Source organism: Podarcis muralis, chromosome 7, assembly GCF_964188315.1.
Source record: "Podarcis muralis chromosome 7, rPodMur119.hap1.1, whole genome shotgun sequence".
NCBI classification, from domain to species: Eukaryota; Metazoa; Chordata; class Lepidosauria; order Squamata; family Lacertidae; genus Podarcis; species Podarcis muralis.
In genome coordinates, this window is record NC_135661.1 from 30,659,598 (window position 1) to 30,768,412 (window position 108,815).

Sequence of the window (108,815 nt, forward strand, 5' to 3'; positions counted from 1 at the left end):
TTTGGTTCTCTCTTTCCCCCACCTCTCCCTCTACAACTCTCTCCTGCTTTTCGACAACAGTTTTAAAAGATGCAGAGAGAGCTCACCAAGCTTGCATTAGTAAACCAGCCAGAGCCCATCAACATTGGATTTAGCAGGCGTGTTCTTCCTCCCACTTGACTGCAGAGGTGAGCTAAGCTTTGCTACTAACCTCCTTTCAGCCCAGAATGATGAATCTTATTGTATTGTATTTATTACATCAGATTCCATAGCGACTTTACGCCAGTGTAAATACGCAGTATGAAAATCTGACAAAACAATTTGAAATCAGAAGGATGGGGTGGGTCAGAGTAAAGAAGTGTGTCTTCAGGATATGATGGAAGTATTGTAAACCCGTGGAACTCACCGCCACAGGAGGCAGAGATGACCACTACTTGGATGGCTTTAAAAGAGGATTAGACAAATTCATGGAGGAGAGGGTTATTGATGACTGCTAAGCCAGAATGGCTATCCTCTGCCTCCCACAGTTGGAGATGGCAGTGCTTCTGAAGACCAGTTGCTGGAAACTACCGGAAGGGAGAGTGCTCTTATGCTCAAATCCTGCTTACGGGTTTCCCACAGGCATCTGTTCAGGCACTGTGAGAACAGGATGCTGGACTAGATGGGCCCCTTCTGGCCTGATCCAGCTGGCTCTTCTTATGTTCTGAAACTGCAGACTGGGCAAGATGCAGCTCTGTGTGAATATAGACCACTGGTCATGCTGGCTGGAGCTGTCGGCAACTGGGGTCCTGCAACACCTGGAGGGCCACAGCTCCCCCACCTGTGCTTTAGGCCAAGGTGGCAGAACTTGGGAAAGGTAAGCTGCAGAAAGACTCTCCTAAGGCCCCACTTCACCCTCAGCCTTTGCTAAAGCGAGTCAGTCACTTGGAGCTCTCCATGGTGCTGGAGGAGACTCTTGAGAGTCCCATGGACTGCAAGAAGATCAAACGCATCCATTCTTAAGGAAATCAGCCCTGAGTGCTCACTGGAAGGACAGATCCTGAAGCTTTGGCCACCTCATGAGAAGAGAAGACTCCCTGGAAAAGACCCTGATGTTGGGAAAGATGGAGGGCACAAGGGGAAGGGGACGACAGAGGACGAGATGGTTGGACAGTGTTCTCGAAGCTACCAGCATGAGTTTGACCAAACTGAGGGAGGCAGTGGAAGACAGGAGTGCCTGGCGTGCTCTGGAACATGGGGTCACGAAGAGTCGGACACGACTAAACAACAACAACAACATGGTGCTGCAGCCACGGTGAGTCCCTGGCAAAAATCCCCCCAGAATTTCCCAACTAAAGCCATGAAGTGTAAGTTTTTTAAAATTAAAAAACAAAAACAAACACAACAAGCAGCTGATATTTCAAGGTCATAAAAGTAATTTTTTTTAGTTGTTGCTCTACCATTCAAATGGATCCACAGTTAAAGAAGCAGCAAGGATTAAAAATGGAAAGGATGACCGCTGGATCATGCTCCATCTTTGCTAAGCGACATGGCCTCTGAGCCACAGCGCACATGCGTTGCCAAACCACCATTTGCAACTTCTACTCATCCTTGCTGCTGCAAAATCACGGAGAGATGCCCTTTACTGCATGTTCTAACTGGAGGCAAGCGCTGCTCTTGATCAAAGGAGAAGCAAGTATTGCCTTGTATCATATAATGCCAGCTTGCCATGAGCCATCTGACAGAATTCAAGGATGCACAATGGCCAGGACAGGTGAGGGACATCCCTTCTTTACCCTTGACAAGGAAGCCCTCATTGCACACCTGCAATTTTGTTTAGGTGCATGTAGAAATTACCCCCTTTGTGTTTCATCCTAATTATATAAGCAAAAATGAAATGTGATCTGGAAAAACAAAACAAAAAAACCAAATGCTGTGTCAGGGAAAGAATGTGATTAATGGTTAATTAACAGCTGTCTTAATATTATCAATTGCTAAGTCACTCATGAAGAACAAAGATTCAATGATTTGGGGACCTAAATTAATCTTTCATGACAGGGCCTTGCGGCTTTGTCATAGCAAGCATCTGGCAATCTCAGTGGGAGGGAGAATAGAGAGTGAAAAAGGGCTAGGATGGTTTAGGGCTAGAGTAATACTTACAGCCAGATAGATCCACAAATCGGCTACGCCAGAATATTTGCACTAGCAACAATTTAGGGCAGAGGCAAATGCAGCATTTTTACGTGCACTGAAGGGAGCCTAAATTCACCTTTGCTGCCCTGAAAATACACATACATTCATCTGTCCCTGAGGGAGCTCTGGGAGGAGGAAGAAAGGTTAAGCAATGTGTTGTGAAAAACCCAGTCATGGTAAGCACCTATAAGCCATTGCCTGTGACGTCGCCAATATGCCCCCCCCCCCAATTCCTGCAACTGTGTTCCAAGAACTGTGGAGGCCAGCTGAGAGGAGTTGGCCAAGGAGTCCAGCTTCAACTCACACTCAGGGCACCACTCCCTCCATCTCATGCTCAGGCACTGCAACAGAAGACAAACAGAACTGTCCTACCTTACAGGGCTCTTGTAAGGTAGGGGAGGAGTTAGTGTGCATTGGCACCACTGGGGAAATGTAGTTGTGAGGTCCTGGAAAAATAGTGGGTGGAGCAACAAATGCCAAAGGCCAGTTTCTACACACATCTTCATCCTCCACCCAGACCAGCAACAAGCATTTATGTGTGTTTAAGGGCATAGCCTCCTGCCAACCTAGCAGTTCGAAAGCACGTCAAAGTGCAAGTAGATAAATAGGTACCGCTCCGGCGGGAAGGTAAGCGGCTTAGTCATGCTGGCCACATGACCCGGAAGCTGTACGCTGGCTCCCTTGGCCAATAAAGCGAGATGAGCGCTGCAACCCCAGAGTCGGTCACGACTGGACCTAATGGTCAGGGGTCCCTTTACCTTTAAGGGCATAGTCCAGTCAGGCAAAACACCTATGATTTAGGGGAGTGCACTGGGTGCAGAGCCTTAGGGGTGCCGCAAGTATGATGTAGAATGGAAAGCAAGAGGCAGGGGGTGTGGCACTTTGGTGTTGCACAGGGCACTGCTGAAATTTGCCACTGGCCAGAGGTTCCCCGCCCCTGATATAGATACAGAACATGAATGCATGAAGCAGACAGACGGGAAACATTTCCAGATGCCGCAAGCAAGAGTGAAAAGGAGCAAAACTTCTCCAAAAATAACTTGTTATCAAAAGTTCAGCATCTCAACTTAAAGGTGACTTTGAAAAGGAGGGAGGGGCTGAGAGCCCTCAGAGGTTTTTTTGACTGGTGTGTGTCCCCTTCTCAAAGACCTGCTTTGATGTTATGTAACCATTTCTTTCTTCCCAGGCAGTCGGGGAATCAGATGAAGCTGCTTCTGTGTTAAGAAGCCAAGAACATTATTAAAGGAACACTTCAGTAATATTTTATATAAAATTCTGTTTGTGATTTATTAATAGCTCCATGCGAGAGAGTCGTGCTTATGATTTAGACAACGGATGCACGAGCCAGGTTTGGAAATCAAAATCCAAACAAAGGCAGGGACTTAAATCTAAGGAAAGATTAAAAAAAAAGAGTATGATGGGAGTTTAATGTTTACAGCAAATAAGCAAAGACGTCAAGTCAAGACAACACAGGCCAACCACGGGCTCGTCTTCAGGATTAAACTGCTTCAATTAAAGTAGACAAAACAGGTTTACGAAAAGCTCCTTGGAACTTCTCTGATGTCCTGAAATTAAAACAAAAGGCAGAACTTACAACTCAAAACGCTTCCGACTGTCTTTCTGTTAAAAAGAATAGCAGAGGAAAAGAGCTAGCTAGGATTTCAAACACAAGGGGGAAATGAACGTGGCTTATTCACTTCAGCTTTTGACAAAATGGTCTCTAAAGCAGCTTGCACCATGGCTGGTGTCAAGGGTCAGAAAGGTCGGGCAGTTGCTGAGGGTGCAAGACCCAAACAGGGGGCACCACTGGCAAGAGCTCCCTAAGCCTGCTTGCTTGTTCATCTGCCTCTCACTCTACCTCAGACAATGGCAGTGGTGGTGGTGATGAATCGTAGGTTACAATGGCTATTTGTGCACTGGCAATCTGCTTGGCAAGCAAATGGTTTTAGCAATGAAGAGGAAGAAGAGGAGCAGGAGATGAGGAGGTTGACTTGCTTTGGAAGGGGGCCTCACGAAGAAACAGGTGTGTGGTTTGTCCCTTGAGGCTCAGGTAACCTTAGTGGCTAGGAGTGACCCTGACCAGCTATGGCTAACATGCCACCTATGACCATTCTTGGACAGGGACAGTCTTTGCCCCTCTGCAGAGCTGAGAGAGGGAAAGGAGGGCGTTTTGGGGGGCGTGGGGTGTGTGTGGCTCATTGGTTTGAGCTGTAAAGACAGCAGCAGCCTCCAGGTGGCAGTGAGAAGGGGCTGAATTGGACATGCTTGAGGATTATTCCTATTAGAAACTAGGAATGGGATTTATTTGCTTTCTGAAGCAGGAAAGGTGGGGCAGAGTGGAGAGGGAATCAGAATATGCTGAATAGGAAAGGAAAAACACAGACTTAAAAAAAGAGAAAATAATTTGTGTAGACTGTACCTCTCCTGGCCCTCGCTCACCTCTGGTGAAAGTGCTTGTGGAAAAGGCTAGACTGAAAAAACGCAGATTTACAGAGACGTGCAAGTTTATCATTATGTGACAGGGATAAATTAATTTTATGTGCATGTGCATACTCTTACAAGTGAGTAAATCCCATTCAACTCAATTGGATTTGCTTCTGAAAAGACATTCTTCTGAATCCAGAGACTGGGGGTCAGAGTGACTGGCAGGGCTGATACCCAGAAGTACATGAAAGCTAGGAGCTAGGTTTTATTGTTAGTATAGGTATTGCAGTGCAAGGTATTTCAGCCTCACCCTTCAGTAACAAACCCAGGGTGGTTTACAAGACACATTCCCAAAATGCAAAACTATGGGGAAGGCTGGTAGCTCAGTGGCAGAGTATCTGCTTGGCATGAATAAGATCCCTGGTTCAATCCAGTTTTTAAAAAATCCAATTGCCTTCTAGATTTTGCATTGTTTTCTTTCTTTTTGTTTAATGTATCTGTTTCTTTATATACTGTAAGTCACTTAGAGTCACCAGTAAATGTAATAAAATAATCCCAGTGGCTTCCTCAGATAAGGCTGGGAATACCCCTTGCCTGAAACACTTGGAGAAGCCACTGGCAGTCAGTGTAGACAATGCCGAGCTAGATGGACCAGTGGCCTCACTTGCCATAAAGCAGCTTCTTCTGGCGCTAACATCACAGTGATTTCCCACGGAAAGAGAGACAGTAAAGAGGGGAGCCAGCAGGGCAGGTATCCAAGGTGCCCCTCAAACGCAGCAGGTGTCCTTTTCGAAGCTGGTGTTCTCCTGCCTGATACGAGAGAACTGCGCCACTTTTGCTGAACGTCGAGCAGCTGACAGCGCTGCTCCCGGGAAAGAAAAGAATTGCGTTGGGGGGAAAGTCCCTGGGACTGCGCTGCCAGCTCAGGACGGCGCGCCTCTCAGCCGTGCCTTCCTGGTCCCAGTGAAGCGACCTTCAGGCTTCTCCGCCCCGGCGGAGCCTGGAAGGCACCCTCCACCTCCCTCCCGCCTAAGCGGCCGGGGATGCCCCGAAGCGAGCGAGCTGCGCTGTGCGGAGAGCAGCGCGGGAGACGGGGCGCCTGCTGCCCTCTCTCAATCTCTCTCTCGAGCGCAGATTGGCCAGCCCGGGAGGCTCTTCCCTCTCGCCAACCAACCGGCTTTCCGTCCGTGCGCGCTGGCCCCGCCTTCCCCCCGCGCTTGCCCGCCGCCGAGGAGCATGCCGCGGCAGTCGCAGTAGCGCCGGCGCTGGAGGCGGCCGTCCGTTCGTCGGGGGGCCAGGCGGCGGACAGGCGGGTCCTTCTCCTCCTCCTCCTCCTCCTTCGCCATGGGCTCGCCGACGCGGCTGCCGCTGCTGCTCCTTCTGCTGGGCTGGGCTCTGGCCGGCAGCATCGCGGAGGCAGCGGGGTCGTCTTCGAGGCGCCGCCGCCCGTCCTTCCACGGCCACGTGCCGGAGAACTGGCCGGCGGGGACGCGGGTGGGCGGCCTGAGCATCCCCCTGACGCGGCTGGCGCGGCCGGAGCCGTGGTGCGCCAAGGTGCGCGGGCGGCGCTGGCAGCTGGAGCTGCTGGGCGAGGCGCACGGGCACTTCCAGGCGGCGCTGCAGGCGCGCTCGGGACAGGTGTGGCTGCGCACCCGGCGGCCCCTGGACCGCGAGGCCCGCCCGCGCTACGCCCTGCGCCTGGCCCTGCGCTGCCACCGCCGCGCCGCCCCCGCCGAGCTGGCCGCGCTCAGCATCGCCGTGCTGGACGCCAACGACAACGCGCCCCGCTTCGCCAACCTGGGGCCGGCGCCCTCGTCGTCGGTGCGGCGGCTCCGCGTGGCCGAGACGCTGGCGCTGCGGGCGCCCGTGTGGCAGGCGCGGGCCCAGGACGCTGACGCGGGCGCCAACGCCGAGCTGCGCTACTTCGCCCGCCCGCCCAGCGCCCACTTCTTCGTGGTGCCGCGCAGCGGGCGCGTCGTCCTGGTCCGCTCCCTGCTCCACCTGCGCGCCCCGCTCCCGCTCCGCCTCTTCGCCCGCGACCGCGGCCGGCCCGCGCTCCTCAGCGCCCCGCTCGACCTCGAGGTCCTGCCCGAGCCCGTCCAGCTGCCGCCGCCCCCCGACGACGCCCCGCTCCGACGACGACGCGCCCTGCCCCCGCAGGAGCCCCCGCTGGCGCTGGCGCTGCCCGAGGACGCCCGGCCCGGCACCCTCCTGGCCACTCTCCGCCCCGCCGCCCGCTTCGCCGCGCCCCGCTTCCAGCTCGTGTCTCCCCCCGCCGGGGAGGCCCCCGTCCGCCTGGACGCCGACACCGGAGAGCTCACCTTGGCCCGCGGCCTGGACCGCGAGGCTGCCGCCCGCTGGGAGGTCGTCTGCCGCGTCCAGGACAGGACAGGTAGGCGCTGACGCGACGGCGCGGCGGGCGAAGGCCTGATTCCGAAGGGACGGGGGAGCGGAGCAAAAAGAGTGGGAAAATCACCCACCCAGCAGTCACCCCAGGGGGTGCAGCTTCCCGCCTTCATGCGCTTGCTGCCTTGGAGCCCAGCTCTTCAGCCCACTTTGGCTTCCAGATCTAAGGAGGGCAGCTCATAGCCCCTGCAAAATCTCAGCGACCACCGAACTGAGGGCAGGGCAGAGGTAGAGTGGCAGGTTGTGGGGGGCTGAGAGAGAAGCAGCCCTTCCCTTCCTCTGCTGTTGTGGCCTGATAATGTGGTGGTCACTGTTTATCCTTTAAGATGGCCTACATGGTTCTCCTCATTTCATCCTCCCAACAGGTGGGATCAGGTTGAGTGACAGCAGCTGGCCTGAGGTGGTGATAGTGTTTGAACCCTGAGCCTTCCAGACTGGGGTGGGGCACCTGTGACCCTTCAGGTGGTATTTAACCAGAACTCCCATCAGTGGGGTCAATGGGAAGGATGGGAGCAACGTCTGGAGGGCCCCCACAGGTTCCCCATCCCTGGCTTTAACCACTACTGCACGCTGTCTCACCTATGCCACACTGGCTCAGTGATGTGGGGCCAGAAAGCTCTGTCCATTTCCATTTAGGATTATGCATATGGCACACTTAGACTGTCTTCACACCTCCCCCTGTCTGTGCATTCGCTGCTTTCCCAGAGTTGGGTTTTTAATCCATGTTCATACATTATCCAAAATGCAGATGTATCTTGTATTTCATCCTAGTGCGTGATGCTGCCATTTCTCAAACCAGTTTCACCCCTTAAGATGTTCCTAATTCCTAACAGGTCTCTAGGCATCGTGGGAACACCTTTGCACAGGGTAAATGCAATTCTCTGTCTGTCAACCAAAGGCCAGTCTGCTCTAAGGCAGTAACCTGAACTCCTTAAGTCTGGTTAGAATTGGTGGGGTTTCTTTGAGCTAAATTCTGGCCTGTTTTGAAAGGTCAACAGGGCCTGTCACATCTTCTGCAACAGAAAATCTAGCACCGTGCCTCTCTGGAACTGCACAAAGCAACCAGCAGTTATTAAACTTCCCAGGACTGTCCCAAGACAGTTTGCTGCCTAAGGTAGAGGTGGTCTTGGCAACACAACCTCCGCAGCATCTAATAACAGCAGGCTGGTTGAGGAGGAATTGCTTAGGGAACACCTGTGGCCAGCCAGCTAGTTTAGGTGAATACTGCCCACCCCTTCCCAGCATCTGATGTCCTGCCTAACAGTAGGGCCGGCTCCCAAATTTCCTGCTTTTGGAAAATGTTTGTCCTACCAAATGGCATGGATTTGGTTGAGCCTCCAGTAGGGAAGCAGAGTCTTGTAGTTCTGAGCTACTAAGATGGAGCTGGGGAGCCTATGACCCTCCAGGTATTGCTGAAATACAGCTCCTCTCTTTCCTTGCTACTGGCTGGGGCTGGTGGGAGTTGGAATCCAACAACATCTGGAGGGCCACAAGATTCCCCCCTGCACTAAGGAAAGCAGTTCTGTACTATGAGTTTGGGTAATTTTAACTGTTTTAGCTCTGCCTCCTCTCCAGGCCCTCCCCCCTCCAAATAATAATCCTGGGATTTTAGTTCTAGAGAATTGCATCTTATTGTAAAACTACAGTGTCCCAGGTTTCACTGCAAAAGTACCTATTATTCTCACATCCCACCTTTATTCCAAGGGACAAGTGGCAGATTCAATGCTCTCTCCCCATCCCCACCATCCCAATTACATCCTTACAACAATCCTGTCAAGTAGGTTAGGTTGGGAGATAGTGACTGGCTTAAGGGCATGCAGTGAGCTTTGTGGCTGAGTCAAGATTTGAACCCCAGTCTTACCCCTTTTGCATCCAAGAGTGCATGCAGTGGGGAATTTTGGGGGGGACTGGCTTACACGTGACATACTGCTCTGGTTATGAATGTCATGTGGGTGGGTGGAAGGAAATCCCATCACAGAACCTTTCCATGTTCATATATTGCCTGGAATTTGTTCTCAAACTGTGATAAAATGCCTCTTGCAAGCTCTCTGGCTTCTGCATTGCTGAAATGTTGTCTGTATGCAAGGTCCACGTCCTTAGCTCTGCCTAGTTTTGTCTCTGGCCACGCCCACTGGAATACAGTGGTACCTCAAATTACAAACGCCTCAAGTTACAAACGCTTCAGGTTACAAACTCTGCCAACCTGGAAGAGTTACCTTGAGTTGAGAACTTTGCCCCAGGATGAGAACGGAAATTGTGTGCTGGCAGCGCAGCAGCAGCAAGAGGCCCGATTAGCGAAAGCACACCTCTAGTTAAGAACAGTTTCAGGTTAAGAACGGACCTCTGGAACAAATTAAGTTCATAACTAGAGGTACCAGTGTGGTGAGAGAGTTGAGAGCCAGTGTGGTGTAGTGGTTAAGAGCGGTAGTCTCATAATCTGGGAAACCGGGTTCGAGTCTCCGCTCCTCCACATGCAGCTGCTGGGTGACCTTGGGCCAGTCACACTTCTTTGAAGTCTCTCAGCCCCACTCACCTCACAGAGTGTTTGTTGTGGGGGAGGAAGGGAAAGGAGAATGTTAGCCGCTTTGAGACTCCTTAAAGGGAGTGAAAGGCGGGATATCAAATCCAAACTCTTCTTCTTCTTCTTCTACCATTGTACAGCCCTTTGCAAGTGAATATGGCTCTCCAACCCTGATGGAATGGCCCTGAGGAAACGGGGTGGCTTCTTTAAAGCTGTTTCTTCAGCATTATTTGTGATTGTGTGTCAGAGCATGGATGTGCCCATTCAGCACATCCTGTTTTTTCTCACGACAGAGCCACTGGGTGGAATTGCACCCTAAGCATGGACAGGTAGTGCAGTTCTGGAGGAAAACAGTTGGCATGAACTTGAAGCAAGGGGCAGCCTCCTTCCTTACAGACTCAGCTTCCTGCACAGAACTCCTAGTTCCCTGTGGTTCTCTAATAACATCATTGTCGCCTGGCAGAGAGAGCACTGTTGGAGGTGCAGTCTGTGTAGATTGGGGAAGGCACTTGGAATGAATGAGCTTCTGGAAGGCAGCCCTAGAGGCAGTTTGGCAATCGGCCCAATGGAATGGGCTCTGCTGTCCAGTCTCCCCATCAGATGTAGCCACGTGGAAGTAGCAGCTGATGGAATTTAGAATCGCTGTGTTCATGTGCATAGAAATGTAATACTTCCAGAATTTTTTTGACATTTTCAGGGGTAAAAGTCTTGTTTCCTCCTATTCTCCCAGAGGACAAAAATGAAAATGGTGTGGGAAGTTGGACTATATATGCACTATTTCCTTAACAAACCTAACCCCACTTTCGACAACATGAAATGCATCATTTGTAACTTAGATCACACGTACAGTTGTACGATTTGGCTTGTCTATGAAATGTACAGAGAAATCCTGTGCATGTTTACTCAGAAGTAGGCTCAATGCTTCATACTTCACATTTTGAGCGAGGAAAACTATATATATATATATATATATATATGCACACACACACACACACGTTTTACTTGTGCCAAAGGAGAAATTATCTCTTAATATTTTTTTTCCTACGTTCTTAACATTTTAAGTGTTTCTGATGGACAAATAATAAAAGCAAAACCTCAGAAAAAGCGGTCCACTCCCACCCCTGATTTCCCCCCTTTTTGTCCTAGGCTTCTCTTTCTACATATGTGCCAAAATTTACAGAGCCACGCAATCATATTTTTATTGCACATTTATTCTATTTTTTTACTTTATTCCATATCTGGAAATTAAAAGTCCAGTTGGGGAATATGCTGCTCACTTCCTAATGCATCTGATCATTGCAAGCTGAACGAGATCGTATTTTGACCCCAGAAGCGCAGTCTCAGGTGGCAGCATTAGTGCTATGCCTTTTTAAAATGATTTGGACTGCATCGCAGGGAGGGCTTTTGTGACTATGCTGTCAGCATTGCTGTTGCAGGGTTTGAGCTGCTTTGGTGTTGGATGCCATGCTTTGACAAGGCCTCCAGTTTTCGTTTTCCCAGCTCTTCTCATTCCTCTGCACCTGATTGGCTCAAGGGAAGGGTTGTGGCTCAATAGTAGAGCATCTGCTTTGCATGCAGAAGGTTCCAGGTTCAGTCCCCTTATGGAATCTGCAGGTAGGACTGGGAGAGACGCACCTTGTCTGATATCCTGGAGAGGTGCTGCCAGCCAGTGCAGGCTGCCTTGAGCTAGATGGACCAGAAGCCTGACTGAGTATAAGGACCCTTCATATGTTCCTAGCATCTCCAGGTAAAGCTGGGAGAGACAGCTGGCCTGGAACCCTGGAGAGCTGCTGCCAGCCAGTGCATGCAATACTGAGTTAGATGGACCAGTGGTCTGACTCAGGCAGCTTCCTGTTTTCCTAGCAACTGTCCCACTAGTGAGCTGGCCCTTTCCCAAAAATGTGACTTGTATCTTTTGTTGGGGGACTATTACTTACATATATCTCTCCTCTCCCCATCTTGTTGCTGTAAAGAATAAAATAGAGGCACTTCAAAGGGAAATGAGTCCTCTTTGGTTGTGTAGCCATCTCTTTAAGATGGATGTCTTCAAAGTGTTGGGGACTGTTCTTAGCATGAGACAATCTATTCAGCAGGGATTATGCCTTCCTGGAATGTGCTCTAATTTTTATTTAATAGAACTTGGAGCGGTGTATCTTGATGCCTTGTCTCCAGTTCTCTGTGCCCAAAAGAATTCTGCACGAGGACTTTAATGTTGTCAGGAAGAGATCTCTCTCTCTCTCTCTCTCTCTCTCTCTCTCTCTTCCAGTGGTGGCTTCTATCGCTGCCATCTTTATTTCCCTACAGTCTGACTCAAAGTGCGGTTTAAGCTTCTTGAAGTGCCTCTAATCCACAGTCTTGCTTCTCTCCAGAGCAAATCAGTTTTCTTTAATGTTTTCTGCCAGTTCCGTGTCATCTGCAGGAGCCCCAGCAGAGAATGAATGGCAGATTACCCGGGGGGGGGGGGAGGGGGGAGAAAATATGCTTGTTCCTGGAAGTAACTGCTTTCAGACTGACTGGTTTACTCTGCGGCCATGAGTCCCGTGTTTTGTTGCTAGCAAAATAAATTGCTACATCAAAAAGAAGTTTGGGGGGGGGGAGAGGAGGCTGGGCAAATTAGGTATATGTTACAAACAAATCCTGGCGTGATGTAAAAGTCTCTCTCTCTCTCTCTCTCTCTCTCTCTCTCTCTCTCTCACACACACACACACACACACACACATACACGGACACAACTTTTGCAAAAACCATTTTATTTTTATTGTGAGTGTAATTGCCTGGAGAACTGCATTTTGATTAGAATTTAGAAGGACTGCCAGGAGACAGATGGAATTGCTTCAGGGGGTTGGATGTACAACCCACAGGCAGAGCAATCCTAAGTATAGGGAGCCAGCAGGATTTAGGCCGGCTTAAGATAACGGGGGGGGGGGGGGCATTAAATTACCTCTGTTCCAAACTTTTCTCAGATGTGGGGCTACATATAGCCAGCTGAGCCCTCAGACCCTCCTTTGGGGGCAGCTGGCTGTCCATTGTGAAAGCAAGAGTGGAGGAATAGCAAAGCCCTTGGCCTGATTCAACAGGCCACTTCTTATGGCAGCAGAACCTCCATGCCCAGGGACAGTCTACCTCTGAATGCCAGGCAATGTGGGGAAATAAATTGCAGAGTGCTGTTGCGCTCAGGCTTCCCACTGGCAGTTTGCATGCAGCTCAGCTTGCTGAGAAGCCTTTGCATGGGTCAAGACAGATAGTACAGGGGACCTCCAGCTTCCCAGACTATTCCCTGTAACCTTTATCTCTATGGTCTTTGATGTTTAGAGTGGTAAATCTCAGGTTGCATCAATTTTGCAACTCCCTACTCCTCACTTTCTCTCTTGGGACTTAGAGCTGAGAGGTCAGCTTTAATCTGAAGACAAAGGGGCAAGCATGGTTTCTTTGTTTCTCCAGTTGGATTGTTACCTACATTTTTAGTTGTGGTCCCTGCAATGCAGGGGGTTGGACTAGATCAGGGGTCAGCAAACTTTTTTCAGCAGGGGGCCGGTCCACAGTCCCTCAGACCTTTTGGGGGGGCCAAACTGTATTTTGAAAAAAAAAAATGAACGAATTCCTATGCCCCACAAATAACTCAGAGATGCATTTTAAATAAAAGGGCACATTCTACTCATGTAAAAACACGATTCCCGGACCATCCGTGGGCTAGATTTAGAAAGCAATTGGGCCAGATTCGGCCCCTGGGCCTTAGTTTACCTACCCATGGACTAGATGATCCTTAGGACTCCTTCCAAGCTCTGCAGTTTTGTGATTCTAGCTAGGGCTCTAGGGCTCTTTCTTATCAGGAATGTGCCTCCTTTAATATACCAAGGCTCAGTCTGAATACCTTTCAATTAAAGATGTGCTTCTGAGCAAAGATTCATTTTACTATTTAATTATTTCATAAAATGTATACACCACTTGATTTCTAAACCCAAAGAGGTTTAGAAAAAGATAAAAGCACTAAAATCGAGAAAAAAATCACAGCCATAAAAAGTTAAAATACGATCTCGACTTTCTAAAGCGCCTGAATAGGCTGATCTAAACAAGAATGCTTTTAGCAGGCGCTGAAAAGCATACAGCGAAGGCAATTGCTTGATCTCAATAGGCAGGGAGTTCCAAAGTGCAGGTGCTGCCACACTAAAGGATTGAGTTCTTGCAGATGCAGAACAGGTATTAATGTGGCACCTGTAGTAGTAGTTCCAATTCCACCAATCAAGCGGTTTTACTAAAGTTAATTTTTGCTGCTGCATATGACCCCTGCATGCTAACAGCTGGAAAGTTGTGCTCATGTCCTGCTTGCTTGTGGTCTTCAGGGGTATCTTGTCGGCCACCGTGAGAACAGGGCACAGGACTGGATGATGACTGCAGGGTCTCTAATGGTTCAGATGAGGAGAGGTGACCCTTGAGGTATTGCGGTCCTGAGCTGTAAAAGTGCCTGTACCTGTGCTACTTACTGGCAGTATTTGATTGGCACGACTCACCAGTTTGCCCATGGAAGGGCTGTGGAAGGAGCTTTAGCTGTGGAATGAGCATTGATGCCTTTGCCCTGACATTTTCATTTGGAGAAGGAGCCTGATTTCCATCCACCTCTGGTTGGGATGATGGGAAGATCCTTTCTCCTCTAATCCTCTGTCATCTCAGACTCTTCTGACCTCCCTCCATCCCTCCGCATTAGCCCCGTAATCCCCTCTCGTTCCCCCGCTCCATCCCCTTTCCCTTTTCTTTCCAAGGGATTTGCTCGGGGTGACGTTTGGCATGTTCTCCAGAATAGGTAACGCCAATCTTGCAATATTTTATTTAAGCACATATTTGTATCTCTTAAGCACCGTGTATGTTGTGGAGGAAAACCAGCTCTGGTATTTGAATATTTTATCACATCAAGTCTTTAACTTTAATGAATGCAAAGGATTATGAGCTTAATCTGGGGCCAGAGCCCCACACTAGCCGTGTTGGTTGTTGATGGGAGGCTTGTGTTCAGGGCAAGGTGGGGCACCCCCCCCCCAAAAAAAATCCAAAGCTGTAGCTCACTACAGCTCCCACCGTCATCTTCTGAGTTTCCTTCTCATTCAGAAACTCCCTGCAGTATTTTCTGTCCGTCTCCCATGGTAGGAAATCACAGCACAGCCAAAAACAAACATCAGTTATTTTGAGTGTGACTTCTTCACAAAGTATGTAGTTAAGCTGTGGAACGGCCAATAACCCAGAAGGCTTGGACAAAGAGGCTTGGACAAATTAATGGAGGAGATGGCTGTCAATGGCCATGATGGCTGTGCTCTGAATAGGCAGTTATGCTTCTGAATACCAGTTGCTGGAAGCCACGGGACGGGAAAGAAGGCTCTTGTGCTCAGGTTCTGCTTGCTGGTTTCCCACAGGCTGGCCACTGTGAGAACAGAAGGCTGGGCTAGGTGGATCCCTTTGATCTGACCCAGCAGGCTGTCTTACATTCTTACGTTTTAAAGCCCTGACCTGTTCAAAGCTTGACCCAAAAAACAGAGGCAGTGTTGAAGGAGAGAAGTAAGAGGATGAAGCATCACTGTATCCACAGACCAGGTGATTTAAGAAGCAGAGTCCAGCAGGGTGTGCTGGTGTTGTCCTCCACCATGTACTTGGTTGTATTGCCATCTCTTCCACAAATGTAGGTCTAAGTGGAGAAACAGGTTCTGGGGTCTCCAGTTTCCAGTCCAGCTGGTGCAACACTGTTCTTTCTGATGCTGGGGCTGATGGGAGATGCAGTGCAGAGCATGTTGGGGAAGCTTTTCCCCGTCACCTTCTCTGTGGCCCATTCAACTGGATATGCCAGGAATTAAACCTGGGACTTCTGCACACAGGGCACATTCTTGACCTTTGAGCTACAGTCCTTCATTTTTGCAGCTAAGCCATTACACCCATCTCCCTTCCCAAGTGGCAGTGCTCAAACCTTCCACTGAGTCTTAGCTGTGATCCTGTTTCTGGTTTGTTCTTCTGTCAGTTGCTCCAACTTCCCCATTTCTTTTTATGTTGCGTCTTAGGTTGTAAGCTCCAAGGCAGGGACCGTCTCCTGTTTTAAGGACCCCCTAAGCCTCTCTGGTATTCTTTTCAGCTGCAGAGCAGGGTAAAAAAATGCTTCAGAGAAAAATAAATAAATCTGTAAACGCATTTCTTCTTTTTGTGGTTTATCATTCTGGTGTGTTGCTCACTTTCAGTGCAAGTGAATATATGCATGTGGAAAGTTGAGAAAACAAAGCTTTCTCTTTGCTGCCTTAAAGAGTTTTATGCATACAGGAGATTTAGATAGGACATCTCTTACTGCAGGCAGTCAGATTATAAACATCTTTGAGAAACTGTTTACATTTGAGCACCTAAGCTTTATAGACCTGCTGGCTGTTTTTTCTTCCTCTTACAAACATTTAATTTCTGCAGAAGTCGTCAGCTTTTCCTCCAGATCTAACTAAATTTCAGCACAAATCTGTTTAATCTGGTGACAGATGTAAATTGCAGAGCATATGGGTATAGTCTGCCTGGCTCCTAAAGCTGGTTTGCAACATTTCAAATGGGAGGGCAAGCAAGTTGTGAGACCAGTAATACAATGTTAGCTTCACTTGAAATGACTACTAAATAGTTAAAATGCAGCTTATCTTGCCCTCTCTTCTTCCATTAGCCTTCTTTGATCTCAAATCTGCCCTGTAATGTTTGCTCAATGATTTGTGACTTCTTCAGGGTCTCTCTAAAGTGCCAGAGATTTGTGGATCCTGTAGTTGTCTCCATTTTCTTTTGAAAGGGATACAAAAATTAGATTTATTATTTTTTTAAAAAATTGGCAGGTGGGGAAGAGGACGCTTAGCACCACCGCCAAATATTTTTTTAATGATTTCGCTTTTGGCAATTCTTGTACTAATTCCCTGTCTTATATTTTGGGAACTGTTGAAATTGTGAGGGGGAAACCTATTTGGGGGTAACACTTTTGTTGTGCTAATGGATTTGGCTAGCACTGCCGCTTTCCAGCTGGTGATGCATCACAGAGTGTCAGATGGTACAAATTTGAGTGCTTTCCAAATAGGGGTATCTCACGCAACATTCAAATTTGCATCCTCCCCGTGAAGATTAGTTTGAAGTTTGCCAAACAGTTTGGGCTTTGGCACTCCGTGGAATAAGCTTTGGAACAACTTTGGAAGGAGTTCCAGAGCGGTAACCATGTTAGCCCACTTGCAGCAAAAACAAGTCTTAAACAAATTTATAGTGCACAAGCTTTCAGGTGCATGAAGTCGACTCTACAAAAGTTTGTGCCACAGTGAATTCTTTAATTTTTAAGGTTCCCCAGAGTACCTTAAGGTCACACCCACACTATTCATTTAAAGCACATTACCCCCCCCCCAAGAATCCCAGGAACTGTAGCTTACTCTTCACAGAGCACCCTTAAACTATGGTTCCCATGCTTCTTTGGGGGAAGCCACATGTTTTAAATGTATTGTATGGATGTAGTGTTATCCCACATCCTGTTTCGCTGGCCTGGTCTCCTGTCTTTTTCCACTGCCACTTCTGGCTACCCTTGCCATTGTGATTCTCCACTGCTGCTGGTTGCTGTGTCCTCTTCCCTACTTCTCTATCAATTGTGCTTCCTTGCATCCTCCCTGCAGACACATCCAGGTACCCCCAGAAATCTTAATGATAGGGGTGGGGTGGGGGGTCTCACAAGGCCATCTAGTCCCATGTTTCCCAACCTTTTCCCGACTGTGGCACCCTTCCAACCTTGTTTCCTTCCTGTGCCCCTTGTCCTACCTGTAGAAAGGTGGCTATTTAAATGTTTTGATTGTAAATAGAACATGTTTTATTTAAATTTTTTATGGCTCCGCACTGGCGGTAGCTACAAGCAGTGGTCAAAAAACGGGAGCCTCAAGAAAATGCATGTGGCAAAAAGAAGCACTGGGCCACCCCCTTACCTGCTTGTGATTGGCCAAGCAGATAGCCAGGCAATCATGATTTATTTCCTTCTCACTTCCCTCTGTGGTCCCCATGCCTTGTGCTGTGGCCCCCATTTATGTAATTTTCATCTGTACCCACCTTGGAATATCCTGGTGCCCTGATCTAGTCCACCCTCCCACTGATGCAGGAAATGCACTACTGAAGCATCTCTGAAAGATGGATGCTGTTCAGCCTCTGCTTAAGAACCTCTAACACAGGGTGGTCCAACTTTTCACACCAAACCCTCATGCCTCCTCCCCGAAGCCTAGTTGCCACTTCCCCAGCTTTGAGAAGAAGTTGGGAGGGCTCTAGGATCCTACCAGAGTTTTGTGCCTCCTTCCCAAAGCCTGGCACCTTCCTTACCTGGCTTTGGGAAGGCAACACAAGGGTGGTGGTGGTGTGTGTGTGTGTGTGTGTGTGTGTGTGTGTGTGAAATGTTGCTAAGGGCCACCAAAAAAAGCCTTGAGAAATTCATGCAGCCCTCCGGCCATGTCTTGGACCACCCTGTTGCCACCGAATACAAAAAAGTGGGCAAATCCTTTTCATTTTCTGCTCATGCAAGCCAGCCTTGAGCAGGTTTGAAGAAGTCTCTGCTGCTCCTAACTATAACCCTTCAGTTTGTTCACCACCATTGCAGCTAACAGAAGCAAAGAAAGCTGCGGTGGTTTAGCTTGCCCTCATTAAGCTATTAAAGCTCATTAAATTACCAGGGAGTCGTCTGCCAAGGTACTACTGTTCATCTGTCATACAACTCCCACCGTGAGCATTGCAGAAGATTCTGGGATGTTTTCTTGGCTGCATTCTCCATTCATGTTGGATACTGGCCATGTGGGTTGGACTTCACCATCACGGCCTTGCCTGGATGGAAGGTTTGTTGTAGAAACCATCCTGTGTCCGCTGTGTGCATTTGGGAATCATTGCTCTACTGCATCAGCAGAGGTTGTTGTTGCTGCATTTGGCAGTGGAGATGGAAGCAAAGAGAAGACCCCTGAGGAAAGCCCTGCTTGATCAGACCAAAGGTCTTATCAAGTCTTGCATCTTGTTTCTCATAATGGCAGGCCTATGTATAATCAATAGGCCTGCTTACCTGTGGCGCTGTGGTCTAAACCACTGAGCCTCTTGGGCTTGCCGATCAGAAGGTCGGCGGTTCGAATCCCCGTGATGGGGTGAGCTCCTGTTGCTCGGTCCCAGCTCCTGCCAACCTAGCATTTCGAAAGCACACCAAAAAGTGCAAGTAGATAAATAGGTACCACTCTGGCGGGATGGTAGACGGCATTTCTGTGCGCTGCTCTGGTTTCGGTGTTCCGTTGCACCAGAAGCAGCTTAGTCATGCTGGTCACATGACCTGGAAACTGCGACTGGACTTAACTATCAGGGGTCCTTTACCTTTACCTTTTACCTGCAATTTTACAGTAGTAAACCAAGAACAGGAGCTGGAGCTTCATGGCAAGGCACATGCTTTCCGCTCAGAAGGTCTCAGGTTTGGTCTTCTGCAGCTAAAAGGTTAGGGTAGGAGGTGATGGAGACTTGTTGCCGGGAGTAATGATTTTGGATTAAATGGGCAAATAATGAGCAGTGAGTTTTTCAGTGAGTTGTTTCCCTCCCTTCTAAGCGGAGCCTCTGCAAGGAGATGAGCACAGTATCTGATTCACTGAACGTTGCCTGAAGCCTGAAAACTTTCAGTGCTGCGAGCTGCCTCTAAATTCTGAGACGTTTGGGATTTGGGGGTTTTCCTGTCTAGCAATATTTTCCCGTTTGCTTTTAGCTTCTAGTTTATTTTTAAGCACTTCGGGTTTTAAAAGCAAGACGGGAGAGTAAAGAGCAGGGACGTGACAAAGTGAAATTATTTTACCTACGACGAGTGAAAGGTAAGCTGCCTGGGAAAAGAGCAGGGCCTGCCTTTATTTCTTCGGAAGGCTTTATGTTTTATGAATGAGCAGAGCACAGGACTTGAGAGCGAAAATCAGTCACTGTCAGCCTGGATTTCTGCAGCTGACAAGTGTACATTGTTTTCCTTTTAAGGTTTTGGAGTAGGAACTGGTAGCTGTTGGAACGCGCATGCAGCTTTCTCATTCATTGCAGTAGTCCTGGTGGATCGGTCTTTCTTCATATTCAAGCAGAAGTTCCCCTTATATACTTGTCCTTTCTCCCACCCCTACCCCACTCCCCTGAGTCCCATGCCTCACTCTTATTTGTTTGTTTTATCATTTGCCTGGACATGAAAGCAGTTTTCCTCACGCCATTTGACCTCGACTCTCAGCTGGTCTTTTAAGAAGTATTGACCTTGCTTGTTTCACTGTACAGTTGTTGTTGTTGTTGTTGTTGTTGTTGTTGTTGTTGTTGTTGTTGTCTCCCCACTTTTGAAAGGAGTGGGACATAAGTTTATTACCTTCCCTTCACCACAGAGTGGGTTACAGAAATTTAACATCCAGTATTAAACAGATGAACCAAGTCACAGGAATAGGATGGGTCCCCAAAACACACACCTCACGTGTGAAAGGCCAGGGAAAAGTGTGTTCCCCAAAAGCTGGAGATTGCCAGGCCCCGTCCTGTGGGGAGGGAGCTCCACAACTTTGGGGCTGCCACTGGGAAGGCCCTCTCCCCAGTTACACACACCTGAACCTCTTGAGGGTGGTGGAACTACCAAGATGGCCTCCTAAGGGATCAGGTCAATGGCCCATCAAATCCAGCATCCTGTTCTCACAGTGGCCAAACAGTTGACTGTGCAAAAGCAGCAAGCAGGATTTGAGCACAAGAGGCCTCTCCCCTCCTCCCTGTGGCTTCCAGCAACTGGTATTCAGAAGCACAGCTACCTCCAACTGTAAGAGTTTGGATTTGATAACCTGCTTTATCACTACCCGAAGGAGTCTCAAAGTGGCTCACAATCTCCTTTCCCTTCCTCCCCCACGACAAACACTCTGTGAGGTGAGTGGGGCTGAGAGACTTCAGAGAAGTGTGACTGGCCCAAGGTCACCCAGCAGCTGCATGTGGAGGAGCGGGGAAGTGAACCCGGTTCACCAGATTATGAGTCTACCACTCTTAACCACTACACCACGCTGGCTCTAGACATCAGTGACCCTCTGTTCCATGAATTTGTCAAACACCCACAAAGATCTGTAGGGAAGGAGGCAGTCTCTCGGATATTTACATCTTTCCCTCTGCCCCTACCGCATTGTAATCTCAGCCCACTACTCCTCAGCTCTGCTGAGTTGCTGGTAGCCATCACGGTGGAAAGAAGCATCATTTGCCTAGTGAGGAAACATCCATAGACTCATAGAACCATACAGCTGGAAGGGGCACCAAGAGTCACCTAGTCCAACCCCCTGCAGTGGAGGAATATGCAGGTGGCCGAATGAGGATGAAACCCGTGACCTTGGCATTGTGAGCCACACATTACAACTTCCAAATTTGTTAAAGCAGATGAAATAGTTGGACTTGAGAGCCATTTACTAATCACATTTAAAAATCTAAACTGCAGCATGCATATTAAATATACTTGGCAGGGATGTCTAATGGAAACCTTTTACGTAAAACTTCTTTATTCCATACAGTCGATGCAAGAACAAACATTGACAGATGACTGTGAATAACATACTATTAAAAAAGTAAATTTGTTGATGTGCTGTAAATGTTACATTTGGCTAGAAATGTTGACTGGGAGACTTGTAAGACTTTGGTTGCCTTTATAATCCTTAAAATAAAAGCAACAACAATTGAAATGACCTAAAAATGCCAGGATCAACCTGACTTCTCAGCCATTATTGTTTAATCATAGTAATACAATACCTCTTCCCTCACTTAAATAAAAGAAGGCGGAATATAGTTTATAATTGTGAAGACATGTTCACTCAAGGAAAATGCTCTGTATTGTCAGGTTTTCCCCCCCATTAAAATCAGTGAGATTGTCATTTTGCCCTAATTTATATTGATGCGCAGAAGCTTTTATTTATAGTGACTTGAGTGTTCCTGATTTATAAAAGAAAATCTTTTATAAAGCACTTGTAGCATTTTTTTTTTAAAAAAAGAGTAGAAAGCTTAACTGGTAGAAGACTAATGAAATCAGAAGTCTGAAAATACATTGGCTTTTGTAGACTGACATTATTTGCTGTGTATATTTTGGAAAGTTGTTTGTCTGTTCAGATGCCTCTTAAGATATTGTGACCAAATTTTGCATGATAGTTCTTGAGATCAAGGAGCAGGCTTTTGTCTGTGTTTGTATACAAGTTGGCGCCATTTGAATCAAGATGGCAGATGGAACCTTTAAAGCTGCACTGATTTTAACCACTGATTTCAGAGCTGCACTGATCTTTTTTGTTTGTTTGTTTCTTTGAATTCCAGAGCAATGCTGGGTTCGAGGCTGCTAGTCGTTTCTCATTGTGAATACATGTTCACTCGACTAAAATATTCTGTGTTGTCCGTTTCCCCCTATTAAATCAATGAGGCTGTCATTCCCCCCTACTTTATACTGATACACAGAAGCTTATATTTATAATGACTTTGAGTATTCCTGATATATAAAAGGAAATCTTTTTTATGAAACATTCATAGCAAATTTTTTTGGGCAGGAGGCTAAACTGGTACAAGGCTAATGAAATCAGAAGTCTGAAAATACGTTGGCTTTTGAAGACAGACAACATCTTTAATAATTTGTCATAGTGCATTGACATGTCTAGAGGCAAATTCTAAACTCTGGGACTGTGGAAACAGCAATTAACCTATTAAAGAGAGCTCCCCCCCACCCCGGATGAGTTTAATCAGTTATATGATTGGAATACTTATTGCTGATTTGAAGTCATGATTCCCTCACCACCATCCCCAAAAAACTTCCAAAAACATTACCTTTGTCTTAGATGCAAAACAGCTGAAGCGATCAGAAATGGACGAATTCTGGTCCCTTATTTTCTCCCTTTTCTTCCTAGCAGGCCCCAAGACACTTTGCTGTGTGGAGAAAGGATTATCCCCTTGGCACTTCCCCAGACTTCACCTACTGCACAGCCACTTCCTCTCATCCTAGACCTACCCCCCTTGCTCCTTCCTTTCCTTGAGTGTTTTTGCTCCGCTGACATTTGTTCTTGAACTCCGATGAGATACTTCTTGTTGCCTGGCTCAGTATTTATATTTATAAATATATCGGTGTTTTATTACTGCTGTGTTTATTGTTTCCTGTTTCGTTTGTTCCGTTTGCTTCCCTGAGAATGTTTTTATATTGAAAGATGAGATATGAATAGATAAATGAATAAATAGGGGTTTGCATGCCCAGGACACTCTGGTTTGATACAGGCTGCACGACATGGGGTATAAAGTTTACATGAATTAGGGCACTTAGTCCTGATGACCATGTGCTACCTGCAAGACTGGAGGCTTCTGAATGCCAGCCACCGGGTAGCAGCCACTGGGAATGTGCTATCGCCCTTGTGCTCTGCTTGTGTGCTTCCCAAAGGGATCCTGCTGTAGGAAGCAGGGATGCTGGATTAGATAGGCCTTGGTCTGATACAGCAGCTGGACTCTTTCTGATTTGCCCCTAACTCACTGTAAGCCTGTGGCTTCTCTTCATCCATGCCTTGCCTGTTACTTAAAGGTCCTCTTATTAGCCTACTACTAATAAGAAACATTATTCTTGTTCCTGTTTGCTCTTGGCATTGTTAGCTCTGGTAGTAAAACTGTAGTAACTACTGCTCTCTGGATTTATAGCTTCATTATGGAGTGGAGTAAACACGGTACTATTTCCTGTGGCTCTCCTGCCTCTTGGTCACACAGGGGGCCAGAGTGTTGATGCCACTTGTCACAGAGGCCAAGAGTCAGTGAGTTAAGACTGAGAGGGGGTTAGTTAGTATCTGGTTTCGGCTACAGTGGTGCCCCGCAAGACTAATGCCTCGCAAGACGAAAAACTCGCTAGACGAAAGGGTTTTCCGTTTTTTGAGTCGTTCCGCAAGACGAAACATCTTGCGAGTTCTTGCGAGTTTGTTTCCTTTTTCTTAAAGCCGCTAAGCCGTTAATAGCTGCTAAGCCGCTAAGATACTAATAGCCGCTAAGCCGCTAATAGCCGTGCTTCGCAAGACGAAAAAACCTCAAGATGAAGAGACTCGCGGAACGGATTAATTTCGTCTTGGGAGGCACCACTGTACTTGATCTGACAGCAAGAAGGAGCCCAGGGGTCTAGGAAAGGATCTCAAGGGAAGTGGAGAGGGTTGGTCCATTTACAGTGGTACCTCAGGTTACATCCGCTTCAGGTTACAGACTCCGCTAACCCAGAAATAATACCTCGGGTTAAGAACTTTGCTTCAGGATGAGAACAGAAATCATACTCCGACGGCGTGGCGGCAGTGGGAGGCCCCATTAGCTAAAGTGGTGCTTCAGGTTAAGAACTGTTTTAGGTTAAGAACAGACTGCCGGAATGAATTAAGTGCTTAACCAGAGGTACCACTGTACAGGGACGCAGGTGGCGCTGTGGGTTAAACCACAGAGCCTAGGACTTGCCGATCAGAAGTTTGGCGGTTTGTATCCCCGTGACGGGGTGAGCTCCCATTGCTTGGTCCCTTCTCCTGCCAACCTAGCAGTTTGAAAGCATGTCAAAGTGCAAGTAGATAAATAGGTACCGCTCCGGCGGGAAGGTAAACGGCATTTCCATGCGCTGCTCTGGTTCGCCAGAATGGGCTAAATCATGCTGGCCACATGACCTGGAAGCTGTACGCCGGCTCTCTTGGCCAATAAAGCGAGATGAGCACTGCAACCCCAGAGTCGGCCACGACTGGACCTAATGGTCAGGGGTCCCTTTACCTTTACCTTTACCACTGTACAGGTAATCTATCCATTAGGGTGGTAGATAAGGCCAGGCAGGAGTTTCAGGACCTTGGATAGTTCTAAGCAGCCAATGTACTCAAATGCTCTGATGCTGAGGGCAGTGATTCTCCCCACCTTTTTTTGGCCCATGAACCATTTGAAATTCAGTGAAGGTCTTGGTTAGATCACTCAGTTTTTCTGCCTGTTGTAGCAGTTATAATGCGCTGTGCTAGATGTGTATGATTTTTTATTGCATTTTTAGAGATATGCTACGGAGCACCTGAAGTTCACAGAACTCTAGTGATCTGCAGATTACATTTTGGGAACCCCTGGCCTTGAACTCAACAGGCACAGAAAACCTGTGGCTTTCCAGCTGCTATTGAACTCCAGCTCCCATCATAGTTGACCATCTACTTTTTTTTCTGGGGCTGATGGAGTTCAAGTACATCTGGAGAGCCCCAGATTCCTCATCCCTTCCTTATGTCCTCGTCCTGTGTGTTTCTCCCCCACCCCTGTTCAACCCTGTTCCTAAGTAGTGAAGGCTTTACAGGAGCAGACCTCTGGCCTGGAGCTTATCACTTGCTCATCTCTCTGTTAACTCCCATCAGGGGGTTGGTCCCTCAGAAGAATCTGGTCCATGGTTTGCTATCTTTGGGACTCCCAATTCAAGAATCTCTGGTCGAAGATCTCTCAGCTGATGGGCTGAAGTTCCAGGTTGGGATCTGAGCCTGGGTTCAGGATGCCCATTGCTTGTGCCGTTGGTCCTCCTGATGATCTATCTGACTGCCCCTTGGTTCGGAGACTGAACCACTGCTCAGGGTTGAGTTCATGACCCTGTCCAAGGAAAGGTGTGATCTAAACATGTTAAAGGTAAAGGTAAAGGTACCCCTGCCCGTACGGGCCAGTCTTGACAGACTCTAGGGTTGTGCGCTCATCTCACTCTATAGGCTGGGAGCCAGCGCTGTCCGCAGACACTTCCGGGTCACGTGGCCAGCGTGACAAGCTGCATCTGGCGAGCCAGTGCAGCACACGGAATGCTGTTTACCTTCCCGCTAGTAAGCGGTCCCTATTTATCTACTTGCACCCGGGGGTGCTTTCGAACTGCTAGGTTGGCAGGCGCTGGGACTGAATGATGGGAGTGCACCCCGCCGCGGGGATTCGAACCGCCGACCATGCGATCGGCAAGTCCTAGGCGCTAAGGTTTTACCCACAGCGCCACCCGCGTCCCCTAAACATGTTACGTAGATTCAAATAAAAACTTGCTTTGTCAAAGTGATTGGAACTAATCTGAAATGCTGTGTAAATGTACCTGAGAGTAGGTTTCATTAACCTTGTTTGGATTTACTGCTGGGTACACTTGCATGATGCTTTTGGAGAATCCAAATAGTCTAGCTAGTATGGAAATACTCTTTTTGTGCATTGTATCTTGATAAATACTCCTATGGCAGCCTACTGTGATGAGATAAAGTAGATAGAAGCTACTTCATAACTTGCTTTATGCCAGTTTCTAGAAACCACAGGACGAGAGACTGCTCTTGTGCTTGGGTTTTGCTCATGGGCTTCCCATTGGGGCATCTTGTTAGCCACTGTGAGGACAGGATGCTGGACTAGATGGGCCATTGGCCTGATCCAGCACGGCTCTTTTTTTGTTCTTGGAAAATGAGTTGCCTTGACTGATGAAGGTTGGGAACAGGGAGTCTCTGAAGCCCTAAAGTTTAATAAGGAGCAAGAAAATGCATTTACTGAAAATCATACATTGGAGAAGATGTCAAAGAGATATCAAAGAATGGTGGAGATAGAAATGCTTTGCATACTGAAGATCCCGGATTCAACCTGTGGCATCTCCAGTTACAAGAACCAGGCAGCAGGGTAATGGGGAAGGCCTCTGAATCAGATCCTGGAGAGCTGCTGCCTGTCAGAGTAGACAAAACTGCACTCTGTGCTGGGAACTGACCTGGTATAAGGCAGATTTCTATGATGAACTTGTATGTCTGAGGCTGAAACTATACAAGGAAAATGTGGATGCTTCTGAAAGCAGCAGCTCAGCTGATCCAGCAATTGCCAGGATGGCAAAAGTTGATCTAGTGCCACAGAGTAGTGCATGATGTGATATCATTATGCTTCATTGGTTGCCGTGTATTGGGGATATTCGAGCATAAGAAGAGCCTACCGGATCAGGCCAATGGCCTATCTAGCCCAGCATCCTGTCCCCACAGTGGTTGACCAGATGCCTCAGTGGGAAACTGTTGGCTGTTTGCAGTGTGGTAGTGCAGCAGAGAGCTTGCTGGGGAGACCATGCATTAAAAAGGGACTCAAAAATAACTTAAACTAGGTTTTAATAATAAAAACAAAAACTCCTTTTACACTACAGTGGTGTCCCGCAAGACAAATGCCTCGCAAGACGGAAAACCCACTAGACAAAAGGGTTTTCCGTTTTGGAGGTGCTTCGCAAAACGAATTTCCTATGGGCTTGCTTCGCAAGACGAAAATGTCTTGCGAGTTCCTGCAGGGTTTTTTTCCTCCCCCCCCTTTCCCCAAGCTGCTAAGCCGCTTATCAGCTGATCCGCTAAGCCGCTAAGCTGCTTAACAGCTGATCGCTAAGCCGCTTAACAGCTGACCCGCTAAGCCGATAAGCCGCTTATCAGCTGATCCGGTAAGCCCGCTAAGCAGCTAATAGCGCTAATCCGCTAATGGGCTTGCTTCGCAAGACGAAAAAACCGCAAGACGAAGAGACTCGCGGAACGGATTCTTTTCGTCTTGCGAGGCACCACTGTAAATACATTAACAACCAAACCAGACCCACCCACCAACCCATCCCCCAGGGTAATGGGAGGGCTAGGTGCTGCTCCTTATATACTACACCCAGATGCTGACACACCTTAATCAAATACAACTCAGCAGCACCTGCTATGTTTCACAGCTGTAAAGCTGGGTCTCGTTATCTTGCTCTGGCCCTTGCTCTGGCCCCTTAAAGACATACACATCGGGTGGAACAATGATGAACCCCCACATTTAAAGAAACCATTCAACAGAAACGTGCAAACAGGACCTGAGCACAACAGCACTCTCTCCTCCTGTGGTTTTCAGCAACTTTCAGATACTCAGAAGCATTGCTGCCTCTAGATGTTGGGGGCAGAGCAGTGCCATCATGGCTAGTAGCCAGTGATGGCCTTACTCTCCTCCATGAATTTATCTAATCCACTTTCAAAGCCACCCAAGTTGGCTGCCATCATGGCTTCCTGTGGGAGAGAGTCCAGTAGTTTATTTTGCTGTGCATTTTCTATTATTGGAAGTTACCAGTGAGGTAGGGATCCAGGACTGTGGTTCTCTTGCAGCAGGAGCCACGTTGGCTATCCAGCCTAGTTCCCACCTGACACTGTATTTTCTGTGTGGGTGAGAGTCTGTTACAGAACCCAGGCTGTGCAGCGGCACGAGAATCCCAACACCGCAGCAAAATTAGCTTGGACAAGAAAGATCAGCTGTCATCAATAATTATAGACCTTCAAGCCAGAGTAATAACTCAAAACATGCATGCTTTGTGCCAGTCATTCAGATTCATAGCAAGCATTCTGTTTGTTGCAAAGAAACCGGGTGCGGGTGGGAGATGACAAATTTCTGTCCTTTGGCAACAGAAATAAAAGGTCAAACTCATCTTGTTTTTTAAAAAAATATTTCCATTTCTCCCTCTCTCAAGTTTTCTGCCAGCAGAACTTAGCAGTCGTCATGGTCCTGAAGATCCTTGAGACCAGGAATTGGGGGGGGGGGGGGAAATGATGCCCCGTAGGCTAAAAACACCCTTTTTGATTTGACACTTTGTCGTCATAGTCCCGAAGTCTGTGTGCTGTAGTTCAGGGGTCAAACTTAATCTTGTTTGTTTGATAAAGTTCCTCTCTCCCCCAGTGTGAAAGGGGGCTCATTTTGCTCCAGTGATGACATCTTTAAAAGCCACTTGAAAACAATGTACCAGAATAAATTCCAAACAAAAGGTGACTTCTGACCTTCCTCAGCTGGGTAGCTTAGAGGGAGCTTTATCACATTCTCGCGCGCGCACACACACACACACGAATAAAATTTAGAGTACAGCACTTAGAAGCACCACCTGGATAGAATTCAACATTAACTCCTTGAAGCACTTGGAACCCACTAATAAATGATCTATATCGTTATGTGGGTAGATGAATGAAAATAGGCTGTGGTGTGTGATTAGCATCATGTAGCAACTGACATTGGTAAGCATGCTTTCAGGGCTTGCTAAAAGGTAAAGGTAAAGGTACCCCTGCCCGTACGGGCCAGTCTTGACAGACTCTAGGGTTGTGCGCCCATCTCACTCTATAGGCCGGGGGCCAGCACTGTCCGCAGACACTTCCGGGTCACGTGGCCAGTGTGACAAGCTGCATCTGGCGAGCCAGCGCAGCACACGGAACGCCGTTTACCTTCCCGCTGGTAAGCGGTCCCTATTTATCTACTTGCACCCGGGGGTGCTTTCGAACTGCTAGGTTGGCAGGCGCTGGGACCGAGCGACAGGAGCGCACCCCGCTGTGGGGATTCGAACCGCCGACCTTTTAATCGGCAAGCCCTAGGCGCTGAGGCTTTAACCCACAGCGCCACCCGTGTCCCTTTTCAGGGCTTGCTAGGGCTCAACAATTTCTGGTTTTCAACATCATGATATATCACCAGCTAAATATCGTGATATACCGATATATCACGATGTCTGAAATAAGGATGGAGTGATGCAGGCTTCATGGTATTTCCTGCATTGTGATTTTTGCATAGTGTGTGCGCGCTCCCCCTCATGATTTGTGATATATTGCCAGGTCAAAAATTATGAAACTAATATCGTGATATGGACTTCAAACCGGTCAATATATCGTCCAGCCCTAGAGCTTGCACACACAAAGACTTCTGAGCAGGATGGATGTTTGTGTTTCCAGTCAATCGCAAGCCCCAACAGTCCTCAGCATGGCTGAACCTTTTTCGCTCTTTGCTCTTCTCTGGCTGGTCTGCAATGGGAACAGAAGGTGCTTGTGGAACCAGCAGTGTGATCTCCATGGCTAGTATTATCGCTACTACTGCTTTTATTAAAGTTGTTTTTTTTTGCTGTTAGAGCACCAGCACTGCATAATGTCAAAGAGGAGAGGCCTTTCCCTCTGTTTGCTTACAATGTATGAATCAACACAACGGAGGGAGCCAAAGGAGATGGTGGCCAGAGAAAACAGAAGCAAAATGCAAATTTATTTCATATGCATGTACTTCGGTTTAGTTAGATTAGGGCAGTCATCCCCAACCTGGTGCCAGATGTTCTGGACCACAACTCCCATCAGCCTCAACCAGTGAGCAGGGTTGCTGAGAGTTGTAGTCAAACCACATCCAAAGGGCACCAGATATTGGGGGAATTTGGAGGATGTTATGGAGGCTAAGTTTGCACATCTTGGAAAAGATGAGAAATGGAGTAAGTGAAGGAGTGAGATGGCATCACACAGGTGTTGTGGGATGCAGTTCTTGGCAAAATGAGAAATGAGGAAGAGTGGAGCTGTTTGAAGGAAGTGGAGACCTTTGGGTGGTGGAGCTGAATAAGGCAAGGCCATGAACAGTGGTAGAGCACCTGTGTGCTGGTCCCGGGGGGAAGGCTACTGTTACCATAGTCAAAGTTCAGTCCTGAGTCACTAGCCTGGAAATAGTTCACAAGGTGCGAGGCGAGGTCCGAAGCAGGGAGCCGGGCGGGGACAGGAACACTCGAAGATCAGAAGCAGGAAGCCGGGCGGGGAACAGGAACGCTGGAAGGTCAGAAGCAGGAAGCCGGGCGGGGAACAGGAACACTGGAGGAACAGGACTGGATGCTGGCCGAAACAGCTCTTCAATGACGACGTTGCTCCCGCAACCTGGGACCAGGCTGACTGGCCTTTATCTTCTCTGAGGCCAGGGGCGGTCCCGGCCCCCAGGAGCCCCACCTCTCCTGGCCTTAAGGCGAGCACTCCTCCTGGGAGAAACCAGTTCCCTTCGCCTCTCTGCCCTAAGCCTCTGCAGTTCAGGAGAGGCTGAAGGGTTACTGGGCCCAGGGGGAGACTCACCTGCAGGCACTGAGTCCTCAACCACCTCTGGGGCCAGAATGGACTCACCTGGTGCCTGCTCCTGAGGATCCGGCACAGGTGCAGGCTCCTCAGAATCAAGGCCCTGCCCCAGTTCAGCCGGCCTTGGAGGCGGGGACTCCTGTGCCGGCTGGGACTCCTCCGGTTCACTCTCAGAATCGGAATCCCAGGCCATCACAACCTGCTTTGCATGCAGAAGGATGCAAATTCAATCCCAGGCACCTCCAGTTTATTTAATCTGTTCATTAATGAACTTTGTATTCTGCCCCGTAACATAAAGTTCCCTAGGAAGAACTTTCTGACAGTAAGAGCTGTTGGATGGGGGAATGGACTACTTTCCTTTGTTGGAGGGTTTTAAGCAATGGTTGGATGAGCATCTGCCAGGGATTATTTCGTTGAGACTCCTGCATTGCAAGGGGCTGAACTAGATGACCCTTGGAGGTACCCTCCCAACTTTGTGATTCTTTGTTTCCACGAGTAACTTACAGTAATAAATTATAAACAGGATTTAAATGCAAAACAAGACAGAAACACATGAAATCAAAACAAAAAAAGATAAAAGGACCAGGTAGTATGTGATAGAAATGACATGAAGCAGCTTCTGATGTTCCTCTCTGCATTGGGATACAAGTTTTGTGTGTGTGTGTAACAAGGCTGTGGATGGCTTTGAAGGTGAGAATGAGGAGTGTGTGCTGAGCCCAAAAGGAGACAGGAAGTGAGAGTAGGGTTTTCAAGAGGGAAATTGTGTGTTCAGAGCAACGGCAATATATAACGTTTGGGTACATTTCCACACACCTCCTGTTTAACGCTTATTACATATTGCTTATGCTTTGCCGGGCGCTGTGAGATTTGTTTCCACAACTTGTCTGGTTGTGTTTGTAGGATCCTTTATACCAACAAGACTTCCAGCTGCTACTCTCTCCCTTGCTACTCTTGTGCATGTCTTTCCACACACACACACACACACACACACACACACACACACAATATCAACATGGTTTATGCATATCAGGGCTGGCTTAAGAACCCCAGTGTGGAATGGATGCTGGCCACTCCTTCCCTCCCCTGCCCCAAGTAAAATGATGTGGACTTTGGCGGAGGGCCAGAGCTCACAACAGTAGTGATGTGATACAAGGAGGGCCAAAGGCAGCTCTTCCCAGATCTTGGAGAAAGTGAGCAGAAGGCATTCTCCTGTTAGATGCTTTGGGACTGCAAGCAGGGTACATTTTCTGTCTTTCAACTTCAGACCAAATAACCAAAACATTAATTTAATTTGGACATGGTTTGCTGGGTAGTTCTAAGTCAGCATTCTGCTTTCCACCTTTATATCTGATATAGTGGGCAGTTTTGCACACAAACTCAGATGTCCTGCAGGATTAATAATAATAATAATAATAATAATAATAATATTTTATTTATACCCTGCCCTTCTCAGTTTAAAAACCGGGCTCAGGGCGGCTAACAACAAATATAAAACATTTCTGCAGTTCTTTTTTTTAAAAAAGAGCTTTAATTATTTGAGAGCACAGATTGAATTAACCAGCATGAACGAAGAACACCCTTCAGAACAGCTGCTGGTGCTGCTTAATGTAAGGCATCCTCTCTCCCCTGCAAGGGTGGCTTGGAAATCCCTCCACATGCCCTCGCCTGCATGCATTATACATTATTGTCCGTGTCAGTCCCTTCATCGCTTCCTCAGTCCTCTGGCAAGCCCTTGTCGGCTTATGCTTTGCCAGGCGCTGTGAGATTTGTTTCCACAACTTGTCTGGTCGTGTTTGTAGGCCACGGCACAGAAATGTGCAGCCCTGTCTAAATCTCTGCGCTGCAACTCTTTTAACTGTGGCGGGTGGTGCAGGAGGAAGTCAGAGTCGTCACCGTTATAGTTTGTGGGAAGTGGGGCTGGATTTGCAAGTGGCCGTAGTCTTTTCTAGGTGCAGGGGCCATCCAACTGAGGAGTCTCTAGCTAGCATATTCTACATGTTCGCGTAGGGATGCGGGTGGTGCTGTGGTCTAAACACAATGGGGTGAGCTCCCATTGCTCTGTCCCAGCTTCTGCCAACCTAGCAGTTCTAAAGCACGCCAGTGCGAGTAGATAAATAGGTACTGCTGCGGTGGGAAGGTAAACGGTGTTTCCGTGCACTCTGGTTTCTGTCATGGTGTCCCGTCATGCCAGAAGCAGTTTAGTCATGCTAGGCACATGACCTGGAAAGCTGTCTGTGGACAAATGCCTGCTCCCTCAGCCTGAAAGCAAGATGAGCGCCGCAACCCCAAGTCGCCTTTGACTGGACTTAACCATCCAGGAGTCCTTTACCTTTTTATCTACATGTTTACATACATAGTTTCAATGTCCCAATTTTCCCATTCCAACTGATGCAATCGAAGATAATTTTTGTGCAATAAAATGGGCAGATGTAACACCATATCTCATTAAAGAGCTGCACACCTGCAAATCTGTGAAGGGTGTTCATATCCTGCACCCATCTGGCGTGATCTTCTTTAAAAGGCTTCTCACTTCAGCATTGCCACATAGGGGAGAGTGGGAGGAGTTCCATACACACCATACATTTAAAGCACCCCAGCCAAATAATTTTGGGCGCTGTAATTTTCTCCAGCCATGCCATCAAAACAGCCCTGTGGGAAAGGTACTGATGACTTTTTTCTTTGGTACTTTAATATTCTATTTATATATTTGTTATAATGCTTTGTTGTGGTCTTAAATGTAGTGTAATGTTTCTTGCAAGCTTCCTTGGAAGAAATCCGTATCCTGAAAGGCTGGATATATAAACAATTCCAATAAATAAGCAGGTTTAAGAGTGTAGTGTGATTGTGCCTCGGTTTACGAGGGACAGGGTGGCCTGTTCTGGATCCTGCTGGCCAATTTAAAAGCGCAGATTTACAGGCCAGCAAATTGTGTGCTAGGAACAGGAGAACAACCTTGTCCGTTCACTTTGAAAACTGCCAGGGATTTGGGAGCAGGCTCTGTGAAAAGCTTGCAAGACCTTGAGGAGCTTTGCAGACACTTCCCCACCCTCCAAATTGCTCACAAATCCTCGATAATTTGTTCCCCTCTGTGCACAGTTTGCAATCTGCTTATTGAAACTAATGGAGGCATGTTAAGTAAACATACGAGGGAGGCAGTGAGGACAAGGGGGCTAGCTGAGGCCATTTCTGGACCGGGGTAGCCTGGTCTCAATTGTCCATGCTCTAGATAATTTTTTTTTTTGCTTGGACTACTGTAATGTGCTCTATACAGGGCTGGCCTTGAAGACAGTCCAGCGGCTGCAGCTAGTGCGGAGTGCAGTTGCTAGGTTGCTAAGAGGGGCAGCATGAAGGGACCTTGTGCCACTGGTCCTAAAAGCCCTGCACTGGCTGCCAGTGAACTGCTGGGCCCGATTAAAGGTACATGTGCTAGCATACAAAGCCCTAAATGGCTTGGGACCCAAATACCTGAACGAGTGCCTTCCTCAGTACCAACCACAGTGGACCTTCACTAACAGGTGAGACCTTGTTGGTGGTGGGGCCACCCCCAGGGGCTACCCAGTTAGCGCTGACCCAGGACAGGGTCTTCTCAGTGGTGGTTCCCCTGTTTTGTAGAATCCCTGCCCTAGTGTGATGTGCCTGCCCCCAACATTATTAACTCTCAGGAAAAAATTGAAAACATTTTTCTGTACCCAGGCATTTGGGGGCTGAAGAAGACTGTTCCTGGCAGCCCCAAGATCACTGGATGGAAGACTGTTTTTAGCTGTCATTGCTTTTAGAATGTTCTAACTCTTTCAGAATGTTCTTGTTTTTAAACTGTGTATCTGTCTGCTGCTCTGGTCTCCATCGGGAGGAAGGGTGGGGTATAAATTAAATGCATTAATAATAATAATAATTATTATTATTATAAATGCATAAATAGCTCCAATCCCTGTTGCTGTCTTCTGTGAATTAGGGGGTGACTTTTTGAAGTGGCAGAGCCCCCTCCTGTGCTCATGAAGGCTACCTATACATGTCAGAACCCTCCCCCACCAAGTTTTCAAAATGTGCAAGCGGGGGTGGTGGTGGGGTTTGATAGAGGCTGGAGCTTACACAACCGTCCTCACCCCCACAAGTGTTTGCTTAATAAGTATGTAATCCCTGAAGGGGTCTATGGTGTCCATTGATTTCAGGAGAAAAACAGGGGGCAAGAGGATTTTCTCTGGTAGGCTGATGTTTTGTTGCTGCCCACCGGCCCTTTTCAGGCATGAGGCCCCCTCCTCAGCACGTTCTCTGCCGAAATCAATGGAGAGGCTATTTATTAATTTATAAATGTTTTCATGCCCGCCCTTCAATCATATTCCCAGGATGGTTTACAAAAAGACTAAAATGTAAAAACAACAGAAAAGGGGGAGAAAGTCACACAATTGTAGAAGCAGAATAAAACAGCAGTCTTCAAAATGCATCTAAAAAAACCTAGGGATTTTATTTTTAAAGGCTTTTGCCTGGTGAAAAAAGGACCATGAAGCTGAACCTTTCTGGGTGGTGCTTTCCACATCTGGGCCGTCACTGAGAAGGCTCCCAGGATTTCCTTTCTTCTTATTTACACATGTGTTCATGGAGAAGAGGTTTTGAGCTTGATCTGCAGAAAGTTTGCCAGAATGATGATTGCCCTCTATATTTCTTGCCAATTAATCAGTGCCAGTACACTCTTGCTTGTAGGGAGGGAATTAGCAATTAACGCCAAGGTAAATGCAGATAAAATAGTATTTATCTACACAGACTTGGTAAATAACAACCTGGGTTCACCTCAGATGGAGGCCCTCAACTGAAGATCTTAATGTATGGGTAAGAGATGGGGTTCTTCAAGTACACTAGTCCAACAACATATGAAAGCCTTTAAACGTCCAAAACAGCAATGTGAATTGGGCCTGTGATGGTGATGCCATCCCATCAATTTTGTTAAACCATCTTAAGAAGGTAAGAAGAGGTCTGCTGGATCAGACCAATTGCCCATCCTGTTCTCACAGTGGCCAACCAGATGCCTTTGGGGAAACCTGTCAGCAGGATCAGAGCACAAGAACAGTCTCCCCTTCCTGTGGTTTTCACCAATTTTAAAACATGCTGCAAAACCCCCAGCTCCACACTCTGCATTTGACTGAGCTTCAAAACATCCTCCAGCGGTCTAAAAATTTATTGAAAGCATTTGAAGTGGTGGTGGGATGGGGATCTTAATTTCAAACGCTCACCCCATGCTTTCCCCGCCCCCCATGGGTCGTTGGCTTCTTCTACACAGTCCTGTCCATCACATTGCAGCTTCTGCTGAGTGTGTCGGACAGCAAAAGCCAATGTAGAATGCCCTTCGCCCCAGGCAGCATAGCCAGCAGCCAGGGACGATGGGAGTTGTAGTCCAAAACATCAGGAAGAAACCACATGGGCTGCCTCTGCTCATGAGCTGCAGGAGCAAAATTCACACTTGCATAGGAGTGGAGTGGTGCAAAAGTGGATGGAGCTTTCTTGCATGGCTGGACCAACTTTGTACTAGTTTTTTTTTGTAAGCTGCCTCCCCCGCCCTCTGCATCTTGCATCTCTCTGCTTACTTATGGGCCCCCAAATCTGCACGGAAAATTATCAAAAAGGATTTTGCGGTCTGAACAAAGTTTAACCTTCAGTATACCTGAAGGAGCGTCTCCACCCCCATCGTGGTCCAGTGCTGAAGGCCTTCTGGTGGTTCTCTCGCTGCGAGAAGCCAAGTTACAGGGAACCAGGCAGAGGGCCTTCTTGGTAGTGGCACCCCCCCCCCCCCCGTGGAACGCCCTCCCATCAGATGTCAAAGAGAAGAACAACTACCAGACTTTTAGAAGACATCTGAAGGCAGCCCTGTTTAGGGAAGCTTTTAATGTTTAATAGATTATTGTATTTTAATATTCTGTTGGAAGCTGCCCAGAGTGGCTGGGGAAACCCAGCCAGATGGGCGGGGTAGAAATAATAAATTATTATTATTATTAACCTTCACACTTGTAAAAAACCAGGTTCATTGTGGTGCAATGGACATAACCTTGCTCAGCTCTGTGGATGCTGGTGTGGGGTGGTGGGTGGTTGAGGATCCCACTCTTATTTTTAGAAAGGACAGAAAGTACTCAAGGGTTATAAAAGGTTAATGCTTTGGAGTCTATACTAAGAAACTTGGCATAGTTAATCACTGCGCCAGGGAATTTTCCTAACCGGAATCCACTTACTGGTTGTTTATAGACATCAGATTATGATAGTACATGCTAAACTTGCTACCTTGTCGTGAGACATCCCGACAGACCTCTTACCATGTGACACATTGTACAGATCCCTGACGGATAAACAGAAAGACAAACAAGAGATATTCAGTGGGTGAAATTTGTTTTAGACTTTGGATTCCATGGTCCCGTCTCTTCATTTGTTACACCATTTCTTCCATAGTGCTCAAGGGGGCGTACATGGTTTCCCCTCTCTCCATTTTGTCGTCACAACAACCCTGCGAAGTAGGTTAGGCTGAGAGACAGTGGCTGGCCCAAGGTCACCCAGTGAGCTTCTTGGCTGAGGGGGGACTTGAACCCTGGTCTCTCCCACTAACCACTACACCACACTGGCTGTCAGTGCACATAACCCTTTTAGATGGTTATGTGTTAACTGCACTTCAAAACGCCCTGTTATTTTTTGGGGGAACCTCTCCAAAGTCCTACTCTAATGGTATCTCTGGAAAGGGTAAAACTCCTATATTTGAAGTAAAAAATACACTTCCCAGCCACATAGGTTCTTTTTCCTCCCCCACCACGGCAGCAGGGAGGTAGCTGAGAAGGAAAACAAGTGTATTATACTGCTTGCCCTAGAGGTGCTTCAGGGATATTAAGAGTACCACAAGAAGATTATACTGTTTACGAGATAAAAGGGTATGTGACAAAGGTTTATATTTAGAGCACTCCGTATGAGGGAGCGGGCTGTTCTTTTTAGTGCACCAAGAGTGTGCTTCTTTCTGTATAGGATGCTTGCAATTGCACGCCATTTGTCCAGAACGCAGCAGCAGCGATCACGCCCCCAGATTTCGAATGTTTCCTGCAACGGCAGGCTTCAAGCATGCTGAGAAATAATTCAAGATGGCAACAGATGCGGAGGCCGTTTTAGCAGTTCTCTGTTCAACTCGAGGGCCAATTGAGACATTACGGCCCCCTTGTGTAGGGCACAAATGGGCATTTCCACACACCGCTGTGCTCCATACACCAGCCGTAATCATCCAGAATTCCTTTATGATGTACACCAGCCCAGTTTTGGCCATCTCCACAGCAGCGGCAGAAACTGCCACGGATTCTTTGCGCAAGTGTGGAGACACCACAGAGATCAGAGTGAGCGGGAAAAGAGTCAGCAGCTTCTGCTGCTCTTAAAGGCTCTTGGTGGATGCCAGGCAGTAGCAAAGTGCAAAGAGTCCTGATTTTTTTATATATATAAAAAATGGGCTTTGTGGTTCTGGGTCTAATCTTATCTTTTTCTAAAATTCATTTACAGTGGACGCTCAGGTTTCGAAAGTGATCTGTGCGGTAGGCACGTTCGCAACGTGTAGCATCTGCAACCTGCAGCGCCGTGTCTGCGCACGCGCAGGTTGCGATTCGGTGCTTCTGTGCATGTTCAAAGCATGACTTAGTAGTTCTGCGCATGCGCGAGCGCTGAAACCTGGAAGTAACCCATTCCGGTACTTCCAGGTTTTGGTGCGTCCGTAACCGGAAAACACACAGCCTGAAGCGTCTGTAACTGGAGGTATGACTGTATTGGTGTGTGTGTTTTTCTTTTTATAAAGCTCCCAAAGAAGAAAATAAAATAAAATTGGGATTAAGGAGATTTTTCAGGATGGTGGGGTTTGTGTGTGTGCTATGTCCCGTTGTTGTGGTACTGGTGGCGCGCACTCTTCTTCTGACAGGAAATGCTTGAGGGGGGAGGAAACACACAAAAAATGTGGGTTTGAAGAGGGTCAGTTGTGGGTAAGTGAGAAAAGTCCCTATTTGAGGAATATTAGAGGGTATGAGTTTCTTGTGCACAGATGGCAGGAAACTCTCCAAAGTCGACTGAACAGTTGTTAGGTCACACAAGCTAACCAAACAAGTGAAAAATATGGTATATGCTTTGATAGATGACCTACATGTGAAGAGATGTGAAAACTGCAAAAGAGAGAGCTTTAGCCTTGGATTCAGACAGAAACCAAGCATTGGTCCGATTCTCTCTCCAGCTTGCTGCTTTTCTTTTGACTCGCATCACTGCAAATTTCAGCTCAGGATTTGTCCTTCTGCCTAAGGGGTCCCACCCATTTTCCAGTCTCAAGCCAATTCCTTTGTTCCACTTAATGGACCATCACCCAGGTGATCACCCGCTCAGGAAGCTAGCCTGGCTTATATTTAAACACTTGCTGGATCCAGGGGTTAGAAGGGTCTTGGCATGCAGCCTACTTCCCCCCATTCCCCCCAAAAACCTCACAGCACTACTATTGTTGCCTTGAAAAGTCCATTCATGCTAACACACTTTCCTCTCTTAACCAACAGGAAAGAATTGGTACCTGGTGCATTTGGACCTCACAGTGACAGATGTAAATGACAACGTCCCTGAATGGGTCATGGAGCCTTTCCCTTACCTAGCAACTGTTTCCCCTAAAGCTGCAGCAGGCACAAAAGTGTACAAGCTCTTGGCTAAGGATCAAGATGAAGATGAAAATGGAGCCATTGAATATTTTCTGGTAGAAGGTAAATGCAGCTTCTAAAAGCACAGGTGGAGTGTTTCTGTGTGGATTTGTGTATTCTACCCCTCCTTCCTGTCTCACTCTGTACTTGGTGGGGCTATTTTGGTATTTATTTCTACAACACCATTCTGATCAAAACTGGTCAAATTAACTATTATTTAAAGACAGTGGAGACTGGTGCCGATTGGGACCGGAAGGGTAAAAAGCAGGGAGGCCAACAGCAGGTGGCGCCAGAGACAAAGACAGGCAGATGCAACAGGAAGCCCCATATTCTCCACTTTCCTGCTGAGTTCTACAAAAGCAACACTAAGAGGAGAAAGAGGAAGCTGACAGTCACTGCCACCCCCAAGGCCAGGCTTCCTCAACCTCGGCCCTCCAGATGTTTTGAGACTACAGTTCCCATCATCCCTGACCACTGGTCCTGCTAGCTAGGGTTCATGGGAGTTGTAGGCCAAAAACACCGGGAGGGCCGAGGTTGAGGAAACCTGACCAAGACTAATTGTTAGTAAGGATGCAGGCAGCTGGTGGGCTGGTTGAGGGCAGACTGAACTTCAGGGAGTCTTGTTCACCCAAAGGGGTGAATGAGAGGGAGGGGCTGTAGGTCAGTTGGAGAGCACCTGCTTTGCGTCCAGAAGGTCCCAGGTGCAATCTGTTTCACCTGTAGTTAAATGCATCTCAAGCTTCTCTGGGAAGGACCCCAGCAGATTGGCTCAGCAGGAACATTTGGACCCACTGGCCTTGCTGCCACCTCACCCCTTCTGGAAGGAAGCCATGACTCATCTGTTGGGATGTCAGCCTTTGCCTCACCATGCCATCTGCTGCTGACTCCCATCCACCTCCTTGAACTAACCAGGAGCCACTTACAAGCTGTTAAGAAACTTGATTTCTCCTCCCCTTCCACCCCGAGTTCCTGGTTATGTCAGAACGTTCAAGCGGACATTTGCAGCTAAGAGGTGGAGATAGCTCCTGTGGTTATATGTCCCTATCCAGCCCCTTCCTCCCAAAGGAGCTCCACCCCCAAGAGATTGAAAGCATGGGTGAGGCTTAATGTTAAACCAGCTACCCACTTCAAAACATGAATCTGTTGACCACGGTCCCGGACACAATTGTTGTTTTTTTGCTCCTTCGCAGGTGGAGAGAACAGATTTGAAGTGGAAAAAGATACCGGCTGGATCAAAACAACTGGTTTGCCTCTGGTGAAGGAGAGGGAATATTTGCTGACTGTGCTGGCAGCTGACAAACCAGGGCGCCAGGGCTCCCCTGCCTCAGTGTCTGTAGTTGCCGGACGTCGAGCGCCGCAGTTTGCCAACACGTCGTACTCCGTTTACGTCCCTGAAAATCTGCCACTGGGAGAACCGTGAGTGCCAAACTTGTGATGAAGGATGTGTCCTGCACCTTTAATGGCATTTTGAGAACAGGCCTCTTCAGTTAGCTTTCTATCAGAGAGAAAGGAAGTTTAAGTTCAGCTGATGTGTGCTGCTTGTTAATAAATTATGAGTCCTAAATTACTATATTGAATTGGGGAACTCCTTACAGAAGACAACACAAGCAGGAGGTCGATTGGTTTAATCAAAAGGTTGAATAGTGCAAACAGAAAACCTCAAGGCACAGAAAATCAGCTAATAAAGTTCCATAATTTTGTTGTAGCTGAAACTGAGCTGCGTCTAAGGAACAGATGGGGACAGGAATACTGGAAGTAGAGACACATACAGTAGTTGGCACATCCAGGCAGCTGCTGTGCCCCAGAGCTGTGATAAGTTGCAGAAGGTTAGACTACATGATCCCTGGTACCCCTCCCAATACTACATTTCTATTATTCTAAGTGCCACTTGTACCAGTGCCCACCCTGAGCCCCTCATGCTTGTTGGCTGAGCAGCCATTTTAATTTCCCACAATGCCCCAAAATGACACTTTTTCCAGGGGACTGTGGGGAATAAAATAATTGACACGTAGCCATTGTTGTTTAGTAAATCTCCTGACCTGGAGGCCCTTGAAACTACAGATAGTACCCCATTTTGTGTGTGTGTATGAAGGGGGGAAGAGGCCAAAACCAAAAGAAGCAGATGTCCCCCTCAGTCTGAATTCTCCTTCCACCCCTCAATTAATGAGTCAGTTTTGCTCAGTTATATCCCTGCTAAGTCAATGAGGCCTTTGGAAGTGTCACTGTTAGTGGCCCCCACTTGGTTCAGACACACAACTTGTATCCCGCAAGAGCTGTAAGTTCAGTATTGTGGGCCAATTTCTATGGAAGCCCCTCCTGGGTAAAGAGCCTTTTGAACTTCTGGCAGTCTACAAAAGACCTTTTGATTTCAGGATTCCAATTTTATGGTTAGTTTAAGCAGATTTCATCTTCATTGCATCATTTCAGCCCTACTGTACAGTGCTTAAAGCCTACGGTATTAAAGCGGTATATAAATTGTTGAAAGAAAAGGAAACATTAAAACATACTGAACATAATGAACATTAAAACATATCGAACTTCTCTGGCTTTCAAATGACGCCTTGTCAGCGCAAATGGGTTGAGTGGTTGTAGGAGGCCTCCCCATTGAACTGAGCCGACGGATTGCACTTGCCTGCTCACATGAGGTGATATACTATATAGCAACTCATCCTCTTTTCAGGATAAGAACTATTATAATCCTGCCAGATGTAGGGCTTGACCCATTAAAGTCTAGGAGACTCCCATGTACTTTGCTGAACTTTGGAGCTCATCTGACAATCTGTCATAATTTAGTGCATGTGTTATCGGATTAAACTTAAATGGTTTACTATCCGATTTACTGCCCCTGCATTCTAAGAACCATGTTTTCTTGCTGAAGCTGCCTCGAAAGCAAAACCAAAAATTGGCCACCATGGGATCGGCTCTTCTGTCGTGCTTCTTCATTAGGTGCACAGCGAGCATGTGTTTGCGGGAAGAGTGTGATCCTTTACTAAATCTGCTTGAAGATCATCTGGATGTCTGGAGCTTCTCAAACGTGTATACATTTATTATACCAGCATGAAACTAGATTTTGATGGGATGCTCCCGGGCGATTCTGGCTGTACTAAAAAGCCCCAAATATTGAATTGGGGTAGGGAACCTTTTTCCCCTGTTGACCTCCTATGAAAAGGGTCAATTGTGGTCTGGAGCTGATGGTGTATGGAGGCGGAACCACTGGTGGGAAGAGTTTGCAGCACTGCAGGGATGCTCTGTGCCATCCCATCTCTCTTTCTCTGTGTATGCCCACCTGTGCCCTCTTTTCTGCCTGGAAGTGTCCCCCCCCCCCCGCACCGCTTGACACAAGCGCCAATGGATTGATTGCAGGGGGATTACACTCTCCATGTCTCCACCCGTTCCTCCCTCGTTTTCCCACCCACCCCTTTGACATAAGTCTGAATGGACTGGGAAGTAAAATACAAAGGGGATCTCTCCCTTTATCCCCGGAGGAAGACCCAGAAGACCCAAGAGAGGTGGATAGATCAGCTGCTTTCTTGTACAACAACTCCCAAGGAGCTGACATTGAGCCCAAGACCAAACTTAAAGACTTCTACTGTTGCTATATGCTTGTTAGGAGTGGTTAGTTAGCAGCAGGCCTCTTATTTACCTGTTGAAATGGTAATGTGTAGAAATCTGAAAGTATTTCCCTGCGCCCCACCACCCTAGAGATAGCACGCAGGGCAATGTATTTGGCACTGGATGCCAAACTGAAGACTTAGTTCTTCAACAATAACTGAGCTATGCTGCAAGTCAATAATGTGTCATTTTTGTGTGTGTATGTTATCAAGAAAAACAAGAAGAAAACCCATTTTTTTGCCATGATTGTTCAGCCTGTCATGCGTAAGAAAACAACTAAGGCTGCAATGAAGCAGGCTGCGAAAATGCATTCCTAATGCAGTTTCCCAGCAAGTAATCCTGATGGCTTTTGAAAGCTTTCCATCGTCGTCCTCCCAGTCATTTTGTTTCCTCGTCTTCCACACACATTGAGCTTGAGAGCATGGGAAGAAGAAGAAAAAAAAGACACAATACATCCCCAGCCATATAAAAGGCAATGGAAAGCAATTACATTATGACAAACCGTAATAAAGAAGAGTGACGATCCAAACAATTTTAATTCACAGTTCCGTTACCAGCAAGGACAGCACGAAACACCCTCTGATAGCAGCAACAGCCAAGCGTGCTCTTTTCAGGCGCTTTAGAGGGAGGCGTGATGCCCTGTGGCTGCACCTCCATTCATGGATGAGAGGGGTCTCTCAATGGCTACTAGCCGTGATGGCTATGCTGTGCCCTCCACAATTGGAGGCAGCAATGCTTCTGAATACCAGTTGCTGGAAATGGCAGGTGGGGAGAGGGCTCTTGTGCTCAGGTCCTACTCGTGGGTTTCCCATAGGAATCTGGTTGTGAAAACAGGATGATGGTGGGTCATTGGCCTGATCCAGCAGGCTCTTCTTATGTCCTTACAGCTATCCAGTGTCAAGGCCAGGTGGCCACTTTGCCCTGAGCACAGCAGGATGCCCAGGAGCAGGGCCCCCAGGTTACCAATAAGCTTTTGGGGAACGAGCCCCATTTTGGGCAAAGAGATTGCTGCACTGCAGTGGGCTGGACTAGATGACCCTTGTGGTCCCTCCCAGCTCTACAATTATATGATTCCAGGCCTGTTCTCCATCCCTGGTAAACTCAGCCAGGGACAATCAGTGCTGCTCTTGCCTTGCACAGCTCTGATTCCTCACCTTTTTGGAGTTCCATCCTGGGTTGTGTTCCTTAGTTATACTGAGTATAGGTTCACACCATACATTTAAAGCAAACAATTTCCCCCAAAGAATACTGGGAATTGTAGTTTGTTAAGGGTGCTGGGAACTGTAGCCCTTTGAGGGGGAAAACTACAGTTCCCAGGATTGTTTCTTTGGGGGGAGGGGAAGCTGTGTGTTTTAAGCTGGATGTGCTTCACACGTTTGGTGTGGATCTAGAAGCGATGTGATGTTCCATAATTATATGAAGGTTATGGACCACCGGTATGAAATTTACGGCATGTAGTGCCTTAAAAGAAAACATTATGAAAATGATGTACAGGTGGTACATGACCCCAGTCAAACTGGCAAAGATATACCATTTGTCTGACAATAAATGTTGGAAATGTAAGGAGGCTGAAGGAACATTCTTTCACCTTTGGTGGACATGCCCGAGGGTGAAGGCTTTTTGGGAAATGATTTATAACGAGTTGAAAAAGGTATTTAAGTATACCTTTCATAAGAAACCAGAAGCCTTTCTTTTGGGCATTGTGGGCCAGAGAGTGTTAAAGAAAGATAGAACTTTCTTTTTATATGCAACCACAGCAGCAAGAATCCTTATAGCCAAATATTGGAAGGCACAGGAGCTACCCACACTGGAAGAGTGGCACACGCAACTGATGGATTACATGGAACTGGCTGAAATGACTGGCAGAATCCGAGACCTGGGGGAAGAGGCAGTGGAAGAGGACTGGAAAAAATTTAAGGACTACTTACAAAAACATTTTAAGTTATATGAATGTTGAGAATTTGCTAAGTCATGAGAAAAACAGGCTTCAGTATTGAGATTTGTAAATGACTGAAACTAAGTTACGACTGAGAAAAGCTTAATTTTTAGAGTAAATAATTAGATGAAAATACAAAAACACACGAAACAAGGTTTTAATTTGCTGTTGATTTTTATTGTAAAGAATGCAGGGATGGAGGATGTGGGGAAGTCCAGTTGATGTTGAAAAAAGATTGGAAAAACTGAATTTTATTCTATTTTATTTTGTAAAAAAAAAAAAAAAAAAAGCTTTTGTTGTGTTACTGACGATGTATTGATGTTGTATTTTGACCCTGGAAAACAAAGCAATAAAAAATATTTTTTTTTAAAAAAAACATAATTATATGAAATTTTTGTCCATTGCTTCCCAACAGGTGTTTCCAAAGTGGAGCGGCATCATATGAAAATGTTAGAAACCGACTTCCTCTTGCGCTGTTCATTGTTGATTTCTTTTAACCTTTTCCAGGTTCCTGACCGTGTCCGCTTTGTCACATCAAAACAAGTCCCTGAGCTACAGCCTCTTAACTAATCCGAATGGCCTGTTCGGCATTAACCAGGGGACAGGGGACATCTACTTCAGCCGAAATCTGGATTACGAGAATGGTCAGCACCAGTACCTCCTCCTGGTTCAAGCAAGAGAAAACCAGGGACAGCTCAGCAGCACTGTTGAGGTCAGCAACCCTTAACAGCAATGCACATTCAATTCTCCGCTCCAGTCATTCCCTCTGTTTCCAGTGTCCCAAGCTGTGAGAGTGCCATTGCTGATTTAGCCAGGACAGCATTGCTTACGCACAATAGGGAGGTGCCAGCAGCCTGGGGGGGGGGGGAAATACTGAAGTTTGCCAAAGTACAAACAAACTTAAGAGATGGGGGGAGGAGCAACAGCAAACAACAACAACAACCCAATGAGAGAACTAACTGTGTCCAGTGGCTGTGCAATGCAATTTGGTGTGGCGGCGGGTGGGGGTGGGGGCAAATGGAATGGAGTGGCTGGAATACTGAACTGGTGAGTTTTCATGAGGCTTTTGTTTACAAAAAATCCAGTAAGTGCTGCAGAAGCATGGAGGACTGAATCTAAAGTGGGGGGGGGGGGGGAATGAGAAACCGAGAGAACTGTAGTTGAACAGGTTTTTCCATCCCTGTTTGAAAACGACTTTTCAAAAAGAAACTCGCTGAAAAATATTGGAGGAGCTTGAGGGAAATCCTAACATCTTACATTACAAACTGCGGATACTCAGTAGCAGCAGTGGCCAGCGTGGTAGGATGTGGAGCCACGAAGCTGCCCTCTTGACAGTGGGGTGGCTGCAGTGAGTTGGGGAGCTGTGCAGACGCACAAGAGGAGCCAATCCACTTTTCGTGCTGCTAAACACTCCCTTGCCTTGTCCTTTTTCTAGGTTTGGGTTGTGATCACAGACGTGAACGACTGTGCCCCAGAATTCCAGCAGTCGATCTACACCAAAGACAACGTCCCCGAAACCGTGACTGTAACAACTGCACTTTTACAAGGTTTGCAAAAGATTTTCACAATTTGTTGTCAGACTTGCCCCTCGACTCACCTGGAATCCTCGAGAGCCATCATTGCCATTGCCATTACCTGGTTAAAGCACCGACCAGGTACAGCCAATGGCCGTACTCTCCAGGTCATGTCACCCAACAGATCCCATAACTGCTGATGGCAGGAGCTGGACCCTTAGCAACCCCTTAGCTCCCTCTGTTGTACCAATGAATTGATGGATCCATGGTTTGATTTCCGTATGAGGTTTCTTCTTACAACTTCCTCTGCCTCTGTATATTTGGTCAGCTCTTATCCTTCTGCAGTCCCTCTCGTGTGTGTTATTGGATAGGACGTTTTCAACATATGCATCTTGAAGGCTGAAGATTACATCAGCTTCACACATACTTAGGAAAAAACACACAGCTGTGCATATGGCAACTGCCCAAATGAAGCCACCTCAATGTAGTTGTTATTTATTTACACGAAAGACACCATGCGTTTTTTTCTGCCCCCTACCTCATTTAATCCCCACAACAGCCCTGTGTGGTAGGTTAGACTGAGAGACCATGACTGGCCCAAGGCCACCCAGTGAGCTTCCTGGCTGAGTAGGGGTTTGATTCCTGGTCTCTCCCAGGACTCAGTCTGACACTAACCACTACATCACACTGTCTCTCATGGCCTTTGTGCCTTTGGACAACTTCATTGCTGAGCATGGAGTATGTCTGATAAAGGCCCCAGGCCTAGCTTGCAGTCCACAGAACTTGCAGAGCCAGCATGATGTAGCCTTAACTCTGTTATTAAACCAGCATCTTGGTTTTTTTGTTTTTAAATCCTTGAATATAATCTTTTGCAAGCAAAAAATCCTGAAAGGTCTCCTCCCTCCCCACGCTTTGCCCCAACAGTGTCAGCCCATGACTGTGATTCTGAAGAAAATGCAGAAATCATCTATTACACCCTGAGCTCAGAGTTCAGCATTTCCAGTCACGGCACCATCTTCCCAGCCACAGAGCTGGATTACGAGCGTCCTAATCACCTGTATGAGTTCGTAATCATGGCGGTAGATAAAGGAGAGCCCCCAAGAACTGGGACAGCGACGGTCAGGATCCGCCTCTCAAACATCAATGACGAAGTTCCCAGGTTCTCACAAACAATGTAAGTATACGCCCCTTGTTGTTGTTGTTGATGATGCTTCAGATGTCGTTTGATTAGTACCATATCGGAGTTTCCATGCGATGATTGCGGCATCCTGGTGGTGTTTGATCATCCCCAGGTCATTGTGTGGAATGAGGTGAGATTTTGGGGGTGCCAGTAATAGCTGTCTGTTCCCACTGGGATTGATTCATGTGGTCCCTTATAAGCCAACCCTTCCTCAAGATCAGGGGTCAGCAAGATTTATCTTGCCTGGGCCAGATCGGTTCTACAGAGATCCCTCCATGGGCTGGATTGTTTGGGCCCCCACGATTTTCGGTGTCTGGATCATGGCTGGCTGGGCAGACACTGCTATGGTGGGGATGAGGGTTTAAAATGCTGAACAGTCACCCACCAGGAAGCATTTTACAGTGTTCCCTATACAGGTGCTGCAGTATTTCAACCCATTATTTGTTGATTTATTTGCTTCACTGGCTCTGCATTTGTTGCGGCTGTTTCAAATGCAACACAATTCTTAACACAAAAAGTTCTGTCTGTGAAATGGTTTCTGCTGCTCTTATTACCTTTTTACCTTTAAGTTTTGATTTTAGTTAAGTTGCCTCATGGATGTTTAAAAAAGCAAGGTTGGCATTCAGGTATTTTAAAGCATGGTGAGCAAATCATAGGAGTGGAAGCGTCGTGTGTGATGCTCCGTACCCCCAAATAAATCAACCTTGTAAATAAGCCAACCCAAGTTGCTAGTCTGCTAAGAGACCATTCACTCGCCTTCACGGAACTCTTGGTCACCTGTGGCTTCCAGGTGACTTGTTAAATACAAGGATGTATATACACAGTATGCATACATATCAATAGGATGCCCTATGACAGAGGGGTTTAAAAAAATCATGGATAGGAGAACCCATAGCCCTCCAGATGTTGTTGGACTACGATAGCGATCACTCCTGACTATTGGCCATTCTGGAATTAAAATTCATTAACACTCAAGCTCTTGTGCTCCAATCCTGCTTGCTGGTTTTCCCCAGGCAGCTGTGAGAACAGGATGCTGCACTAAATGAACCACTGGCCTGATCCAGCAGGCTCTTCTTAGGTTCTTAACACCTGGAGGGATACACTTCTCTTTTGCATAGCGTCCTTTCTTTTTCCTGAATGGGGAAGTGAATGGGGATGTCTTTTCTTACTGTCTTTCCGCTGCATTTAGCACTCGAGATTTGATTCCCTTTAACCCTGTTTCCAAGTAACCACACTTAACATCATGCGCTTTGACAGCTATCGGAGTTTCGTTTCGGAGGATGCAGGTCCAAACACGCTCATAGCTACGGTTCATGCCATAGACCCTGATGGAGATGGTGTTGCTTACAGCATTACTGGAGGCAATCAAAAGGGAAACTTCATTATCGACCCTCAGAAGGGTAAATATGTAATTTCTGCATCTTAGATCTTTGGTTCCTATATAGATTTTTGGCTCCTAGATGTTGCATGTGATTAGAGGTGGGGGCAGAGCTTGTGTCTAAGCTGTTATAGTTATTCATGTGTGTTTAAAACACAGGTACATCATGTCTATTGCATCCTAGTCACTGGTTTCCTTGCTGTTGGGAATTGCTTCTCATCTGAGTGTTGAACTCATAGCATTTCCCTGCCGATCTTAATGACTGATCTCATAGCATTCCCTATAACAGAAAGCAGGAATATGTGTCTTCTTGACTTACATTGCTCGAGGATTTCATTTGGTCCTTGCATTTAAGCAAACTGACCTAAGTCATGCTTGCCAGATGAATGTATGGATTTGGAATGCAGTTATTCTTTGGTTTAATGCTTCTCTGAACTTTGCAATGCACTTCTTGGCTTAAAAAAATAATCAAACATGCTTATATAAATGTGTATTTAAGATTAAAATGAGTTCAAAAATGCAAATTTTAATGATAAAATGTGGTAGTTCTTACTTGGAGTAACTGATGACTTTTCCTGATGTGGCTCCAGTCAAACTCTTCGCCTGCCTTTCTGGACTCTCCTGAGCCAGGGAGCTAATGAGAAGTAAATAAGATGCCACAGATCTGTCCTTCTCATCTTTGATACGTCTTATGGGTTCACTAACCATAAAAAATTAATTTTTTTATGCAACTAGTGCTTTTGCAATATTAATGCTCCAGATCTGAATATATTTCAGAAGCCGGAAACAGATGCCATCAAACGATGGTACAAGGAATTGACTCAAACATCTTCCTGTAGAGATGGCAGTTTTCCACTCCCCTTTATGGCTTGCTTTATGTTACAAATGCTTAGTGGCCTCATAATGCCACAGGTGTTAAGGTAAAACTGCCAGTGATGCAAACTATCCCACTGATGTTTACGCCATTTAATCGCTGCAGTTCTACCACCAAGAAACTGGTGCCGCATAGTTCTCTTATGCTGAAAGATTTGGCAACTGAATACCACTTTTTTCTTTTGGCTGGCCTTCCTCAGCTGGGTGCCCTCCATATATTGGTCATATTGACTGGGTCTGATGTGAGTTGTAGTTCATAACATTTGGAGGGGCAGCAGATTGGGAAAGCTGAGCTAGACAACAGAATCGATGATGGGTCGAACTCCAAAACTGGGGATGGGTGGAATTTAAACACTAGATTTTGAGTCGAAAAACACCCTCCCCCGGCAAAGAATTCATCTCAGATTAGAGATGACACCAGGAACTGTGGGAAATGGCACCACCATGATTCCAGTATTCCTTTGATGTTACAGTGCTCATCTACAGCAGGACCCAGGGATGCCAGGAGCAACTTTTTCAGTAGTTCCCCATTTCCCTGTATTAAGGATGCCAAAGAATTCCCACAAAACCAGGAACAGGAGTGGAAGTTTCCCATTCCTGCATATTTCAGCCATATCCGGAACAGAAATCAACCCCGCAGATACATTTGATATTCACTTTTGTTGTTGGTTTCAGTCCACAAAGGACATGCCACTGATGGCCTCCTGCACTTTGTATTCCATTTCCTTTGCATTCAAATGAATGGTGTGGAAATGGAATAATGGTAACATCACTAATTCTGTGGAATTTCATCACAGCCATCAGCAAGATAAATAAGGGTTTTTTTGTCAGAAGCCGAACTGCAGCAGAACAGAGACAGTACTGCATGCCGTGATTAAGGGGCAGAATGGAAACTGGTTCCTTCTTACATCTATAGCCTTCTTACATCTATAGCCTGTGTGTGCAGCAGTATCCCAGCCCCCAAACCCTGACACACCAGCTCTGACAAGCCTTTCCCACTACCTCCTGCTGGGTGGGGTCTCTGCGGCATGTACTAGTGGACTGATTTGTTCCAAACCCAACACAGAATTCACTTTTTGTTTTAACTTCTGGAAGATGTTTCCTCACAAATGAGGTGATGCTGAATTATTGGCTCATGATTGACCTGCAAAATAAGCACATAAATGTGCATTACAATTAAAAAGAGATGGTGAAGAATTGCACCCACTGGAGTTAGGTTTTATTTTATGAAATCTCAAGCCATACTAAATCTGCTTGTCCTCAAGGTGCCATAGCAAATTTTATTTTGCAGGAAATTAACACATTTCCTCTGTTGGACAGTTTGCTTGGTTGCCAATTGTAGTTTTCTAGCCTTTGTGGAGATGGCCTTAGCATATATCCATCTTTTCTGTAACAGGTGTGAATTCTGTCTTGATTTTTGACTTTGTTACCCCCTGCTTGGTCAGACTCCCCAACATCTATGCTGTCTCCTTAGGCAGTTTTATTTTAATATAGCGCTGTCAATGACAATTTGCTTGATACCCTGAAATGCCAAGGTGAAGCTAAGACACATGTCAAAATACAATCAGTGAAGGCGAAGGCATTTGCAAGGGGAAGTGAGTGGCACTTGTCATCTTCATAACCGTCCATTTGCAAACGACACTTCTTATTACATCGGATAAATAAAAGACATGATGGGATGGTGTTGGGACAGGAATGAATGACATCTGTTCACTGCAGCTTTTTAAATAGCTGAAGTTTGCTTTGCTTTTTAAAACAAACTTGTATTTCTGATTTTGCCAGCCCTCATATGACCCATAAGGTTGCTGCAGCCCAAGGCCCAGTGGAACAGAAGCTCCTCACAGCAACTGTCAGCTTTGCTCTTTAAAGACCGGCAGAGGGTCAGAATGCAAATACAATATACCCGAAAAATTGCTGCAGGACTCAGATCGGGGACCTCCCCCCCCCCCGAAATCATGTTCTCATTCAAACAGTAGTGGGCATTTTGTCCCTCTGTCTGAAACACGGTGGTGGTACAATTTTAGGGAAAGGACTGGGGCAAACCAGTTTAGCTTGTTTCTAGTGTGTTTCTAGCCTGTGTGGTGTTAAGAGCGGTAGACTCATAATCTGGTGAACCAGGTTCGCGTCCCCGCTCCTCCACATGCAGCTGCTGGGTGACCTTGGGCTAGTCACACTTCTCTGAAGTCTCTCAGCCCCACTCACCTCACAGAGTGTTTGTTGTGGGGGAGGAAGGGAAAGGAGAATGTTAGCCGCTTTGAGACTCCTTCGGGTAGTGATAAAGCGGGATATCAAATCCAAACTCCTCCTCCTCCTCCTCCTCCTCCTCCTCCTCTTCTTCTTCTAGGATAGTGGGAGTACTTAAGGGGGATAACTGCAGTGGCAGCAGATATTTTGGGTTTCTTATTTTATTTTTTACAGTTTAAAAATGGCATTAGTTCAATCAATCAATCAATCAATCAATCAATCAATCAGTGGATCTATAATATAAGTAAATATTATACTCTGCACATAGAAAGTTAGTGTTTCAAGGATAGGGTTCAGCTAGAAGTTGTGCAAGGAAGTATTTTCATACACAAGGGGAGCATTCAAACGAGTTATTCCCTCGCCCTCTCCAGCTAGAGTTGGTTTGGTCTGGCAAGAGCTATACTGCATAATTCTGCTGGACACGATTACCTGATATAGCTAATCATTTGGAATTTTGGCATGGCATGAAGCTACTGTTTTTGAAATTCAAACATTTGGCATAACAGCTTTAAAAGGTGTTCTAGGATTGATTTATATCCTACCCTTCCTCCGGGTTGTTCAGTGCATGGTTTCCGACAATACTTCTGCAAAAGAGAGCGACTGGCTCAGAGTCACTCTGGCAGCTTCATGGCTGAGCATAGATTTGCACCCAGGTCTGCCTTTTCCAAATCCAGTACCCTGTGACCTCACCAGCAGTTACAACAGCAAAATACATTCTGATTCCGAACTGTCCTCCCTTTGAAATCTTTCACAGGGTTAATCCGTCTTCGCTCAAGCCCACTTCCTAGGCTACAGGGTCCCGAGTATGTCCTCAACATCACGGCTACAGATGACAATGCCTCTGGTGGACCTCACTCTCTTACAAGCACTGCTTTGGTCATTGTGCATGTGGATGATGTCAATAACAACAAACCTGTGTTCCAGAAGGTAAACAGGCTGCCTTGCGTCATGTCAAATACTTGGAGAGAGCAACTATGAACCCCCTTCTGTTTTGGCACACAGCATTCACGAAGAGCTAAGAGTGTAGCTCCAATGAACTTTACAGTGGTACCTTGGGTTAAGAACTTAATTCGTTCTGGAGGTCCGTTCTTAACCTGAAACTGTTCTTAACCTGAAGCACCACTTTAGCTCATGGGGCCTCCCACTGCCGCCGTGCCGCCAGAGCACGATTTCTGTTCTCATCCTGAAGCAAAGTTCTTAACCCAAGGTACTATTTCTGGGTTAGCGAAGTCTGTAACCTGAAGCATCTGTAACTTGAAGCATCTGTAACCCGAGGTACCACTGTATATTGGTGGGAGGGGGGAGCATGTAAAGTTTTCTTTCACACCCTGTGGTGGCCCCGGTGCAGGGCTGGAGGCCCGTACCTGCTGTTTACATTACCAAATAAATAAATAAATAAATAAATAAAAGTTCCCATACTTTTCAAAAGATCACGGTCCTCCCCGTGGTTTCTGCATCAGATCTCCTGCTCAAGGACAAAACTATGCAGCTGAGATCATGATAGTTTGACCCTTATTTGTTGAGTGATTGGAGTTGATTGCCAATATTCTGGATTTTGCAGTGTATGTCAAGTTGTATGTAAGCGTGTCTTTGCATTATTATCATTGTCCTTATTTTTGCCAGTGCCAGCATTATCGTGAGCATGCCTCTGTGCTGGAAAACCAGCCAGTGGGAACCTTCGTGCTGCAAGTGGAGGCAACAGACGCAGATGAAGGGTCCAATGGCCAAGTGAAGTATGGCTTGATGCACAGAGAGGGGACTCTCCCTGCTTTTAATATCCACCCTGACACAGGTAAAGCCATTGTGTTGCAGCTTCATTGGGCCTAGTGAGAATACAGAGGTGCCAGGTGACCGGGCCTTTAAAGGATAAAGTTATCAAGCTGAAAAATCCACAGACAGGCAGGAATGGAAGCATCTGTCAATTTTGCTTCTCTCACTTCCTTATTTTTCCAATCTTAACATTCAGCTCTCCATAAGTTTCTGCAGCAATTTGCACTTAGGAAAAAAAATCTACATGAAAATTATTCAGCATTTTAGTGTGAATTTCTCCTAATAAACACGTTTTTGTATGCCGCTGTGCCAGATGTGCACATTTTTTTGCAAGAAATTTCCCCTAATATAATGCAGTTTTGTATGTACTTTTCACTATCTTACTTATCTCTGCAAACATTTCTCTGATAGATGCATTTTTGTAAATATTGCTTGGAGAACTGCATAGCAAAATTCAAATAAGTGCTAATTTTGAAGGAAGTCTGTGTTTTGGAAAGTGTAGGTTTGATAAATTCAGCTTTAGGTTGGTGCCTTTAGTGTGAACAACCAATGTGTCCCCCCCCCCAAAATGAGCAGCTTTTTGAGTTCTTCAGAAGGTTACACATAGCAGATGGTAGTGGAAAGATGGGGTCAGATATTATTTGATGTTGAAATTTATGTTTAGTCACAGTCTTTAGGTTAAAATGGTTGGTGATAATAAAGGTATTACCCAGTTGTGGAGTTTGGATTTTTTCTAGTGGACCGACAGTCATTTACATTTGCCCTGTAATAGTTTACTATTTACCTAAAGATACTCCTGCTGAGTTGCAGGTGAGCAGGCTGCATCTCTGTATCTCACTGATGGGTTGTAGATAGGGGTGAGGGAGAAATTCACTTCGGTTCACATTTTGATGCAGACCTACCCAATTCCCACTTCCTGTAACAATATGTGAACTGAACTGCAGCTAGCTTTCCAAAATTCACACTTCTCTGAATTTTGTGGTGCGGTTCTCCAAGTGAATGTGTACAAAAATGTGTATGTTCAGGAAAAGTCTGCATAAAATGCTTACATTTGTTGAAACAGCGTACAAAATTGTATGTTGCATTTTAAATTATTGTAACCTGCACTGGTACCTTTTAAGGCAGGAATCTCCAAAGTCAGTTTCGGGGGCCTAATCCGGCCTGCCGGTTGGTTTAATCCGGTCCCTGTGACAGTTTATTTCCTTTGGTAAAATCTCCCCAAAAGCTCAACAACAAAAAAGGTCAACAACTTTGGTCGGCCCTCGCACATGTTCACTTAATCAAATCTGGCCCTCTTTGGAAAAAGTTTGGGCACCCCTGTAGGTGAAGAACAGGGATGATGATGATGATAACGACAATGTTATGATGATGATGATGATGATAACGACAATGTTGTGATGATGATGATGATGAAGAAGAAGAATTCGCTTGGGAAAATATGCAGATAAGGCAACATTGCAAACAAAAATGTGCACATTAGGAGAAATTTGTACTGAAATGCTAGTGAATTTTCATGTATCTTTTTTTAAAAAAAGAAAATAGCAAGTTGATATGGAAATATGGCAAACTGAACTTATAGATGGGGGAAATGAGAAACAGAGAGGAAAGGACATTTACAGATGTAGATGAGTTTTAGTTCAGTTTACATCTTTCTTCCAGCACTCAATAACTGAAACTGCAAGAAAAAACAGCGGGCAGTAAACCCTCCTGCTTCTTCCCTCATCTCAGTCCTTGGTTAAATACACAGTATTGAATTATTTCTGCTTGTGGTCTTATTTTCAGGCATCTTGACAACACTTCAGATATTTGACCGGGAGAAGCAGCGAGAGCATCCTATTACTGTGACAGCCACGGACCAGGCGGCCGAGCCCCTCATTGGGATCTGCCAGATCAACGTTGTGGTCTCGGATGTGAATGACAACAGCCCCAGATTTGAAAACACTCATTATGAATGTAATTGCGAATCCTTGGATAGCGTTTCAGTTCCCCCGATCGCAAGCTTACCTGAGGTCTAAGATTTATTGTGTGTGTTTCTGGTTTGGTTTTCATATGTTTCCCCCATCCCCACCCCGCTTCCTACAGATGAATTGTCACTTATTCCTTTTTAAATTGGTTACGTTACCGCTAATTTAATATCCTGCTTTTCAGCCATAAAGGCTCCTGAAGATAAGCAGCTACATACAAATGCAACATTGCAAATACAAGCGATACAAATGATACAAATTCAAAATATTTCAGAAACCCATCCATGTCCCTGCCTTAACAAAAATGTTAAAGAGAATACAATAATACTTAAGCAGCATTTTTGCCTTATAAGAGTCCCAGGTGTGTGTGTGGGGGGGGGGGGGAAGCAGGTGGGGGAGCTGGTGTCCCTGGATGGTTCCAGCAATTGCTCTCCTCTCCGCTTACTGTGATCTACATACTTAACTTAGGACTATTATATATAGGGAAACAATAGCAGAGCAGAATGCTCTGCTACAGCAGTGTTTCCCAAACGTTTTTGGGCAACGGCACACCTGTTTACCGGAAAAAAATCTCGCGGCACACCACCATTAAAGCCCCGCCCCGTGACGTCAGCGCGCAGCGTCACGCCGGGAGGGACGCACAAAAGTGAAAGTTTTTTCCCTTCCCCTTGCCGGGGTGGGAGGAGGCAGCAGAGCGAGGGACTGAGGGACGGCGGCAGCTGAGGCGGCGGCGATAGCGGGCGGAGGAGGAGCCGTCGCCGGGAGTTGCTGCTGCTGCTGTTGCTGCTGCTGCCCGGACATGCCGGCCTCCTCCTCCTCCGCTGTCTCGCAAGCAACCCACCCTCCCCCCGCTTCCCCAGACCGTCTCCCCCCCCCACCGCCGTGTCCCCTACCTGTGCTGCAGCCCCACTAGCCCCAGCGTGATCACATGGGGCACGTCCAGCTCCGTGGGCCACAGGCCGGAGGCGATGCACCCGAACACGCCGCACTCCTCCCGAATCCCCAGCTCCTCGAATTCCATGGTGCCCGAGCGAACACGTGTTGTTGTCAGCGCAGCTGCTTCTGTTATTGCCGCTGCTGCCTCCTGCCGCCGCCGCCGCCTGGGTTTGAGGGGGGGGGGGCGGAGGAGGAGGAGAAGGAGGCGGCGGCCTCAGAGGCGCGAGTTCCTCTCCGCGCCCACCCCTTGCGCCCGCCTCATTTACATGCATACATTACGAAGGGGCGAAATTCCCCGCCTCGGGGCTGCTCCGCGTGGTGGAGTTGGTTTCCCCACCCCAGAGGAGCAGAGCAAGAGAGGTCGCCTTCGGGGCGGGGGGGGCTACTTTGTATCTGCCTTTGGACACAAGTTAGCTCCCGCTCGCTCTTTCTCTCTCCCCACAAGTTAACTTTGTTTCCCTCTCTCTTTCTCTCTGCGCGCGCGCGCTTCTGAGAGCGAGTTTTGCCCAGTGGCTCCGAGAGTGTAAACGGCTGGCTGAAGTGCTGAGGAGACCGCGAAGGGCGGAGGGAGCTGGGCTTCGCGCGCGACGGAAGGGGTTATTCCCCCCCCCCTTATGGAAACGGGGTTTGAGGGAATAAGGGGTAGGGAGGAGACTTCGGTTTTTGCGCGACTGAGCAGGGGAAGGGGGCGTCGGCGGGCGCTCGCCTCAGATTGGAGAAACGCTACCAAAGGGTTGTGAGCGGGGGTGTGTGTTAAAAACATCCCTCCCTCCGTGGGTGGAGGAAAGGGGGCTGGGAGGCAGGATGTGGCCCCGGCGGAGAGTTTTAGGTGGCCCAACCCCTTCCCTTTCCCAATGAGGTGGAAGCATTGGCGGGTTTCTGCAACCGCGCCCCGCCCCCTTCCGCCGTCCGTGCCCCCCCCCTCCCTTCGTACGCAGCCCCAAAAGTGCCTCCGGACTCCGAACGCGCTTCTTTTTCGGGTCGCTTCCCTCTCGCGCGCTGCTCACTTGGTTTTGTTCTCTCCTAGGCGCCCGACTCGCCCGCCTCCCTCCCACGGCACACCAGCCGGTGTCTCACGGCACACTAGTGTGCCGCGGAACACCGGTTGGGAAACACTGTGCTACAGGAATAGCAGTGCAGTCCAAACCAGCCCTCTTAACCTCTGCTCTTCTCCTCCAGGGGAATGGTGCTGGTGTCTGCCCACTATTGTGTATCTCCTTCTTCTGCCCCCGAAACCTGTGGGCAGGCAAATGTGCCACTGAACATAAAAAACATAAGAAGAGCCCGCAAGCAATAAAATCAGGGCACTTCTTCACCAGCTGCTTTTATTTTTCACGGAAAATCTGCAGAGTGTTGCCTGCAAATAGCGTTGAGCTCAGATGGCTTGTAGCATTGCTCTGCCCCGCTGAGTTAATGAAATGCACTTTCCTAGACTTCCTGAGAGAAGACACGAGTGTTGGGACGAGCTTCCTCCGTGTTGCAGCCCACGACGATGACTACGGCTCCAACGCTTCCATCACGTATTCTGCAGCCGGTGGGAAAACGAAGTACTTCCAGGTCAACCCTTCTACAGGCTGGGTTTATGTCAACCAACCCTTGTTACAGGTACGTTGTGAGTTGCCTTTGGTCTGTGGCCAGATGTCAGCTGGCGGCATCTGCAGATGGTAGATAGAGCAAGATGCCAAACAGGGAGACATGCAGCATCGTGGGTCCCTTTCTCTCCTGGCATAAATTAGTGCCACCCTGATGGCTGCGCTTCAGTTGAGAGGGGCTTCCTCCTCCCCCTCCTGCTGAATGAATTATTACTTTAACCATAAACAAAACAAAAAAAATTCCTTCCAGTAGCACCTTAAAGACCAACTAAGTTAGTTCTTGGTATGAGCTTTCGTGTGCATGCACACTTCTTCAGATACAGGTATCTGAAGAAGTGTGCATGCACACGAAAGCTCATACCAAGAACTAACTTAGTTGGTCTTTAAGGTGCTACTGGAAGGAATTTTTTTTGTTTTGACTATGGCAGACCAACACGGCTACCCATCTGTAACTTTAACCATAAAGCCATTCACAGCTGTCATGTCAGACTGATAACTCTTCTTGTGCCTTGGTGGGAAAAGAAGCAATAAACAGTTTTGACAGGTCATATCCGGGAGAGTCGGTTTTTAAGTTTACCGTCATTCAAAACCTTCTGAAGTTCTGCAGCGAGGAATCTTAGGAACTTCTGTGAACGGAACGAAATTGTGCTTATGATTACTATGGTGACATACAGATTTAACAGTTGCAGGGTTCCCCCCCACCCTCAAAAAGTAGATTCTTTGGTAAGTAGAAGCTACAGGAGGCCCTAGCAGGCAATGCACGTTTGGTGGGTTGCCAGAAAAGGATTGGAAAGACAATGTTCTACCCACAGGAAGCTCTGGAGTGCTTGTGAGGCTCTAAACAGACGATGGTGGTGGGTTTTGAATCTTTCTCCGCTACTGTAGGAGATTGACAGTTTTACTAAAAATGAAGTTGATTTTTCAGGGATGATACACGGAAGTTGTTTATCATTGAACTGGAGTACAGTGGTACCTCAGGTTAAGAACTTAATTCGTTCTGGAGGTCTGTTCTTAACCTGAGGATGGGTGAGGGAGTCTGTCATGGGGAGACTCCGAAGGGATAGTCAGAGGAGACTATAGAGACATACTGGGCCTCATATCTGAGGTTCTTGACTCATGTTACAAGCATTTGCCTGGGAGGATATTCCATAAAACCATATAGTGTTTATACTGTGCTTCGTGCAGAGAGAGAGAGAGAGAGAGAGAGAGAGAGAGAAATGCTATTTCCACCAAAGGTTTCAGGGGCGGGGGAAGCAACAGCTGCTTTTTCACAGGAAATAAGAAAAATCGAGGAGTACTTTGGCTCTGTCACTGGTGCTATTTGGAAGATGAAAGTTCTGAGCAGAAATAAAACATGATAACTGTGATACCGACAAAGCTGAATAGCTTCGATTTTTGTCTTTAAAAAGAATCACTCCCTGCTGAAGCAATCCTTTTCTTCCCTTGCCCAGAAATCCTTTATAACTCAGCAAATCATAGCAATGGATGGAGGGAACAGGAGTAGCAAGGTTGAGCTTAGAGTTACCATCACCAGTGCAAAGAACCAGCCCCCTCAGTGGGAGAGGGACAGCTATGAAGTCGTCATTCCAGAGAATACAACAAGAGATACTTCCATTGTGGTAAGTTGGGTTTTCTCTTTTTAAAGGAAACAGTTGTACAGTATTCCTGTAACTAGCATCTTAAATTAGCACACTGTAAAGAGCCAGTGCGGTGTAGTGGTTAGAGTGTTGGAATCAGGCTTCAGATCCCTACTTGACCATGAAGGTCACTGGGTGACCTTAGGCCACTTAGCAACCTTTTGCCATTCAGAGCTGATGCTGCTGGGTTAGATGTACCATTTGTCTAACAGCAGAAAGGGGCATAGTATATTCCAGGGATGGGGAACCCCCCTGATGCTGTTTGACTCCAACTCCCATCTGCATGACCTGTGGTCAGGGATGATGGGAGTTGGAGTCCAACAACATCCTCTTCCTGGTAGAATATTATTTATGCTAGCCTGATTTAACATGCAAATAAGTGTCAAGTCACATTAGATGTGGTTAAAATCCATGGTGGGCTCTTTTAAGCTTTGTTTGCTTAAGTTTCTTTGTATGCAAAGAACTGCATGTGCTTCTGTAAGCATTTTAAATGTGTATCTTCTGAAAATGATCACTATCTGCTGAAGCAATCCTTTTCTTTCTCTGATTTTGAATTGCGCAGACAATTAAAGCCACGTCCCCCCTTGGTGACCCACGTATCACATACAATCTCGAAGAGGGTCTGGTTCCGGAGACCAACATGCCAATCAGATTCTACCTGACTCCCAACAGAGATGATGGTTCTGCATCCATCCTCATAGCTGAGCCTTTGGACTATGAAACCACCAAGTCCTTTTTGTTGAGGGTCCGGGCCCAGAATGTGGCCTCGGTGCCGCTCGCTGCATTCACCACCGTCTACGTTAATGTGACAGGTGGGTGATGTTCTGGTAACGGGGACAAAATGCCAACAGCATACCGCTTACTGAGCAGAACCCCTTTCATTCCTGCTTCTGATTGCACTGTCCCAAGTACAGGAATGTCACCTTGGGTGTGCTAGAAGGTAGATTGCAGATGTAGACAGTTTTTGGTGGGTACTTGATAGCTGTGGAACTCCCTTCAGAAGACAGAACAAATTCTGATCATTTTTTCCAAAGTTGCGCTTTTTCTTTGGGTTGTCTTTCAACGAACAATGCAAAGTTGCCGTGATGCTCAGCTTCCATTCTCCTCAATATGCCACAGCTGGGTGTTGTGTAAGTAAACCCCAGGCTCATGTGCTCTCCCTGAACCCAACCCTCATGCCCTTCCCTACTTTGTCTTTCTCGACAAACCCTAGTTTGCGATCAGCATTCAAACCACAGTTTCCAGCTCTTGTTTGCAGGCAAAACACGGTCTGGGTAAACCATACTTTGTCTGGTTCACATGTAACGGAAAACTCTGTTTTACTGTGAAAAAGGAAGTGGGGGAGGCTGTGGGTGCAGAGAAGATTTGCATAAGCCTATGGCACCTTCCCAGCCCTCCAAACCATTGGGCATAAGACCCTGGGTCTCAAGGCACTCTGGCTTGCAAGACCCCCTAGATAAAGCAATACAATTTTTAAAACCCCTTAAGCATGCAAATGGTTATATTACATGGGCTGACTGCTTGAATTCTAAATACGTTCTTAGATGTCAACGACAACGTCCCTTTCTTCACCTCCTCAATTTATGAAGCTTCTGTAACGGAAGGAACAGAGGTCGGGACTTTGGTTTTCCAAGTCTCTGCCACTGACCTCGACCTGGGCCAGAATGGTGAGGTAAGCCAGAACATGCAAGATTCAGCATCAGACAACAGTGGAGTCTCTTTGCACAGGTTTTCTCAATGGGGAACAACAGCGAAACACAGCTCCCTGACAGGTGTAATTGTAACTGGGGGCGGGTGGGACAGTTTATTCCCAGCTTTTGCAGGGGTCCATCCATCTACATGTTCTATCCCATTTCTGCATTAATCCATGATATCTTTTTTGAAGGAGTGAAGATTTATATTCTATATAAAATAAGTATCTATTTATCACCTCAGTGTGTGAAATTCTAAACACACGTAATCCTAAAATACATTTTTTTTTTTGGGGGGGGGGAGTTTGGTACATTTCTAAAGCTGAGAAATGTATTGCAGAATTTGGAAAATAATTACATTCCAAACTACATTCCAGTCCACATATTAGTCAGCAAGGTGCTAATTAGGCATTAAAAATGCAGACTGAATGAAATTCTCTTTCGTCTGTCCCTGTATGAGACATGGACGCATTGTGTTCACACATTATGTTTTCCTGTGTGTGCTTGAAGCATCCTAGGTGTGCACCTAAAAATACAAAGTGTGAAATAGCTTTACAAGCCCATCACATCGAGCACTCAGAGACTAAACCTGCAAAATGTGCCAGTGCCAGTACCTGGATGACCTATGGCTGCAGTGAGGGGTAGCTGATACCAGCCTTGGTTCAAGACTCACTGTGGGTGTATTGCTTGGTATTATTTTTCCTAATAATGGAAATAATGGAAATGCTTGGGCTAGGGTGTTTGTGTACATGTGCTGTGTCAGGTATATTTTGCTTACCCAGGACATGTCCAACGTAGACAAAAATAATGCCTGATTTTCATTATAGCCCTTCTCTCCCTCAACCTTTCAGATCACTTATTCTCTGCTACCTGACCGCAGCGGCGACTACACGTTCTTCCGCTTGGATTCGAAAACGGGTTCCATCTATACCGCCTCTGTGTTTGACAGGGAAAAGAAGGCATCGTACCTCTTGGAAGTCAAGTCCACGGATGGTTCAGAATCAGCTCGCCCTGGAAAGCACGGCCAGCCAAATACCGGTGAGGTGTAGTGGTGGAAACACTTGTGGCATCCATTTTAATTTTTGTTACTCGTTTTTCCGAAAGACGTTTTGGCACTGAAGCAGCACCTCGGCTGCCCTGACTGATGGTCTTTGTCAGGAGAGAGATGGGGAGGAGAAATACAGTTTGCTGGTTCTTCTTGCCCTGTGGCTTGTGGCACCATTGGACATGGTGTTCTTCTGGAGTGACTCAAGGAGGTGGGAATTGGAGGTCCTGTACTATGGGAGCCCCACTCCTAGGGCGGCTGCCAGAAAATAGGACAAGGAGATGGTTGCTTGGCTCTCTGGTTTTTGAGCCAACCCAACATGAACAGGAAAAGAACTTAGTTATTTGTAAAGCTCTATAAGGCTTGGGACGCGGGTGGCGCTGTGGGTAAAACCTCAGCGCCTAGGACTTGCCGATCGTCAGGTCGGCGGTTCGAATCCCCGCGGTGGGGTGCGCTCCCGTCGTTCGGTCCCAGCGCCTGCCAACCTAGCAGTTCGAAAGCACCCCCGGGTGCAAGTAGATAAATAGGGACCGCTTACTAGCGGGAAGGTAAACAGTGTTCCGTGTGCTGCGCTGGCTCGCCAGATGCAGCTTGTCACGCTGGCCACGTGACCCGGAAATGTCTTTGGACAGCGCTGGCCCCTGGCCTCTTAAGTGAGATGGGCGCACAACCCCAGAGTCGGACACGACTGGCCCGTACGGGCAGGGGTGCCTTTACCTTTACCTTTACCTATAAGGCTTAGGCCCTGGCTATCTGTATTCTCCCATACAAACCTGCTTGGACTCTGATATTTTGGGGGAGGCCCTTCTCTCAGTCCTCTTCCCCCTCAGAGGGAGAGGGGGAGAAGGCCTTCTTGATGGCTGCTCCGACTTTGGAACTCCTTTCCTAGAGAAGCTAGACTGGCTCCATCATTCTCCTTCCGATGGCAAGTGACAACCGTTTATTCTAACAGGCTTTTTTTGGAATTGACCGTTTTGAAAAGAGAGTCCTTTTAAATGGAGCTGTGCTGCTTTCATCAACTGAATTTTAATAGATTTCTTTTTCATTATATTAGAGTTTAATTGCTTTTAAACAATCGCCTTTTTATGTTTTTTTAACTTTCTGGATTTATTCCATGTGGTTTTCATTTGAGTAAGCGGCCCTGAGTGCCCGGTCTGGGAGATAGGTTGGATATAAATAAATAAACAAATTATAATATAATCACTGGTGAACTTAGCTGTTCTGAAGCAAAGGGCTAAAAACCCGCACTATCGACTTTCAGGATAGGAAAGTGATAACAAAACATTTACAGTTCCCGTATTAGGCACCCGTTATTCACATGTTATCTGCTTAAACAAATGGGATGTGACATTCATGTGATATCCGAGCACTTTTTTTTTTTTGAGTAATGTTAGTATTTTAAATTGTCCACAACCCTAAGGCTCTGTTGCTGTATTGTCTGCGCTATTCGTCTTCATTTAACGTGAGGCAAGACAGTTTCAGGAATTGCAGCTGACAGAAGTGGCACAGCTGAGTATTTTAATCTCTTGTTCCTCATCTCTCCAGACACCGCCTACGTGCGCATTTTTATCAGCGACGTCAACGACAACAAGCCCATATTCACCAAGAGTGTCTATGAAGTTAATGTGGAGGAAGACCAAGACGTGGGATCAACTGTCACCACCGTCAGCGCTAATGATGAAGACGAAGGTAAAAGCTTCGGGATTCCCAGTGGCGGCACCTGAAATATTAATGAGTTAATTTTTCCGGAGCGTCGGGACCGTCTTGTGGCAGCTCCAGGAAGGGGGAAACGGGTCTTTTATCTCTCAACATTTCGTTTTGAGTTTGACAGGTGCTGAGCAACTCCTTTATGAAGCCCCCGCGAGGCCTTGGGGCAAATAATTATTTACTTTAGGCACATTAAACAAAGTTAGGGCTGGGGGAGGATGACTTTGGGTTTGCCATATGGCGGTACGCATCTCTGATACAGGAAAGAGAGCAAGGAAGCTGTGGGAACATCAGGCAGGGCCTTTGAGCTTCGATGCAGTGATTAGATCTACTTTTCTGCAGTAAGCAATTTGCTTCCGAATGCTGCCCTTATGGCAGGGTACCTTCCAGATGTTGTTGGACTACAAGTCCCATCAACGCCTGCCAGTGTGCCCAACGGTCAGGCATGATGGGTGTTGCCGTTCACTAACATCCTGAGGGCAGCGCATTGGCTACCCCGCCTTACGGAATGCCAGGCAGAAAGGAGTGTCTCATCGTCATCTTCTTCATCACCATGATCCTGGTTTTACAGAAAGCATATTTTCCATTTCCCCACTTTTAGGAACTAATGCAAAGTTAAGGTACCAGATAACAGCCGGAAACACCGGAGGCGCGTTTGATGTTGAACCAGAAACAGGAGTCGTCTTCATTGCGCAGTCACTAGATTACGAAGAAGCCCAGTTGTATGAACTCCACCTTTTGGCTTCTGATGGGAAATGGGAGGATTACGCCATTGTAATCATCAACGTTGTGAATAAAAACGACGAAGCTCCCGTTTTCTCTCTCAATGAATATTACGGAAGTGTGATTGAGGAACTGGATGGCCTTCCGGTCTTCGTTCTTCAGGTATATTGGGAATGGCTCATCCAAATAACAGTGAATGGTTACAGTGCACCAAGAGTTGGTGTCACACAGCCCCACTTAGTTGCTCATGTTCCATGTGCGGAAGCCAGTGCCTTAATACCTGTGTATACCTGGCTTCAACTCTTCAGTTACTCCTCCCTGGAGTGCACAGGATGCCTAGTTGTGGTGCAGCAGTTCACAAATCGGGCTCAACCAAGAACCTCATGGTGCCTTATAGTTGTGTTTTCAATGCTGTTTGGTATTTTGACTTGATAGCTGCTTTGAAAATAGGTGGGATAAAAGCTTTTTTAAAAATAAAAACAAGTGAACTTTTATCTCGCCTACTTTCCAGAAACTGCAACCCAAAAGTGATTCGTGGCTTTGCTGCTTGCTTAAAGTGGCTGCCTCTAGTAGTGAACCAGCCCTTAGTTGGCCTGTTTGTTGGTGGCAACTTGGTTGGGATTCTCAGCTGTGCACCTGGGGTTTCCTGTTTCCAGTACAGAAGGGTAGGATGATGGCCAGTTTCTTCTTCTACCAACGGATAAATCTGGACATTTGCACAGGTTGCACCTTAACAAACTGATTCCATTGATGTGCACGGATTACATTCTTGCCAATTTCCTAAATCTAAAACTTGAATCAGGTTGTTTTGTGACGATAATGTGGCTCTGATTCTCACCTTCTTAGATATGCTGGCGCTTCACATGCAGTCTGAATGCCAGATGCTTATTTAGGATAATAGCTTCAGTTTGAAAGATGCTGCTGCCAGCATTTGATAAGGATACTGTTTGTTTTCAGCCTATACATAGTACATCGTTTTTATTTGTTGTTCTGTGTTGATATATGATGCTGAATTTATGATCTGTGGTTACTTGATCTATGCATCTTAAACTTTGTTCTCCATAGGTTGTAGCAAATGATCCTGATAGCATCTTGGATGGAGGTGATCTGAGATACTCCTTGCATGGACATGGAGCAGATGATGTATTTGCTATCGATGAGAACACAGGCAGCATTTATTCCCAGAAAATGTTAGACCGGGAAGAGCGAGCCCTTTGGAGATTTGTTGTGCTGGCAACGGATGAAGGAGGGGAAGGGCTTACTGGCTTTGCAGATGTGATTATAAACATCTGGGATATAAACGATAATGCCCCTGTGTTCACCTGCATGCCCAGTGATTGCAACGGGAGTGTCTTTGAAAGCTCACCTGAAGACACGTTCGTCATGGAGATGACAGCTGTAGACTTGGATGACCCGAACGTGGGTCTCAATGCAATTTTGACTTACCGTATAATTGAGAGTGTGAAAAATGACTTGGATATGGACTTGTTCAAAATCAATCCCAGTACTGGCAACATCTATGTGGCGGAAGGGATGCTGGACAGAGAAAAGATGGAAAAATATTTCCTTACCGTTGAAGCAAAAGATGGCGGAGGACTGGCGGGGACAGGCACAGCAACCATCTGGGTTGCAGATGTAAACGATCATATCCCTAGCTTCACGCAGGAAGTTTGGCATATTGTAATCCCCGAAACCATCGCCGTCAACTCAGAGGTTCTGGAAGTGTCGGCAACTGATGAAGACAGCGGGGAAAACGCTCACTTGACATTCAGCATTATTGGTGGGGATCCAGAACAGAAGTTTTACATTGAAAGCCACAAGGAAGGCCACCATGCTACCATCAGGCTGAAAAAGGCCTTGGATTATGAGCAAATCCACGAAAGGTGGTTCAACCTTACAATCAAGGTGGAAGACCTAGATTTCTCCAGCACTGCCTTTTGCTTGATCGAAGTAGAAGACCGTAACGACCACAAGCCGGTTTTCAGTTCTCAGTTTGTCCAGCTGAGCCCTTTATTTGAAAACATACCTGTGGGAACCACCATAATCACCGTGACGGCCACGGACGAGGATTCTGGTTTGAATGGGGATACTGAATATTCCATCCAGGTGGATTCTGATCCAGCTGGACAATTTGCGATAGACCAGGACGGCCACGTGACTGTGGCCAAACCGCTGGATCGCGAGGTCATTCAGGAGTACCGTCTAATAATACAGGCTTCTGATCAAGGCCTACCTGCCCAAACAGGAAGTGTTACGGTATTGGTTGCCTTGCTGGATGTCAATGACAACGGGCCAAGGTTTGAGGCCCCATATATGCCTGTGGTCTGGGAAAATATGCCAGGGCCTCAGCTGGTTTCCATGAGCCCTGCGTCTCCTCTCCTTTGGGCTTTTGACCCAGACAGTGATGAGAATGGGCCACCTTTTATGTTTTTCTTGCCACCAGATTATCAGAATTCTTTGGATTTCTCTCTTACCGACAATGGAAATAATACTGCAACAATCACCGCTCTGAGGTCCTTTGACAGAGAGAAGCAGAAGCTATTCCACCTCCCCATTATTATAACCGATAGTGGGAGCCCCCCTGTGAGTTCCACAAACATATTGACCATAACTATTGGTGACGAAAATGACAACAGCCATGAAGCTGGCCACAAAGTGATCTATGTTTATGTACACAGAGGTGGGTATCGCATAAACTATGGGCATATTTGTACAGATGTCTTGACATGCTTTAACTGTCATCTCCTCTCCTGTAGTCAGAGCAGCTTAAACAGAGAGCCAGTTTACACTAGGGCTAGTCAGAAATGACCACGAGGAATTCAGAAACATTTTACCCAGCTTGAAATTTGCAGTTTGAATCCTCCTCTTTTTCTTTTCAGAGAGGAGAACTCCTTTCAGTGGAGTGGAGAATCAGAGTTCCAACAGGATAAGTGGGCACCATTTTTATGTGCGTTTTTGGGAAATAAAAATGGCTTCCACAATGAAAAAGGCCTTTGCCACTCACTGGGACCGCCATTATAGCAGTTTGATCATATATGTGCAGGTCAAAGCTTGGTAGGCAATTGGTGGGGTGGGTAGGAATCGCGCTTCCTCCTCAACATAGGTGAATGGATGACATTTTAGCTGACTGTTCCAGACTATTAACCAGCCATGGAATGATTGGTCCAAACTAGCTGAATGAATGTGGCCAAACGAAAATTTCAGCTTGTGGGTCATCCTTGCTAACAGCTTGTGAATGGGTGGCTGGATGGGGAGAATGAGAAAGATAAGTGACTGACTGAAACAGACTTATATCATGAAGGGTGAGAGATAGATGGGGAAATTGAAAATGTCCTGGTGGTGCAGATTTGAGTTGCTACAAGCAAGCTGCTTCTTCTCACCACAGTAGGTACTATTAAAAGAACAACTGGTTTCCAATGACTGTTTCTGAACTGGAAAGGGATTTGATGCCTCTTTCCATCTAAGGAAAGATTCTGTTAGTTGCAGCCATGATGCTTCTTCCTATAAATCCTAAACCGAAGAGATGGAAAACGTTCTGTACATGCTCAGTGTGAAATGGCAAAGATTTTATATATTTCATTTCTTTAAAAGGCCCTTTGTAGCAATTTGCAAGGTAGCACGCAAACCCCATGTGCAATCAGCTAAAGCAGGCACCCCCAAACTCGGCCCTCCAGATATTTTGGGACTACAGTTCCCATCATCCCTGACCACTGGTCCTGTTATGATGGGAGTTGTAGTCCCAAAACATCTGGAGAGCCGAGTTTGGAGATGCCGGAGCTAAAGGTAGCAGGGGAGTAACACTCCAAATGCTGACTTCATTTTTTAAAAAAGGGAACATTGTGTCGATGGCAAAGATCTGCAGCGTGTCTGTTCAGAAACAAATGCAGTTCAGTCCAAATGGGCTTCCTCCCAAGCAGGCAAGGTGATTCAAAATAACGAAATAATGTCACCCTGCATGCATTTGATATTGCAAAGTAATTTGTGCAGTCTGCAGGCAGAAGCGGTTGTCCTGAACACAGGTTACATAGAACTGCCTCCTCCTGTGTTGCCTAGGCAATCAGACAAAGCAAGCTGCTAGCTTTCATATTACTTTTGTCCTCATTAGCCAGTTCCCTCAGGCAAGGACTCTTCCGTGCCCTTTCCCCCACTTTTTTTTGCTGATTAGAACCAGCGAAACAGCAGGGGATTTCCTAAAACAACATGGAATCAAGTTTGGCAAATCCATAGGAATGCTTTCCCTTGAATTAGAATCTCTGGGGTTGTATCCAGTGTAACTTCTACTCTTGAGTTTCCCCCATTGAAATTAATGGCCACAATTCATTTAGGCCTTTTAACGCCACTTTAAAACAGGAACAAGCTTCTAGTGCTTATGGTTATGCAGCCTTGTGTTCTGGTCCGGTGCCAGATCCCACAGAGAAAGCGGCAAGTGAGTAACTTGCTCAGAGGCACGTTGGGAGGGAAACGGGGGCCTTTTAAGCCTCTTGTCTCCAGATGCCCCTCCTCTAGGCTCCACCCCCTTGCGGAGAACTACAGAGCTTTAAAGGGCCAACCCTCTGTCCTGAAGACAGGTGCTCCTCCTCCATCCCATTGCCCCCCTCCTGGTAGGCTCCCTGCCCTGCCAGGCTGGTGACATAGGCTGGGAGGCATCTGGTTCTTTGTACTTAGTGGGAGGTTTCTGTGAAGGTCCAGGCACTAGGCCCTGGCAGTTTGAGAGGTTCCTGCCCAGCTGCTTCAGGCACACTTGTATCCCTGTATTATGCAGTCAGCTCTGAGCCCTGCTCCCCTTCTGTTGTCCATGCAGTCTCCATAATTGTCTTCCATAAACATGGTTTTAACAGTTGAGTCCGTAAGTGACTGTGGAGACCAATTCTGGATCCACACGTCTTTCCACAGTGGGGACATAGGTTTCCAGGCGGGAGTTGATCACGGTCTGGGTCACTGCTAGATTCAAGGGCCATGAAGTGCAGACGAATGGAAAAGGTTGTGTGGAAGTGGCTGGTCAAATCTCAGAGATGGGGAGAATGAGGTGTATAGTAAAAATACAAATTGGGATTTTGCTGAGCTGGACCAAGTTGCTGTCTACTCCAGCTAGCAGCTCCTCTCCTAGAATTTGGGCTGAGTCTTCCCCTGCTCCTTTTCCCAGAGAGCCTTTTAAACTGGAGAAAGCAGGGACTGAACCTGGGATGGTACGCAGAGCCGTTGCTATAGAGCTGCACTCTTCATTGTTGCTTTTCTTTCTTCCGCTAGTTGCATTTGAGGGACAAAACCCACAAATGCAGATGTTCTCTCTCTCTTTTTGCAATATATTCGAGCACTAGAAATCAGCTTTATCTGGGGAAGAGTTTTTAGTTAGCTCTGCACAGAAATCTTATTTTATTTAATTTAAGAGCAGAGCTTGCCCAATCCTATATATGCAGTATTTGTGGACGAGCTTCCCAGCTGCACTTACATGAAAGATCAGAGTACTTGCTATTGCATTACTTGAAACGTCTTGGATCATAACCTTTGTGAAAGCCAAGCAGCAATAAAAGTGACAAATGCAGCAATAAATGCTCTGGGATATCAAGCTCCTCGGAAAAAAGGGGAAAAAAATTAATGCAGATTTATTATAATTTATCTCAACAGGAAAATGGTCGACAACGGTGCTTGGGGAAGTGTTTGCACCCGACCAGGATGACTGGGACAATAAAACATTTGTCTCTGAAGGAAAAATGCACAAGTGAGGATTGTATTTGTGTCAAGCAGAGCAATATTTAATATTTATGCTTCTGTAATTATTTTCTTACGTTTTGTTATGTGTGCTTTGTATATATAAAGCCTAGATTATTGCTTGGTATGGAGATGACAATCTATTAAACTTGTACTTGCCATTTATTGCGGGTTGCAATTGGGACAATCTGTCGTGTCACTGATGCAGCAGCATTTGCGCCATGAAATGCTGAGACCCCCTTTACCAAAGGTGTGAAGCAGGGTTAATGCAGGGCACCGTATGTATAGCATCCCAGCATTTTGCACGGCAGTTGTGTGTCCCCCCCCCCCCACATCAAGGTCGGCAGAAGTGTGAATACAAAATAAAAAAATTCCTTCCAGTAGCACCTTAGAGACCAACTAAGTTTGTTATTGGTATGAACTTTCGTGTGCATGCACACTTCTTCAGATACCTGCACACAAAAGCTCATATCAATAACAAACTTAGTTGGTCTCTGGGGTGCTACTGGAAGGAATTTTTTAATTTTGTTTTGACTACGGCAGACCAACGCGGCTACCTACCTGTAACTAGAAGTGTGAATGACAAATGTGCATCCTTCAACACTCAAATAATACATGCTTTGTGGAGCCACACCCATCAGTGATCCCAATGAATGTCCTTGAGTGTTTAAGAAGGCATGTTGGCCCTCTGCCGGAAGCCAGGTCTGACATCAGCAGGGCATCGGCTGAGGACCACCTCCCAGCAAAAGGCCCGTTGCCAGCCCCTGGAAGCCTTGTTGGTGCTATTCTGTCTCCTGGCTCTTGCCTGCCGTCTCTGAATTTGCAAATGCTCACCCCTTCTTGGCCAGGGACGGGGTCCCTCGGAGCAACTTGCCAGTGGGCAAAAATAGGAAGAGCAAGGAACGTAAATGTTACCTTTGTAAAGGGGTCCAGTTTCTGTATACACTCTCAACTCTCTCTCTCTCTCCTGCCCCCAGTCCTTCATTCAGGGAAACGAGAGGCATTATCAGAATTCAAGGACAAATTCCAGTCAGGCAAAAACACTCAAGGAAGGGTGCAAAGCAAGGGTTAGTGAGGGGTGTAGTGTAGGGAGAACCTGAAGGGCCAGAAAGAGAGGCATGGACTCCTGCGGTTCCCCAGTCTTCCCCTGGGCAGCGGACATGTAGATGTTACGTAATTTGGGTATGTGGAAGATACGTTAATGTAAGTAGAGCTTCTCCCCCACCCAGTTGCCTCTGCAGGAGTAATCCTTGTCAAGAAGACATTGACATCAGAATTGGTCACTGCTTAGCCACAGAGAGAATACGGAAGCAAAATCAGGTGCAGGGAGGCTCACCTTCCACTTAAATCTCCCTGTGTTAACAAGAACCAGAGAACGCATCTGAATAAATGCCCCTAGAATGTTTAAATAAACTTGGCCCGGGTGAAAATGGTGCCCCTTGAGAATGAAGCGTGTTCCCCATGAGACATGTTACTGATTGCAGAGCCATGAGTGTGTGTTTTGTGGTTCAAGATCTTTCAGGTTGAATCAAAGGACTGGCTCTCTGCTTATGGTGGATAATGCTCCTCAGGGAACGTACGAGTTTAAAATCAGAGTGTCAGATGGAATCTGGCCTGACGTTCTAGCAACTGTGCAGATACATGTCAAAGAGATAGAAAACGAAGCCATTCGGAACTCGGCGACCGTACGCCTGGCAGGTTAGTTTTGTTTCGTCGGCTGAGTTTTGATTCCCATCGTGCGTAGAAACATCTCACCTCTTACTGATCTCGGGGGGCTGAATTCTATTGGCAGAACAGCCAAGCCTGCTGGTGTTTCTTGTAAAAAAATTGAGACACATTGATCATAGGTTTAAGGAAGCTGCTTTGTGCCAACCAGGGTAAGGGACCTCATTTAGATAGACAGAAAAACCCATATTTCCTCCAGGGGTCACATACCAGGGGTGGGCAGGGCGTGAGGTGAAGCAACAGATGTCACTTTTTTTGCCTTTGCACAGTAGACTATTTTCTACAAGCACTCAGACTCACCCCTCTGTCCTCCATCCCAGCCAGGAGAAAAGGCCAAGAAAGGAGGATTGGCAAGGGGTGTGGCCTAGGGAGTGGGGCGTGGCTGGGGAGAATCCCGAGAACCAGGTAGAGAGACCTAGAGGGCAGTATTTGGTTTCTGGGGGGCCTGAGGTTCCCCTTTTAGGGGCTCTCCATCAATATTTCCCAGCCCTAACTGGAGAGGCCATTGGGGATTGGACCTGAGACTTCCCCACGCATCTGCCCCAGAGCTGTGGGTCCTCACCAAAGATTCTCTTCAGCCGCCTGCTTTCTCTTTACCTAATGTGGCTTTTTTTTTGTGGTTTTGCATAATTTGTTATAATTGAGTTAAAAATAACCCAACTTACTGAACAGGAATTTGTTGCGAACCACTTCACAAGAGTACTATCAGGAAGCCGTTTTGTTCCCATTCTTTGTTGTTTTAACGGGTCTGTGATCGTATAATGTATGAAAGAAAGGCAACTAGCGGGAAGAGCTATTTTGGCAGAGAGAGAGAGAGCTTATTTATGTGTTGAGTCTCTGGCATTTCCAGGAATGGCTAGGAGAGACTCTAGTATGAAACCCCAGAGAGCTGCTGCCAGTTAGTGTACGCAGTACTAAGCTAGTTGGTCTGACTCTGTATAAGGCAGCTTCCTATGTTCCTAGATGCCAAATGGACATTAGCCAGGTTGCAGTGGAAGCCAGTGAGAGAGCCAGTATGGTGTAATGGTTAGAGCGCTAGGCTATGAGCAAGGAGAGCCTGGTTCAAATCTCCAGGTTGACCCTTTAACCCAGTGGTCAGTAAACTTTTTCAGCTGTGGGCTGAAAAACTGTCCCTCAGACCTTGTGGGGGGCCGGACTATATTTTGAAGGAAAAAAACGAACAAATTCCTATGCCCCACTAATAACCCAGAGATGCATTGTAAATAAAAGGACACATTCTACTCATGTAAAAACATGCTGATTCCCGGACCGTCTGTGGGCCGAATTTTGAAGGTGATTGGGCCGGATCTGGCCCCCGGGCCTTAGTTTGCCCACCCATGCTCTAACCTGTAAGGATAAAATGGGGCTTGGAGGAACCATGTACGTTGCCACGAGTTCCTTGGGAAAAGGGAAGGAAGTGAAGTGTAAAAATAGCTTTAAATATAGTTGGTTTTATGATATATTTTTATTCTTTTATTGTCCTGTTTTCTGAGGATTGTGTGCACTGCTTAGAAATGGGAACAGGTGTGTGTGTGTGTGTGTGTGTGTGTGTGTGTGTGTGTGTGTCTCAAATAAACATATATGAAGTAGTTAACTGCATGTCCTGAGACTCTTTGACCGATAAGCTGGTTTTGTTTTTAAACCACCCATCTCCCTATCAGACATGACTGCAGAAGAGTTCATAAGGAAGGACGAGCCTGAGGAGAGCAGGCACGACAAGTTTAAGGATCTTCTGGCAGGCATCTTCTCAGTCCGCCTTGAGGACATCGTTGTTTTCAGCGTGACAAATATAGACGGGAGACAGACTGACGTGAGATTTGCGGTTCAAAATGGCTCCTCCTATTACAGGCCAGAGAAACTGCTGGGACAGGTAGCTGCCTTCAAAAGCAAGGTGAGGCTGCAACCCGTCTGCCGTCTGGGCTGATGTGATGTTGGCTGACGTGCAGGTCCTTTCAGGGCGCAAGACAGAATCCCATTGACTCCAGAGGAAATGTATCGCAACCCAGTGGACTGTCACGGGGAGAAAGGCTTGTGGATGGAGCAAACGTATTTTTAAGAGTGGGAAGCTGCCTTGTTCCAGCTCAGACAATTAGTCCATGTAGGGATTGGGAGCTTACAGCCCTCCAGACATTGTTAGAGAACAGCTCCCAACACCCCTGGCCCCTGGCCGTTGTGCTGGCTGGGGTTGATGGGAGTGGAGATGCCAGGGATTGAATCCAGGGCTTTTCGGCATGTGCTCTACTACATCTGTGGCCTTTCCAAAAGTCACATGGAAGATGGAACCAGCTTGTTTTTTTGCTGCTCCGGAGGGGAGGCCTCTGGTACGCAGGCTGAGACCCTACCTGCCCGCAGACTGTCTCACCAGAGTGGTGCATGCCCTGGTTATCTCTCACTTGGACTACTGCAGTGTGCTCTATGTGGGGCTACCTTTGAAGGTGACCCAGAAACTACAACTTATCCAGAATGTGGCAGCTAAACTGATGACTGGGACCATATAACACTGGTCCTGAAATACCTACATTGGCTCCCAGTATGTTTCTGAGCACAATTCAAAGTGTTGGCGCTGACCTTTAAAGCCTGAAACAGCCTCAACCAAGTATACCTGAAGGAGTATCTCCACCCTCATTGTTCTGCCCGGACACTGTGGTCCAGCGCAGAGGGCCTTCTGGTGGTTCCCTCGCTGCGAGAAGTAAGATTACAGGGAACCAGGCAGAGAGCCTTCTCGGTAGTGGTGCCTGCCTATGGAACGCCCTCCCATCAGATGTCAAGGAAATAAACAACTATCTGATTTTTAGAAGGCAACCCTGTTTAGGGAAGTTTTTATTGTTTGATGTTTTATTGTGTTTTTAATATTCTGTTGGGAGCTGCCCAGAGTGGCTGGGGAAATCCAGCCAGATGGTATAAATGTTGTTGTTGTTGTTGTTGTTGTTGTTGTTGTTGTTGTTGTTGTTGTTGTTGTTACCATTAGATTCTTTCTTTTTTAAAACTTTATTCCAAAACCAAAAAAGAATTACAAACATCAAATTCAAAATCCATATTCGTTTTGTAACATAAGCCTGTTACATAGTTGACTAAATTAAAATATTTCATTAGATTCAAATTGCAAGAAAGGAGATTCTGACTAAACCTTTGGAAGAACTTTCTGACAGTAAGAGCCATTAGGCAGTGGAATACACTCCCTCTGGAAGATGGCAGATTTTCCTTCACTGGAGGTTTTAAAGCAGGGGTAAGATGACCATCTGCCAGGGCTTCTTTAGCTTCATCTCCTGTTCAGCAGGGCATTGGGTGGATGGGCCCCTTCCAGCTCTACAAATCTATGATTCTAAGTGTTGCAATCAGAACGATGAGGACACGTGTTCAGTGACGACAAACGTTTATGTTGTAGACGCAGAAAACTGACTGGGAGGATTGGGAAGCCCTTTTTGCTAAGCAGTGTGGCGGCTGTTTGTCCCTTTAGATCCAGCTGGCTTTAGGAGTGAACGTTTCTCAGGTTGATGTGGATGAATGCCACAGGACAGACTGCAGCGGCAGCAGCGGGTGCGTGAACTACATCACGGTGAGTGACATCCCCACAGTGATGGACACCGGAAGTGTGTCACTTGTCTCCATAACAACCAGCGTCAGCGCCGTCTGCACCTGTGCAGCTAGAGAGAGAGTCCACCGGTCATGTAGCTCGTACTCTCACAACCCCTGTTTCAATGGAGGAACTTGCATTGACATGCTGAATGGTTACAGGTGAGAAAAGACTCTGTTTCGCACATTCCCCATCCCTCTTGTTTTCCTCTTATAAGAAGTCAAGCTATAAAACTACTGTGTTAAAAAGGGAGGGGGGGAGTGCATGGACCTTTTAAGAGGTCCTTGTTTTCTCTTTCTTTCTTTCTTTCTTTCTTTCTTAACTTTATTGAACATTTTTAAAACAATTGCCTAACAACATAAAGTGTTGCCTTCCAAGACAAATGCATGTATGTGATGTTCAGCCTTGTATGCAGTCCATCCACATGGCATCAGAACAAAGCTGGGGAACCTTTTGCATTTCAGATTAAGCTCATACCCACAGGGTATACTTAAATCTAAAGTGCTAAGATAATTTCTCCATAGTGGCTGCTGTGACTGAGACGGAAGGGAGATTACTGTATTATTGTTAATAAATTATATAAAATCATACAAATCCTTGTTCTTTAAGCCTTCAGTCCTCTCTGCCTCCTTCCCTCTCTCCTTCCTCTGTTGTCTTCCTTGTGTCTGTTTTTAGATTGTAAGTCCCTTGGGGCAGGGACCTGCCTTGTCATTCTTTGCAAAGTGCCGTGTACATGTGAATAGTAATAATGAATGCTGTATAATTAAAAGTTTACTCTTTTGCTTTTGTTTGTTTCAGGTGCCATTGTTCTGCTTCGTTTCATGGACCAGATTGCCAGCAGACAAAGCACAGTTTCCATGGAAATGGCTATGCCTGGTTCCGCCCCATCAGACCTTGCTTTGAGAGCTCCCTCTCCCTCGAGTTTATTACCGATGTTCCAGATGGGCTTTTGCTATACAATGGCCCCCTGTCAGAATCGGGACCTGGGAACTCAGAAAACTTCATTGCAATAGGTATTTGCATTTGATTGGTGGAACCTCACATTGCCCACAGAAATACACAATTACAGGGCTTGCAGGGAGATCATCGCGACAATCCCAAGTGATGTTGCTCATCTGTTTATCACAGCTATTTAGTTCATTCAGCTATTTAGTTCATTCAGACAGGCAGGTTGTATGATGGTAAGCTGTCGAGATTTTTTTTATTTATTAACTACATTTATATAGGTAAAGGTAAAGGGACCCCTGACCATTAGATCCAGTCACGGATGACTCTGGGGTTGCGGCACTCATCTCGCTTTGTTGGCCGAGGGAGCCAGCATACAGCTTCCGGGTCATGTGGCCAGCATGACTAAGCCGCTTCTTGCGAACCAGAGCAGCGCACGGAAACACTGTTTACCTTCCCGCCGGAGTGGTACCTATTTATCTACTTGCACTTTTGTGCTTTCGAACTGCTAGGTTGGCAGGAGCAGGGACTGAACAATGGGAGCTCACCCCATTGCAGGGATTTGAAACGCCGACCTTCTGATCGGCAAGCCCTAGGCTCTGTGGTTGAACCCACAGCGCCACCCGCTTCCTATTACATTTATATAGGCTGCCCAATAATATATATTTCCTTGGAGAGGAGGACAGATTCCTACATTGTGTGCCTGCCCCACTTTCCTTGCCTTACTACATATTCCTGGCCAAAAAATGGTGTCTGCTTAAAAAAGCAGGGAAAGTTGAACAGAGGAAGGCACCTTTCCACAATTTTGTATGCATCTCTACCCCTGCTGTCCCCAGTAGGAGCACAATTTCCCCCCCTGCTTCTTTGCCAACACACCCACGCAAACACATATGGAATTTGCAGCTCTTCTAACAAAATACATGCCCATAACAAACTAATCTAAAAAGAGGGTGCAATTCTTTGCCGCCTGGGAGGTTAATTAAGGTATTTAAGGACAGGTGTTTTACTTGATAATGATGAAGTGTTGCTAGGCAGTATCCTGGATTGTTTTTGAAGAGCTGAATCACATTTAAATCCCCCACAGACAAAATAGTATAAAAATGCACATTTGTTAGCCATGAATGTTGTATACAGTGATACCTTGGTCCTTGAATGACTTGGCTCCCGAACAAATCGGCTCCTGAATGCTGCAAACCTGGAATTAAGTGTTCCAGTTTGTGAACGTTTTTTTGGAAGCCGAACGTCCGATGTGGCTTCCAATTGAGTGCAGTAAGCTCCTGCAGCCAATCGGAAGCTGCACCTTGATTTTCGAGAACCAAGGTACCACTGTACTGTGCCATAGAAGCAGGCATGGATGGAAGAGTCTAGTTCGAGTCCATGTCAGATTTCCATATGTTCCAGGTCTATTCTCTCCTCTTTCCACACTTTTCTGTGATTTATTTTTTTTAACGGCAGAAAATAATATCTTTTTTGTTATGCGTTTTACCCTAAAACACACATTTTAATTTGAAATGCACATTTGTACACATTTTAAGCTAAAATAGGGATTTTATATGCCTTTGGGTACCTTTTTATTGCAAAAGGCAGTCCCAGCACCACCATGCTGCTTGTTGACATTAAACCTTAACTTATTTTAGCTATGGTTTACTGGGACATATGAGCCAGGCCACTGTTCCTTTGGTATGAGATACAGATTTTGGGGGGTGGGGGGTGGGGTGAGAAATCTGAACTTGTTTAGCACATGCACTTTAGCAGGGCTGCTTATGTTCCCTAATGGTATGCCAGTCCTTTAAAAAAAGACAATGGTTGCATTTGCACATCATGGCAAACCATAGTGAATGGTTTGCTGTTAATGTGCAAACGGCTCCCAGTTGGCTCCTCCCCAAACAAAACCGGGAACAACAAACCACGAACCCTGACTGAGCATTGCAACCAACCTGGGGATTGGAATTTGTTTTGCTTCAAACTAACCATGATGGTGCTTCTTGGTCATGGTTTGTTTGAGTGAAACAAACCGCAACTCCCAGTTCTGCTGTATCTATGAGCAATGTGGTTTATTCTCCCTGTTTGTTTTAGGGGAGAAGCGAAGCGGAAGCAATCTCCCGAGTTCACGGTAACTGGTTCACTGTGACATGCGAGCAGGGCCACTGAATGATGTAGCGATGGGTGTTTTTAGTGCTTTCTGAGTGTGGCTTCTGGCTCATCTCTTGAGTTGAAGTCATCAAAGGGAAAACGAAGCAGACCTTCTGTCAAAAAGATCCCACTGGGAAGCATCTATTGCTTTGAGTATTTCAAATTATTTTGAGGCAGGTATTGCATGATTAATGAAGCCTTACTTCTTCATGTTATTTTCACATGGCTTGGTGGAAATAGCAAATCTATTTTTGGGAAGGGGAAGATTGAACGAAAACTATAGTCACTTTCTCTTTTCTTTTCGTAGTATTGTTAGGGTGCTTCCAGATGCCCCGTTTTTTGAGAATTCATCCTGGTTTGTTTGCAGGGATGTTAGCTATATTTAATGAGCGTTCACTGGGATGTTTTTGCAGGGAGGTTAGATGATGTTGCTTGAAAACAAGCGTTTTCCTCACACTTTCAGTTGCTTCAGTCACTTCCTTTGTTGAAAGAAGGCTGATCTTTTTGGGGGGTAAGACCACCCAGCCAGCTATCCATAAAAGCACCTCCCGTGGAGCAGTGGGTCAGTGCGTCTGGCTGTTAACCAGAAGTTGGTGGTTTGAGGCAATCCAGGGATAGCTGTGGGCAGGTTTTCAGGGGGGTTGGGGTTCCTTCCGATTCTACACAGTTCTATGATTCTGTTCTTGTGAAACCCGAATTTGCTTGTACGTGATTGAATCCCACCCTAAAAATAGCAGCAATCTGGTCACACCCTAAGTCGAAGTATGTAGGGTGTGACAGAATGTTTTATGTTGTCCCCGTCTCTCTTATTATAGTTGTTGTCTCACAAGTGGCAGTGTTGACCATCCAAATGGGGGGGGGGGGAGGCAGAATTTTGAACAACCCTGCAATCCTAACTCCCCCCTTAACTTGAGAGTAAGCCTCATTGAATTCAGTCTGACTTACTTCTAGGTTTTTGGATTGTGCTATAAGTCTCTACAGGACGCGGGTGGCACTGTGGGTAAAACCTCAGTGCCTAGGACTTGCCGATCGAAAGGTCGGCGGTTCGAATCCCCGTGGCGGGGTGCACTCCCGTTGCTCGGTCCCAGCGCCTGCCAACCTAGCAGTTCGAAAGCACCCTCGGGTGCAAGTAGATAAATAGGGACCGCTTACTAGCGGGAAGGTAAACGGTGTTTCCGTGTGCGGCTCTGGCTCGCCAGATGCAGCTTTGTCACGCTGGCCACGTGACCCGGAAGTGTCTGCGGACAGCGCTGGCTCCCGGCCTATAGAGTGAGATGAGCGCACAACCCTAGAGTCTGGCAAGACTGGCCCATACGGGCAGGGGTACCTTTACCTTTACCTTATAAGTCTCTACAGCTGGTAGGGGAGTCCCTCAGTCTCCCTCCTGTGTCTCACAGCAGCTTGGAGAGAGGGATTTTAATCAGGAGTTTGGAATCATGACTTCTGGACTCTGTGCTTTCTGCTGAGCCTGAATAAGGATAGAATAAGATCTGAATAAAATCTAGCTTTTACTCACAAGTAGCAGCCCCTGTCATGTTTTGGAAGGGAACAGGACACAGAAGGAAGGGAACAGAAGGAATCCTGGGTTTACTATTTCTTAAAAGAAAGGTTCTTGCAACTGCAAGTGACACATTTTGGCCCAGATTCAGGGGCTTAGAGTCAACACAAACTGCCTCCTTGCTTCCGTCCCACGGCCATCCTGGGTCCCAGTCCCACTCTGCGCTTTTCTTTCTCATTCATCGTAGAGCTTTCTGGCGGGACTCCAGTGCTGAAAGTCAACCATGGCCTGGGCACTGTGGAACTGCACCTGCCGAGTTATGTGAACCTCACAGACAAAAGGTGGCACCGCCTCGAAGTGAGAAGCAGCCGGCAGGTGAGTTGCCCATGCAGCACCTGATGGGTTTTGAGGCTCCTGGTTTATAGAAGGAATGCGCCAGGAAAGAAAAGGAAGTAGTGGAGGAATGGAGAAATCCATTAACGCAGCCAGAAAGTATTTTAATTGATTTATGCAGACTTGGTGTACATTGCGAATATTGGAATTATTATAATTATTTTAGACTCATAGACTTGTAGAATTGGAAGGGATCCCAAGGACCATCTAGTCCAACCATGTGCAATACAGGAATCGCAACTAAAGTATCCTTGACCAGTGGCCATCCAACCTCCGTTTATAAACTTCCAATGAAGGAGAGTCCACCACCTTCCAAGGGAGTCCGTTCCACTGTTGAACAGCTCTTGCTACATTTATATCCCAATTTTGTTCCTAGGAGCTCAGGGCAGTGTAATGGTTATTCCTCCTGCCTTTCCAAAATCCTCACAACAATCCTATGAGGTAGGTAAAGCTGAGAGGAAGTGACTGGCCCAAGATGACGCCCCTGACTGAGCTAGATGGATCCCCTTTGGCCTGATTCTGCAGGCTCTTAACCATTCTGAGTGTAAAGGATGCCCAACTGCAATTGGTATATTTGTATCTGGATTCTTTGCCTATTGTGTTGACGTTCTGTAGGCTTGTCGCTTTTATTTTCATTTCCTCCTGTTACATCTCGTTTTCCAGTTTCATCTTCGAAGAGCCTGAGGCTGCACATGAGAATCTTTCCATTTTCTTTCCATTTCTTTTTCCCCCTTGGCACAGGATGTTCGATTCACCGTGGATCATTGTGGAGCTGCAGTTGTGTCAGAGATAGAAGGGATAGGAAAATGGTTGTCGACCGAAGACCGAACAAACTGTGAGGTTGTGGCCTTTGTTCCACAGTCAAGGAGGTAGCCTTTACATTACTTTCCAGAATTGGAATATCTATGTCTTTATCTTTATATCTATGAAAGTACTTATCAAGATGAAGGCAGAGGTTCACTGAATCACTTCACTAAAATCATTTACAGGTGCTTCTGTGGGTTTAATCCTTCCTGTGCAGGATTAGGCACATGGAGCCCTACTGGATTCTGTGCAGTTTCAGGTTACTTGACCGCCATCCTGTGCAGGTGAACTTGGAAATAAGCCCCTAGGAGCACAGGGGGGGTGCCATTCTGTGTAGTGAAGCTGCAGACATTCAGGAGGGAGGGCTTGTGAAGGCCAGCACTGTTCCTTGAATTCCCAGAAGCAAAAGAGGGCTATTGTTGGCTACTAGCCATGATGACTGTGCTTTGCTTCCACAACCAGAGGCAGCAATGCTTCTGAATACCAGTTGCTGGAAGCCAAAAGAGGGGAGAGTTCTCTTGTGCTCATATCCAGGTTTCAGGTTTCCACAGGCATCCAGATGGCCGCTGTGAGAACAGGATACTGAACTGGATGGGCCATTGTCCGGATCCAGCGGGGCTCTTGTATGAACCACACACCTGATTATAGCAGGGCAGATAGGGCTGGGTTCACCCTGATCCTGCAAAGTCACTGCTATGTCTCCTTTCTCCTGCACCAGAGCTCCCCGACAGTCTACCTTAGGACAGGGGGAAGGCAGCGGTGGTGGTGGCTGTATCAGCACTTTGTTGCTGGAGAGGACTCTAAGCCACACCCTTCCTCCCCAGGAAGAAGGTGATACTGCACATGCTGTTCCTGCTGAGACAGGAGGGCCTCTTCAGTAGGAACAATAGAATGAAACAATACTGCAAAGGGAGATGTGGCTTAGGGTTCTGGTAGCATCCACTTAAGTGGGAAAAGGCACTTGTAGCTGCTGCCTCTTCTGTTTCCCCCTTACCTGCCCAAAGGTAACTTTCCTTGTCATCAGGCAAGGGAAGGGGAAGGCTGCATTACTTCTTAAGCACCTGTGAGGGATGTGAATGTGCTCATTTGGATCATGCGCATCCCACTGTGGCTTTTGTGGCACATAAAGCCCTACTGTCTGTTAGAGTGAACAAAGGGATGCTCATCGAGTTCTGAATAAACAAGCATAGGACCAGGCTATGCTGCCGCTTTTTCAACATAGAGACGCAACATGTTCGTCGATTACTGAGCACATTTGCAATGTCTTTCTTGCTATCAGTTAACTCCTTCTGACTGCAAGACGCTTTTGACTCAGGGGAGTTATTTCCTTGCAATAGGAATAACGGCTTCCATTATTTGGGGAGCATTTTAAAAACAACAACAACCTGGTGCTTGGTGTACCCACTCTGTGCTATTGTCTGTGTATATTTAGTGGCATGATAATACTAACATTCATCTCTTATTTAGCACATCTGTGTTTTGAAGGTACTTGAATATGAACCAGGTCCTCCAGTTGGGCGGAGTAAAAGAATCGGTTCCATATTCGTACCCCCAGTTGCGGCACAAACATTTTACCGGCTGTATCCGGAGTCTTGTTTTGGACACTCACGTAAGTGGCATCGCTGGCATCCATCTGTCTCAAGAGAAAATGGAGTGCACCTCTGGCGGGGGCAGGGGGAATCAAGCTGCTGTGTTAGCAGCACCAAAGTGACCTCCCCAGGGTGCAAGCCTGGGCAGTGAGCATGGAGCTCCTGGGCTGCCCAGATGACAAGACCCCACTCTCAATCTCACTGATGTGGTCCAAAGGAAAGCAGACTGATACATTTGGCACCAGCTTGGCTGCAGGAGTTGCTGGAAGGAGGTGTACAAGGTGCCATCCAACTGTCTTAGGGACTCCCCTCTGGAGTTCACTTCTTAGCCTTTTCTTCTCCCACAAGGCAGCAGAGGTCTAGGATCAGAGTTTTCCTTCTCCTAGATTGGCTACGTCCCCAGATTGATGAGCCTCATCTGCCCCTCACTTCTCTCTACACCACTTCTCTCTATTGCATGTGCAGAACCATAGACAAATAGAATTTTAGAGTTGGAGGCAACTTTCCCCATACCTGCTACTTGAACCTTTTAATTGGTGATGCCGCCAGTAATTGAATTGAGTCTTCTGCATGCCAAGCAGGCACCCTGCCCTTGAGCTATGGGACAAAATTTAGGGGTCCTTCTGTGCAGAGTAAAAGGAAGCATTTTCAGCCCCCAGTGGTGGGGTGGGGAAGACTGGAAAAACTAATTTCATGTGCGCGTGTGTGCACACGCATGTGTGCTTCAGTGTGTACATTGCACATGTAGGTGTGAGTGTTTGATTGCATGTGAGACTGGGGGAAAGGTCATTCCTGACTGAGCTCCCTAGGCTGTTTAATTGTTTCATTGGGGTTTGTTTGTTTTTCATAAGTGATAGTGCTGTCGCTGGTTGAGCAGCTATCTAATTCACTGGGGGCAAGGCTGTTTTTGGTGTTCTTTTATTCCTGGAGGAGCTAAGAATCGTAAATCAGCTTCAAAGGGAATCCAATACCTGCCTCTCCAGCGTCCTCAGCGTTTATCTACACAGGTTTTAAACTTTATTCCAAGGCTTAAAAATATCTTTTTAACCTTTTAAACTTTTGGAAGTTCTTACCACTGCTTAACACAACTGCTCATTATTGCCTGCCAACAAACAAAACTCACTTTGTTTGATTGACTGCTTGCTTGCTCAAGAAAAGGTGGGGAGCAAGCTTGAGGAGACACTAGCAGATAGTGCTGTCACTTGTATCATATATTTTGTAAAAGTGGTTACCCGAATTCAGTCACTGCACATGCAAGCAGATAAAGCATGTGGGACTGTATATCTGGTTGTGTGTGTGTGTGTGGCCTGACGGTTGCCTAACCATCAGTGTTGCTCTTGCAACCAAAAGGGTTTGCCACCCCTGTTTTAGAGGCTGTAACTACATATAGCACTTGTGACACCAGGGATTTGGTAGCTAGTGTGTTCAGGGAAGTTGTATTTTTCTGGGAAGGCGGGAAGCCAGAAGTCCATTTCAAAGTTCCTCCTTTTGCAAGCAGCCTTGATGCTTTTTCCTTTTTTGTTTATAGGTGTATGACCTTGAGTCTCCAGCGGAGTCTCTGAATAGTTCTCCTGGCTGCACCTGGACAGACGGCAGCTGTGAAAAGATGGGCTCCTCTCCCTGTGGCCTCCATGGGCAATGCCTTGGCGAGTGGGACTCGTTTACCTGCCACTGCCTGCCAGGTTACTATGGCTCCAAATGTGACAAAGGTGAAGTCGTCCTCATGCATTGTTCAGATAGCGCAGTGTATGTTTTGCTGTGCATGCAGCTGGGTTCCTTGTAGCTGATAAAACAATGGCCATTGACTAGGGAAAGGGACTCTAGGCTCCTGCACGGTCCTGCACTGCCCCCAATCCTTCACACCATACTCCTTTCACAATGGTTAGGCATTATGACTGGCCACCATGAGCCATGGTTAAAATCAGGGCGGGAAACTTTTGGTCCTCCATATGCTGCTGGACGCAGGTGGCGCTGTGGGTTAAACCACAGAGCCTAGGACTTGCCGATCAGAAGGTCGGCGGTTCAAATCCCCACGATGGGGTGAGCTCCCGTTGCTCGGTCCCTGCTCCTGCCAACCTAGCAGTTCGAAAGCACGTCAAAATGCAAGTAGATAAATAGGTACCGCTCTGGCGGGAAGGTAAACGGCGTTTCCGTGCGCTGCTCTGGTTTGCCAGAAGCGGCTTAGTCATGCTGTTTGCCAGCTCCCTCGGCCAATAAAGCGAGATGAGTGCCGCAACCCCAGAGTCGGCCAACGACTGGACCTAACGGTCAGGGGTCCCTTTACCCTTTACCTTTATGCTGCTGGACTATGACTTCTCTCAACCCTAGGAGCCCACTGGCTGTGACAGTGGGCATGTTCTTAACTGAGATTTTGGAACCTGGTGAGACCACTTACTTTCTTTACTGCCTGGGCACTCTGATTTTTTTCTTTGTGTGGTTTTCTTGGAGCAGCTCTCATGCAGTGGCCATAACGCTGTGCCTGCTTAACTAGAGGCTGTTTTTGCTTGCTGCAGACAACCAGGCTACTCCCCAATTACAAGTCTGAACTTAATATGTAATGCTGATAAGAGCCTTTTAGTGATATACTTCAGCGTCTCATTTTCCATTGTGAATGCTATGTATGTATGTATGTATGTATGTATGTATGTGTGTGGGTATATATCTATATCTATATATGCAAGCACCTTCCTGTTTGTTTGTTTGTTTGTGTGTGTGTATAAGAAAGCACTTTTCCTTCCCCAATTCTTCCAGCTGCTGAAGAATCTTCATTTGGGCCTGGGAGTCACATATGCTATCAGCTTCCCTTCTCCATACCTGCCCGTAGAACAGTAGCCGATGCCATGATAAGGATGCGAGAGCCCAATGGTATCATCCTGAGCATGTCTTCCCGCAACAAGGATGAACACATCACCCTGCAGGTAAATGAGGAGCGATGGTCAATGTCAGTTCAGAGTTAATTCTCTTCTGAACCAGCGAGCCATAGATGGAAAAGGTCTCTCTCCTGATGCAGTGTGCTCATCTTTCTTGCTTTAGAATCCACCTGTGCCCTTGATTTTTCCGTCTCCACACACTCCTTTCTAGAGAAATTCAGAACAGCCATACTGTTCCGTAAAACGTGAATTTATAGAAATTGCTATGGTTTCTAAAGTACCGTAGAGTCCTCATTACCAAACCTTAGGGCCAATGGACACCTAAATTCCTGCAAGCTGGTTTGCCATCTTATGAAGAAGTATTGGTATCAACCCGTCCATAAAGGTGGTGGGGACCAGCAGATGTTTCCGTAGCTGAAGATGTATTTTTTACTCAGCAGCTGTGATTATAGGGATGGGCTGCTACCCCTTGGCATGTATAGTCTTGTTCCAGATAGACTGTCTTCATACAATCTTGTACCTGTGTACAAAACCTATGTTTAGGAAATTGAGAGCAGCTGTATTCAGATGTCATGATGCACCATGGTTTGTTGTCATAGGAATGAACAAAGATGAGCATCAGGCTCTCATACATTCACCACTCTACTCTGGCATGGTCATGATGGTTTTGAAAGCTTCTACTTCCTTTTTTTTTTTTAATTAACTGTGGCATTCTGTGATTAAACGTATGATAAATGGGTTTACTCTTAGCTAAGATTTGCTTGAAAGAATCCAGCTTCAAACCACGGGTGATAAAAGTTTTAACAAACCATCATTAAGGTTAACCACATTGTAGGATTCAAATGGAATGCTAAGCTGAGGTCAATCAGACTCGGCAACAAACGCTTCCCAACTCCTCATGGCCAAGGCTGGGGTGAGGAGGGGGTGCCCAAGACTTTTTTTCATGGTGTTAAAGCACAGTTTATCTTGATGCCTGAACGTAGCCAATATGAACTGGTCCTCAGTCAGTGGAACTATCAAATTATTCTAATACACTCTGTGCTCCCTCTGCTGATATTGGAAAGTTCATTCCTGTATAATGAGCACTGCGGTTTAGGTGACTATCTCATTAATGGAATAATTTGGATGGTCTCCCCTCTGCACACTCTGCTAGTAAATGATGGTTTGATGCAGTGGTGCAGGGCTTCTGAGAATGAGAGGACATTTTTGGTAGCTGTTTTGACTGTCCTATTTTGCAGAAAAATATAAGTGAACCCAAGCAAGAGGAGGGCATCACTGAAACTGTTCCCTAGACTTCAGCTGTAGTTACTTGTAGAGCGCGTGAGAATATTTACAGTGATTCACATTTATTTAGTGAGGTGTGTGTGTGTAAACACTGCTGAATATACAACATTCCTGGGAAGGCACGGAGAATATGCTCAAATTGATAGCATGAACAGGGGTTTTTTTGCACAATGTGTGGTCAACCTACATAGTCTCCAAGTGATGTTGGAATATGTACACATGGAAATAGTTTAAATTTGGTAGAGAGCCAACAAAGAATCTTGTAGCACCTTAAAGACTAATACATATATCATAATATTAAGCTTTGTTTTTCTTTAAGATACTGCAAGACTCCTTGTTGCCTTTACTGCAGCAGATGAACATGGCTACTTCTCTGGAAATTATTACTCAAGAAGGGGTTGGCGAATGAACCATATGTCTAGGCACTAGACAACAACAAATCGAATTTTCAAGAAGATGTGTATTTTAACTCCAAATTTGCAGAATGTCTAAGTAGTTCACATTCTTAGACATTTGGGCTGGATCTAGACACATCAAAAAAAAATTCAGGAAAACACGTTGTAAAACTCATAATGGGAAATCATGTTGCCGAAGGATTGAACTCTATTGCGCCATCTGGTGTCACAGTGTTAAAATGCATTTTAAATCCCTCCTTCCAATTTAGCTGAGTTCTTGATGCTCAAAATCCTCTGCTGATGCCATCAGTTTGTGAATCCTCCATGCTTCCATGTGACTGCACAACTGCTGCTACTGCTGTCATTTTTATTGAATGTGACTATGCTGAATGGCTAGCTTAAAAGCAGTTACACTAAATGTAAAGGGGTTGGGAAACCCTATCAAAAGAAAACACATCTGCCAGTCCAGAAAACATCTGCCCCCCACCCCCTGAAACAGGCTCCCTATCCTTGCAAGAAATAAATGAACCTTTAGTGCTTTGTTTGAGTTTCCTAGTCAACTCACATTATACAATAACGTGCTATAAGAATGCAATGTCAACCCTGCGGGGAGATCATCCCATTGAACTCATCACGAGAAAGGAATGGGAGCTCTCTAGCCTGATTCTGGGTTTGCAGATGTGCAACACACACAGTTGTTTAATTTGTGGAGTTGTTCCCCCTGCCCTTGCTCTCTTCTTCAGAATTACCCAGAGCCTTATCGTACTGCATGCAAAATAATAAAAAATAAATAAAAAATGATTGACACCAATTCCTGGATTTCTGCAAGGTGGTCCAGGGGTTCTTAGCAGTGTCTTACAACCTGGGAGATGGAGCGGCTGCGGTGAGCCTCCCCTCCTACCAAGTGGATAATGGAGAGTGGCATCACGTTTCCCTGGAGAGAAATGAGAACGAGTTCATTCTTCGCCTGGATGGAGGAGGCGGGAAGAGAGAAATCCTGAAGGCAGCCGGCGCCTACAAAGAGATCATAATTGATCCCAACAGCTTGGTGGTTGGCAACACATACCCTGTCAATCAGAGCAGCAGTTTCCAAGGTAAAAAGAAGCCTGCCTGTTATCTTGGATAACTGTCCATCACGGGGACTTAGCTATTAAAAGAGCTATGAGCCCGCAATGGAGCAGTGCTCACAATGCTTTTGTGTTAGCATTTTGCATCCGTTGCTCTTGCTTTTGTTATTTCTGCACGGCTCCGGAGCTGGAGGATTTAAAAGGAATGAAGAGACTTAAGGTGACAGTTTCCCACCCAGCTTCTGGTTATTTTAACTTTTCATTCTGTGGAATCTTAGCTAGTGAATACCTTGTGGAAACTGGGGGAGGCGGGAAGATAAATGTAGAATGATAGCACCCCTGTTTTGCTCTGAACAAAAGTGTGTTTTTCCCTGGTGGGAATGCCAGAAACCCAGGTTGGCAGGTGTGTGGAATGGTGGCCCTTGGAGGTTGAAGAGCTTATTGGGAAGGCTGCCTGTTGGTTAGCACCCATGATATTCCGTTAGCCTGATCCAACAGGCTCCCCTTACATTTGTGTGTCCCAACAACCTTCTTCAAGTAGAGGGATGGAGAAATCTAGTTCAGTTCGCATTTTAATGTGACTCGACCCAATTAGTTGCACATTCCAAAACAATATTCAAACCAAAGCACGGCCATCCTCCGAAATTTGCACTTCTCCCGATTTTGCAATGCAGTTCTGTGAGCCAGAAGGGGTTGTGTAGGCAGGATCTGACCTGCATCTCAACTTCTCTGGCTTCAGCCTGTTGTTAAACGTAGCACATAACTCGGCCTTGCAGTGCTGCGACATCTCTTTCAAAAATAGCTCTTGATCAAGAGCTTTCCACATCAAGTCTGTTTTGTATTTTGCCTTAGGATGCATGAAGGATGTCAGATTCAATAACTACAGGCTACCTCTAGATTCTTACCCTAAGGAGCTTGTGCTGAGTGCCCAAGGAGTGAGAAAAGGCTGCCTTTCCGAAGCTTGCAAGAGCAATCCCTGCAGCCAGCAATTCATCTGCATTGACTTGTGGATGATGCATGAGTGCAGGTAACAAATCCCCCTCGGTGAAATCAGAAGGCGGGAGAAGCCTGCCCGTCTAGGGCTTGAACAGAAACCCCTCATATTTGGTGGGAAGTGCTAAATATTATTTGAGCAGTAGCCCCTTGTGCTTTTTGATGTGCTGCTCCCAGGCATCCTCCAACTTAAGCGCAGAATGGGGGGGGGCACTATACCTTCTTCTGTTACTCGGGGGCTGCAAAACTGGGGATTTTCAAGCATGCGCCTGATGACTGGCATTTGATTGATCTCCATGTTTTTCGCAACTGCTTTTAGGGTTCCTTCATTCATCTTTTACTCCCACTTTCAAATTGGATCGTCCCCATTGTTGCACAAGTGCGATACGCTGTCCATCTGAGGCATCTGATGAAGTGGTCTCTTGATTTGCAAAAACATGCCAGGATAAATCCATTAGTTTTTAAGGTGCTACGAGACACTTTCTGCATTTGGGGAGTTTTTTTAAAAAAAATATCCCCCCTCCCCCACCCAGTAAACATTGCTGGAATGCGGTCCTGTGAACTGGGCCCATTCCAGGAATCCAGCTCAAGAGGATCATCTGTGAGCAAATTTCATTACATTGGAACTGGCTCCTACTGAAGCTGAAATGAGGGTGTGAAATTAATCTGGATTGCGGCACCCTGGAGCTTTGCTTGGGCCAGCAGCGAGGTTAATGCCAAGGAGTTTGATTTGCCTTCTGTGTCTTTTCAGCTGCCCTCCAGGACACATGTTGGTGGAGAACGTCACCGGCCGGCACTGTGTTTACACGGCATGTGCTCAGAGGCCCTGTAACTTTGGCACCTGCATCTCCCAGTCGGCAAGCAAGTTCCGATGCCACTGCCCCGACGGCTACTCCGGCCGCAACTGTGAAATCACACTAGCCATCTTCCACAAAGACGCTGGGCTGAGCTTCAGCTCCATGTTTGCCATCTGCATTTGCTTCCTGGCCCTACTAGGTAGTTACGGCAACTACATCTTGTACTACCTTTGGTAATGAACCGTAAGCCGCCTTCTGTGCTGCTCTGGATGCTCGCCATGCTGGCTAGTTGTGAAGACGCCCACTGGATGATGCCTTCACTGTCTTGTCCTTCATTCTCTCTGGCCCATCATCATCATCATCATCATCAAAGACATTCCTTTCCAGTTTCATCTGCATCTTTATTTGACTCATCCCTGGGAAAGGTCCTTCTCATCTTTTCCGTTCTGTTCTTGCTTCGACATTCCATTGCTGAGAACTGGCTCAGAAGGGACAAAGGGGAAATGAACATTATGACGTTGACATTCTGCTTTGCTCTCTTAAGAACAGGCTTCTATAGTGGCTGACAGTGAGTGAAAAGATACCCATAGTAACATGATAATGAGGTTCTTTCAAAAGGCAGCGATGGCTTTTAAAGGCTTGGGGTATTGGCGATGGTGATGATCGCAAATGTGCTTCTTCCTCCTGGTGTTCTGTGTTGCTGCTGCTGGTAGCATGGCTGTCTCAGCTGCTGCTCCATGGAAAGCGCAGAGAATTTCTGGTCCCAGACATGTCCCAGGGCCAGGGAGGACCAGGTGTGTTAGCCTCAGGGAGGACACAGTGCATCTCCTTGCACTGGCAGCCGGATCATTTGCAGACCCTGGCTCTTCCTTCTGGCAGGGAGAGTCTTGATGAAGAGTCTGGTGATGGAAAGTGTCCATTTCTTAGGCCTTAGATGTTGCTGCTTTAAGAAAAAAACCCCAGCTGGAAATGGTCCAAAGATTTATCTAGTCTAGCATCCTGGTTCCCAGACTTGCCTACCAGATGCTTCCAGGAAGCTCACAAGCCAGACTTGAAGACCACAAGTAGAAGGGTCTTGGCTCAGTGCAGAGAATCTACTTTGCATGCAGAAGGTCCCAGGTGGAATGCCCAGTGGCATCTCCAGGCAGGTCTGGGAGAGAGACCCCCCCTCAGAAATCCTGGAGACACACTGGTAGTTGGTGTCAATAGTATTGAGCTGGATGGACCAAGGGTCTGATTCGGTGTAAGGCAGCTTCCTCTGTTGCCCTGCCCACCCCCCAAACAACTGGTAATCAGCAACATACTCTTGAACCATCATGGACAATAGCCGTTTATAGTCTGTACCCCTTTTATAAAGCTATTTAAGCTGAGTGGTTCAGGAAGATGTGTTTCCCAGGGTGCACTGCAACATGAAACAGATTTCCCAGCCAATGTCCAACGATGCCCCCCGTTTTATTTATATATATTTATTTTATCATTGTGCAATTGTTTACATTGAGTCTGTTATCGTTGTTACTTGCTATGGCACACAGCACCTTCAAATTTGCAAAGTGCTTTTACAGTCTTGTTCATCCCAACAAGAACCCCGTGGGATTCACTGCTGTTCTTCTCATTCTGCAAAGGTGGGCCTTAGCTCATGGCGGAGGGTGATAGTCACATCTAGGATTCCTGGCTCCAAAACTAGCGCTCTGTCAACTGGATCACTGATTAAGACAGCCCTGCTGCCAAGGAAATGATGAGTCTGGTTAGGTGGTTTGTATCTTAAAAGCCCCAGGTGAAGCATCTGAGGTCAGAGCGTTAGTCCACATTTACAGTCTTGGTTAATGCAGAACCGCCTCCTGAAATCCCGCATCACAACATGGGAAGTTTCTGCTAAATTGAGCTTCCCTTCTGCAGCGAACACTTCCCTAATCTCATGTCTTTGCCCAGGGCTCTTTTGAAGTCATCCTCATGAAATTGCAGCTACTTGGAAAAGTAATTGCTTCCTCTTTTTTGCTGCTGTTTGTTTGTTTGCTGTCACTCATATTTTAGCATTTTTGAATTTCCAATGCATGAATATATTTGCCATGCAAACACAGGACAACAGGTATTTGTAAGTAGGTCAGAATTACTTTTCCGAACTGTGGGGAACCTCTGCTCTGTAGGAAAACAAGGGAACTGGTAGCAGATGGTAAAGCATTTCTGCTCTGAAGTTTAAGCACCGTGTTTCCATCAGGCCACATTGTGCTGTAATTGGGTTTGGGGAGAGCGCGCCCCCATGCTGTGCAACAGGAGGCAGAAAAGGTGTGCTTGGGACAGTGTTAAATATCGCTCACAGCTGCTGCAGCCTTAGTGTGCTGATAGGCTCTTCTCTGATAAAGCTTGTTTATGACGGTTCAATGTAAGCTTCCATTGACTTTGATGCACATTGAAGCTGGCTTCTGGATGTAACACTTTCATCCGGTGGCGCTTTCTGACAGGCAGTTACAAGAGGAGTTGCTCCTCTGAGAATTGTGTATTCGGAATACAAGAATGAAAGCATTTTGGAAGAAGCGGAGCTTACATCCAGCATGATATTTCTCTTTTTCACAAAGAGGTTTATTTCTTTGTAGTGAGAAAAGGCCTCCTTTTGTGCTGGGAACAGGAGTTTGAAGCCAAATCCTCTCCTTGGGGGACATGGCTGGGTCAGTTAAATACTCTTGAAACTGGGCTAGCGCTCTTTGTGTCTACGTGGCTCTGTTTACAGGCCACCTTTGTCTGCCTGTTTTTAGTACCCTTGATGGTTGCTGCAGGGTGGTAAAAATGGCATCTCGTAGGCTCTTCTGAACTGGCAAAGAACATGTTTTATTCAGGCCATTTCTTTTCCAAATGTGTGTATCTCATAATCAGGATGCAACACAGGGTCATAGTAGTGGGCTCCAGTTTCGGACGCCGTATATTTTCGATCGCTATCAGTCTTGCAGTCTGAGAATCATAAGAATGTCCTGCGAACAAAGGGGTGCTTTTTGTTTCAGTAACCACTGGATGTTAAAACTTGGGGAGATTACCATTGCACTCAATTAGCAATTGCATGGCAATTTTAAAGAAATAGAGCCCAGTGTGGTTTGGTAACCTGGCAGACCAGGTAGGGGTGTTACCCTTTTTGCCTGCTGCTGTGGTTCTGGTCCAGATTGGGGGGGGGGATGCTATTTGAGTAAAAGCTCCCCTTGCATGGGGAATGGGGGCTAATCTTTCAAAGCAAATGGCAGGCGGCAGTGGCTGTGATGGTAGGGCCCCCAGTCCAGATCAGCACTATAGAGGGGTCAAAGCCCTCCTGTTCTCTCCACCAGGGGTTCAACCTGGATTTGAATTACCCTTCCCTGCTCTGTAATTTTAATTTCTAATTGCATGAAGGGCATCTTGCATTCTTTAGCCTTAGAGAACACACACCAGTCACCTTTGTTATAGTATACTCTGGACTGCCAGAATGTAAATTTCAATTCAAGTATGTGAGAGGAGTCGCATAGTTAAGAAAAAGCAAACAAACCCTGTGCCTGAATATATACTTTTTCTAATAAAAATGTGTCATGTGCCTCTTTGTCTATGTCCTGTTCATCACTTCCATTCATTTTCATTGTTGTTTGTTCCATAGGCTCTTCCTCGTTTTGTGTATTACATGTTTACTCAGAAGTAAGACCCACTGTATTCAACGGGGCTCCCTCCCCCCGGTAAATGTGCAGCGATAGGGTTTGGATTTTCCACATGCCCCAACAGTGGACACTTTCAACTTTTAGCATGCAAGGTTGAATCCAGACTAACATCTGGAATGCAAGCAGGAGAAAGATGGATGACCATGAGCAGGATTAGGTGAATTGGTGGGCGGGAGGAGAATCAAGCCATAGTTAAACAAAGCAAGGTTTGTGAGCCAACAATAAACTATGGCTGGCAGTAAACCAACTATAGATAATCAGTTGGGCAGGATTCCTCCATAACCATAGTTTAACAAACCTTAGGTTCGTGTTATATATGAGCTAAGCCACTGTAGACAAGACTGAATCCGATGGATCTGTTGTCTGATGTAGTACCCTTAGTTCCAGGTTCATAGAGTCTTCCCTCTGCAGGGCATTAGCTGGGCACTGCACAAGGACACCCAATCACATGGAGGTCTCATTCTTGTGATCTTTCTCGGGGGAGAAAAACTACATTGGGTCGGGCTTTCCTATGAGCAGGCATTGCTTTGAAGACTCACATCACATTGGAGGTGAAGGTTGCACAGTGGCTGCTGCCAACCTGTGTAGGAACTGCTGGCATTGACACTGACCCTCCCCACTGACCTCCATTCTTTCCTTCCTCCCCCCCCCCCCCGGCATCTCTCCTGTTTGGACAAGTCTTTGCCGCCACAAGGACGATACAAGATCAGATGGGCTGCTGCTATCATGTCCAGCCGAGATGGCTTTTATGGACTTGTCATGAGTTGTTTTTCACCATTTGCATTGTCTGTCATCTGCATAGTAGCACTTTGAGAGTGCAAAGTGCTTTGTAATCTTCATGTTATTCACCCTCAGTGACAAACGTTACAAGGTAGGCTGTTATTATTCCTATTTTAACCAAGAGGGATTGAAGGTGTGAGATAATGTACCCAGATGCATCTAGCAATCCTCTGTGCCACCAGTTAGTTTTTAAACTCAATCACTCTTGAATCCATGCTGGTCTTTAATAATACAGCCCTACATATATTTAGCTCTAAGTGCACTCACTTCATGGGATGCTCATCCAAATTAGCATTCCTGGGCTTGCAGGCCAAATGTGGGTGCTTAGCTGCTGCTGTTGTTGCTGCTGCTGCACCCCTCCTCTGGCTATTACTCACCTTCTGACTGATTTACTTTTATTAATAGCAATAAATCAAAAGTAGAGCTAAGTCCCTGCTAAAACTAGCTGCACTTATTGGATTGTCTACTTAAAGTTCTGAATCTGTGCATGCTTAAATCAGCAGAATCCCATTGGCTTTGGTAGGATTACTGAGGTGGTGCTTGTTTGAGAGCAGGGATTGGGTCTGTTAGCCTGAGACGAAGTAGTTTCTGGACAAACTTGAACTGGGGTTTAAATGTTGCACCCTCCATGTGAGTCTATTTCAAAGGTGATATGGCAGAGGAGGGTGGTTTCAGATGTGGCGACCTTCCAGCGCATTAAGTCCTAACTCTCGAACTTCTCCTTTTTAATGGTGTGTTTGGCCTTGGTTTCTAAACTAATGCTCTTCGCTTTCTCACCCAGTTCTGCTCAGCGGTGTCTTCCTGTGGACTCGGTGGAAGAGCCACAAAAGCATGAACGGAGGAGTTTACCACGTCACCACCTGCCACGATGACTTGGAGGACATTCGAGAGAACATCCTCAACTATAACGAGGAAGGGGGTGGGGAGCAGGATCAAGTAAGGCTCTTTCTCTGACGGTTGATCTGACGTGTGCAAGGAAACTTACACCAGAGGAAAAGCCATTGCTCGCTCTGCTTTGATAGTACAGCCTAGACTTTGAAGGAACTGTGAAGGCCATGAAGTCCAACCCTATCTCAATGTACCTACGGCATCTCAGACAGATGGCCATAATGGGGAGGAGAGAGCCCATGGCAGGGGAACCGCCATGTACCAGGCTCACACCGGACAGGGCAGAATTTGTGTAGGGGGCAGCACCCCCCCAGATAATTTTTGTGCACATATGTGGTGGTTTTTCTTCCTAAGGGAAGGGGATTCACTAGGCCAGTTCCAGGGACTAGTGTAGTTTTCCCATACTGGTGGGGGTGGACTCTCCTGTGGTTGGAGATTTTTAGGCAGAGGTTGGATAGTCACCTGCTTTAGGACTAAATAACCTGTGGGAGGCAGTCCCTTCCAACTCTAAAATTCTGTAAATGGTCTTTGGATCCTGTGGATCCAAGTTCTCCTAGCATGCCCCATTTTTTCTCCCTTGCATTGTTCGAACACTGATAGCAGAGTAGAAGTGGCTGCAGAGATTTCTGTGGTTATAATGACTCTCTGCAGCCCGGAGGTCGAGATCCACTCCTGTCCCGTGGCCCCTGCTAGAGACCCATAGGACTTTGTCCAAAATTGTTTAATATTATCTCCTTTCCCTTCTGGCACTCAGAAAAGCACATTTCAGTTTTAGCAAATGGGGCATATATCTCCCCTCCACCCCACCAGACCTAACATTTACTCTGTCCTGATTGCAAGTCCTTGCAACGTTTTGTAGAAATGCTCAGTGAATGTTGCTATCTTAGTATTGCCTCAGATAAGGCTGCAATCCTGTGCCAACTTGCCTGTGAGTAAGCCCCATAGAATTCCGTGGAACTTACTTTTGAGTAGACCTGCACTGCAAATGTATTAAAGCATCAGTCTCCAAATCATTTGAACCAAAGACATTTCACTAAAACTGCCTGGGAGAAAACATAGTATAAAAAGTCCAGAGAAGTCAGTGAGCTGCAAACATTCTTGTTTGCTCACCTGCCCGCACACACCGATGTCAATTAGGCCTGCAACTTTTTAATCAATCTGACAAAAAGATGACCCAGTTAATCATGAGGAAGGGAGCAGGTTTTAGAAGGCAAATCAGTATTTTTTTTAATACCGTGGAACCTTGGTTCTCAAACGGCTTAGTTGCTGAACAAATCGGCTCCCGAACACCGCAATCCCGGAAGTGTTCTGGTTTGCAAACGTTTTTCAGAAGCTGAACATTCGGTGCGGCTTCCGCTTGAGTGTAGGAAGCTCCTGCAACCAATTGGAAGCTGCACCTTGGTTTTCAAATGGTTTCGGGAGTCGAACACACTTCCGGCATGGATTAAGTTTGAGAACCAAGGTACCACTGTAATACCTTTGGGTGGAAGGCCAGGAAATATGCTTAAATAATAATATTCATACTCTTGTTATTAATATGGCTTTCATTATTATTATTATTAGGAATGCTAAATGGACTTATAACAATTGCTGGTGATAAGCACCATCTCAGAAGAGGAAGCTCCTCTTTTGTCTTACGCAGGATGTTGTTGGGTGCTGTGCAGCTCAGTTTTCTTTTACTAGCTAATGTGGGAAGCAGGTTGGGACACTGATGGTGGAGGGGAGGACTTTAACTGCCCCTCCTCCCCATAGCACCAAGAGTAGACATGGACCCTTCGCCCCAATCGCTCAAATTTCAGTCGGGATCATAGTACAGGTAAAATGTTAAAGCTTGCAAATCCTGCTTGTTAGGCTCTCCTTGAGCATCTGGTGGGCCACTTTGAAAACAGGATGCACAACTCTCATTGCTTTTCTTCCATTTTTGCTTGGCTGGGATGCGTCCTTGAACTCCGATATTCCCTCTTAGGTGGAGAACAGAAGAGGGGTGGGTGGGTTGTGTATGTGAGTGAGCATGTGTAGAAACTAACTTATTACACAATGGTAAAATATGTATTTATTGCTCCACCCACTTTTGCCTCTAGCTCCGCCCACTGCTGGAATGTGGCCCTCAAAACATTGCCTAGAAGGGAATGTGGCCCTTGGGCTGAAAAATGCTCCCTACCCCTATCCTAGAAGGACTGTATCCTAGGATGACTTCTGTGCAAATTCTGCACCCAGAGTAGGATTTTACCCCCCCCCCCAAAAAAAAAATGTACGAGTTTCGTTTGAATTTTACACTTGGTATTTCCTACTAGCAGAATGCAAATTTCCTCATTAAAAAACGGAGGGAAAAAAGAAAGTTGAAGGTTTTGATAAATTTCCGTGAACATGTTTTAAACACTTTAAATGGATATTTATCTTCAAGGTGGCACACAGCGAGCTAAGTATACAAATCCTATTAGTGTTTAATAAGATTAACTCCCTCTGCAAATTGTAAAGGGGAAAAATAGGTTTACCCGAGCAGGGGATCTATCTTGAGGAAGCAGGCATTGTTTATCTGACATGTCAGGAGCTTGGTATCTGCTCCTTTCAGAAAGGAGCAAGACGAGCCCAAATGATTCAAGGGTAGCTTGTTTCTACGGCGCAGGGTGGATCTCCACATCCATATTGCATTGCTGCCTGTGACAAAACTTTTGTAAGTGCAGGGAACTCCCTTGCATTATCTAGAGAGGCAGAGAGACCATCCATGTCCAATGCCACAGAAGCTAAAATCTTTGCTCCGAAGAAACAGTCATGGCTTCCCTCAAAGAATCCCAGGAAATACAGTTTGTTAAGGCTGCTGAGAATTGTTAGCAGACCCGCTCTTCCCCACCAAGAGCTACAGTACCCAGAGTGGTTTAACAATCAAAGCCTCCTTCACTGCAAGAAGCTTGTAAAGGTAAAGGGACCCCTGACCATTAGGTCCAGTTGTGGACAACTCTGGGGTTGCAGCACTCATCTCGCTTTAGCGGCCGAGGGAGCCAGCGTTTGTCCGCAGGCAGCTTCCAGGTCATGTAGCCAGCATGACTAAGCCGCTTCTGGTGAACCAGAGCAGCGCACAGAATGCCGTTTACCTTCCCGCCTGAGTGGTACCTATTTATCTACTTGCACTTTGACGTGCTTTAGAACTGCTAGGTTGTCAGGAGCTGGGATCGTCAACGGGAGCTCACCCCGTCATGGGGATTCAAACCGCTGACCTTTTGATCGGCAAGCCCTAGGCTCAGTGGTTTAGACCACAGCGCTACCTGCGTCTCATAGAAGAAGCTTGAGGGTGCAGCAAATGGGGCCGGTGTGCAGGGTGGTCACTGGGGCTGGGGCCAGCATGCATCTCCCCCCACCTCATGTTTTAACACCTTTCCAGGAACAGAGAATGAATCCATAAGTTTGTGGCTGGGTGCATGTGACTTAGTGTCCGACGTTGCTGTTGATGTCTTCCTCCTGCAGGATGCTTACAACATGGCGGAGCTCCAGATGTCCCTTCAAACCAGCCCAGCCTACTCGCTTTACAAGAAGAAAGGGAAGCGGGCAGAGCTGCAGAGTCCCGTGAGCTGCGACCTTCCTGCCAGTCCAAAGGAGCAGCTGGAAGCCCTTTCCACAGGATTGGGCTCCTCCTTCTCCAGCATCGACTTTGGTTGCTACCTTTCAGGGGTGGTGAGAAACATGGACCAGCTGCACCACACCCTGCCCTGCGATTCCTTGCAAGTCTTTTACACGGAAGGAGAGTGTTCAGAAGCTAGCAGCCTAAGTTCCCTGGGCTCCGGTGGATGGGAGGAAGATACAGCCTACGGGGATATGAAAGAGTGGGGGCCGAAGTTTGAAAATCTCAGCAAACTCTATTCTCAAGCAGAGTCCGATGATGGTTAGGCTGCTGAACTCATCTTTGCACAATGCTTGAAGGTCCCTTGTGGTGTTTTGGGGTTTGGGGGGCGGGGCGGGTAAAGGTACTTTTAACATACTTTTGATAAAGTCAATCCCTACTGAGATACTTCAAAGGCACAACTAAGATGGAGACCAGGTAGCCCAAAAAGGGCTTTGATTTTGGATTGGCTGTTTCTTTGGACACCCCCCCCCCCAAAAAAAGAAAAAGATATAATATACATAGATCATTGTCTTTTGAAGGCTGAGAAAGGACAGAATTAAACTAGTTGGAGGCAACCAAAGAACCATTGCAGAAAGATAAAAATGTAAAGAAACAACATCTGTATTGGTTGCAAGAACAGGTGCTTTGTCCCTATAGCTTTTTCCATCTTCATAGTTGGAAGCAGGAGACTGTCTCAACACTTTGCAGGGGCTGATACCTGGCCTGAGTCTTGTGCACCTCTTGCAATAAGTTGTAAAATCTGTACTTTGTGGTTTTTAATCAGTGTACCAAGTTGGAATGAAGCTTCTTTCCTTTCAAAATTACTAGAAGAGCCATGCTATGGATTTGGCAATAACAGTCTTTTAACTTGGGGGTGTGTGACTTGTTTTCAATACTCCCAGAAGCCCGTGCCTGTTACTTGGTTAAATTCCTGTGTGCCCTTCCCCAGATTCGGAGGGAACACCAACTGGCACCTGGGCATGACACACTGAAATTAGTTCTTTGTGGGTTTTTTACCTTCATAAGACATGGTTTTTGCCGCTGAAACAGTCCAGATGAGAAATTGTTCCCCAGAGTTGTTGTTCCATGTGTGGTTCCAAAGACTTCAAAGTAAGGACAGCCATAAACAACCAAATGTTGTTGTAGCAGGAGATGGCATATTTGACAGATACAATATTGTGTAACATGAAACCAGTTGTGGACTTCCTGCTAGCTGCTTGGTCTATTACCTCCGGACTTACCTTTGCAATGGGGCATCTTATTCCCACTTCATAAGCACCCCTAGATTTGCAGAAGTACAAAATCATTTTTTCTTTTCTTTTTTGAGGAGGGCTAAATATGAGGGCTAAATATGCTCAGTGGCCACAGAATGTTGTCTGCTTGGAAGATGAAGAGGACAGGGTGTGGTGGGAGGCAAGATAAGATGGAATGGCTGGCTGGCATCCAAGATAGGCAGACTTCCCTTAGAGAGGAAGGCTGCAGCGCAACATCTGTTTGCACGTCCTGCTTGTGGAGCATAGGTAAAGGTAAAGGGACCCCTGACCATTAGGTCCAGTCGTGGCTGACTCTGGGGTTGCAGTGCTCATCTCGCTTTTTTGGCCGAGGGAGCCGGCGTTCAGCTTCCAGGTCATGTGGCCAGCATGACTAAGCTGCTTCTGGTGAACCAGAGCAGTGCATGGAAATGCCGTTTACCTTCCCGCTGGAGCGGTACCTATTTAAGGTGCTAAAGTTGATAGTACCACATCAGATGGCAGATACCATCTGTGTCCCCCATGTAACCCCCCTCCCGAACCTTAACTACTTCATACAGGTAAAAAAATGAGAGGAGGAGACAGAGAGCTGGCTAGACCTTTTCTTCTTGCTTTGCTAGTTTTCAACGAGAGAGGGACCTAAGAAGCTGCCTTACACTAATTCAAACCTATTCATGCAAGGGACGTTCTCAGCCCGATCTGGAGGTTCCTGGGGTTGAATGTGGAACATTTCACATGCAAAGCAGATGCCCCCTGAGTTGTTGCTTTTAGATAACATTGTAAGCAGCCCAGAATGCCTGGGGAAACCCAGCCAGATGGGCGGGGTATAAATAATAAAATTTATTATTATTATTGCCCACACTTATCCTGTGCTTTCTAAGCACAGGTCTGAGATGTTTTTTCATTTGCCCCGCTACTTTCCCTAGAAAGAACAGGACAAGCAGAAGAAAACACAGGACAAGAGGAAACATGGATGAGACCTCACTGAGCTAAAGCCCTTCCCCACTGCATGGTTCTTACATGGGGTAGGATTCAAAACCAGTATTATGTCTACACTGCCTCTATCCCTGGAATAGCCTTGGACTGCCTTTTCTTTTTCAGAGCCCTGTCCTAATTGCCCTGATTCATGTCCCCCCACCCAAAAAAACCAAGCTTCTTGTAAAGCTTGAAATAATGTAGCCACAAATTTGTCAACAAGCCATTTCAAAGGAAAGCTTGCTTGCACGTGTCTGTTTATTTTTCCTTAATTGAATAGCAGAGCCCAGATTCTGCCGTCTGACAAACCGTCATAGAGAATAACGCCCCAGTGTCGGCCATTGCTTCTGCAAAAAACAAAAATTGTCTGGTGGAGGATAAATGCCTTTGAAATGCATGTGGGAGAAACCCTTCCGTTAGGAGCAATGGTGTTATGGTATGATTTGCTACACACTAATCAGTCCTTTTTAAAAAATCATTTTCTTTTGACTAGCTCAGATGCTGGTGTGGTTTATTTTTCTGCTAAACCACTAATATCGAAAGTGAAGAAGGCTCTGCCTCTGCAGTACATTTCAATCTTCTTATCTCGAGTCTGCATTTCTACTTAGCTATTCTGAGTAAATGCTGTGCAGTGAGCGAAAAGGGACTGCGGACTTAAAAATTCTAAAGTTAGATTTCGTTCTGCCAACATGTGAAGCCCAAAGAACCTTACCCTGCTCCCTCGGCTCTGCAAAAAAAGGACATCTCCAAGTTATGAGTGTTCCTTAGATTATTCATAAATTCCCCTCATCTCCCTGACTTTCCTCATAACGTTATATCTCTCTTCTTCTACGCTTCATTTGTTCGGGGAGGGGGGGGGATCAGAAAATGGAAGATCATCTGTCCATGGGGAGGGAATGAACAAGTGTACTGAGAGACGGGTAATGGAGATTGAAAAGTGCTTGGCAGGGCACCAAATAACATTTCCAGAAGTTCCTAAGTCCAATTTTTCAAGCATGTATTAAGCTACAGTGGAGACCAACGTTTTCATAGGAGACCATATATACCCAGATTTTCCCCAAATGCTTTTTCAATACGAGTTTCAAAAGAAACACAAAGATAAAGAGCTTGTGGTGGTCATCACGTCAAGCCGGTTATTCTTCATAGTTTCTAACGACAAAAAGCTCAAGAACTTGCTCCCACTTTCCTTTGAGGTTGAGAGGATACTAGAAATTATTTAGCCATCTCTCTGTAAATCCCGCAACATTATTCTACCTCCACAATTCTCAAACTGTGGTCTTCAAGAAACTGGAGAGTTGTAGTTGTTTCTGAATCATGGATCAGAGCCAACAGAAAAGGTCAAGATCAAGTTGTTTTCACTTACCTTGCAAAGCAAGTTTAGGGCAATGCATATTTTTAATCTTTGCATATGTGGAAGCCGTTTGTTTTTTTTTTGTTTTAAAGAGGAAATTCTGTCTTGTTGGGATCAGTGCTGTACCACAGTTGGTTAACCAGGAAGATGCTTCCAATGTTTGGTGCCAATTCATATGCGCACTGGAAGAATATGGCTTTCCATGGGACTTACCTTTCGAGACGTGGCATACCCATCCTTAAATAATGGGAGAAGTTCACATGGTTTTACCTATCATAGCTCACAGCTGTTGAATATTCTTTTGTGAATATTTTTCACCTGTACAGGCAATAAAGCTCGTCCAAATGTAATAACCCACTTCCAGAAAACTGAGCAAAAAGTGTTGCTGAGCATCGTGTGCTTTTTCAGTGTACCAAACAAGACTATGGGGAAAAGGCAGAAATGGATATCCCTCCCCCAATCTCCTGCTGCTCGAAATGCATCAAGGCATTGCTCAGTGTTAATTACTGCTTCTTATCCATTCATCTAAATCCCAGCCACTCTCAGTAGGATATGCTATCATTTGACGGCATTTTTCAGGCCAATTTAGACTATTTCCTTTGCCTGTAACGTGCTATTTACTCCCTTGGTGTGCTGTGCAGAATAAAAATGTGCTTTTCAACACACAGCCTGGCTCAAAAGTATTTCACTCACCCAAGCCACAATTTCTGGTTCATTTCAGACCAGACTCTGGTGCAAGAAACTGAAGGTGTGACTTAAGTCCTTGGACAGATGGATTTTCTCATTGACTCAGGTGACTACTGCAGGACAAAGAGAGAACTGTAAGAAGAGACCTATTGGAGCAGGGCAATGACCCACCCAGAACAGCATCCTGTCCTCACACTGGCCACCCAGATTGTCTGAGGGGAACCTGCAAGCAGAACCTGAACAGAAAAGCACTCTCCCTCCCTCTGGTTCCCAGCAGATGATATTCAGAAGAATTCCTGCCTCCCAACTGTGGAGGAAACATGGCTAGTAGTGCCTGCAGAATGCACCCTGAAGGATATTGGTTCACACCAGAAGAAATGGACATCAAGTCCTCTCAAAGGCTCACCTGGTTCTGCAGAAGAGCTGATATTTTACATGGCAGGGGTCAGAACCCGTGGTCCTCTAGAAGTTATGAGACTCCCAACTCTCATTGATGCCAGCCAGCATGACCAATGCTTGGGGATAGTGGCAGGTACAGTCTAACAGTATCTACTGGGTCATAGGTCCTCCTTCCTGTCTTACGCTGCCTTTGCAGCTTCCCAAGCCATATTGATCTATCTGGATGGCACATAAGCCTCAAGGTTACCAAAGCACGTGTGGAGGGATCATAGTTCAGTGCTGGGGTTCATGCTTTGCATGCAGAAGGTCTTATGTTCCATCCTTGGCATCTCCAGTTAAGAGTACGATCAGGTGACAGAAGAGGGGAAAGACCCTGTGTCAGAGAGACCCACAAAGTCACTGCCAGGCAGAGGAGACGCTGTTGGGTGAGATGGACAATCTTGCCTGGCATGAGGCAGCTTCCTAGGTATGAACCGCCCTGTTAGGGATGCAGTTTTCAAAGTGTGAGGGAAATGATGATGTGGGATGGTTAGGCTAGACTCAAGAATGTCTGCCTGAACAGAAATGGAAGAGTGGTATGTCAATCTTAAAAGAAATTGCGTGGCATCCCATCTCGTTTTGAGCACTGGATGGATAACCTTCCATCCTTCTTACTAAGTGGAGATGTGAAAAGCATTTCCAGCTATTCATGCAACTCTGCAAGGTGAAATGATGGCAGGGCCTGTCATCTTCCTCTTAATGGAGACTGTTATTCTTGCCACGCTTCCAGTATCTCATGGCCACCACTGTGTTGCATGTTCTGCCTTGCAGGACTTGCCTATTCGTTTCCTTAAAAGCCAATGCAAGGGAGTTGTGGCATTGTCAAGAAAGAGGCCAGCAGACCTGATTATTAGAAGTCCTGCAGCTGACAGGAAAGAGGGGGAAAGAGAAAAGAAATAAGTATGTCCCTAGGTAGTTGGATTTTCAGTAATCTGGTACTTTAACTAATCTCCTGCCAAGCTCTTTACAGGCTAACATGGAGCAACAACAATTCTATTTCCTATACAAATTGTGTATAGGCCTGCAATTTAAATAATCTTCTATATATTAGTATTTAATCTGTCAACCTGTCAAGCTCTATTGGTTTTCATAAGTTTCCAACCACCATTTCTACAAAATGAAAGTCAACAGATAACATAGTTCTGTGGCACTGAGGCAACCCTCTGAGCATCATCCCAGGAATAAAGTGTACTCTTTTACATGCCTTAAGAGTAGACACTGCAGCAACTAAAAATAAGTTGAGACTTCTGAGCCTGGTGGCCTCAGTGATGCAATCAACTATTTCCCCCAAAAAGTCAGGCATGATTTCCTTATACCAGCTGCAAAGGGCTGTAGCTCAGCAGCAGAGCAAAGAGTTTGCATGCAGAAGGTCCCGAGTCCAATTCCTTGCCATCTCCAGGTAGGTCTTTGAAAGATCCCCCATCTGAAATCCTGGGGAGTCATGCCAATTAGCATGGACAATACTAAGCCAGATGGACCAATGCTCTGACTTGCTATCACACCACTTCCTATCTTCCTATCTAGCAGAGGGAACACAAGCCACTGCACCACCTCTTACCAGATGCTACCAAAGATATTCCCGATACAGGTTAACAATTGTTCTGTGCTACATACCCTAAAGACTATGGCTGCATGCCACTCCCTTGATGAAGTTTGTCCAGCTAGCTCAGCTTCATGGATCTGCATTTTATTTAATATGAACACCTTAGTAACCAGACCACTCCCTTCACCTGATGTAGCTAGCACTAGCCACAGTAGCTCATGGTTACTGCAACAGCTTATTGTCACCCCCTGGACCCCAAGCTATTGTGTTTCCTTTACTTTCCAGGCAACCTCCCAACCTCCACCTCTGGAGCAACATGTAAAAAGGGTCACTGCCAGCTTTCCTGACAGTATAGTAAACGTGCTCTTGAGTAATACTGCTGCTCTACAGAGGCTCATACTAGATCAATTATTTCTGAAATAGGTTTCCTGAAGCAATTACATCCAACACAGACCGTCATCAACCCAATCTAGTTTGAGTTCCTAGCTTGCACTTGCTTTACACTACAAACTTTTAATCACTTTACTAGTCAAACAAGGCAGTGGTTTTGACTGAAGACAGGCCATGCTTATCCATGAGATCTCGGCAATACTGTATTTTTAAACCCTTGTCCTAGACCAACCTTTCGAAATTCAAATAAGGCCGCATGCCACATGCAATTACTTTTGGCTGGGCTTCCCTGACAAGAGACCTGCTTCTTTCTATCCTAGAAAGTTTCAAAACTATTGAGAAATTCACCATTAGGAGGAAAGGAAAAAAAGCAGCAATGGATCCCCATGGATCAGAAAGCAACTTCTATTTAACGCTATCCAAATAACTTCCTCAGACAAGCTGCTAACCTCACAAAAGTTAAGTGCGCCAGGCAGCAATGGCAGGGGGGAAAAAATGCTACTGCTAAATCATTTAACTTGGAAATTCAATAAAAGCTACTCTTACAAGCTGTCAAAACCCAAAGATGATTTAAATAAATATTAACTCCTTTCAGCATGTTAAGGCGCTTAAGACAAGGTCAAAAAGCTTCTTTTGGCAGAAGAATGAGCTGCTTTTGACAGAGGATGTGAGCAACAACAAGAGAAGCAGGTTTTTAAATGGCTGCCTTAAAAAGGACAGATGGCAACAGGTTTTGATTTGCAGATCAAACTTTATTTAGAAGACAATATTCATGCATCTCAGTACAGCATCTTATAAAATGCCTGCACGGTGAAGTGTTAACCAGCAAAAATATTGAAGATGTGTGTCTCCTCATGTTCATACTGGCCTCCTTTTGACTTTTTAGCTCCACAGACTGACAATTTCACTTTGACCGTAACTGTATAGAAAACTTTTCTTCTGTATAAATGTAGAGTAACCTTTTCTTCCACACTAAGGGGCCAAGGAGCAGACAAGGGCGGCAACAAGTTGGGTTTGAACTTGGAAGCAGATCCACTGGACATCCGTTGGATCTACTTCTGTGTAAACATGGTTTAGGATTGCACTGCAAGTAGCTTGCAGGTTGGATGCAAGTGTTTCTTGCAAGCGAGAAGAGAACCACGTTTAATAATAAAACAACTTTTTTTGGCATGCATTTGGTAGCAGAATGTTACAGATGGCACAGTGAGGAACGGGGATGGCTGGCATGTGGCCTTCCACTTGGGACTCCAGTGTCCATCATTGCCAAACACTGGCCACTCTGGCTGGGTCTGATGAACAATGAGTACAACCACATTTGGAGGGCTACAGATTTCTCACCCCATGTGCCTCCTAAGCCAGCTCACCAAATGCAATTCATCAGCCATGTCCCCCCCCCCCCAGTCCCGCCCAGGTTTGCAGTCAAAGACAGGCAGATTTGCTGATCATCTGGTGGGCCAATAGGCATGGCTGGTGTGTTACACATGGCTTGGTGGGTCATAAGTTGTACAGGCCTGAACTAAGGGAATACAATACTAAAGAAGAAGAAAAACTGACCTGAAGCAGCATGAAAACCCCCAATCTTTGCTCCCAGAATGGGAACTAGCCCTGTCGCTAAACTAGCTCACAGCTAGACTTGAATCTTTGGCAGCTTATGAATTCTACTGCAGTGCCCCCTTCCTACAGTTCCCTCCTATGTTGTAGTTTCTAACCCCAAGTTCAAGGGCTTGACCTGCATCCCTCAAAACAGGGGACCCCCGACTTTTCCAGTTTTGGTTGCAGCAGAAAAGTGAAAATAAATACAGATGACTCACCACTTGCATGGGAATTAAATTCTGGAGTCTCTGTGTAAAGCCAAAATCACGTGTAGCCAAAACAACCCCAGAACGACTCCCATGCAACCATCCCAACCTTTCTGGAGCCAGCACACTAAGTGAGCATTGCCACCCAAGCAAGGCAGAGCTTATATATAAGCTCTTTGCCTTGCTTAATGGGCTATGGGAAGCTCTCATACCAGCTCTGGGAGGCTCCTGAGATCTCACTGGAGCCTCCCAGAGCCAATGGGATACCTTCCCAGAACCAGATAGCAAGGTGGAGACCTTAAAAGCTTTTTCCACGGCAGGAAAATGTGATGCAGAAACAGCTTTTAAGCTCTCCGCCTTGTGTGTGTTTAATTTGGGTGACTGTGTGCTGGCCGGCCACTAAGAGCGTAAAGCTGTGATTGTGCAAGTTAAATGCACACAAGTTGTGAGCTGGCTGTACTCAGCACAGGCTGGGCAGAGCCCAGGACCTTGGAGGCAATGCAAATCATGCCGTTCCCAGACATCAGACTGATCATTTGTTGAGTGGTGAGACGATAGCTCTTTCTTCATGGATCAGCTGAGGCAGGTGGGCTATGTGCCTGTGTGTGTTCCTGCTTTAGTGTGTGGTGGCTGCACCCAGTTTTGGCCACGCTAACTAATGGCATGCAGCTCCCAATGGGTGGGGGCCAAGGGCAGGTGTGACCCTTGGCCTGTAAAAGGAAGCCACCCCGCCACAGCATGCTGAGAAACAGGGCAAATGCCTGCAAGGTTCTGAATTCAGCTTTCTAGGCTTCTGTTCCCTACTCCTGCTCCCCATGTACCAGTACTTATTTGCTAAGGGTCCTTCAAACTTCCTTTGATGATTGTGTCACCACCTTGAGCTGTG

The 108,815-nt window shown here is 46.5% G+C and overlaps 1 protein-coding gene across 1 annotated transcript; it reads left to right on the plus strand.

The window, feature by feature from the left end:
* Positions 1 to 5,853: 5,853 nt before the first annotated feature.
* LOC114602932 (neural-cadherin-like) lies at positions 5,854 to 99,986 on the plus strand. Its single transcript, XM_028741663.2, has 33 exons — positions 5,854 to 6,967; positions 38,850 to 39,047; positions 40,175 to 40,400; positions 45,040 to 45,244; positions 45,968 to 46,079; positions 46,971 to 47,220; positions 48,484 to 48,626; positions 52,476 to 52,648; positions 53,345 to 53,513; positions 55,274 to 55,444; positions 57,824 to 57,996; positions 59,435 to 59,602; positions 60,183 to 60,432; positions 61,165 to 61,292; positions 62,163 to 62,349; positions 63,902 to 64,045; positions 64,665 to 64,948; positions 65,852 to 67,466; positions 70,412 to 70,505; positions 72,009 to 72,193; positions 73,882 to 74,111; positions 75,678 to 75,955; positions 76,593 to 76,807; positions 80,618 to 80,745; positions 81,505 to 81,632; positions 83,053 to 83,176; positions 84,685 to 84,865; positions 85,908 to 86,074; positions 88,535 to 88,799; positions 89,625 to 89,799; positions 90,517 to 90,761; positions 95,792 to 95,946; positions 99,361 to 99,986. The coding sequence occupies exons 1-33, from the start codon at positions 5,920 to 5,922 to the stop codon at positions 99,778 to 99,780; spliced, it is 8,634 nt and encodes a 2,877-aa protein (XP_028597496.2). The 5' UTR covers positions 5,854 to 5,919; the 3' UTR covers positions 99,781 to 99,986.
* Positions 99,987 to 108,815: the final 8,829 nt, after the last annotated feature.

Excerpts from the sequence above, each read along its gene's own strand:
- LOC114602932 (XM_028741663.2), top strand. The coding sequence starts at position 5,920 with ATGGGCTCGCCGACGCGGCTGCCGCTGCTGCTCCTTCTGCTGGGCTGG. Across the intron at positions 64,949-65,851 it reads TTCCGGTCTTCGTTCTTCAG|GTTGTAGCAAATGATCCTGA; the intron begins GTATATTGGGAA and ends TGTTCTCCATAG. Across the intron at positions 70,506-72,008 it reads TCTGAAGGAAAAATGCACAA|ATCTTTCAGGTTGAATCAAA; the intron begins GTGAGGATTGTA and ends TTGTGGTTCAAG.